The sequence below is a fragment of the Nycticebus coucang genome, chromosome X (assembly GCF_027406575.1).
Source record: "Nycticebus coucang isolate mNycCou1 chromosome X, mNycCou1.pri, whole genome shotgun sequence".
Classification (NCBI taxonomy): Eukaryota; Metazoa; Chordata; class Mammalia; order Primates; family Lorisidae; genus Nycticebus; species Nycticebus coucang.
This window is the reverse complement of record NC_069804.1, coordinates 22,884,824-23,029,002: the sequence shown is the minus strand read 5'-3', so window position 1 is coordinate 23,029,002 and position 144,179 is coordinate 22,884,824. Positions and strand designations below refer to the sequence as shown.

Below are 144,179 nucleotides of genomic sequence, written 5' to 3'. Positions count from 1 at the left end.
AACAAAAAACAACAACAAAAAAAAAATTTTTTTTTAAATGTTGTTGAAAAAAACTAGGGGTGGCGCCTGTGGCTCAGTGAGTAGGATGCTGGCCCCATATACCGAGGGTGGCAGGTTCAAACCCGGCCCCGGCCAAACTGCAACAAAAAAATAGCCAGGCGTTGTGGTGAGCACCTGTAGTCCCAGTTACTCGGGAGGCTGAGGCAAGGGACTCACTTAAGCCCAGGAGTTGGAGGTTGCTGAGAGCTCTGTGACACCAGAGCACTCTACAGAGGGCCATAAAGTGAGACTGTCTCTGCAAAAAACAAACCAACAAACAAAAAATGATAGAAGATATACATAAATGGAAAAACATCTGATATTCATGGATTGGAAGATTTAATGTTATTTAGATGGTAGAATTCCCCCCAAATTGATCTACAGATTAAATGTAATCCCAATAAAAATGCCTGATGCCATGAGGAAAAGACTCCCTATTTAACAAATGGTGCTGGGTGAACTGGCTGGCAACCTGCAGAAGATTGAAACTGGACCCACACCTTTCACCATGGAAAGAAGACTCTCCCTGGATAAAAGATTTAAACTTAAGACATGAAACTATAAAAATACTTGAAGAAAGTGCAGGGAAAACTCTTGAAGGAATCATCCTGGGTGAATATTTTATGAGGAGGACTCCCCAGGCAATTGAAGCAGTATCAAAAATACACTCCTGGGACCTGATCAAACTAAAAAGCTTCTGCACAGCCAAGAACATAGTGAGTAAAGCAAGCAGAGAGCCTTCAGAATGCGAGAAAATATTTGCAGGTTATACCTCCGATAAAGGTCTAATAACCAGAATCCACAGAGAACTCAAATGTATTAGCAAGAGAAGAACACGAGATCCCATCTCAGGGTGGGCAAGGGACTTGAAGAGAAACTTCTCTAAAGAAGACAGACGCACGATCTACAAACACATGAAAAAAAGCTCATCATCCTTAATCATCAGAGAAATGCAAATCAAAACTACTTTGAGATATCACCTAACCCCAGTAAGAGTAGCTCACATAACAAAATCCCAAAACCAGAGATGTTGGCGTGGATGTGGAGAAAAGGGCACACTTCTACACTGCTGGTGGGAATGCACACTAATACCTTCCTTCTGGAAGGATGTTTGGAGAATACTTAGAGACCTAAAAATAGACCTGCCATTTGATCCTATAATTCCTTTACTAGGTTTATACACAGAAGACCAAAAATCACAATATAACAAAGACATCTGTACCAGAATGTTTATTGCCGCCCAATTCATAATTGCTAAGTCATGGAAGAAGCCCAAGTGTCCATCGACCCATGAATGGACTAGCAAATTGTGGTACATGTATACCATGGAATATTATGCAGCCTTAAAGAAAGATGGAGACTTTACCTCTTTCATGTTTACATGGATGGGGTTGGAACATATTCTTCTTAGCAAAGTATCTCAGGAATGGAAGAAAAAATATCCAATGTACTCAGCCCTAGTATGAAGCTAAATTATAGCTTTCACATGAAGGCTATAACCCAACTATAGCACAAGACTATGAGGAAAGGGCCAAGGAAGGGGAAGGGAGGGGGGAGGTTAGGGTAGAGGGAGGGTAATGGGTGGGGCCACATTTACGGTGTATCTTAGAATGGGTACAAGTGAAATTTACTAAAGGCAGAATACAAATGTCTACATACAATAACTAAGAAAATGCCATGAAGCCTACGTTGAACAGTTTGATGAAAATATTTCAGATTGTATATGAAACCAGCACCCTGTACCCCTTGATTGCACTAATGTACACAGCTATTATTTAACAATAAAAAATAAATAAATAAGAAAAAGAAAAAAAGAAAAAAATGCCTGATGCCTTTTTCTTAGAAATTTAGTCTGACTCTAAAATTCATATGAAAATGCAGGAGACCCAGAAGAGCCAAAACAATCTTGAAAAACAAAAAGAACAAAGTTGAAGGATGTCTGCTTTCTGATTTCAAAACTTGCTACAAAGCCATAGTAATCAAGTCAGTGTGGTATTGGCATGGGGTACAAATTTGATTAATGTAACAGAATTGAGAGTCCAGAAATAAACTCTCACATTTATGACCATTAATTTTTTTTGCAGTTTTTTGGCCAGGGCTGGGTTTGAACCTACCACCTCCGGCATATGGGGCTGGCGTCCTACTCCTTTGAGCCGCAGGTGCCGCCCAAAAAATACGTTGGTTTTTTTTTTTGTTGTTTTGTTTTGTTTTGTTTTTTTTGGCAGGGGCTGGGCTTGAACCCACCACCTCCGGCACACAGGGCTGGCACCCTACTCCGTTGAGCCACAGGCACCACCCTATGACCATTAATTTTTGACAAGAGTATCAATACAGGGCGGCGCCTGTGGCTCAAGGAGTAGGGTGCCGGTCCCATATGCCGGAGGTGGCGGGTTCAAACCCAGCCCCGGCCAAAAAAAAAATCAGAAAAAAAAAAAAAAGAGTGTCAATACAATTCAATAGAAGGAAGAATAGTCTGAAAAAAAAAAAAAAGCTGGGCATCGTGGGTGGCACCTTTAGTCCCAGCTACAAGGGAGGCCTAGGCAAGAGGATCGCTTGAGCCCAAGAGTTTGAGATTGCTGTGAGCTATGACTACACAGCACTCTACTGAGGGTGATAAAGTGAGACTCTGTTTCAAAAATAATAATAATAATAAAAGTGATAATGTAAGTTACGCACAGTAAATTTTGTTCCTGAAGCAGCCACCTATGTGATTACGTATTAGAAAAAACATTCTGGATGTATTATACTTTCTGTCATAAGAAAAAATCAAATTTACCAAGTCTTACCTGGTACCCTGCTACATGCCAGGGTTGTGCTATACAAGGTTGGAAAAAAATCCTGACCTGCCAACCTGTTTAGGCCTCAGGTGGGGAGAAAAGCTATACCATGTGATCTATCAGAGCAGTGGTTCGCAACCTTCCTAATGCCTTGGCCCTTTAATACAGTTCCTGTGGGTCACGACCCACAGGTTGAGAACTACTGTTTAGAGTAATATGAGACAGTCTGTAAGTATAAATAGGGGCTAGAGTTCTGAGCAGGACTGATCCCTGTGGCCTTGGGTGGAGTCTTGAGCTGGGAGTTCAAGAATTCAATGACTGAAGAGAAGAGTAGGAATTCTCCGAAGTGGAAACATCACAACCCGCTCTGCTGTTATCTCAGTATTTGGTTCTGATTCCTGCAGGTCAAAACTCTCTCTCCCCTTAGTGCCCTGGCTGGGCCTAAGAATTAAATTGACATCAGATAGATGAACAGGAGAAAAGCGTACAGATTTAACATAGGTTTTATATAACATGGGAACCCTCATAAGGAAATGAAGACCCAAAGAAGCCACAAAACCTGTATGCTTTTGTATTTGGCTGAACAATAAAGGGCAATTGTGGAAAAGTAAATTATGCAGGGTGACTAAAGGGAATTAAGAATTAGTTTAACAAAATTTATTTGTACAAAATTATCTGGACTGTGACTCCCCGTTCAATAATGTTTGTTTTCTCCTGGTGCAGTCTGGGTATCTTTCCTATGTGAGTTTTTCTCTCATGTTTTCAGGAAGAAAAGGGGAGATTAGGATGCTCTTTTTCCATCTGTTTTTCAAGGGCCTTTAACTTGAAGTGATCCATATGTAGAAGTGGCGTGTTTGGGGGTAGGGTATTCTGCCACCCTTCAGCTGCCTTTTGCAGCTGGTGTACCCTCGGGGCAAGGAAGATGGCAGCCAACAGCCCCAGGCTATAGCCTCAAGTTTGTGAACTGTTGTGAAATAGTGGGAGCCCTAGGGCGGCACCTGTGGTTCAAAGGGGTAGGGCGCTGGTCCCATATGCCAGAGTTGGTGGGTTCAAACCCAGCCCCAGCCAAAAAAAAAGAAAAAAGAAATAGCGGGAGCCCTGAAATCTTGGATTGGCCTGGTTTACCCAGCTCTAAGCCAACCCCTGGGGCAGGGGCCTTGAACAGGAGCAGGGCGTCATGACTGCTCATCTTACCAGGATACCTTGCAGATGGTAGAGGAGTTCTGCAAATGAATGAAAGAAGGGAAATGGAGGAGTGGGTTGGACAAAGATTATAGCCACTATAGGCCATAGTATTTGTGATTCTGTTTATTTGCTTTCCAGACAGAAAACTAAAAATCTGTAATATTCCATTAAAAAACCCCAGAAACCAAACAACCCTGTATGTAGTTGCCCTGTAGTGTCTACAGGATGCGTTAAGGATATTGTCATATACCAAGCCCTGTATAAACACTTCCAAAAGTGTTCAGTATGTTGCTCGTCTCCCTTTCCTGGTGCTCAGCACATTTTCCCCAACAGTCTCTCAAATCTCCTTTTTTTTTTACTGCTCTCTTCCCTTGCCCTGCTTGAAAATCACATGACTTTATTAGAAAATGCTTTCTTTTTGTCTTCATATTCCTTATCCTTAGACTTTTCACTACTCTTTAAACTAAAAGTCTTGCTTTAGATTTCTTCTAAAATAAAACACCAATAATGAAAATCTTTCCTAAACTTCATCAGGATGTTATACTCAATGTAGACTGGGAAAATTGGGCCTGTTACCCCCAGAGCCATCCCCAACTTCACTCTAAGAGTACACGTGGGAGCATGGAGATTGTGATGATATGATTCTGTTTTAGAAAAAGAAAAAAGGTGTGCATGAATTCAACAGCATTAGCCACAACTTCAAAAAGAGGTCTTCCCTATAAATAGTCATATTAAAAGATAATTTTTTACAGTCAGGACAAATAATCTCTTTCAAACCTTTAAGTGATCCTGAAAACATATTTGATATACTCTTTCCCCAAATATATGTGTGTGTTTTATAGTCTTTGTTTATTTTCAGTACTCATGTAACAAAGGCAAAGGTTTGTCTGAGTTCTGAAGATACTATTTCCTTAACAGGAAATGAAACTGCCAACACTTCTCAAAGCAAAGTGACTAATTTGATGAAGAAATCACGCCGATTTACCAGAAGAAAACTGTGTTAATCGTAATCAACTGAACATTTGTGTGTAAGTATTTATAAAATTAAATTGCCATAAAAATTAAATTGCTTGAGAGATGAAGTTATGTAATGGTGTGATCCACAATTTAAAATGTATTTTTAGAATTTCTGGCTTACATGCTGATGAGAAAACATGCAAGTCACAGCCATTTGACATTTTAGGATAGAGCTGTTGGAGCTGGAAGTGGGAAAAAAAGTCACTGGAAAATTTTAAGGACAAAGTAACATCAGGCACCACATTTACTACTTTTTATTATTTGTGAATATGAATTTTTAGTGAGCTGAAAAAATTATTTACTATAATCTAATTAGAAAGTTGCATAGACTGGATGTGGTGGCTTATACCTCTAATCTGAGCGATTTGGGAGGCCAAGGCAGCAGGATTGCTTGAGCTCAGGAGTTGGACACCAGCCTGGGCAATATGGTCAGACCCTGTCTCTACAAAAAATTAGCCAGGCAGAGTGGCACGTACTTGTAATCTTAGCTTCTAGGGAGATTGAGGCAGGAAGATCACTTGAGCCCAGGAGTTCAAGGCTGCAGTGAGCTGTGATCATGTCACTGGCACTACAGCCTGGCTAACAGTGTCAAAGGTTTGGGAGCAGAGCTTGTTTTTTACATTGATTTATTTACTTATTTATTTTGAGACAGAGTCTCACTCTGTTGCCCTGGGTAGAGTACTGTGGCATCATAGCTCACAGCAACCTCAAACTCTTGGGTTTAAGTGATCCTCTTGCCTCAGTCTCCCAAGTACCTGGGACTACAGGTGCCTACCATAACAGCCGGCTCATTTTTCTATTTTTAGTAGAAATAGGATCTTGCTCTTGCTCAGGCTGGTCTCCTGAGCTCAAGCAATCCACCTGCTCCTCAGTCCCAGAGAGCCAGGATTATAGATGTGAGCCATCGTACCTGACCTTGTTTTGAATTTTAAATAACTACTTTCTTAGGCCAGGCACAGTGGCTCATGCCTGTAATCCTAACACTCTGGGAGGCCAAGGCAGGTGCATTGCCTGAGCTCACACATTTGAGACTCGCCTGAGCAAGAGCGAGACCTTGTCTATAAAAATACCTGGGCATTGTGGCGGGTGCCTGTAGTCCTAGCTACTTGGGAGGCTGAGGCAAGAGAATCACTTGAGCCCAAGTGTTGGAGGTTGCCGTGAGCTGTGATGCCACAGCACTCTACCCAGGGTGACACAGTGAGACTCTGTCTCAAACAAAACAAAACAAAACAAAACACTATTTTCTTTGCTGACTATTTGGTTTTTCTCACAGTCTTCCAAATTTTTAAATTAGAGCTTGTAGGGCGGTGCCTGTGGCTCAAAGGAGTAGGGCGCCGGCCCCATATGCTGGAGGTGGCAGGTTCAAACCTAGCCCCGGCCAAAAATTGCAAAAAAAAAAAAAAACTACAGCTTGTAATTCTCGCAATATATGCTTCATCACCTTCCTCACTTTACACACATGACTTTCTCTGCTAGAGAAACCAGAAAGCAAAATGCTAGAATTCTCAGTCTCCCTTAAAGCTAGGGGGTGCCATGTGACACATTTCAGCCAATGAAATGTAGCAGAAGGGCTTGGAAATGGCTTTCTTCAGAATTAAAAAAGAAGGCCAAGCTATAGGAGGAAAAGCTAAATTTTTTGTATTCTCTGTCTTCTTCCTTTCCCTGTGTGGAAAATGTGCACCTTGTAGCTGGGTGTCATGGTGGGGCCTGTGGTCCCAGCTACTCAGGAGGCTGAGTTAGGAGGATCACTTGAGGTTGCTGTGAGCTATGACACCACAGCACTCTTTTTTTTTGAGACAGAGTCTCACTTTGGTGCCCTCGGTAGAGTGCCATGGCATCACAGCTCACAGCAACCTCAAACTTTTGGGCTTAAGTGATTCTCTTGCCTCAGCCTCCCAAGTAGCTGGGACTACAGGCACACACCACAACACCCAGCTGTTTTTTGGTTATAATTGTCAATTGTTGTTTGACAGGCCCAGGCTGGATTCGAACCCACCAGCTCCAGTGTACGTGGCTGGCACCCCACCTACCCAGGGCAACAGAGTCAGGCTCTGTCTCAAAAAAAAAAAGAGGCAGAGCCTGTAACTCAGTGGGTAGGGCACCGGCCACATACACTGAGGCTGGCAGGTTTGAAACAGGCCTGGGCCAGCTAAAACAGCGGCAACTGCAACAACAACAAAAAAGCCGGGCGTTGCAGCAGGCGCCTGTGGTCCCAGCTATCTGGGAGGCTGAGGCAAGAGAATTGCTTAAGGCCAAGAGTTTGAGGTTGCTGTGAGCTGTGACGCCATGGCACTCTACCCAGGATGACAGCTTGAGACTCTGTCTCAAAAAAAAAAAAAGATAGAAAATGTACACCTGGCTGGAGGTGCAGGAGGAAGCTGAGAACTGAGGAAGAGTAGGAGTTAATTAGAGGAAGGGGAGCAGAGAGCTTCAAAGAAGAATGATGCTATGCCAAGAAATTATATTTAATAAAGAACTATTGAAGAGCTGGATGTCTGATGTGTCTGACATGTCTGTCTTTGAATCATGAAGAACCTGCTCAGTGGATGAGGCAGTTCTCTTGCTCCGGGGGCAGAATGAAGGCCACAATTGAGTGAATGGAGACTCAACTCCAAGCTAGCTGAAGGTTGTAAAAAATAGAGCTTTCAAACGAGGCTTTGAGCTACCAAGTAGGTAGTAATTTCCCTATCACTGAATGTGTTCAAGCAGATGCTGACTGACACCCACCCAGGAACAATAAAAAACAGAGTCCTGCATTAACGCAGTGAGTGTACTATTTCTCTTTCCTTCAAACATTTTTTGCTTACATATGCCCTAAAAATATCTTGAGCAACTGTGTACCCCCCCTCACATATTTTGTCTCTTTAAAATTTCATTTAGAAATTTTCCCTCAGCTGGGCATGGTGGCTCATGCCTGTAATCCTAGCACTCTGGGAGGCTGAGGTGGGTGGATTCCTTGAACTCAGGAGTTCGAGATCAGCCTGAGCAAGAGTGAGATCTGTCTCTAAAAAAAAAAAAAAAAAATAGCCAGGCATTGTGGCGGGCACCTGTAGTCCCAGCTACTCAGGAGGTAAGACAAGAGGATCACTTGAGCCCAAGACTTTGAGGTTGCTGTGAGCTATGATGCTACAGCACTCTGCCAAGGGCGACAGAGACTCTGTCTCAAAAAAAAAAAAAAAAAGGTTTAGGGCGGCGCCCGTGGCTCAGTGAGTAGGGCGCCAGCCCCATATGCCGAGGATGGCGGGTTCAAACCCGGCCAAACTGCAACAAAAAAATAGCCGGGCGTTGTGGCGGGCGCCTGTAGTCCCAGCTACTCGGGAGGCTGAGGCAAGAGAATCGCCTAAGCCCAGGAGTTGGAGGTTGCTGTGAGCCGTGTGATGCCACGGCACTCTACCGAGGGCAATAAAGTGAAACTCTGTCTCTACAAAAAAAAAAGAAAAAAAGGTTTCCTCACCTATTTCAAATCGATGTCTTATATTTGTAAAATCATAGGTTAGAAGGTTGCAAAGAATTTTATCTCTGGTATACTGTACATTATGCACATGCTTTAAATCTATTTGTGTGGCTTCAAGATCTCAGCATAGCTCATTTAGTGCATTCAGTTGATGGAAAGGGCTTACTGTATATAACCTACTGGCAAAGCCAGTGCTCACTATCAAAACAGTCAGCTAAATCAAACTCATTTTTTTTTTTTTTTTTTGTAGAGACAGTCTCACTTTATTGCCCTCGGTAGAGTGCTGTGGCATCACAGCTCACAGCAACCTCTGGCTCCTGGGCTTAGGCGATTCTCTTGCCTCAGCCTCCCCAGTAGCTGGGACCACAGGCGCCCACCACAACGCCCAGCTATTTTTTGGCCGGGGCCGGGTTTGAACCCACCACCCTCGGTATATGGGGTTGGCGCCCTACTCACTGAGCCACAGGCGCCGCCCAATCAAACTAACTTTTAAAGAATTATGCAAAATATTAGTCCTCTCCCTACTCATTGAACAGGGAGGGAACTAAACACCTCCAATAGATTGGACTCTTGCCTTTGTGGAGTTTGTGCTCTAGCAGGAGAGACAGATCTTAATCAAAGAATTTCGCAAATAACAGCAAGTCACACCCAGGAAAGATGCAGTGAAGGAGTGTGATTAGAAGGTATAAGAGGAGATGGAGGGTGGTCTGGGATGACTTCCCTGAGGAGGATGTGGGTTTAAAGCTGAGAGCTGGGGAAGAAATGTTAATTAGGCTTGGTGCCTGTAGCTCAGTGGCTAGGGCACCAGCCACGTACACCAGAGCTGGTGGGTTTGAATCCAGCCCGGGCCTGCCAAACAACAATGATAACTCCAACCAAAAAATAGCCGGGTGTTGTGGTGGGCGCCTATAGTCCCAGCTACTTGGGAGGAGGCAAGAGAATCGCTTAAGCCCAAGAATTTGAGGTTGCTGTGAGCTGTGACGCTACAGCACTCTACCCAGGGCGACAGCTTGAGACTCTGTCTCAAAACAAAACAAAAAGAGATGTTAACTAGGTGAAGGGGAATGGAAATACTCAAAGAAAACTGACTTTATTTTTCAATTTGAATAAATATGAAATATCTCACTTCTACTTCCAATGCTTAGATAAAGCAGTTTGTCAACTGGATGAAAAAGTTGCTAGTCCCTTCAGTTTTTTTTTTTATTTTTTACATCAAAGCTTTCTTTTTTCAGTCAGTGAGAAAGAAAATTGCCCCAAACATAGTCTGAGATAGAAGTCTTAATGTCTGATGTAATTTGCAGTTTCTTCTGGGAGGTAATCAGCCATCCTGATAAAAGCTTGAGTCATCTTTTACTGGAAAGTGATGGTTACCCCCCAGCTGACTGAATGCTGACACTCTGTAACCAGCAGTTCCTTTATTTTGTGCCTTCTATATCTCTACCAAAAAAAGAAATCTTTCAATTGGCTTACTCAGGAGTCTCTTTTTTTGTGTGTGGAATTTGAAACAAAACCCTGGTACATGTTCCTAAGCAATCTGAGAAGCTGGCTTAACTCTCAGGGGTCGCTTCCCTCAGGAGATGTACATTCCTGAAATTTTCTTTGGTTTGGTGCCCAGCGGGCTTATTTATTTATTATTATTATTTTTTATAGCCAAGGTCTCTCTCTGTCACCCAGGCTGAAATGCAGTGGCACCATAGCTCACTGCAGCCTCCAGCTGGGCCAAGTAGCTAGGACAATAGGTGCCTATACTGTGCTTGACTAATGTTTAAATTTTGGGGGGGAGGTGGGGGTCTTGCTATGTTGCTCAGGCTGCTCTTGAACTCTTGGCCTATAAGTGACCCTTCCACCTCTGCCTCCCAAGTCGCTGCAATTATAGGCATGAGCCACTGTGCCTGGCTGGTGTCCAGAGATTTTTATACATTGGAGTAGCACTTTCTGCTAAGATTCTGGGGACAGGGAGTAAGAGGTGCACCTTTCATCAAGTGGGATGAGGGCAATTATGAAAGGGGAGCTAGGGTAAGGGGAAGTATGACATCTTAACTTTAGGAACATTTTCAGGCAGATCATTTCCATAAAGAATATATGTGGGCCAGGCTCAGGGGCTCACACCTGTAATCCTAGCACTCTTGGGAGTCCAAGGCAGGTGGATTGCTTGAGCTCAGGAGTTAAAGACTAGCCTGAGAAAGAGCAAGACCCCATCTCTACTAAAGATAGAAAAAAAAATAGGTGGGCATTGAGGTGGGCCCCTCAAGTCTCAACTACTTGGGAGCCTGAGGTAAGAGGATCTCTAAAGCCCAAGAGTTTGAGGTAGCTGTGAGCTATGACACCACAACACTCTACTCAGGGTGACAGAGTGAGACTCAAAATAGAAAAAAAAAAGAGTATATGTGAAAGTTGAGGTTTAGAACCAAGTCCCTTAAAACTCAGTTCCCATGGAAAATTCTTGTCTAATTCAAGTGGCAAATGTTTACCAATTTGATGGCTCTAAACTAGATGACTCCTATATACTTGGGGCACAGGCCTATATAAATGACTGGAGAGTAATTTATCAGAGATCACATTAAGGGATTATTCTGAGGGCTATGGGATGGAGGCCCCTGGGGCAGCATCCTAGGTCTCTTTGACTTCCCCAAGTCCACTCGTCTCAGTAGCTCCTTTGAGGAAGAAAGAGTGATGCTTATCCAGTGGTTATTATTCCAGAAAGATCTAGTGGTACCCAATAAAAATATCTCTAGAAGTCAGGTCTTGATGAGTAGACTGGAAAGAAACAAGCTGTTCTAAATTTATCCCCTAGGGATTGGAGCATATGAAGTTTTAGAGTTTGTTTTGAAAAGCAAATCTCAAATAATTGTCATCTAAACCAAAAGTTTGTGTATATTTCATTAGAAGAAAGGCATATTCTTTGAAAGAATGTTTTTGTTTTTTATCACTTGCAAATGTAAACTTCATTTATTTATTTTTTGTTTCAGATTGATATGAGGGTACAAATGTTTAGGTTCAAATATCAACTTTAAATTCTCACTTCTTTTCTTGGTCCAAATGGTATTCTTTCCTACAAGTCATTACCAGGAAATATCTAGGTTTTACAAGGTACACTCTGCTTTTCCCCATTGAGTTGTAGTTAGAATAATAAACTTCATGAAATTCAAACCTAGGCCAATACACCCAGAAAAATACTAACATAATAACCTGGGTTGCAAAACTTGTTTAGCAAGTTTCAGCCGGAGGTTAATTAAAACCTGCTTGGAAACCTCTTAAAACACAGACTGGAAAGTAAGGCACACTCACCACCACCCCCACCACCTAAATTCTTCCCTCAAGAGCTTTCTCCTCATCACTTCTCTGGACTTCAGTGGGAACGTTTCCTGAGAATTCCATCTGGTCTGGCTGAGACCACATTGTCCCCCACAAACCTTTTCCACCCATCCCAGGGGCAAGAGGAGGAGTCAGAGGGCAGACAGACCCTCCTGTTGACAGGAAAGAAGCCATACTCTGTAAATAATTTAAAGAGGTTTATTGCAAGCCAAATTTGAGGAACATGAGCCGGAGGCACACCCAAGAAGCTTTGAGCCTGTGGACTCAAGATGGTGGGGTTACAGTTTGGTTTTATACATTTCAGGGAGACAGGGATTGCAGGTGAGGTCATAAAACAATACGTTGTAAACGTACATTGGTTTGGCCCAAAAAGGTGGGACATCTGGCAGTGGGAACTTACTGGTTATAGGTGAGTTTGAAGATTCCTTAGCTGACAATTGGCTGAGTTAGGGTCTGTCCGTGAGATCAGGAGTCAGTGAAAAGGAATGCCTAAGATAAAGGGTCTGTTAATCAGAGACAAAGTATCAGACAGACTCAAGGGATTTGTCATGTATACTGAGGACCTGCAGGTAAGTCTTCCATAGCCTTAGGCCTGTTAGTGAGTCACGGAGGACATCTCTAAGAAGGGGCGGGGGCATGATGAGACACATCTGACCTCATTTCTCATGGCTAGCAACTCAATTTTAAGGATCTTTTTGGCCAAGAGGAAGTCCAGTCAGTCAGTTTCTGAGGCGGGGAGCCTTAAGGCTTCATTTTAGTTCACACTCCTTAGAGGTCCCAACAACGCCGGACTGACATTCGGCTTCTTAAGTTGTCCCTTTGGCGGTGCTAGTAATGGGGCTCAGAGATTCTAAGAATTTCCCCCTGTGTTTCATGTTTTAAGTCTAAGCGTTTTAAGGGAACGGAAGAGTCAAGTGACATTATTCTGGGTAAAACAAGAGAGCACCGAGGTCAAAAGTAGAAGTGCTTGCTGCCTGCCGTTCAACTTGCCTGTAAGAGAATACTGAACATTCTCAAACCTTAGCTGCGTATTCCTTCAGAAGGTCCTCGGGTTACCGCTATTATTTCTTTTGTTCAGGCTTGTTCGGAAAGACTTGTCAGCTAATACCCCGTTGGAGGATAAGCATCTGTGAGAGGTGCAGGAAACAAGGCCGGGCATAATTATAACATAATGCTGTAACAACATTGCTCAAGACTGCCTCAGTACTATATGCCAGAGTACATAAAGACCGTCTCGCTGACAGGCATTTGGATGACGATTAGCGTTGAATCGCGTCTGGGAATCAGGCTTGAAGCCAGAAAAACTGGAAAATGATTTTTGCCTTTTAACTCCTTGGAAGCCCACGTAGAAAATTTAGGAGAGCAAATTTTTGTTTCTAGTAACAGAATGCACGTTTCAATTGAGGAAGAGAAAACGCAGCAGGATGGTTCCTGAACCATTTGCCTTACATCAAAACTGGTGTAGAGGCTAAGGAAAAATGTCTGTACCCTCTGAAGGTTCACCGAAAAATCAACTGACAGGCTTGGCGCCTGTAGCTCAAGCAGCTAAAGCGCCAGCTACATACACCGGAGCTGGTGGGTTCGAATCCAGCTCGGGCCTGCCAAACAACAATGACAACAACCAAAAACTAGCCAGGCATTGAGGCAGGTGCCTGTAGTTTCAGCTACTTGGGAGGCTGAGGCAAGAGAATTGCTTAAGCCCAGGAGTTGGAGTTTGCTGTGAGCTGTGACGCCACGGCACTCTACCGAGGGTGACAGCTTGAGGCTCTGTCTCAAAAAGAAAAGAAAAGAAAAATCAACTGACAAAAGGCAGATTAATAGGAGAAATAGTATGCACATGTATTAATGTGTAAAGGGGGGATCACAAAGTGATTACTCCATCTACCCAGTAGGGCACTGAAACTTATATACCATCGTGAGGTTACAGAAAGAATGGGTTATGGAGGTTAGGCGATGGTGGCTCATGCCTACAATGTCAGTACTTTGGGAGGCCAAAGCAGGAGGACTGCTTGAGCTCAAGAGTTCAAGACCAACCTGAGCAACTTAGGTAGACCTTGTTTCTACAAAAAATTAAAAAATCATTTGGGCATGGTGGTGCATGCCTATAGTCCCAGCTACTCAAGAGGCTGAGGTAGAAAAAAAAATAGAGGCTAAGTGGGAGGAGGAATTGAGTGAGATTACAGTGAGCTATGATCAGACAGCACTGCATTCCAGCCTGGGTGACAGAGGAGACCCTGTCACTAAAAACCAGCAATAACAACAACAAAACAGGTTTTAGGAGGAGAAGAGGAGGCCCAGCTAGCAAAGAGGGTCTTGTTATGCAGACAAAATCTCTCAGGTATCAGGTCTTAGAATAGATGGTGACTGTTTCTTTCAGAGCTTCAAAAATGTCAGAATCTCAGTTAGCCCTTCCTAGATTCGGACAAGGGAGAGTCTCAGAGAAAATTGGCTGCATCAGTGCAAATTTTCTTTTCTTTTTTTTTTTTTAGAGACAGAATCTCACTTTGACGCCTGTGGCAACATAGCTCATAGCAACCTCAAACTCTTGGGCTCAAGCGATCCTCTTGCCTCAGCCTCCCAAGTAGCTGGAACTACAGCTGCCTGCCACAACGCTCAGCTAGTTTTTCTATTTTTAGTAGAGATGGGGTCCTGCTCTTATTCAGGCTGGTCTTGAACTCCTGAGCTCAGGCAATCCACCTGCCTCAGTGTCCCAGAGTGTTAGGATTACAGGCCCGGATTTTCTTTATAGATGCAAATCTCTCCAACAAAAGACAGCTTTTCAGCTATTCTTATATGTCTAGCCTTTCTGAATTGCCATCTTGAAATATGTCAAAGAAGTATATTTTGGGGTGAAATATTTTGATTTCCTTCACTGGTCTTTTTGTGGAAAAGTCAAATCTTCTTTTTCTTTTCTTTTTTTTTGCAGTTTTTGGCTGGGGCTGGGTTTGAACTCACCACCTCTGGCATACGGGGCTGGCGCCCTACCCCTTTGAGCCACAGGCACCGCCTGAAAAGTCAAATTTTCCTGCAAAGCTGGCTGAGAAGTATTGAGGCAGGGAGCAGCTGATAGGAAGCCCACATTCTCCCTTGGTTTCTTTAAACAGAATCTAAGCACAGGCAAGAAGACCTTTTCCAGCTTTCAAAGAAACAGTCTCAGCCCTGAAGCACCACCAGTATTTAATAACTCTAGAGGTCAGAATGAATGGTTAAACTAGACATGAGTTGTGGTTTGTGAGGTGTATGTGGAACTAAGCTGCCCAGTTCAGATCCCAGCCTGACTGCCTTCTGATTGTATAATATAAAATAAATTGCTTCACTACCTACACCCTACCCTTCTCATATACACAAAGATGGCCTTGTTTTAAGAATTAAATTATAGGCCATACACAGTGGGCTCACACCTGTAATCCTAACACTCTGGGAGGCCGAGGCGGATGGATTACCTGAGTTCAGGAACTCGAGAGCAGCCTGAGCACGAGTGAAACCTTGTCTCTACTAAAAATAGAAAAACTAGCTGGGCGTAGTGGTGGGCACCTGTAGTCCCAGCTCCTCAGAAGGCTGAGGAAAGAGGTTGACGGCTCAAACCCAAGAGTTTGAGGTTACTGTGAACTATGATGCCAAGGTGCTCTACCCAGGGTGACAGAGACTCTGTCACAAAAAGAAAAAAAAAAGAATTAAATTACATGACCCATGCATAATACATGGCATGTGGAAAGTGCCCTATAATAGCTTTCTTTTCTTTTTCAATTAAATTGTGATTCTCAAGTGGGTACTGTGTGCCATGCATCAATCAGGGCCCTGAGGATGCAAAGTTTGTGTATGGGACATGGTCCCTGCCCCCAGGATGTTCACAGTCAAGGGAGGTAGATATTTTTGTTCACATTCTGTATTTTATTTTTATTTTTTTGAGACAGAGCCTCAAGCTGTCGCCCTGGGTAGAGTGCTATGGCATCACAGCTCAGAGCAACCTCCAACTCCTGGGCTCAAGTGATTCTCCTGCCTCCACCTCCCAAGTAGCTGGGACTACAGGCGCCCGCCACAACGCCCGGCTATTTTTTGGTTGCAGCCGTCGTTGTTTGGCGGGCCCAGGCCGGATTTGAACCCGCCAGCTCAGGTGTATGTGGCAGGCGCCTTAGCCGCTTGAGCCACAGGTGCCGAGCCTTTGTTCACATTCTTATGCCAAATGCACAAATAAATAAGTCTGAGGTCAAATGGTATATCTTAACTCCTTAGAGCATGTCAGGAGTGACTGTGGCAGAGAAAGCTTACATTTGTTGGAGGCACAAACCTGGTTGACAGCCAGACCTGCTCCCCCTGCAGTGAATCTAAGTAGCTCAACCTCTCTAAGTATCCATTTCTTCATCTATATCTTTTTTTTTTTTTTTTTGGAGACAGAGTTTCACATTGTTGCCCTTAGTAGAGTGCTCTGGTGTCATAGCTCACAACAACCTCACAATAGGGCTCAAGCGATTCTGTTGCCTCAGCCTTGGACTACAGGCACCCGCCACAACGCCTGGCTATTTTTAGAGACGGGGTCTCGCTCTTGCTCAGGCTGATTTCAAACCTTGAGCTCAAGCAATCCACCTTCCTCGGCCCCCTGGAGGGGTAGGATTACAGGTCTGAGCCACCTCACCCAGCCTTGAGTGTCCATTTTTTCCTCTTGAAAATGTGCCTGGGGGGTTGCCTGTGGCTCAAAGGGGTAGGGTACCGGCCCCATATGCCAGAGGTGGTGGGTTCAAACCCAGCCCTGGCCAAAGCATAAAAAAATAAAATAAAATAATAAAATAAAATAAAATAAAAAATTCCCTTAAAAATTAAAAGAAAAAGAAAAAAAAAAAAGAAAATGTGCCTGATTCAGTGGTGTGCTGAAGTTAGCTATTGTTAAATATTCAGGAATTTTGTAGGCCAGTTGTCGAAACCATTGGTATAGATAGCCTTGGTGGAAGTATGTGCACCATGGAAATCAGCAAATTCTACAAATCAAGTTTACCTCTACCCCCAGCTGGTTTACCAGCGTATCACTGGACTACCCTACAATATTGTTATGGGCATAAATGAAAGAAAATCATAGCATCTGGCACATAGTAGATGCTCAACACAGGGTAACTATAAAAATATCACGTAGAATATATTAATAATGCACCTCCTGTGTGTCCATATTCATGCTCTTATTAGTCCTCACAGCAGCTCTGAAATGGCCTTTTTTGTTGTCATTGCTCTGTTGTCCTGGGTAGAGTGCAGTGGCATCATCACAGCTCACTGAAACCTCAAATTCCTGAGCTCAAGAAGTGCTCCTGCTTCAGGATCCCAAGTAGCTGTGAGTACAGGTGCCACCACCACACCCAGCTAATTTTTTATTTTTGGTAGCGATTGAGTCCCACCTTTGCGCAGGCTGGGTCAAACTCCTGAGCTTAAGCAATACTCCCACCTTGGCCTCCCAGGGTGCTAGGATTATAAGAATGAGCTACCTTGCCTGGCCCAGAAGTAGCTTATTTTATTCTATAAATTAGGTTCTTTTTTTTTTTTTTTTTTTGTAGAGACAGAGTCTCTCACTTTGTCACCCTCAGTAGAGTGCCATGGCATCACACAGCTCACAGCAACCTCCAACTCCTGGGCTTAGGCGATTCTCTTGCTTCAGCCTCCTGAGTAGCTGGGACTTCAGGCGCCCGCCACAACGCCCTGCTATTTTTTTGTTGCAGTTTGGCCGGGGCTGGGTTTGAACCCGCCACCCTCGGTATATGGGGCCAGTGCCCTATCCACTGAGCCACAGGTACCAAATAATTAGGTTCACTTTTATTTTCATAAATGAAGAGCCAGGATCTATTCCAATTCAAGTATTCACCAGACCTACCAGCCTCTGGACTATGTCTCTTTGCAAACCAACATCCCTGTTTGTGGACTTAGTTTTTTTTTTTTTTGTTTTTTTCTCACTCTGTTGCCCCAGGCTAGAGTGTCTGTGGCTTCACAGCTCATAGCAACTTCAAACTCATGGGTTCAGGCTATTCTCCTGCCTTAGCCTCCCAAGCAGCTGGGATTGATTATAGACGCCCACCACAACGTCTTGGCCTATTTTTTTCTATTTTTAGTAGAGATGGGGGTGGTGCTTTTGCTCAGGTTGGTCTCAGAATCCTGACCTCAAGGGATCCACCTGTCTTGGCCTCCCAGAGTGTTAGGATTACAGGGCTTGAGCCACTGAGCCTGGCCTGATTTAGCTGTTTTGAAACCATTTTTTCTGTTATTGATTCACTGGATGAAAGAAAGTAATATAAATAACAAGGTGAAAGGAGAGAACGCTGGGCTGTAGCTGGTGGAACTCTCCCCAGGGAAGCGCTAAAGTGAATGCCACCACTCTCAGCTCCATTTAAAAGGATCTCCCTTCTGCGCCCATGTCATTATCAAAAGGGAGAGGTGTGGACACCACCTGCTCCTGATGAATGTTGTTTCCCCTAGGAACCTCTGGAGCTCAGAATTACCTAGCCATTGATGTCAGGTCTAGGGGAGGAAATGGACATGATGACTGGGACAACTTACAGAGGAAGAAGCTAACAAAGGCTTTTGAAGTCCTGTGCAAAGGACTTCGGAGCCAACTTGAAGAAGCTCTCACTGGACAATTTGGGAAATCTGAACTTCAGTAAGAAAAATAATGGCAATGAATTAAGACCCAGGAAATGCAAAAGTCCATGAGTTAATAACAATACTTGAAAAAAAGCCCATTTGGAAGATGCTGGGGAAACCACTCCATTTCATTGAAAATGGATAAGTAAAAGAGAAGAATTAAGCATTTATCGAGCCTTTTCTGGGTAAAGTATACCTCAGAGTAATAAAGTATAAGATGGGGGAATGTTCTCTCTCTCCTCTCTTTCTCTGTTTTTTTCTTTTTCAGAGATAGGATCTCCCTCTGTTACACTGTAGTGCAGTAGTATGATCAGAGCTCAGTATAACCTCCAGCTCCTGGGTTCAAGCCATCCTCCTGCATTAGCCTCCCGAGTACTAAGACTACAGGCGCCTAGCACCAAACCTAGGCTAATTTACTTTATTTGGAGATGGGGGCTCACTATGTTGCCTAGGCTTGTCTCAAAGTCCTGGGCTTAAGCAATCCTCCAGTTTTGGCCTCCCAAAATGCTAGGATTACAGGTGCAAACCACTGTGCCTGGCTAAGTTCTCTTTATAGAAGTATTCTAGCTCATAAATGAAGGAATGACAGAAATAGAATATCACCATTCTGCAACTCCTCATGAATCAACAAACCTAAGTATTGATATGAACAGCTACTAACATCACGGAGACAACCAGTCATTATTCACTTCTTTTCCTTTTTTTGAGAAAGAGTCTCACTCTGTTACCCTCTGTAGAGTGCTGTCTTGTCATAGCTCACAGCAACCTCAAACTCTTGGGCTCAAGAGATCCTCTTGCTTCAGCCTCCTGAGTAGGGGACTACTGACACCCACCACAATGCCTGGCTATTTTTAGAGACAGGGTCTCACTCTTGCTCAGGCTGATCTCAAAGTGATCTACCTGCGTTGGTTTCCCAGGTGGCTAGGATTACAGGTGTGAGTCACGGCACCTGGCCTCATTATTCACTTTTTGATGGCAAAAACATCACCTATGAATTAACTTGCCAAAAAAATCAAACCTGCCAGCTTGAGCAAGAGTGAAACCCCATCTCCACTAAAAATAGAAAAATTAGCTGAGTGTTGTGCATGCCTCTCAGCTACTTGGGAGGCTGAGGCAGGAGGATCAACTGTAGCCCAGGAGTTTAAGGTTCCTATGAGCTATGCTGACACCATGACACTATAGTCTGAGGGACAGAGTGAGACTATGTTTCAAAAACAAAAAAGAAGAAAAAAAAACTGAATCTGACCAAGTCACTCTGACACCTCAGCACTTTCTTTGTATCCCAAAATGGGCAGTATCAGATACTGGTTACAGCAAAGTTGAATAACAAAGACCCCTTTTAAAGGAAAAAGAATTCTCACAAGTCCCCAGTGTTGCTTGAAATGATTTTTATTACATTACTGTAAGCATACAACTAGATGCGAACATTTTGTGTTTACTGCTCCCGTACAACTGTAACCAGCATGCATTTACAAATCAAATGCAAACAAAATTACCAACGTAATAAAATTTAAATGACCAGCACTGATTTGATGTTGTGCTGAAATGAAGGTGCCGATTGTAAGGAACACGGTACTGACTGCGGTACTGACTGACTGTGTTTGATTTCAGCACTACATGGAGTAGGATAATACAATTCTCCATTTGTCTCTAAAACCCTCGAAAAGGTTTTGCTTTATGAAGTATGATGTGACTTCACTTGGCTGTGCTTGGCAAGAGCCAAGGTGAGCGGCATAAACACAAACCGAAATGGTCTCACGGCTGGTTTACCAGTGCATCACTGGACTACCCTACAATATTGTTATGGGCATAAATGAAAGAAGAAATCTGACATATTCAATTATAAGCTGCTTATCCAGATCAGGGTCTCCATCCTGGCTTCATTTTGGAGCGCTAAATTAGGAAACTCTCAGGGTAGAAATTAAATATATATATTTTTGAGACAGAGTCCCACTATGTCACCCTTGGTAGAGTGCTGTGGCATCACAGCTCACAGCAACCTCAAACTCTGGGGCTTACGCAGTTCTCTTGCTTCAGCTCCCCAGCTAGCTACAGGCACCCACCACAATGCCCTGCTATTTTTTTGTTGTATTTGTCCTTGTTGTTTAGCAGGCCTGGGCCAGGTTCGAACCCACCAGCCCCGGTGTATGTGGCCAGAGCCCTAACCACTGAGCTACTGGTGCCAAGCCAAAACTTGAATATTTTAAAAAAGCTTTCTAGGTAATAAAAAAGAAATTAAAAAAAAAGCTTTCTAGGTGATTCTACTATGCAGCCAGTACTGAGTACCACTGATTTTGGTGATCCAGAAAATGCTCATAGTGATTATTCCTTAGGATATAATCCAAAAGACCATATTCAGTCATCCTTACAGAGGCTATGAATTCCTCTGAGAAAATGGCAGGAACCCCCAGGGCTTTGAGAAATTGGTTTGGAGTTTGATTCCTAGGCCTCGTTGTATGGCCTTGGGCAACTTACTTTCTCTGAGGTTTAATTTCTCATTATAAAAATAAACTAATAATAGTACTTGCCTCAGAGGGTGGTCATGAGAATTAGATGAGATAATAATGTATACAAAGTGCTGAACTTAATGTCTGGTTCCTGGTGAGTACGTATAAATGTTAGTTCTTATCATCAGCTATTATGTTGATAACCATCTGGAAGCTACTCCAACAGTTACAGGACAGTTATGAGCCCAAGAAAGAATGTGCTGATGAGGAAATAGGGTGCTGAGAGAATATTATGAGGAAGGACATTTTGTGACCTTTGATATAGGGAACAACAAAGGCAGTGATGATGGGGCTGGGTTCAGGAAGGGTGTGGGGTGCCTGTCAGTCTGAGTTGTGGGTAACAGCTGACTGCCTTGAAGCCCAGATTGGAAGCACAAATAAAAGGGATGAGAATGAAGCATAAGGTTACCTGAGATAATGATCCACAGGATGAGATGTTGAAGAAGAAAGCAAAAATGGCAGACAAGCAAACAGAATTCTAGGAACAGACATGGCCACCTGCAGACTCCGAGAGGAAAGCCATGCCTATCAGGGAGGAAGTTACTTCACTTCTAGCAGAGATAGTGGCTGGTTTCCCAGGGAAGAGTCAGCTGGCCTCAGGGAGCAAGTGAGAAGTGTCATCTATTGTAGGCCCTCCTGGGTACCCAGGGGAAAAGAGCTTCACAGGAAAGGGTAGAGTGGGTCTAAGCCAGGGGTCCTCAAACTTTTTAAACAGGGGGCCTGTTCACTGTCCCTCAGACCGTTGGAGGGCCGGACTATAGTTAAAAAACAAACAAACAATGAACAAATTCCTATGCACACTGCACATATCTTATTTTAAAGTAAAAAATAAAAATGGGAACAAATACAATATTTAAAATGAAGAACAAGTAAAGTTAAATCAACAAACTTACCAGTATTTCAATGGGAACTATGGGCCTGCTTTTGGCTAATGAGATGGTCAATGTTCGGTTCCATATTTGTCACTGCTAGTTGTAACAAGTGATGCAAGTGTGCATCAGTTAGTCTAGATCTGGTTGGAGATTTCAGATGTTTCATTCTGGAAAAAGTCTGTTCACAGACATAAGTGCTACCAAAGATAGTTGCCATTTTGAGTGCATGGTTCCTGAGATTAGGATATGTCTCAGAGGGGAGAGATGCAAAAAAAGAAAAAAAAAAAGAAATTAGGAAGGCTGCTTGACTTGAATGCATCTTTCAGAGTCACAATTCTGCAGTTCAGCCAGTTCCATTTGGTAAATCGTATCCACATTTTCAATGTCAATAGAAAATGGGTTACGGAAAAGCTGTATATCCTGTTTATGGAGATGAAGCTCTTCAAATCTAAATTGGAACTCCTTTTGCAACTTTTCCAGTGAATCCACACATGTTTTATTTGGGAATGCAACCAGCTCCTTTTGCAACTTTTGCAGTGAATCCACACATGTTTTATTTGGGAATGCAACCAGTGGATTTTCTGCTAACAGATTTTGAGTTGTGGGGAGATGGCAGAAATTTTCCTCCTTCACTTGTTTGATGAGGAGGCCTAATTTTACTTCAAATGTTTTCACATGTGATTGCATATTACAGATGAGCTTCCCCTTTCCTTGAAGTTGCACATTGAAATTGTTGAGTAGCTCTGTTACATCTGTCAGAAAGGCAAGGTGCCATTTCCATTCTGCATCATTGAGCTCTGGTACTTGTTTTTTGAAAGCAGAAAAGCTGTAATCTGTGGAAGTAAGTCATAGAAATGTTTCAAATTCTTCTTTGACTCAGCCAATGGACTTCTGTGTGGTACAGAACATCTTCACAGGCAACATTTAGCTCAGACAGAAATTCCTGAAATTGTCTGTGGTTTAGTGTATTACCTCTAATGAAGTTAACACAAGATACCAGTTTTCATAACAGAGCCCCACTTCAGTGATTTACTACACAGCGCTTGTTGGTGGATGAGGCAGTGTATGGCTATTGGATGAGAATGGTTATGTTTGTCCATCTTTTGGTTAATGTGAGCAATTACTCCTTTCTTAGACCCCACCATGCTAGGAGCACCATCAGTTGTCACATTGGCTAGTTTTGCCCAGTCCAGCTCCAAACTATTCACAGTTTGGCAAACCTTTTCATAAATATCCTCTCCTGTAGTTGTTCCTTTGATGCTTTGCAGTGCAGCAAGCTCTTCTGTGACTTCAAAATAGTCCTTCGTACCACAAATAAAAATTAGAAATTGTGCAGAATCACGAACATCATTACTTTTGTCAAGTGCCAAGGAAAAATAGGAAAGGTTTTTTGCGGAGTTTTGCAAATGCTGATGGAAATTGTCTCCCATTTCTTCGATCCTTTGTGTAGTTGAGGGTCCTGAAAGGCTTGCTGTACTAAATAAATCAGCCTTCTCTGGACACATCTCTTTGGCAACAGAAAGAAGGCATTCTTTAACAAATTCTCCCTCCACGAATGATCTGCTAGTGCATGCTATTATCTTGGCAACTTGAAAACTTGCTCACAGTGGTGAAGTATTAAGCTGTTTCTGCTTCACAAAAGTATTTTGCTGAGTTGTCAATGTATATTTCAGTTTTAATATTTTATCTTTTCTCACTTCTCTGGCCAAACTATCATATTTATCTTTATGTTGAGTTTGATAATGTCGATGCAAATTGTATTCTTTGAACACAGATGCTATATTCTGGCATATCAAACACACAGCTCTTTCCTTGTACTGAATGAAAAAGTAATCATAAGTCCACTGTTTTTTGAATATCCTACACTCCAACTCAATTTTTCTCTTGATATCATTGTTTCCTAGGGATTCCAAATTGCTATTAGTAAAATACCAATATATATATATACAGTACTCCAAAAACAATATACCAGCAATAATTTTGCCCACACAGAGACATATAGACTGCACTGCCCATCAATGCAGTCTGCTCAGTGTCCATCAGTGCAGTCTGATCAGTGTCCATCAATGCAGCCTTGCCAGTCCACATTATTTCAGCCTTGCCAGTGCCCATATGGTGGAACTCCACTTTTACCTCAGGCTCACACTGGTGCAGTGTGGGAACAGGCACGATTACAGAGCTGGTTCCTCCACCACCTTTCCAGTTCACACTACCCTGTGTGAACCACACTGTGATCTGTGAACTCGCACAGGAATCTGATGGCATGGGTGAGAAGACCCATGTAATCAGATTCCACTGCAGGAAAAAAGAAGGCACGTATGCCTTTTTTCTTCTGAATCTAATGCGAGTTCAGCCATACAAGCATATGGCTGAACTCACACTGCTCAGAGATCGCAACAGTGTGAACCGGGGCTTACACAGCACACAACATACAACATCATACACAACTAAATAGCAATCAGAATATAAATGCACTTACTGGCAATTAAATTGGGTTTCCTATTCCTCTGCTGTCTGCAGAGCCGGATTAAGTTCCCATGGGGCCCTAGGCAGATTACTAGTTTGGGGCTCCCATGCAATAACACTGAACGCTGACCATTTGCATTAACACTGACCACTGACCATTTGCGATAACACTGACTGCTGACAATTTGCATTAATACTGGGTGCTAACAATTTGCATTAACACTGAGCACTTACAATTATCATAACCACTGAGCACTGACTATTTGCATTACCTCTGAGCTCTGACCATTTGCATTACCTCGGAGCACTGACAATTTGCATTAGCACTGAGCGCTGACTATTTGCGTTATCACTGTGATACAACCCCCCAGAAACTACCCCAACCAACTAACTTTTAAAAAAGGCTCTCCTAACTTCAAAAAAGGCTCTTCTAACTTCAAAAAAGGAGCCCGCTATCTGCAAAAAAGACCTCCTAACTGCAGGAAAAAAGGCCCCCCTTAACTGCAAAAAAAGGCCCTACTAACCGCAAAAAAAAAAAAAGACCTCCTAACTTCCAAAAATAAGAAAATAAATCCTAACTTGTTCTTACCTCGGTCCTTAGGCAGCAGCAGGCTCTGCACAGGCAACCTGGTGAGTCCTCTGATTACACCAGAGACTGAGATGAGGAGTCGAGAGACAGAGAGAAGGAGGGGTGGGGAGAGACAGAGAGAAGGAGCAGAGTCAGAGAGTAGGAGGGGAATTGGAGAGTGTGGGCACATTGCACACATGCTCACTGTGGTCTGGACAGTGGGTTGCTAAGCAGGACAGCAACAACACCCGGCGGGGAAAGACAGAGAGAAGGAACGGAGTCAGAGAGTTGACGCACATTCCACAAATGTGCACTGCGCCTGGGACAAGTTGGCTGCTAAGCAGGACAGGCAGCTGTGGCAAAAACACCCGGAGGGCCAGATAAATGTCCTCGGCGGGCCACATGTGGCCCACGGGCCATAGTTTGAGGACCCCTGGTCTAAGGCATTAATAAATGATTAGTTTTTTTCTGAATTGTTTCTTCTGCATCTCTATGAAAAAGACTCCACTTTCTTTCCCTAGAAAGACCATCTTGTGGAATCTAAGGAGTTGATGATATAGTACTCTGATTTGGACAGTGACAGACCATGGCTTTATTATCAACCCTGTAATCAGATAGATAGAAAGATGTCTTAAGCGTATGTATGGCTAAATCCAGATACTTCCAGTTTTAATAGTATCAAAAATTTTGATTTTATAAATCTTTTAGGGATATCATAAACTTTGCAAATGAGGTTTTTTTCTGTTTTTTTTTTTTTTGTTTGTATGTTTTTGAGACAGTGTCTCACTCTGTTGCCCTGGGCTTGAATGTTGTGGAGTCATCATAGCTCACAGTGATACAGGATTCCGCCACTCAGGGCTAGACAGGGAGCCTCCCACCCCCTTCTCCAGGCCCAGGTGAGCTCAGAGGTCAGACCCCCCCATTTCCAGGCACAAGCAGACTGTCTTTTCGGGATACACCCTCTGGGCTCTGATAAAATCATGAACAAAAGCAGCCTGTGATGGTTTCTTGGGGTGGTTCCACCTTGGGTAGGAGCACACACCTTAATCCTTTCTCAGGGACAAAGACTGTAAAGGACCTGATAACCTTGCCCTAGTGGAGGAGGAACTACATTAATTCATTTGTTAATGCACTCACTAACTTTGAACGCTTGTTTGGAGGTTCTAGCAGGGGAGCGCAGCTACTTGCATACCCTTGACTGAAGAATGGTCCTCCTCTATTGGGGAAGGTCGTCCTCTTCCACGGAGCGCGCAGCTTCGGGAGGGACGCATATGGAGTGGTGTGGAAGGAGATACCTGCCTAGCCAGCCACATCAGCTGAATCAACCCTGGTGATCAATGGGGTGACAGATATCGCAGCCAGATCGCCCTCACATCCCACTCACTAACTTTGAAGAGAAGTTTTTCCATCTACCAACTGCTGACCACGTGTAATCCTCTTAAAACCCCACGTGGAGTTTTTTTAAAAGAGTCCACGTGGAGACTCCAGAGAGAGCTCTTCAGTTCTTTCTCCTTCCAGAAGCTCTGGTGCTTTTTACTCCTTCTGTATTCCTTTCTAACTTCTAATAAAAGTCCTATCTTACCACTGATCTGTGGTCTGTGGGTTCATTCTTCGAATCCCTGAGACCAAGGACCTACTGAAGAGTGAAATTCCGGTATCAACAGCAATATCAAACTCTTGGGCTCAAGCAATCCTCATGCCTCAGCTTCCTGAGTACCTGGGACTATAGGTGCCGGCCATAATGCCTAGCTAATTTTTCTTTCTTTTTTTTAGAGACAGAGTCTCACTTTGTCATCCTCGATAGAGTGCTGTGGTGTCACAGCTCACAGAAACCTCCAGCTCTTGGGCTTAGGTTACTCACTTGCCTCAGCCTCCCAAGTAGCTGGGACTAGAGGCACCCGCTACAACACCCGGCTATTTTTTTGTTGCAGTTTGGCCGGGGCTGGGTTTGACCCTGCCACCCTTGGTATATGGGGCCGGCACCCTACTCACTGAGCCACAGGCACCACCCGAATTTTTCTGTTTTTAATAGGGACGGGGTCTCACTCTTGCTCAGGCTGGTTCAAACTCCAGAGCTCATAGCCGGGCGTTGTGGCGGGCGCCTGTAGTCCCAGCTACTCTGGAGGCTGAGGCAAGAGAATTGCCTAAGCCCAAGAGCTGGAGGTTGCTGTGAGCTGTGATGCTACAGCACTCTACTGAGGGTGACAAAGTGAGACTCTGTCTCTAAAAAAAAAACAGAAAAGAAAAAACAAACTCCAGAGCTCAAGCAATCCACCCATCTCAGCATCCTAGAGGCAAATGAGTTTTTTTATTTGCTAAGAGCCCTGTTTATTGTGCAAATGAGTTTTTTTTAAAGTAAACCCAAAAATATCCAGATGTAATAATTGGCAAGTCCTTAGGCTTGAAATCCTATCTCTCCCAAATGATTGTCCGATATGATATTTTAGTAAAATAATTATATATATAATTATATATATTATATATTATATATATATATTGCAGTTTTTGGCTGGGGCTGGGTTTGAACCCACCACCTCTGGCATATGGGGCCAGTGCCCTACTCCTTTGAACCACAGGCACCGCCCTGGCCTTTATGGTCTTTTAATAGAGATAGAGAGAGCATATAGAAAAAGAGATCGATGGAATAGAATTGAGAGTCCAGAAATAAACTCTTTTATGTATGGTCAGTATATTTTCTTTGAGCCACAGGCGCTGCCCCATGATATGTTTTATTACTTGCCTTGTGATTTTAAGCTTTACAGATTTGCTTTATAGTTCAGTTTTTAAAGATGTCTTTGTAATTGAGGTGAACATTCAGTGGGCTGACGCTGTGGTGTTTCAGTCTTAAATTTTACACTTAAGAGAATTCTCTAAAGTCCCTTTAGACTTTTTGGATACAAAAACTTCATACAAGCTTTCATCTAGACAACATGGCCTTTAAGGCTGAGTTCTAAAAAAGGAAGAGAAAACAAAGAATTATATTGTAACTTGCTTGGTTAATTTATTCGTATATTTAACCACAGTCAGCATGTAGTTGTTTTCCTCTAAGAGCCCAATTTCCAAAATATCTTATTTCTTTACAAGGCTCTTTGTGTTTAGTTACCCTTTTACTTTTGCCAGTTTCTCTCGCCATCCTAGCAGAACCCTGGTTGAGAATAGACTCTGCAAGCCTGTTTTCATGGCATGCTCTCTGAACCACCAATAAATCCCAAAGCCCTCCCACATTAAATACAATAGAGAGTAGAGTCACACTTTCATTTATGGCTGCCTTCCAATCTAGAAGCCATTAACAGACACTGATACAAAGGAATGTAGGGCAAAATCCCCTTCTACAGTATTTATTTCCTGGAGAACACAGAAGAGTTTTTCAGATTATTTGACATCTTTCTTTTCTTTCTTTGAGATAGAGTTGCCCTCGGTAGAGTACTGTGGCGTCACAGCTCACAGCAACCTCAAACTCCAGGGCTCAAGCAATTCTCTTGCCTCAGCTTGTGGAGTAGCTGGGACTACTGGTGCCTGCCACAACACCCAGCTATTTTTTCTTGCAGTCGTCATTATTTAGCTGGCCCGGGCTGGGTTTGAACCTGCCAGCCTCGGTGTATATGGCCAGCACTGTAGTAACCACTGTACTACGGGTGCCGAGCCAGATTATTTCTTTTGGGAAACATTAGTCCTGGACATTAGTCTCCCAGTGCTTCTTATCAACCACCATTTTCATTATTGTGGAAATTAGTGGGTTTAGGAATGTGGGTCAATGTAATGAGTTCATGTATCTAAGGGGACATTTCATTTTCAATCCTTGAGAAAGCATTTGTTTACTTCTCTGACAGTTTTAAGGGGCTCCCATGGTTTCTCTACTGTAAAAGATCAGTAGTACCATAAATTTACTCTCCAAGTGGGATGCTAATTTGCCTGATTTGTATTTTGTTTGCAAATTTCTGGCAAAAAGTCGATTTTTGCTCCTGCCTGATTAAAAGTGACTCACTTTACCTTCAAAAGGTAGGTATGGAATGTGGTTTTTGAGGACAAGATGTTTTTTAATGTTCATAACCCCCCCTCCTCATTTTCTTTGTGTTAACACTGGGCTTATTCATTGTGGGCCTGTTTCAAACCTGATTTCTCAGTTCTTGAAAATTCTTGTTAGATGAAATAGTATCATCAATGTAAAGTTATGTTTTACATGTTACTATGTATGAAACCCTGGAAGTCAACTAGCTACCTTCTAGATTTGATACTTGCACAGTACATGACCATAATTTTAAATTGGGTTAAAACCTTTTGTAGGCTTGGTGCCCATTGCTCAGTGGTTAGGGCACCAGCCACATACACTGAGGCAGGCTGGTTTTAACCCAGCTTGGGCCTCCTAAACAATGACAACTACAACAAAAAAAATAGCCCAGTGCTGTGGCAGGTGCCTATAGTCCCAGCTACTTGGGAGGCTGAGGCAAAGAGTTAGAGGTTGCTGTGATGCCAGAGCCCTTTACAGAGGGTGACATAATGAGACTGTTTAAAAAAAACAAAACAAGGGTGGCGCCTGTGGCTCAAGGAGTAAGGCGCCGGTCCCATAGGCTGGAGGTGGTGGGTTCAAACCCAGCCCTGGCCAAAAACCACACACAAAAAAAAACCAAACAAAACCAAAAAAAAACTTTTGTAGTTACCCAATGATGTTTGCTGGCCATTTTTTATTTTGTATTCAACAGCAAGCAAAATGTAAGAAATAAATTAGTAAAAATGCTTACCCCAATGAATTAAATCAAAGAGTAGTTTATTAAAAAAGAATCAAAACAGAAACTCTAAGTACCAGTGTGTACATTGTACACATTTAAATGACTCACAAGAATGAAGTTTTTTTCATACATTAAGATCACACCACCTGTTGTTTATCAAGATATTCAAGGAGAAACCTGACTCCAAACTGTAGATAAGATTGCCATTTTAAACAGATCAAATTTCAAACATGCAACAACGCCACTGGTAATAAAGCTTTGGAATGGGTGCTCATTCTATATTTCACTACAAACAGGATAGAAAACAAGGTTAAGTTGAGAAATTTATTCTAAAATAGAATGAAGGTTGTCATCATCTACACCACACTCCTCACTCCTCTGCTGCCATTTTTAACAAGTACTCCTTGTCAATCTTGAAGAGTCTCCATCCCTCTTCGCTGGACAGATCAGAAGCACCTCTTCTTTTGTAGAAGTTGATAGATGGTTCATTCCATTCTGCTACCAAGAAGTGCATGCTGCTGCAGCGACACTTCATCGCAACCTATTATAAGGGAGAGTAAAACACAAACTCAGTGACATTTCGCCCACCTTCCAAGACCCAATTTGGATTAAATCATTAAAATAATCCAGTAACTCTCACAAATTTGGAAACCAAAAACTAACACATACCTGGCTTAGATTCTTCAGAATTTCTGATCCTATGCCAAAGCCTAAAAGAAAGAGAAGTACAATTTTAAAAAGTCAGTGTAAGGACTTAAGACCTGATTTCTCTTCAGACCTTCCCCTCTGAATGCAACCATACCTCTATAATCACTCATCACGAAGAAGTCCTCAAGATACAACAACTTGCCAATCCATGGATCATAGGTAAAATAGTACATGGCAAAACCAACAATGCTGTGTCCTGTAAGAAGAGTATCATGAGATGTAAAGAAAAAATCCATAAAAGTTGCAGCTGCAGAATCAGAAGCCTATCATAAGTTTTAAAAAATATACATACATGTATTATAGAATTAAGTTGCCACTGAACTGGACTGTCTCCTGACTTTTACGTGAGTGCAGTCCAGGCCACTGTTGGAAGATCTCATCGTTCTCAGATTATGTATTTGCAAAAAGCACACATTAGAGTTAGCTGAAGTCAGGATAGAACTGTGGACTGGCCACTTTACAGTCAGCTGAGATCTCACACTCAGACACCAGGATGCTTTCATTACTTGCCAGAGCAAAACTGCTACGGTCTCAAACTAAACACACACATTATTCACATCCTATTGATACACTGGTATGTTGACTTGGGAATTAAGTCAAGTTCACACGGCAGTTCAGAATAGTAAATATGTGTAGTTTACAAAGTCTTGCTTCCTGAACATCAGAACATCAGGCCAAAAGTACAAGGTTTAATTTCAGAACTTGCCTTCCAATTTACACATTTTTAATTTGCTCTCCCCAGTTTTTAAGCTAGAAGCAGCAGCATTATCCAGAAACAGGTATGTAATACCCACACACCTCTAAAAAGTATCTCATCCCTATGTTTTCTGCTCATTTCTTCTAGCTTGGAGAATAGACATCCAAGAAAAACCACAAAGCACCCATCCAAACTACTTCCCCTTTTTGCTCTGTCTTCTGACCAGTCAACAGGGACCAGCAAAAAAAAAAAAAAAAAAAAAAAGAAAAAAGAAAATAAAAGCATCTGACACCCTCTTAATGGGTGTCTACAATTCCAAATGGAGGCAAAGGTTTCAAATTAAACTTTCTAGCCATTTTATTTTCCGTTGCAAACAGACAGGAAGCGAGTATAATGGAGTGTTCTGATCTACCGTGTTTTAAGTGTGTGATAATAGGACCTTACCTCATTTATCATGATCATCTACTTTATTGTGTAAAGGATCTTTTAGTTACCTCCCCGCCCATCCATGTACACGGAAGGGCCATGTACATGGCGAAGCTAGAGACTGTAACCTGAAGATTGGGACAAATTAAAGAAAAAAATGTGATTTAACACAATAACAAAAACGGTTACGTTAGGGTCAAACAAGAACCATTTTATGAAATCGAATTACAACAAATGACATTATACCTAACTTTCCAGGGTCTCCACAGCATTCTGATACTTACTTCAACAACTCTAACTTCCGTGTCTCCACAGCACTCTGATACTTAAATAGCTCTTTTAACCTGCCCTATTATTAAGTACAGCACATCTATTTTTTTCCTCAGTATTTTGAACACTTGCTGGCTATTATTTCTTTTTCTTTTTTTTTTTGAGACAGAGTCTCACTTTGTCACCCTTGGTAGAGTGCCGTAGTGTCATAGCTCACAGCAACCTCAAACTTTTGGGTTCAAGCGATTCTCTTGCCTCAGCCTCCAGAGTAGCTGGGACTATAGGCGCACGCCACAACGCCCAGCTATTTTTTGTTGCAATTCTCATTGCTGTTTCAGCTGGCCGGGACTGGGTTTGAACCTGCCACCCTTGGTATATGGGGCCGGCGCCCTACCCATGAGCCACAGGCGCCGCCCTGGCTAGTATTTCTGTCCACCTTCTCAGTAAGTAACTTCAGCCTGTGTAGTTAAGAGGTTCTACACAGCAGACACTACGTTTTACACAACACTGGGTCTCTCTGGCCTCTGGAAGGGGAAAAGGGTTACCTTCTGGAGTCCAGTGCTCTTTGGGCACTTCTGCAACCAGGCAGTGGTAGAAGGGGTGCTCTCCAAAACCATCTTCTAGCAGATCTGCAAGAAGGGGCAGACAGACAGCGTTGGCCTTGGTGAAAATGGCAGGCACTGACACTTGCCCCCCACCCTGCCACTGCTGCGTTACCTTTTTCAGTTAATATTACTTGTTCTTCCATGTATTCATATTTAGCCAGTTCCTGGGGGCGATGCACAGAAAAGAAAGAAAGGAGAAAACATCATGAGGCCCTAGCCGAGCCAGCTCAGAGGGTAGGAATGGGGCAGGCGGGGCGTGGCGGCACCAGAGTCCAGCCCAGCGCCAGCCCAGCCAGAGCTAGCCTTAGGGGAGGCGGATGGAAAAAGGGGAACCGGCTTTCAGACCAACTGAGACCCGAAGACACCGGAAACCGGGGAAACGGGGCCTTCCCCTCCTCCGCCCCCCGCCCCCCGGAGGAGCGCGGGCCTTTGGTTACCTTGATCAGCCGCAGTATGTCACTGCAGTCGGCGGCGGTGGCCGGGCGGATCACGAATTTAGCCATTTTCGTCTTTTGCTTTTCTTCCCTTTGCGGACCAGGCCTCTGTACTTGAACAGCAGGAGGAGCTGGTTCCTCATTCGTCTCCCGGGAGCGTCCTCTCCTCAGTCAGGCCGGCACCATGACCCGGTGAACCTCGGCAAGTGACGGAAAAGCTTCTGGAGCGGTAATTAAGAGCTGCGTACCAGAGCCCCGGCCGGGCCCGGCTTTTTAGCTCCAAGAAGCCCCGCCCCGGGTCGTGAGGTGGAGGCAGTGGGTCCAATGAGGCCGCGGCTCCGCGGCGAACCGCCCCTTTCTCCCAGCCGCGAGCTCTCTTCCGGGAGCTTCTGTGAATCTGAAGGGCGCGACCGGGGGCGACAAGGCGTGCAGTGGCGCTCTCTAGCGACGCCCTCTAGCGGCGACCCGTGGAGCCATCCCGGAAAGCGGATTCGCGAGCCCGTGTGTCCGTTGGTAACCTTCTCGAAAGGAAGAGGGGAATTCCCCTCTTCGGCCCCTGACCTTGCGGTTTTCTCCTTGGCCTATAAGGGAAGCAAACTCAGGGAGCCTGGTTTTAGGAGATGGGAGAAAGATTAGAGCAGTGGTTCTGAAAGTGTGGTCTGGGAGACCCTGCGAATGTCAAGATCATTTCAGAGCGTCTATTGCAAAACTAGCTTTTAACAGTAGAACGTCATTTGCCTTTTTCCGCTCTCACTGGAATTTTCCAGAGGCGACCTGGTGTGCGATGATGTCATTGCTCTGATGACAAAAGGCATGTGTGTTCGTACACTCTTATGTTTTCTAGGATTTCCCACGGTAAGCTATTTGGATTCCTCAGTAAATTTTTCCCATAGACATAATTTTTATTTATTTATTTATTTTTTACTGTTATTTGCATTTATTTTATGTTGCATCTATTCCCGTGCCATAAGTTTGTTTCTTCAGTTTCTTCTGGGATATCTTTTTCTTCTGTGCTACCTCTTCTTCTGATTTGGGAACAATCTGTTACTTTTCAGTAAGGATCATCTCAATGTGGCAGGGGGAGCTCACGTATGGGTTAATGCGACCATGAGCTCTGTAAGTTCTGCGACTCATCTTGGGTGCTTTGTTTACTTGGATATGCTCAATGACCAGAGAATCTACATCTAAACTCTTAAGTTCAGCATTACTCTCTGCATTTTTAAGCATATGCAGCAAAAATTCAGCCCTCTTTTTGGGCCACCAACCCTGTGTCCAGCCCCACTGTTTCGCCTGGGCACACCTACCAACTCCACCATAATAACGTGGGAATGGTACACATTGTTTCTTTAAGGTGACAGTCTTCAGATACTTGGTGGCTTTTCGTATATGCATACCCTTGATGGCCTGGGCAGTTTCATGTGTGTTCTTAAAGTGAACATGAAGATTTGAGCCTCTTGACTTGCATGACTTTGTGGAGTTTTCTGGGTCAAGTGAATAGCGAACCATTTTCACAGATCACCTCAGGCCGCCCATAGACATAATTTTTAGACAAAATGTTTTCTTTCTTATTTTTAAATATCCCTTACTTTTTTATCTATCCACCCCCCCTTTTTTTCCCTTCTTAAATCTCTCATCTTCCTCACAAAAGTGTTGCATTTGCCTGAGGTACATTCTTTATTACTTCCTTTAGTAAAGAGCTGCTTTTTGTCAAACTTTATCTGTTTTGCCGATCTAAATGTGTCTTTATCACAAAATTATTTTTTTAATCTTAAAATTCTTGAAGGACTTGTTTCAGTGCTTACAGATACTGAAGCGTGGAAACTTTCTTCTTTCAGCATATTAAGGTTATTTGAGTATTTCCTGGCTTTCATTGCTGTTGAAACTTGTTCTAATCCCTACTTGCTCCATCTGTGTTGCTTTATTTTTTTAATTTTTTTTTTTTTTTTTGCTCTGTGTTGCTTTTATTCCTTTTAGTTTTGGGGGAAATAATTATGAATTTACCAGATGTAGGATGATGTTATTACTCTGGTGACTAAAAGAACGTGTGTTTGTGTATTTTTTTTTTTTTTTTTGCTATGAGCCAGTCCTAAACCTAAATGTATTCATAATTCTATCTTTTTTTTTTTTTTTTTGAGACAGAGCCTCAAGCTGTCTCCCTGGGTAGAGACCTGTGCTGTCACAGCTCACAGCAACCTCAAACTCTTGGGCTTAAGCAATTCTTTTGCCTCAGCCTCCCAAGTAGCTGGGGCTACAGGTGCCTACCACAATGCCTGGCTACTTTTTTTTGTTGTTGTTGTTGCAGTTGTCATTGTTGTTGAGCTGGCCCGGGCTGGGTTTGAACCTGCCAGCCTGAGTGCATGTGGCCTGCGCCCTACCCACTGAGCTACGGGTGCTGCCACCGGCTATTTTTTTTTTTTTTTAACACATCAACCCCCCGTTCCTGTGGTTATTCATTTAGTCTCACTTTGTCACCCTCGGTAGAGTGCCATAGCTTCACAGCTCACAGCAACCTCCAGCTCTTGGCTTAGGCGATTCTCTTGCCTCAGCCTCCCGAGTAGCTGGGACTACAGGTGTACACCACAACGCTGGGCTATTTTTTGTTGGCAGTTTGGCTGGGTCGGGTTTGAACCTGCCACCCTTCATATATGGGGCCAGCAACCTACTCACTGAGCCACAGGAGCCGCCACTGGTTATTTTTTTTGTTGCCATTGTCATTGTTTAGCAGTCTCTGGGTCAGGTTCGAACCTGCTTGCCTTGGTGTATGTAGCCGCTGCCCTAACCACTGAGCAATGGGTGCCGAGCCTTTTTTTTTTTTTTTTTAGAATTTTTGAAGGAAAGCTCAATAATTTTTAAATGTCCTGAGACCAAAGTGGGAACAGTTGGATTATAGTTACTTCTGGATTATAAAGGGCTCTTTTCTTTCTCTCTCTCTCTCGTTCTCTTCTTTCTCTCTCTCTCTCTTTTCTTTTCTTCTTTTTTTTTTTTTGATACAGAGTCTCATTCTATCACCCTGGGTTGGGGTAGCTCATGGCAACCTCAAACTCGTGGGCTGAAGTGATCCTCCTACCTCAGCCTCCCAAGTAGCTGGGACAGCAGGTGGCTGCCACAATGCCTAACTAATTTTTCTATTTTTAGTAGAGATAGTAGTCTTGCTCTTGCTCAGGCTGGTCTTGAACTCTTGAGCTCAGGTGATCCAACTGCTTTGGCCTCTCAGTGCTAAGATTACAGGTGTGAGACACCTTGCCTGGCCTTGGCTTTTCTTTTACAACCTGTTTTCCCAGACAGACCTTCCTGAAGGCCCTGCTTCGACAGCCCTCTCTGGGTTCTGAGATGAGTTAGGAAGATTTTTCTCAGTGATAGAAAGCACAAAAAGGGGCTGCGAAGGGTTCTCAGTCTGTAGAACGAGAGGTTGAACTATCAGTAAATGACCACTCCTAACATTCAAGAAGTGATTCTCTGCCTCTGCTAGCAATATCCTGTATGTAGAAAAGAAAGAAGTACATTCTGTCACACCTCCCACCCTCTGGGGATGATTGTACACATAGTGAGTCAGTGTTTATGCTGTGAGTTTATGAAACTGAACCAGTCTTTCTCAAACAGCTTTAAAATTAGCGTTTAACTTACTGAGAAGTGTCTTTCCTGACAGCATTGACTAGAACTCGTTGATGACCAGAAGATCCTTTCTTCCTCTGCTTCTTTCTAAAATGTTAGAGGACTTAGGAGAGCTTGTTACACATTTACTGGTAACAGTAAATTAGATGTCCGTGACTAAGCACTTGTGACTAAGCACTAATGATAGCTGCCTACTTGAAGAAAAAAAACAAGGCCATATTCTGTTTGGGTTGCTTAGTCTTTTTTTAGAATAGTGATTGTTTTGTTAAAATGCATTATATCTTTTTCTATTTGTTTTTCCAGTGTAAGTTTCACGGTCTTATGCTTTGCTTTACACTTAGGGCAAGAAAAATCTATTCAGAAAAACACATTGCTAAAAAAAAGCCCTTTGTGTTCATGTGTGTGTAAAAGCCTAGAACTCTAAGAATTTGAATTTTTTTCTTCATGGCAATGAATCAAATTATGCTTTTCCATTGTTATGAACAGATACATACAAAGGATAGCCAATATTACCCGCTCCTGATACTGGAATTTGTGTTTAAAGCAGCATAAAAAGGGGATTAACTGCCTAACATTTGGAAAACTTTTATTTGGTTAATGGGTCAACAGATCAACAGGTATTTATTGAGTCTTGTTCTAAGGTACTTGGAGGTTATGAAGGATGAACAAGTTTTGAAACCAGCCCTTGGGGTTTACAGTTTAATTTTAGAGATGTGTATGTGTGGTTTATGATAACAGAATTTAATCTTTGTGAGAAGGAGAATCCCTGTAACCAAGTAGGCGGAAGAGAAATGGCCAAGGCACTGTCCTAGGTGTTTTGTCTTCATTGTCCCATTTGATCCTTACAACTATTTTTTCAGGTACCTAATGTTAGCCCCATTGAGAACCCTTGAGGCTCACAAGGGTTATAAAATTGTCAAAGCCAGGACAGGTACAGCAATGAATGTTTATGAGTTAAGACTGCTTTTATTAGCCCAAGAGCCATTGCTTTCCACCATGAACACTTTATTTCAAGGTTCTACAAAGGTCAAGGCCCAAAAGATTCTTTTTTTTGCCTGAGACAGTGTCTTACTACGTCACCCTCGGTAGAGTGCTGTCGTGTCACAGCTCACAGCAACCTGAAACTCTTGGGCTTAAGCGATTCTCTTGCCTCAGCCTCCCAAGTAGCTGGGACTACAGGCGCCTGCAACAATGCCCAGCTATTTTTTTTTTTTGGGGGGGGGTAGTTGTCATTGGTGTTTGGCAGGCCTGGGCTGGGTTCAAACCCGCCAGCTCCAGTGTACATGGCTGGTGCCCTAGCCGCTGAGCTACAGGCGCTGAGCCTTTTTTTTTTTTTTGAGACGAGGTCTTGTTCTGTTACCCAGGTTGGAGTGCAGTGGTGTCATCATAGCTTACTGCAACTTCAAACTCCTGGCCTCAAGAAATCCTTCTGGCTCAGCCTCTCAAGTAGTTTGAATTACAGGTGAATGCCACCATGCCCAGCTAACTTTTCTATTTTTTTGTAGAGCTGAGGTCTCACTCTTGGCTCTGGCTGGTCTTGAACAACCTGGCCTCAAATAATCCTCCCACCTGGGTCTCCCAAAATGCTAGGACTAAGGATTGAGCCACCTCACCCAGCCCAAAAGGTTCTTTCTGCTATGTCACTTGGACCATGCCATCAGAAGTAAGTTAACTGAAAACAAGTTGTCTTATACTATGTCTTTTGCATTAGTTATCTACTTCCACATAACAAATTACCATAAACTTAGTGCCTTAAGATAGCACACATTTGTTACTGCAGTTTCTGTGGGTCAGGAGTCCAGACATGGCTGCACTACAGCCTCTGCTCAAGGTGTCAGCCACACTGCATTCTCACATAAAGATCTGACCAGGGAACCAGTCTATTTCCAGTCTCATTCAAATTGTTAGTTTTGGTAGAATTCATTTCCATGGCTAAGGCCATTGGCTTCTTGTTGGCTGTCAGCTGGAGGTTGTCCTCGGCTCCTAGAGGTTGCCTGAAGTTTCTAGAGGCTGCCTACGGTTCCTTGCCAAGTGGGCTTCCGAATGTGGCCATTTACTTCATTAAGCCAGTAAGGAAAGTTTCTAGAATAGTCTGCTAGCAAGATAGAGTCTTTATTTATTTATTTTTTTGAGACAGAGCCTCAAGCTGTTGCCCTGGGTAGAGTGCTGTGGCATCACAGCTCACAGCAATCTCCAACTCCTGGGCTCAAGTCATTCTCCTGCCTCTGCCTCCCAAGTAGCTGGGAGTACAGGAGCCTGCCACAACGCCTGGCTATTTTTTGGATGCAGCCGTCATTGTTGTTTGGTGGGCCCAGGCTGGATTCGAACCCGCCAGCTCAGGTGTATGTGGCTGGCGTCTTAGCCACTTGAGCTACAGGCGCCGAGCGGAGTCTTTATTTTTTTATTGTGTCCAAAAAGACATACCATAAAATTTGTCATCTTAACCAGTTTCATTTTATCTATCTGTTTATTTATTCGAGACAGAATCTCACTCTCCTACCCTTAGTAGAGTGCTGTGGCATCATCATTGCTCCCAGTAACCTCAAACTCCTGGGCTCAAGCAATTTTCCTGCCTTAGTTTTTCACAAGTAGCTGGGACTACAGGTGCCCACCTCAATGCCTGAGGATTTTTTTTTTTTCTATTTTTAGTAGAGACGGGGTCTTGCTTTGCTCTTGCTCAGGGTGGTCGAAAACTCCTGAGCTCGAGTGATACTCCCACCTAGGCCTCCTAGAGTGCTGAGATTGTAGATGTGAGCCACCATGCCCGGCCTTATCCAGTTTTAAGTGTACAGTAGTGTTGACTAATATGCATATTGTTGTGTGACACATCTCCAGAACTTTTTCACTTGCAAAACTGAAACTTTGTACCCATTGAGCAATCACTTCCCATTTTCCCTTCTCTCTCAGCCCCTGGTAAACATATTCTACTTTCTGTTTCTATAAGCTTGAACTACTTTCCATAGTCCCTACAAGTGGAATCATGCAGAATTTGTCTTTTTTTGGTCATTGACTTATTTTACTTAGCATATTGTTCTCCAGGTTCATCATGTTGTAGCATAGGACAAGATTGATTTCCTTCTTGTTTTTATTGTTTCAGGTTAATTTATGGTACAAAGAATTAGGTTACAATGTTTGCATTTGTTAGATAAACTCCCTTTTATAATTGTATCCCACCCCCCAAGAGGTGTGCCATACACCCTAACATTGTGCCCATAAAGTGGGAGCACCCCCATCACCTCTCTCCCCTCCCTCATTCCTCCACTACCCACCTTGAATTGATTTGAGTTTTTCTAGTGTTTATTAGATCGTCTGCTGGCTTCATATTACAATCGAGTATATTGGATTCTTGTTTCTTCATTCTTGTGATACTTTGCTAAGAAGAATGTCTTCCAACTTCATCCAGGTTGATACAAGAGATGTAAAGTCTCCATTTTTTTAATGGTTGACTAGCATTCCGTGGTGTACATATAACACAGCTTGTTAATCCATTCCTGGGTTGGTGGGCATTTAGGTTGTTTCCACATTTTGGTAATTGTAAATTGAGCTGCGGTAAATAGTCTGGTGCAAATGTCCTTATGATAAAAGGATTTTTTTTCCTCCTGGGTAGATGTCTAGTAATGGGATTGCAGGATCAAATGGGAGGTCTAATTTGAGTTCTTTGAGGATTCTCCATACTTCCTTCGAAAAAGGTTGTATTAGTCTTCAGTCACACACCAACAGTGTAAAAGCATTCACTTTTCTTCACATCCATGCTAGCATCTGCAGCTTTGAGACTTCGTGATGTGGGCTATTCTCACTGGGTAAAGGTGGTATCTCAGGATGGTTTTGATTTGTATTTCTCTGATGATCAGGGACAATTAACATTTTTTTCAAATGTTTGTTAGCCATTCATCTGTCTTCCTCAGAAAAGGTTCTGTTCATATCTCTTGCCCAGTGATAGATGGGATTGTTTGTTCTTTTTTTTGGCCGGGGCTGGGTTTGAACCTGCCACCTCCAGCATATGGGGCTGGTGTCCTACTCCTTTGAGCCACAGGCGCCGCCCTGTTTGCTCTTTTTTTATTGATTAATTTGAGTTCTCTGTAGATTCTAGTTATCAACCCTTTGTCAGATTTATACCCTACAAATATCTTTTCCCATTCTGAAGGTTGTCTTTTTGCTTTACTTGCGTGTCCTTAGCTGTGCAGAAGCTTTCAGCTTAAGTCCCATTTATTCATTTTTTTAAACACATGGCGCCCCCTCACCACTCCTACAGTGCCTCGCCGCCCCCCATCACCAGGCGGGAGGGCACCTCCCAGCATGAGCTGGCACCGTAGAGGGCTCCAGCGGGCTCTGGAGAAACCCAGGGCGGTGGGGAGAGGAAGATCCGTCCCTCGGCTTCCAGGGGAGCTGGCATTTATTCATTTTTGTTGTAGTGATGGCTGCTGAAGTCTTTGTCATAAAATCTTTCCCAAGTCCAACATCATCAAGAGTTTTTCCCACACTTTCTTCTAAGATTTTTATCGTTTTGTTTCTTAGATTTAATATTTTTATCCATTTTGAGTCAATTTTTGTAAGTGGTGAACCGTGCGGGTCCAATTTCAGTCTTTTATGTGTGGTTATCCAGTTCTTCCAGCAAGCGGGATTCTTTACCCCAGTGTATGCTTTTGTTTGGTTTATCAAAGATAAAGAGACTTTATCTGTCTATAAGAGAGATAGTCTTTAGACTGTCTATAAGAGACTGATTTCATCTCTTGGGTTTTCTGTTTTGTTCCATATGTCTATGTTTCTGTTTTTGTGCCAATACCATGGTGTTTTGATTACTGTGGACTGATTTCCTTCTTTTTTAAAGATTGGTTTGTGTTTTGTGCCCCCTCACCCAGGTGCCAGGGCTAGAATGCCATAGTGCCATAATATCTCACAGCAATCTTAAACTTCCCAGCTCAAGCAAGTATGGAGTATATTCATACAATGGAATACTACACAAATTCAAATACTACACATATTAAGGTTGGCTCAGTGCCTGTGGCCCAAAGAGGTAAGGCTCCAGCCACATACATCTGAGCTGGTGGGTTCGAATCCAGCCTGGGTCCACCAAACAAAAATGACGGCTGCAACCAAAAAATAGCCGGGCACTGTGGCAGGCGCCTATAGTCCCAGCCACTTGGGAGGTGGAGGCAGGAGACTCGCTTGAGCCCAGGAGTTGGAGGTTGCTGTGAGTTGTAATGCTATGGCACTCTACCCAGGGTGACAGCTTGAGGCTCTGTCTTAAAAACAAAACAAAACAAAAAAAAACCCCAAAAAACTTAAGGTCAAGAAAGCTTCCTGCCCCAGGCTACGGAGTAGCTGAGACTACAGGTGCATGCTACTATGCCTGGCTATCTTCTTCTATTTTTTGTAGAGATGGGGTCTTTTTATGTTGCTGTTGAGTTGTCGGTTTCAAACTCCTGGCCTCAAAAGATCTTCCCACCTTGTTTCGGCCTCCTGGAGTGCTAGGATTATAGGCATGAGCCACCATCCCCCGACCTTAAGTTTTGAATATGTGTAGTATTCCATTGTGTGAATATACTACATGTTCCTTATCTATTCATTTGTTGATGGTCATTTAGGTTGTTTCCATCTCTTGTGTATGTGAATGCTGCTGCTATGAGCATGGGTGTGCAGATATCTTTGAGATCCTGTTTTCAATTTTTTTGGATATATACCCAGAAGTGGGATTTAAATCATACACTAGTTCAATTTTTTTTTTTTGAGACAGAGTCTCACTATGTCGCCCTCAGTAGAGTGCTGTGGCATCACAGCTTACAGCAATCTCAAGCTCTTGGGCTTAAGTGATTCTCTTGCCTCAGTCTCCCAAGTAGCTGGAACTACAGGCGCCCCCCACAATACCCAGCTATTTTTTGGTTGTAGTTGTCATTGTTGTTTGGCAGGCCTGGGCTAGATTCAAAGCTAGCTTCAGTTTATGTGGCTGGTGCCCTAGCTACTGAGCTATAGGCACCAAGCCTATGCTAGTTTAATTTTAATTTTATTTTTTGAGAAAGAGTCTCACTCTGTTGGCCTAGGCTGGGACTACAGGTACTCACCACAATGCTTGGCTAATTTTTCTATTTTTAGTAGAGACGGGGTTTTGTTCTTGCGCAGGCTGGTCTTGAACTCCTGAACTCAAGCCGTCCACCCATCTTAGTCTCCCAGAGTGCTAGTATTACAGGAGCACTCTGGGAGGCGAAGTGAGCCATCAATCCAACCCCCCCCCCCGCTTCAATTTTTAATTTTTTGAGGTAATCTCTATACTGTTTTCCACAGCAGCTACACTGTTTTAAATTCCCATCAGCAGTGTACAAAGGTTTCAATTTCTTTGCGTGTCATCAGCACTTGTTATTGTCTGTCTTTTTTCTTATAGTAGCCATCCTGATGGGTGTGAGGTAATATCTCATTGTGGTTTTAATTTGCATTTCTCTGATGATTAATGGTGTTGTGCATCTTTTTATATGCTTTTTGGCCATTTGCATGTTTTCTATGGAGAAATATTTGTTCAAGTCCTTCACCCAGTTTTAAATTGTGTTATTTGCTTTTTTGTTGTTGTTGAGTTGTAGGAATTCCTTATGTATTCTGGATATTGACTCCTTATCGGATAGATGGTGTATAATTTTTTTTTCCTGGTTTGTAGGTTGCCTTTTCACTCTGTTGTTTCTTTTGATACACAAATGTTTTTAAGTTTGATGTAGTCTATTTTTTGCTTTTGTTGCTTGCCAAGATAAAGTCTTATGTAATGCAACATAATTGTAGGAATAACATCCTATGATCTTTACTATTTAATGTTGGGTTAGAATCAAGTCACAGGTCCTGCCCACATTCAAGGGTAGGGTATCTACACAAAGGCATGAACGCCAGGGAACAGGATCATGGAGGCCACTATGGAGTCTGTCTGCTATGCATGCAAAGGGGAGGAAAAGCCTACTTTAAAAAGAATTTTAAAAAAAATTTATTTTTCCAGCATACCACCACACCCAGGTTTGTACTTCCTATTCAACATTTAACAAATATTTATTAAGGTCTGTTTCTTGCCAAGCATTGTATTATACTTGAGGAGTGCCAAAATAAATATGGGATAGTACCTGCTGTCTGGGGACTTACAGTTCAGTGTTATGAGCCCTTAAGTTTCTGGTTCTGGATGAAAGGGATCCAGCCTCCTGGACAGTTATAATAAGAACTGGAGGGCAGATACACAGTTTGTAAACCCTTCAATATGATCTGCCTGCTCCAGGCAGTGTTACCCTTCTCTGCCTATAACTCAGCTCAGGGATCAAGGCTCTAACTCCTCATAAATATTTAGGAGATCTGAAAACTGCAAACAACTATCCTTAGGCCTCCTCAAATATCAGCTTTCTGAATCTAGATATGGAGGTTACTCAATAAGAAGATGATAGAAAATAACTGTTTGTTCAAACACAAAGTTTAAGATACCCCCTCTTTTCCCTGTGGCCTCTGGGTACATGCAATAAATTGTAAAGTTCAGAGTCTAGCTTAGCAATCTTTGTAGTATTTGCAGACTAGCAATTAAATGTTACCCATGAATCCAGGAAAATGGAGGATGCTTCAAAGAAGGAGATGTGAGAGAGTGCACCACACCCAAGCAACCTCTGGTCTGAAGAACAAGGAACAGGGCAGCGCCTGAAGTAGGGCGCTTGCCCCATATACCAGAGGTGGCGGGTTCAAACCTGGCCCCAGCCAAAAACTGCAGAAAAAAAAAAAAAAAAGAAAGAAAGAACAAGGAACAGACCCATGTTCTGGTCCAGGTTTAAGTGAATGTTTGGCATAGTCTGCTGGTGACAATATAGGTTATTAACTGAGAACTCATTCCTAAGATGGAGAGTGTTGGGAACATGATGGGAGTAGAAGATTAAAAGTGGACCCAGCACTATAGGATTGACAGAAGGGTAATGCATTTTAAGGTCTCCTTACAAAATTAGTTGTAGGAGGTTGCTACAACAGAGGAAGAAGCAAGACATGCAGCTAGCACTTCCTAGTGCCTGCTATGCATGGTATGTCTTGCTTTACAAGTATGATTTCATTTAATCTTAGTTACCATGTATTGATACTTATTTTTTACATATATCTTACGTTCTCACCTAGATTCTATTAAATTAGAAAATATTTGTTGTTATACTTCAAAAATGACAAAAAAAAAAAAAAGAGCTTAACTGTAAATTGTCATCCTAGACCTTCAGGGAAAACTGGGAATAAAATCAGCCATTTAAATAAAGTTGGTCTGTATGAATATAATCTGGAAGCATAAGGGTTTTCTTTTCTTCAAAGCCCCCCAGCCTCAGGCCGGGCATGGTGGCTCATGCCTATAATCCTGGCACTTTGGGAGGCTGAGATGGGTGGATTGCTTGAGCTCAGGAGTTCAAGATGAGTCTGAGCAAACTCTAAAACTAGCCAGGTAATGGGCGGCACCTGTGGCTCAAAGGGGTAGGGGGCCGGCCCCATATGCCAGAGGTGGTGGGTTCAAACCCAGCCCTGGCCAAAAACTGCAAAAAAATAAAAATAAAATAAAATATAGTAATGATATTTTAAAACTAGCCGGGTATTGTGGTGGGCGCCTGTAGTTCCAGCTGCTCAGGAGGCTGAGATAAGAGAATCGCTTGAGCCCAGAAGTTTGAAGTTCCTGTGAGCTATGATGCCAAGGCACTCTATTCAGGGTGACAAAGTGATACTCTGTATAAAAAAAAAAGAAAAAAAGCCCTCCAGCCTCTAAAGTTGAGATTTCTGTCTTTACAGAAGCATAGAATGTCAGTGATTCGCTAGTCCAAACTTCTCATCTAATAGCTAAGAAAACTGAATCCCAGAGAGGGCAAAGTACTTATTTATGGTTCCACAGCTAGAAAATGGCAAATGGTTGACTAGAAACCTCATTGAAAAAATAAGAAAGGGAGTGGAAGAATCAGAGATACAATGGATATCTCCTGACCCTTTGAAGGAGTTTCACTTTGTCGCCTTCGGTAGAGTGCTATGGCATCATAGCTCACAGCAAACTGAAACTTCTGGGCTCAAGCGATCCTCTTGCCTCAGCCTCCTGAGTAGCTGGAATTATAGGCGCCTGCCACAACACCCAGCTATTTTTTAGAGACTAGGTCTCACTCTTGCTCAGGCTGATCTCCACCTCCTGAGCTCGAGGATCCTCCCACCTCGGCTTCCCAGAGTGCTAGGATTACAAATGTGAGCTACTGTGCCTGGCCCCTGTCAAGAGATCTTCCACACTACTGTGCATTTATGGCTGTCATAGATCTTCTGGCAAAAATGGCAAATATAAAAACAGATAATGTATTAAATATTATCCTAAGGCTGGAGTTCAGGCAAAAATCTGCGAACAATCAAAATATTTGTTCCGGCTCAGCGCCTGTGGCTCAAGTGGCTAAGGCGCCAGCCACATACACCTGAGCTGGCGGGTTTGAATCCAGCTTGGGCCCGCCAAACAACAATGATGGCTGCAACCAAAAAATAGCCAGGCGTTGTGGCGGGTGCCTGTAGTCCCAGCCACTTGGAAGGCAGAGGCAGGAGAATCGCTTGAGCCCAGGAGTTGGAGGTTGCTGTGAGCCGTGATGCCATAGCACTCTACCCAAGGTGACAGCTTGAGGCTCTGTCTCAAAAAAAAAAAAAAATATTTGTTCCACTTCTCAGAAATTAACTAGGGCCAGGTGTGGTGGCTCATGCCTGTAGTCCTAGTATTCTGGGAAGCTGAGATGGGCAGATTGCTTAAGCTCAGGAGTTCGAGATCAGCTTGAGCAAGAGTGAGACCCCGTCTCTACTAAAAATAGAAAAAATTTGCTGGTCATTGTGGCAGGCATCTGTAGTCACAGCTACTAGGGAAGCTGAGGCTAGAGGATTGCTGAAGCCCAAAAGTTTGAGGTTGCTGTGAGCTATGATGCCATGGTACTTTACCCCAGGGCGATAGATTGAGATTCTGTCTCAAAGAAAAAAAAAAAAAAAGAAATTAAGTTTCACTAGCATATGCCTTGTTCTAATTACAATAGGGAGTGCTCTTGATAGTGCCAGTCTTCTCAATGTCATCCTCTTCTTAAGCCTTTCTTTTCTGTCTTGCATCCCTGTTGCTCATTCCAAGACTGGGATTGATAGATGCGACTCTGTAATATGGGTCAGAAATGCCTATAACCTAAGACAAGTAAACAATCAGCTTGTTAGGAGATCCCTGCCACTCTAAGAGTCTACAGAAAGCTGCCCCTATCCAGACTCCTTCACAGAAGAGCAGTTCCAGAGATCATAGGACTTTCTGCTCATGGGCTATTTCTTTTGGAATATCTAGTTGGTGAATCAGGGGTCATCACAATACCGTCGTTCTTTCTGGGGTAAGAGCTGTCACAATACTTTGACAATGATCCACAGCTCTTCATCTATGTTTTTCCCATATAGACAGAATATAGCTCATTATCTGACAGGGAGTGTGGGTTTTCCTATCCAAGCAAATGACTTAGAGAATGTCAACATTTAGGCATGAGGTCAAAGGGTAGTTGGCTTAGTAATCGCCTTTTGGAAGGGAGAGCTAAGTGTACTTGTGCGGCAGAGAAAGCAGGGAATTTTGAGGCCAGGCAGACTTAGATGCAAATCTCAGTGCTGCCAGGTACCAGCTTGTGATTTTGGACAAGGTTTTTGAATCTTAGTATACTTAAATGTGTAAAATAGAGTTAATTATAGTAGTTTCCTCCTCTTAGTGTGGCAAATATTAAGTGATGTTTTAAAGTCCTTTGTAGACTGCTTAGAATATAATAGGAACCCTGTAAATGTTTGTTCCTTTCTGTAATATAAGGATTACAGCTATTTTCAGATTAAGAAGAATAACCATGAATGGCTCAATGAGGAGAGTATTTGTTCCTAGCCTTGTTTTATCTTGCCTTTACAAAGGACCATTCTCTTATTTACTGACCTTTGTCATGAAGCATTAACCTTTCTCATGAGTAATAAATGTGCAATGATTCTTGTTTGCCAACCAATGAGATCTTCCCTATAGTCATACAATTGGGAATCATCGCACAGTCTGGATAATCAGTATTATAATCCCTATTGCACTTTGCTTGCAGAATTTTATCTGCCTGGCCAGACATGTGAACAAGGTTCAATCCAGAACACATCACCTAGGGTGAATTATTTACATTACTGTCTCACTTTGGAAGTGAACCTTATTCATGACTGAGTTAACATTTAACTGTAAGCCACATACAGAGATTTTTTTTTTTTTTGAGGAGCAAGTTTAGGGAAAAGATGAAAGCAGGAAAAAATGTTGAAGAGACCATGATGCAGAACATGTTTTTTTTTTTTTTTTTTTAAACAGAGCCTCAAGCTGTCACCCTGGGTAGAGTGCTATGAAATCACAGCTCACAGCAACTTCCAACTCCTGGGCTTAAGCGATTCTCTTGCCTCAGCCTCCCAAGTGGCTGGGACTACAGGTGCCCACCACAACGCCTGGCTATTTTTTGGTTGTAGTTGTCATTGTTTGGCAGACCTGGGCTGGATTTGAACCCGCCAGCAATGTTGTATGTGGCTGGGCACCTTAGCCGCTTGAACTATAGGCACTGAGACATGCAGAACATATTCACACAACTTTTTCCACTTTTCCTTTTTACGGGTATTTTATAATTATAAAAAATGGGGTAAATTATGCAGTTTTAATGCTTAGAATCTGGATAGAATAGCACACAACAATTTTCCAAACTTTCCTTCAGTACCTAGTCTCCGAAGCCACTGTTTAAAAAAAAAAGCAGACTGGGCATGGTGGCTCACCCCTGTAATCCTAGTACCCTGGGAGATGGATTGCTTGAGCTCAGGAGTTTGAGTACAGCCTGAGCAAAAGTGAGACCCTGTCACTATTAAAAATAGAAAAACTAGGGCGGCGCCTGTGGCTCAGTCGGTAAGGCGCCAGCCCCATATACCGAGGGTTGCAGGTTTGAACCCAGTCTCGGCTGAACTGCAACAGGAAAATAGCCGGGCGTTGTGGCGGGCGCCTGTAGTCCCAGCTGCTCAGGAGGCTGAGGCAAGAGAATCGCCTAAGCCCAGGAGTTGGAGGTTGCTGTGAGCTGTGATGCCATGGCACTCTACCAAGGGCTATAAAGTGAGACTCTGTCTCTACAAAAAAAAAAAAAAATTAAATTAAATTAAAAAAAATAAAAATAGAAAAACTAGTTGGGTGCTGGGTCGAGTGCCTGTAGTCCCAGCTGCTCAGGAGACTGAGGCAAGGGGATCACCTGAGCCTAAGAACATGAGGTTGCTGTGAATTATGACACTATGGCACTCTAGCTCAGGACACAGAGGGAGGCTGTGTCTCAAATAAACAAGAACAGCCCCCCTCCAAACAAACAACCAACCAAACAAAAAAACAAAAAGCAGTTAAAGAGCTATGAATAGTGGCTAAATACTCTTTATTTACCTTCAGTAAGATATATCCTTGAAACACAATTTACAATTTTGTAATTCTCTTATTTTACTTTCAGAATGTTCCAAATTAATCAAAAACTATAAACCAGTATATCTAAGAATACCAAAGAACCCCAAGCAAAATAAATACAGAGAAAATCATACCAAGGCACTGTAGAATCAAATTTGTAAAAGCCAGTGAGAAAGAGAAAATCCTAAAGATGAGACCAATCATTGGTTTCTCATCAAAAACAATGTAAACCAGAGATAGCGGAGTGATATCTTTAATGCACTGAAGGAAAAACTGTCAGCTTGGAATTTTATATCCAGAGAAAATGTCTTTCAAAATGAAGGCAAAATAAAGAAAAATACAGAAAATAAAGAAATACAGAAATATATACAAAACACATACAAAATAAAGAAAATACAGAAAAGCCAAGGCCAAAAGAATTTATCACTAATAAACTTGTATTAGAAGAAATACCAAAGGAAGTTGTTCAGGCTGAAGGAAAATGATTCCAGATGGACACTTGAATTTAGATGCAAAAGATTGGAGAGCACCAGAAATGGTAACTATGTGGATAAGTAGAAAACATTTTTTGTTGTTTTTAATGTCTTTAAAGATATAATTAACTTTTCAGGGTGAAAATAATATCAATGTTTTATGGGCTTTGGAACATTCGTGGAAGTAAAATATATAACCTTTGGCCGGGTGTGGCGGCTCATGCTGTAATCCTAGCACTCTGGGAGGCTGAGGCGGGTGGATTGCTTGAGCTCAGGTATTCAGAACCAGCCTGAGCAAGAGCAAAACCCTGTTTCTTTTTTTTTAGAGACAAGAGTCTCACTTTGTCACCTTCGATAGAGTGCTGTGGCATCACAGCTCACGGCAACCTCCAGCTCTTGGGCTTAGGCGATTCTCTTGCCTCAGCCTCCCAAGTAGCTGGAATTACAGGTGCTCGTCACAACACCCAGCTATTTTTTTGTTGCAGTTTGTCCGGGGCCAGGTTTGAACCCGCCACCCTTGGTATATGGGGCCGGTGCCCTACTCACTGAGCCACAGGCACCGCCTGCAAAACCCTGTTTCCAATAAAAATAGAAAAACTGAGGCAAGAGGATGGCTTCATCCCAAGAGTTGGAGGTTGCTGTGGGATGTGACGCCACGGAACTCTACCCAGCGTGATAGCTTGAGACTCTGTTCCCACCACAAAATGTATGACTTCAGTAGCACAAGGAATAGGTGGAAATAGGATGGAAGTATACTGTTAGTCTTACATTATGTGAAATGCTGTAACTTTTAAAGGTGGATTATGGCCATGTGCGGTGGCTTATGCTTGTAATCCTAGCACTTTGGGAGGCTGAGGCAAGAGGATTGATTGAGCCCAGGCATTTGAGATCACTCTAGGTAATAGTGAGACCCCCCCCCCATATCTGCAAAAAGTAGAAAAAGAAAAAAAATTAACTAGGTATGGTGTCTCGCACCCGTAGTCCCAGGTACTTGGGAGGCTGAGACAGGAGGATCACTTGAGCCCAGGAGTTTGAAGTTGCAGTGAGCTATGATGATACCACTGTACTCAGCCCAGGCAACAGAGTGTGATCCTGTTTCAGAAAAAAAAGGTAGACTGTGATAAGTTAAATATGCATGTTGTAAAGCTTAGAGCAACCACTAACCCTCCTCCTAGAAGTATAGTTAATAAGTCAATAGAAGAGACAAAATGGAGTCCTAAAAAATAAACCAAGAGAAGACAGAAAAGGAAAAAAGGAACAAAATAGGTGAGACCAACAGAAGTCTAGGACTACTTTGTTATACATCTTATACCCATAAGGTAAGAAATCACCAAAGGAAAAACCTAAAACACCTTATAATTACCAGTTGAAATGAGATAAAGAATAAGTAAATACTATGATAATCAGACTCCCACAAATGGAATTCTGTTGCTTTTGTCGATGATAAAATCAGCTACTTCTCGTTCATTCAGCATTGAAATTGGTTTATCATGACAGAAGAGATGATTTTTGTTAACAAATGTACATTCTGGCACAAAGTCAAAAGATTTGAAAAGAGGTAATATGGGGCAAAGGAGGAGTGTTGGGAAAGGACCTAAAGTAGTGCTATAGGAGGGGAAGTTGCACGATTTGGGTAGTGGAACTGGAAATGAGTGAAATTAGGATATCTCTGAAACTTTACCAATTAATGCATCAAGTAGAAGAGACATTTAGAACGTATCCTAGGCCAGTGAATATTTGACTATACACTGACTGAATGTATGAACATTCCTAAAGAGAAAAGGTGTATCTTATAATCAACTTGATCATTGTGTAATTTAGGAATGCTTTTGACTACAGCTAATAGACTATTGTACTTATAATAGCTTAAGCCATAAAATCCTTTTTCCTTTTTTTTTTTTTTTTTTTGAGACAGAGTCTCACTATGTTGCCCTTGGTAGAGTGCTATGGCATCACAGCTAACAGCAACCTCAAACTCTTGGGCTTAAGTGATTCTCTTGCCTCAGCCTCCCAAGTAGCTGAGACCATAGGTGCCTGCCATAATGCCTGGGTATTTTTTGTTGTTGTTGCAGTTGTCGTTGTTTAGCAGGCCTAGGCAGCTTTGGTGTATAAGGCCGGCTCCCTAACCACTGAGCTATGGACGCCGAGCCACCCCCTTTTTTTGTACTCAGTCAGAAATCTGGAGGTATCCAGTTCAGAGCTTGTTCAGCAATTAACCATCAAGAACCTGTTTTTTTTTTGCAGTTTTTGGCCGGGGCTGGGTTTGAACCCTCAACCTCTGGCATATGGGGCCGGCATCCTACTCCTTTGAGCCACAGGCACCGCCCAAGAACCTGGGTTTTTTTTTTTTTTTTTTTGAGACAGAGCCTCAAGCTGTTACCCTGGGTAGAGTGCTGTGGCATCACAGCTCACAGCCACCTCCAACTCTTGGGCTCAAGCTATTCTCCTGCCTCGGTCTCCCAAGTAGCTGGGACCACAAGCGCCCAGCTATTTTTTGGTTGCATCCATCATTGTTGTTTGGCGGGCCAGGCTGGATTCAAACCCATCAGCTCAGGTGTATGTGGCTGGCGCCCTAGTCCCTTGAGCCACAGGCGCCACGCCAGAACCTGGGTTTTTTAAGCCCTTCAACTCTGCCAGTCATCCTCAGCTCATCTTGTGAACACAAGAGGACTGTGATAACTCTAAGCATTACGTCCTCACACTAGCATCTCCAAGGAAGGAACAATCAGGAGCTAAAATCTTTCTCCTAATAAGGTTCTTTTTCTTTTTTTAATCTGGTAAACAGTCTTTCCCAGAACACTCTGAACGTTTGTCTTTATGTCTCACTAGATAGTATAGGCAATATGGCTCTATATAACTGCAAGGGAGGTTGGGAAAATGAGTATCTGGCAAAAGTGAATGGAGATCCTATGTTTGATCAAGACTAATTGTGATTCTTTGAGGTTGGGTACATTGCTTCTTAAACAAAATTGGGTTTCTGTAGCAAGGAATTAGAAGGGAATGGGTGTAGGGCAGGCAACTAAAGGTGTCTGCTGGGTTCAGTCCTGGGTGCATAGAAAAAGTAGAATTGCAGAGGCCAAAATTGGCACTGCTCAGTCCGCAATTGTACTGGGGCAGGAATACCCTCATGGAAGAACTCCAGTAGTTGAATCTTGAAACATATGAATTGTGGAGGTGGATATATCTGTCTTTCTTTCTTCATTCATTTATTTAGCAGATTTTTATTGTATCAGGTATTATTACAATCTCTGGAATTTTAGCAGTAGAAAAATCAGACAAAATCTTCACTGTTACAGTGCTTAAGTTCTTTTGAATGTGTATTGACTGAATGTGACTGATTTCATGCTTATCAGTAAATCTTCTTAGTTATAGCAGTTGGGCTTCTCATGGTCCCCAAGCCACCTGCATTTCCTTATGAATTAAGAAATTGTTATTTTCATTTGATATATCAGTCTCTTGGCTGATGTGAGTCTGCTGGGGGAAACAGATTTACCTTTGGTGAAGTGACAAATCTGGTTTTTGACTTGTAGATCTGAGGGCCAGTACCTGAACCATAGGAAATTCAACAAAGCATTTTCAACCTTCTGAGCCTTCATGGAAGACAAAGAGCCACACAGTTTTCTCCAGTTAATACACCAGTAGTGCAGGTGAGCTTTCCTCCTATTTAGAATGTTTATACTTATTCATATATGGGAAAGGGATATAAGAAGGAAATATTAAACTACAAGCATTGGAAATCTATCCAAGAAATGAGTAGTGACCTTGAAACTCTGATTTGGCAATGCATTCTGAGCTAATTGGATTAAAAATCATTCCTCAGAGGATTCAAAGTTAAAAAAATTCCTGTTGATGGTCATTTAGATTGTTTTTATCATTTCAAATCATGTTGTTATGGACATTATTGTATATGTCCTTGTCTACAGGAGCAGGAATTTGTAGAGTATTTACATAGGATTGGAATGTCAAAAGGTATGTACGCGATCAACTTTGTGAAATAGTGCTAGCTTGCTTTCCAGAGTAATTATACTGTTTACAACCTATACTAGCAATGAATGAGAATTTTTGTTATTCTTTGTCATCACCAACAGTTGGTATTTTCAGAGTTTTTGGTTTTTGCTTCTCTGATGGGAATGAAATGGTATCTTATTATAGTTTCAATTTGATTAATGTACTGTTGATCTTTTTATATGTTTATTGACCATATATTTTTCTTCTGTGAAGTGCTGATTCATGACTTTTATACAGTTTTTATTGATTTATTTCTCTTTTTTCTTATTTCATTTGTAGCAGCCAGTCCTTTTATATAATTCAGTATTCAAATACCCCCCTTTTTGTTATTTTTGTTGCAGACATGTACTGAATCTGTGGCTGGGATGTTTTTCTTTGTCAGTAGTGTCTTTGGTCATATGGAAGCCTTTCAATTTAAAGTCATCAAATTTATTAATCCATTGTTAGCTAAGACTATGTTATTGGGGGTGGTGCTTGTAGCTCAGTTGGTAGGGCGCTGGCCACATACACCCAGGCTGGCGAGTTCGAACCCCAGCCAGGTCAGCTGAACAACAATGACAACTGCAACCAAAAAATAGCCAGGCGTTGTGGCAGGTGCCTGTAGTTCCAGCTACTTGGGAGGCTGAGGCAAGAGAATCGCTTGAGCCTTAGAGTTTGAGGTTGCTGTGATGCCATGGCACTCTACCCAGGGTGACATAGTGAGACTCTGTCTCAAAAAAAAAAAAGACTATGTTTTTGGGTATAAGCAAATTCAGAGTTTTTGTATTTTCATGGTGAATCTTTCCTTTTATCATGCTTGTGCCTTTTTTTTTTTTTTCTTGAGGCAGAGTCTTGTTCTGTCACCTCAGGCTAGAGTGCTATGGTGTCATAGCTCACAGCAATCTCACACTCTTGGGCTCAAGAGATCCTCTTGTCTCAGCCTCCCAAGTAGCTGGGACTATAAGCGCTCACCATGACGCCTGGCTAATTTTCTTATTTTTAGTAGAGATGGGGTCTCATTCTTATTCAGGTTGGTCTGAACTCCTGAGCTCAAGCAGTCCACCTGCCTCAGCTTCCCAGAGTGCTAGGCTTACAGGCATGAGCCACCATGTCCGGCCCATGCTTGTGCCTCTTTATACTAGCTTTTTATTTAAAGTCCATTTTATGAAATGAATGCAGCAAATATATTTTTGTCAATATTTTCCTGATATGCCTTTCCCCCTAATATTTACTTTCAGCCTTACTGTATCCTTATGTCAGTGTCATTCCAAGGGCAGGGCAGCAGGAATGGTCTACTCTAGTTGCAGACAATATAGGCTTTGTAGCCCCAACATCAGCTCACAGGCCTACCATTCTGATTTTAAACTTCATACCTGTTTCTGTCCTCTTCTCACCTATTGCTTCCATGGTGGACAGGACCAAGGGGTGGGTAAGGATGATACATATGTGAGGATCTAGCCAATAAATGAAATAGACCCAGATATGCCTGAAAGGACCCAAGGAAATAGGAGTAAGGAGTTTAGCATCTATTTTCACCAAAGTACAGTATAAAGAAGTGGAAATAGAGTTTCCTTATTTACTGACTTGAGATGTTAAAGAGTCCTAGGTTAATAAAATTAAAATGGAGACAGAGGGTTCGGAGCTGACAATTTTGAAGGGATTTTGTTTGCCATTAAGCTAGAACCATGTGTCATTCATTACATCATAATTTACCAAAGTAAAAATAAATATAGAATACATTTGTCCACATGGGGAAACAAACCAAAAAGGGAGAAATATTGGCTGAAGGCCTGGAAAATGCTGAATATGTACTTGAAAGGGGAACTTGAGGATTACAATTTGAGGCCCCATGATTGTTTATGTTTCTAGATGATTTCTAATTTCCCAGTTTGATTCCCTTGACTGCAGAATCCCCTGATTCTGGCAGTGAAGGGGTCATAAGTTTACTTACCTAGATCTATCCTTATCATCAGTCTTTTGGGTGCAGGACTGCGCCCTCTGGTGGAGAAGGGCAAGACTAACTCTATATCTGATAATAGCCACCGGAAATGTTTGCTAAGCCATCAATTGCTAGCCATTTTAACTTTTGGGAAAGTTGCTTAATTTCTCTAAATTATAATCTCCTTATTTACAAAATTATAATGATGGAAATACTAACCTTATGTGGATGTGAGGGTTAAATAAGATAATTGGTGAATTAGTGTTTAACATAATACTATCTCTACTATTATTCCCGCATTTATTCAACATATATTCTCAACAAAGGCACTGAGCTAAGTATTCAATACATGGTAGCAATCACTACTGTGATTTAGTTTGTTTTTGTCAATCCATATTATGTAATTACATTATATCAAAACCTGTGCATTGTATGTGAGCCACTACAGTAAATATGACAGAAGCTTCAAGACTCTGAATAAATATTTCTGGTTCCAGCAATAGGACCCTCTTCTCCTTTATGAGTTCTTTGGACATTTTCAATGAAATCTTCTTTTCAATGAAAGAAATCATTGTCATATGCCTTCCTGTAACACACCAGGTTCTGGCTGACTAAAAGATGGTTTTTGCTTCTCTGATGGAAATGAAATGGGGTTATATGGCAGGAGGTTATCAAATGTGAAAAGCCGTGGCCCCACATGCAGACCAGAGATAAGGTGTTCATGATGGGGGCTCTTTCTCTTTTCTTTTAATTATTTTCTTTCCCTTACCTTCCTTATCTCCCTCCCTCCCCCCATCCTTCCGGAAGACCCTAATGTACCAGTGGAAAAAGTTCTGCTGGGCCTCTTTGCCTTTTCCTTGCTGCAACAGTGGGGGTCTTTTGCTGTTTGTGGCAGACGTACCTTGCTCTATAAGCCTGTACCTTACTCTTACTCTGTAAACTTTTCTTTTTCTTAATAAACTTTGTTTCATGTTTGCCTTAAAAAAAGTTTGACTGAAGTAGCAGGGGAAGAATTCTGCTATAACAGGAGGAAAAAAATAGACACAAAGCAGCGCAGACCAAAATATCCATCCCAGATTTTCCACCAGACATCAGGAGAAAACTAGGGAATTTGTCTCTTCCTAGTGTGTAGGGAAAACCCAACTCTTTGGATTTCTTCCTATTCTTTTTTTTTTTTTTTGTAGAGACAGAGTCTCACTGTACCGCCCTCGGTAGAGTGCCATGATGTCACAGGACTCACAGCAACCTCCAGCTCTTGGGCTTCCGTGATTCTCCTGCCTCAGCCTCCCTAGCAGCTGGGACTACAGGTGCCCGCCACAACGCCCCACTATTTTTTTGTTGCAGTTCGGCCGGGGCCTGGTTTGAACCCGCCACTCTCGGTATATGGGGCCGGCGCCCTATTCACTGAGCCACAGGCACTGCCCAATTTCTTCCTATTCTTGGCTGTTAGCAGGGTGTCAGTCATCCAGTTCCTTCTGGTTTGAGACAGGTTAGGGAGTAGAAAAGCAATAAGATTCCTTAGGCTTCAGTCTTGAAAGTATTGACCAGAGGGAAGGAAAGAAAGTAGCTTTTATCATGGTTCTCCCTGATAAGACGTCTCCCAGAGACGATAAGCTAAAAAAAAAATCAGACCTGGCCAGGCATGGTGGCTCACACCTGTAATCCTAGCACTTTGGGAGACCCAGGTGTGAGGATTTCTTGAGGCCAGGAGTTTGAGACCAGCCTGAGCATCATAGTGAGACTCTGTTTCTAAAAAAAAAATTGAAAAATTAGTTAGGCCTGGTGAAGTGTGCCTGTAGTCCCAGCCATTCAGGAGGCTGAGGCAAGAGGATCATGTGAGCCCAGGAGTTGCAGTAAGCTATGATCACACCATTGCACTCTACCCTGGGCAACAAAGTGAAACCCTGTCTCAAAAAAAAAAAAAAATCGGACCTTTCCCAGTGCCAGCATTCATGTTATCTCATGCTACTAAATACCCTCTTCTGTTAACTAAGCTTTAGTGAGAGGCACCAGACCCCAGGAATAGGGACAGCAGAGTGGAAAAAATAACCTTTTATGGCAATAAGAAATAAAAGTTATTTTTTAGGCCCAGGTAGGTGGATTGCCTGAGGTCACAGGTTCGAGACCAGCCTGAGCCAGAACGAGACCTCATCTCTTAAAAAAAGTAGCCAGGTGTTGAGGCAGGCAATTGTAGTCCCAGCTACTCAGGAGGCTGAGGCAAGAGAATTGCTTAAGCCCAAGAGTTTGAGGTTGCTGTGAGCTGTGATACCACAGCACTGTACCTGGGGCAACATAGTGAGACTCTATCTCAAAAAAAAAATAGAAATTATTTTTGATTTAAGAACATCTTAAAGGGTTTAGATTAGTGCATGGATAATAGGTCGATGAATTAAATTCGGTATGCTGTGGAGTATAGCTTTTCAGGTTGACATTTGCCACACATTATGTTGTTCTTCTCTATAATAGTCTTTTTTCCCACTTCAATTGGATGGGCTGTGAATATGATCTGTAATGTGGATCCTTTTGCTTTTATGTTATGCTCTTAGGGAAGCTTCTTTAAATACAGCCCAGCTGGGATTTAAGGACTGGATGAGGACCAAATTAGCCTTTGAAGGTGGCAGCATTGCTTACTATTCCTTTCCCTCCATTATTAGCCTCTTTGAGGGTGGATTCCACCATCCATTCAATTAAATCTTATTTATTTATTTATTTATTTATTTATTGAGACAGAGTTTTACTTTATCGCCCTCGGTAGAATGCCGGGGCGTCACAGCTCACAGCAACCTCCAACTCCTGGGCTTAGGCGATTCTCTTGCCTCAGCCTCCCGAGTAGCTGGGACTACAGGCGCCCACCACAACGCCCGGCTATTTTTTGTTGCAGTTTGGCCCGGGCCGGGTTCCATTCCGCCACACTCAGTATATGGGGCTGGCGCCCTACTGACTGAGCCACAGGCGCCGCTCCCATTCAATTAAATCTTAAATAGATAGTGAGACTTAACTCTGTGTCCAGATCTGAAATTTAAAAGATGACTCTTTTCTTCCACAAACTTACAATATCATTAGAGTACCAAGATGAACACTTCAAATTATTAAATAATACAAGGCAAAAATATAATTAAATGATAAGTTGTCAGATACAGACTTTGTGAAATAGAAATTTAGAGAAAGTAAAAGTTTGTAATGATTACAAGAGTCAGGAAGTCCCCCCACTTTTTTTGAGACAGAGCCTTATTTTGTCACCCTTGCTGGAGTGCCATGGCGTCATAGCTCACAGCAACCTCAAACTCTTAGGCTCAAGCTATCCTGGTGCCTCAGCCTCCCGAGTACCTGGGACTACGGGCGCCTACCATGATGCCCAGCTAGTTTTTTAGAGATGGGGTCTGGCTCTTGCTCAGTCTGGTCTTGAACTCCTGAGCTCAAGCAATCCACCTGCCTCGGCCTCCCAGAGTGCTAGGATTACTGGGGTGAGGCACCATGCTGGGCCTGATAGGAAATCCTCTTAGAAGTAGGATGTCAGGCCCTGCAAATTCACAAAGGGAGGAAGGTGCTCAATGAAGGGACTACAGAATAACTAGACCAGAGGAAGAAACCAGAAAACTGAAGACCAAAGCCTCAGTTTTCCCATCTGTGAAATGACTCAGGAAGCCAGATATGAGCCCCTCTGTGAAAGGGACCGTTGTTTTCACTCTTGTGGCTCCAGCATGTGACAGAATTTCTCACAGAGAGTAGGCACTTGACATATGTGTTTTCAAAGATGGCACATAGAGAAGATGGCTTGCAGACTTTATCCAGGGTCAATGCTCATGTTAGTAAGCAGTGAGCCTCCCTCAGTGAGTTAGGGCTTAGTTCAGAACCATCCCTAGAGAGGCATGTTACTCCTTCCAGAGCGGGGAACTAAGTCCTCTGAGAATGAAGCAAAAAGGGATCTCTTGCTTCTAACTCACTTCCACTGAGGACATGTGCAGGTGTAATCCCACCAATCCCCCTCCCTCTCCCCACCTCCCCCATCCCTTTCTCCCTTCCCCCTATTCTTAGGTTGTAACTGGGTTATAGCTTTCATGTGAAAGCCATGAATTAGTTTCATAGTAGGGCTGAGTACATTGGATACTTTCTCTTTCATTCTTGGGATACTTTACTAAGAAGAATATGTTCCAGCTCCATCCATGTAAACATGAAAGAGGTAAAGTCTCCATCTTTCTTTAAGGCTGCATAATATTCCATGGTGTATATATACCACAGTTTATTGATCCATTCGTGGATCGATGGGCACTTGGGCTTTTTCCATGACTTAGTAATTATGAATAGGGCTGCAATAAACATTCTGGTACAAATATCTTTGTTGTGGCGTGATTTTTGGTTTTCTGGGTATATGCCTAGTAGAGGAATTATAGGATTGAATGGCAGATCTATTTTTAGATCTCTAAGTGTTCTCCATATCTCTTTCCAAAAGGAATGTATTAATTTGCATTCCCACCAGCAGTGTAGAAGTGTTCCCTTTTCTTCACATCCACGCCAACATCTCTGGTCTTGGGATTTTGTAATATAGGCTAGTCTCACTGGAGTTAGATGATATCTCAAAGTAGTTTAGATTTGCATTTCTTTGATGATTAAAGATGCTAAGCATTTTTTCATATGTTTGTAGGCCGTGCGCCTGTCTTCTTCAGAGAAGTTTCTCTTCAAATCTCTTGCCCAGCCTGTGATGGGATCCCTTGTTCTTTTCTTGCTTATACGTTTGAGTTCTCTGTGGATTCTGGTTATTAAACCTTTGTCAGAGACATAACCTGCAAATATCTTCTCCCATTCTGAGGGCTGTTTGCTTGCTTTACTTCCTGTGTTCTTGGCTGTGCAGAAGCTTTTTAGTTTGATCAGGTCCCAGTAGTGTATTTTTGAAGCTGCTTCAATTGCCCGGGGGGTCCTCCTCATAAAATACTCGCCCAGGCTGATTTCTTCAAGGGATTTACCTACACTCTCTTCTAGTATTTTTATAGTTTCATGTCTTAAGTTTAAATCTTTAATCCAGTGAGAGTCTATCTTAGTTAATGGTGAAAGGTGTGGGTCCAGTTTCAATCTTCTGCAGGTTGCCAGCCAGTTCACCCAGCACCATTTGTTAAATAGGGAATCTTTTCCCCACTGAATCTTTTTTTTTCTTCTTCTTTTTTTTTTTTTTTTTTTTCTTTTGGCCGGGGCTAGGTTTGAACCCGCCACCTCCGGCATATGGGACCGGCGCCCTACTCCTTGAGCCACAGGCGCCGCCCCCCACTGAATGTTTTTAATTGGCTTGTCAAAGATCAAATAACGGTGAGTAGCTGGATTCATCTCTTGGTTCTCTATTCTGTTCCAGACATCTACTTCTCTGTTTTTGTGCCATTACCATGCTGTTTTGATCACTATCGATTTATAGTACAGTCTCAAGTCTGGTAGCATGATTCCTCCTGCTTTGTTTTTATTTCTGAGTAATGTCTTGGCTATTTGAGGTTTTTTCTGATTCCATGTCAAACGAAGTATTGTTTTTTTAAGATCTTTAAAGTATGACAGTGGAGCTTTAATAGGGATTGCGTTAAAATTATATATTGCTTTGGGTAGTATGGACATTTTAATGATGTTGATTCTTCCCAGCCATGAGTCTGGTATGTTTTTCCATTTGTTAACATTTTCAGCTATTTCTTTTTTTAGAGTTTCATAGTTCTCTTTATAGAGATCTTTGACGTCCTTTGTTAGATAAACTCCCAAATATTTCATCTTCTTTGGCACTACTGTGAATGGGATAGAGTCCTTAACTGTTTTTTCAACTTGACTATTGTTGGTATATATAAAGGTTACCGATTGATGAATGTTGATTTTATAACCTAAGACGCTGCTGTATTCCTTGATCACTTCTAAGAGTTTTGTAGTAGAATCCCTAGTGTTTTCCAGATATACAATCATATCATCTGCGAAGAGCGAAAGTTTGATCTCTTCTGACCCTATATGGATACCCTTGATCGCCTTTTCTTCCCTAATTGCAGTGGCTAAAACTTCCATTACAATATTAAAGAGCAATGGAGACAATGGGCAGCCTTGTCTGGTTCCTGATCTGAGTGGAAATGATTCCAATTTAACTCCATTCAGTATGATATTGGCTGTGGGTTTGCTGTAGATAGCCTCTATCAGTTTAAGAAATGTCCCTTCTATACCAATTTTCTTAAGTGTTCTGATCATGAAGGGATGCTGGATATTATCAAAAGCTTTTTCTGCATCGATTGAGAGAATCATATAGTATTTGTTTTTTAATTTGTTTATGTGCTGAATTATACTTAGAGATTTATGGATATTGAACCAGTCTTGAGACCCTGGGATAAAACCGACTTGGTCATGATGTATAATTTGTTTGATGTGTTGCTGGATTCTGTTTGTTAGGATCTTGTTGAATATTTTTGCATCTATATTCATTAGTGAAATTGGTCTATAATTTTCTTCTCTTGTTGGGTCTTTTCCTGGTTTGCGGATCAGGGTGATGTTTGCTTCATAGAACGTGTTGGGTAGTCTTCCTTCTTTTTCTACATTTTGGAACAGGTTGAGTAATATAGGTACTAATTCCTCTTTAATGGTTTGGTAGAATTCTGACGTGAAACTATCTGGTCCCGGGCTTTTCTTTTTAGGAAGGTTTTGTATGGTTGATGCTATTTCCGAACTTGATATGGGCCTGTTCAACATTTCCACTCGATTCTGGCTAAGTCTTGGATGGTGATGTGCTTCTAAGTATTGGTCAATTTCCTTCAGATTTTCATATTTCTGAGAATAAAGTTTCTTATAATATTCATTAATGATTTTTTGAATTTCTGAGGAGTCTGTTGTTATTTCATCTTTGTCGTTTCTGATTGATGAGATTAGAGATTTTACTCTTTTTTTCCTGATTAGGTTGGTCAAAAGTTTATCTATTTTATTGACCTTTTCAAAAAACCAACTTTTTGATTTATTGATCTGTTGTATAATTCTTTTGCTTTCAATTTCGTTTAATTCTGCTCTAATTTTGGTTATTTCTTTTCTTCTACTGGGTTTGGGGTTGGAATGTTCTTCCTTTTCCAGTTGCTTGAGATGTCCCATTAAGTTGTTAACTTCCTCTCTTTCCGTTCTCTTGAGGAAGGCTTGCAGTGCTATAAATTTCCCTCTTAGGACTGCCTTTGCTGTATCCCAGAGGTTCTAATAATTCGTGTCTTCATTGTTGTTTTGTTCCAAAAATTTGGCAATTTTTTTGTTAATCTCATCTCTGACCCAGCTATCATTCAGCATAAGGTTATTTAACTTCCATGTTTTTGTATGAGTATGCAGATTCCTGTTGTTACTCAGGTCAACTTTTATTCCATGGTGGTCCGAGAAGATGCAAGGAATAATTTCTATTCCTTTAAGTTTATTGAGGTTAGATTTGTGACCTAAGATGCGATCGATTTTGGACTAAGTTCTGTGGGCTGATGAGAAGTATGTGTATTCAGTTTTGTTGGGATGAAATGTTCTGTAGATGTCTGCTAGATCCAAATGTTGGATGGTTAGGTTTAAATCTAAAATTTCTTTGCTCAGCTTCTTAATGGAGGATCAATCCAACACTGCCAAAGGAGTGTTGAAATCTCCAACTATTACAGAGCTGGAGGAAATCGAGTTGCTCATGTCTGTTAGAGTTTCTCTTATAAATTGGGGTGCATTCTGGTTGGGTGCATAGATATTAATAATTGAAATCTCATCATAGTGAGTATTACCCTTAACAAATATGAAGTGACCATTCTTATCCTTCCTTACTTTTGTTGGTTTAAAGCCTATTGTATCTGCAAATAAAATTGCAACACCTGCTTTTTTCTGATTACCATTTGCCTGAAATATGGATGACCATCCTTTCACCCTGAGTCTATATTTGTCTCTTAAGGTAAGATGTGACTCTTGTATGCAACAAATATCTGGCCTGAGTTTTTGTATCCAGTCAGCTAACCTATGCCTCTTTAGAGGACAGTTTAAGCCGTTCACATTAATGGAGAATATTGGTAAGTCAGGTAAGATTTTGGGTGTCGAGTTTTTCAAAAGTCTAGTGGACATTTTTAATCCTTTCGCCAGTGTGGAAGTTGGAGTTTGATCAAGAGTTTCTGAGTGAGTTTACTTTTGTGGTATAGGATTGGGTTGGTCATTATGGAGGATAGGTCTGAGAATATCCTGAAGAGCTGGTTTGGTTATGGCAAATTTCTTCAACATATGAATATCATTAAAGTATTAATTTCTCCGTCATAAATGAAACTCAGTTTATCTGGATACAGGATCCGGGGTTGAAAGTTATTTTGCTTTAGGAGATTAAAATTCGATGACCACCCTCTTCTGGCTTGAAAGTTTTCAGCAGACAGATCTGCAGTCATTCTAATATTCCTTTGTAGGTAATGGCTTTCTTTCATCTGGCTGCTTTGAGTATTTTCTCCTTCATGTTAACTTTAGTGAAGTTAATTATAGTATGCCTGGGGGATGTCTTTTGGGGTTGAGTCGTGCTGGGGTTCTGAAGCTGTCTGCTATCTGAATTTCAGAATTTCTAGGCATGTCTGGAAAATTCTCTTTTATAATTTCATGGAGAAGGGCCTCTGTGCCTAGCGAGGCCACTTCATCGGTTTCAGGGATTCCAACGAGTCGAATATTAGCCTTCTTCGAATTGTCCCAGAGCTCTCTGAGAGAATGATCCGTTTTTGCTCTCCATTTCTCTTCCTCTATGAGAGTTTGGGAGCGTTCTAAGGCTTTGTCTTCAATGTCAGAAATCCTTTCTTCTTCTTGCTCCACTCTGTTACTGAGGGATTCTACTGTATTTTTCAGATCTTTGAGGGCTTCAAATTCTTGCTTCAGTGTGACTAAGTCTTAGTGATTTTGTCTTTAAATTGGTTAAATTCTTGAGCCAACTTTTGAATTTCTCTTCGAATTCCTGATTCTGACTTTTGAATTGCTGCTCGAAGTTCTAATTCCAAATTTTTCTCCACTTTATTAATCTTGTTTGCAATCCAAATTCTGAATTCGATTTCTGACATCTCAGCCAGTTGTTTATGAATGGGATCTTCAATTACATCTGCCATATCTTTCCTTGGGGGGGTTGATCTATTCTGGTTATTCATGTTACCAGAGTTTTTCTGCTGATTCTGCCCCATGATTGTTTTACTCCCTTTGATTTTTTTCCTGGAGCTTTGTCGAGGGCCCATACAGTGCTCTGGCCTGAGAAACTCGGGCCCTGTTTGGTGTGGTGGGGCTAAGTGGTTCTGTCTTGTTTTCAGCTGGTTGATGTTTGACCCTAGTGGAACAGTTACTCTGGGTTCAAGTCTCAGTGGTGGAGAAATGCCAGCAATTAAGTCACCCTGCCCAGCACTGGCAACAGTTGGAAAAGGAAAATCAAACCTTCCTACAACCATACACCCAGGGCACCACCTGAATAGTCCTCAGGCGATTGGCTCAGTTCAAAAGGTCCAAATCAATTGTCTCAGTGAGCACCTGTCTCAGGTTGGAGAGTTTAAGAGGTCTCTGGGAACTGGATCACAGGGGTCTGGTGACTACTCTGATATGTCTTGCTCCAGTGCTGTGTGGAGTCAGGAGGAGCCAGCCAGCAAATAGATCAGTCTGGGAAGGTTGATGCCTCCTTCCCCACCTTGCACCTCTGTCACACCCAGTCACTGATAGCCCTGCAGTTGGCTGACCCAGTTGCCTGTAGTGAACAGGTACTCCAGGGGTTTGCACCTGCCTGAATCTGTGATTCAGGAGAATCACAGGAGATCTGCCAGGCCTCTGAGCTCTGCCTCTATCTAGCAGGAGGAGGTGAGGCCTGACAGCCTCAGGCGCTTGATGAAGGTTGGGGGGTGTTCACTCAGTTCCAGCCCCGCCCCTGATTGATGTTACTGACAGAACAGAACAGAGCAGAACAGAACAGTACAGAACAGAACAACTTTGGAGGATTTTGTCTGTTCCTGTTAAGTTCCCCTGCAGAAGAGAAGCTATTTTGAGTTTCAAAGCCCTGTCTTTGCTCCTGCAGTTTTGTATTCGGTTACCTGTCCGTTCTATCCTGCTGCCTTCCTTTGTCTATAGGCTGACGATCCCCTGAGGGCCATGTTGTCTTAGGCTCAGTAAACCGGTCCTCTGGGTCAGCCCTGCCCTGGGAATTTCCCAGGACTGTGAGTTGGTACCGCCTCAGGCAAATCCTTTACTCATGGGTGGTTGCTGGTCTCCTCTGGTTGTCCAGGGAGACAGTGGGCATGCTTCAGAATATCTGGGAGAAGACAGCTGCTGCTTTGAGCCTCAGGCAACTGTTGCTCTGGTGTGGTTCCCTCCTAGCCGACCATCCTCTCCTCACTCCTGCACCCCAGAGTCAGCACTGACCAGCTGCAGTCTAGGCACTGTCCACACCCCTCGAGAAATCACCCAAGAATCTGGACTCCTGGGGGACAGGCCTCCAGACCTCAGAGTGAAAGTGGAGGGGAGCGCTGGGAGCTCAGAGTTGCAGGCAGAGAATATACACAGTTCCACACAGTTTTATGCCTGGCCGCACTACTGCCAAAAGACGGCCACTGCTCCGTGCCCCAGGGAAGCGCTGCTCTGGTGTGGCTCCCCCTCCAGCCGACCGTCCTTTCCTCGCTCCCGTGCCCCAGAGTCAGTGCTGACCAGCCGCAGCCTAGGCACTGTCCACACCCCTCGAGAAACCACCCAAAAGTCTGAACTCCTGGGGGACAGGCCTCTAGACCTCAGAGTGAGAGTGGAGGGGAGTGCTGGGAGCTCAGAGCCGCAGGTAGAGAATATATACAGTTTCAAACAGTTTTATGCCTGGCTGTGTTGCTGCCAAAACACGGTTGCTGCTCCATGCCTCAGGGAAGTGCTACTCTGGTATGGCTCCCCCTCAGCCGACCATCCTCTCCTCGCTCCCTTGCCCTGGAGTCAGCACTGACTAGCTGCAGCTCCACACCCCTCGAGAAATCACCCAAGAATCCAAACTCCTGGGGGACAGGCCTCTAGACCCCAGAGTGAGAGTGGAGGGGAGTGCTGGCAGCTCAGAGCTACAGGTAGGGAATATATACAGTTTTATACAGTTTTATGCCTGGCAGGAGACCGCCATGGCACCCTAGTAGGGGAGGTAGGTCCAGTTTTTAGAGGGTCTCTCCCATGGAATGTAGTGGGAGGACCTTTGAACTCTGCCTGTTTGTTTGTGGGGCACTTTGAGCCGTTCTCATGGGGGAGGAGACTCCCATCTGCTTGGTGATGGATTTTGTACCTTTTGTTTGTATCCTTGTGGTTGCAGCTCACCTCAGCGGGGTTGATGTGCATTCTTCAACCTTCTCTCTTGGTGCAGCTCAAATCCACCAAGTTACTTGCTAAATTTTTGTCCTTTAACTCTCCTTCTGGATGGGAGCCTCTGTGGAAAGCTGGCTTCAGTCAGCCATCTTGTCTCCTCCCCCAGCATTTCTGCTTTATGGGGCAGGTTTGCTGAATCTGTTCTTATAAAGTCCTTGCCAATTCCAAAATTCTATACTTTCTTTCTGGAGAGGCTACAAGGAAACATTCAACTCTTACTACATTACCATAAGCATCTCAGGTCAATTCCACAAAAATTAGCACTCAGAGTCAGAGGGGAAACCAATATGGAACTTTTTTTTTTGAGACACAGTTTCAAGCTGTTGCCCTGAGTAGAGTGCCATGGTGTCACAGCTCCCAGCGACTTCAAACTCTTGGGCTTAAGCAATTCTCTTGCCTCAGCCTCCCAGTAGCTGGGACTATAGGTGCCTGCCACAACGCTCGGCTATTTTTTAGTTGCAGTTGTCTTGTTGTTTAGCAGGCCTGGGCCGGGTTCAAACCTGCCACCCTTGGTGTATGTGGCCAGCGCCCTGCCAACTGAACTATGCATGCTGCCCAATATGGAACTTTTTGATCTGTCTACCCCAAATCACAAACACAACTTGCTTAACTGATTTATGTAAAAAGTTTGATTCCCTTTTCTCTCTCCTTATACTGTATCTTACTTTTCTAAAAGATTACAGCTTGATCTACAAATTAGAAAATATGTCCTATTTTCTCAGAGCTCCAGGGACTCACACCAGTGGTACTTTCAGGTTTGTCAGATACCATGTGTTTAAGCCATGCAAATTGCTGTTTTGTGCCCTCAGCCTTTGAGAGATGGTGTGGGGGGCTGAAAAATGTCTTGGCTGGGTTTTTGAAGCCTTGGATTCTAGTTCTAGCTCTGCCACTATAGCCTCAGGGAAATCTTTTAAATCCAATAAGTTACATTTTCTTTATAAAAAAAAAAATTACATATGGGCTTGGCGTCTGTGGCTCAAGCAGCTAAGGCGCCAGCCACATACACCTGAACTGGTGGGTTCAAATCCAGCCTGGGACCTCTAAATAACAATGATGGCTGCAACCAAAAAAAGAGCCAGGTGATGTGTCGGGTGTCTATGGTCCCACCTACTTGGGAGGTGGAGGCAGGAGAATTGCTTGAGCCCAGGAGTTGGAGGTTACTGTGAGTTGTGATGCCACGGCACTCTACCCAGGGCAACAGCTTGAGGCTCTGTCTCAAAAAAAAAAAAAATTACATACGAGAAGAAGGAAAAATAGGATAGTTTTCCAGATCTCTTACAGCTCTGAAATTTAATATTTGTGTCATTGCTGAGCTGAGTCAAGAGGGGCCATTTCTTGTCTTGATCCCACTTTTCTTCCTACCTCCACCTCCAAATGATGATAGACAGTGTGGGGTGGATAATCATGTAATCCTGCATGAAATCTCAGCAGACAACATTTAAATGATTTTGATGATAGAGTCCTGAGTCATTAGGCAAAGCTGTTTATGGAGCAATATTTCTTTTAGGGTTGTTTATTTAGTAGATGTTTATATTAATTCCTCACTTTCTGTCCTTTTTCTGAACTGGAAGTCTGCAAGTTGACCTGGAGATTGTTCCCCAAGCATGGGGCTTCTGTGTATCTGGTAGTGCACTTATTAATGTTGTGTTTATAGTTAGACTTTAGGGACACTCAGAAGTCCAGGGACTTGTACCAGTGGTACTTTCAGGTTTGCCAGATAGACAAGAATCTGATCACAGGAATGACATCTATCATATTCACAGGTCCCACTCACACTGGAGAAAGGGGATACAAATTCAGGACATGCATACTAGGGAGCAGGAATCATGGGGACTGTCTTAGGGTTCCAACTACCAAAAACACTGAATCAGAGACCTCTAAATGGTACTGTGCCTCCAATAGGAAGTGTGGAGTGCGGATTGTGAGGTGGCAAGACCCCCATAGCCTGGGAGGTACGTTCAAGGAATGACCCCCAAATTGCTTCTCCTCCCTTCCTAAAACAATAGTTTTTTTCTCCTTGCACCCTCTACCAGAAGTCACGTAGCTTCTGTATATCTTTTGCCTAAAAGCACATAGCCTTCTCTCCCTAAAGTTAATCTTTACCCCATGTACTGTTATTTCCCCTAAACCTTGTAAAATGAAAATATTCCCACTCGCTTTCCCTGCTGATTTGCCACATCATTAATATAGCAACCTAGTTTAGGTACTATATAAATAAAGCTGTTCACACGGTTTGGTGCCAGCTGTAGTCATCAGCTGTGCCAGACCTCCCGGCCCCATCACTGTTATCTCTTGTGTGATCTTTGTCTCTTATGTGTCTTATTTTCTCATTCCCCACCATTCCCACTCTGGTTTGTTTATTCTTCACTCTGGCTCAAGAAAAGGAAGAATAGATGAGTCTGGGAACCAAGAATTTGAAACAAGAATGGCTCCATTTACCATCTTTTCCAGTGACTTGCTGAGGGATTTTGTGTTTCCTGGATCTGTAACTCTGGGCTCTGCAGAGTTCGAGGCTTTCTTCTGCAAAGGGTCGCATCCTTGCCAGTGGATACAGCAAGGGTTCCACTGCACTATAAGTGTGGCTGTGGTGTGGGCTTTGGACTTCTTGTGGCCAAGGAGTCACCATCTTGGCAAGGGATAGTTGCCGTCAGTCAGTAGGAGGAGGTGAGGGCGCTGTTACACAACACGGAAGAGAGGAATGTGTGTAGAACTTGGGTGGTCAATCCAGGTGGGCACTTCTTCATATTTCCTTGTCTATTTGGAGGCCTCCAAGCCATTGCAGTGCAAGGGGTGACCTGTGGCAGCCATGGAGGCATCCCAGTCCAATCCTTTTGTCAGAGAATCTGCCAGAAGGGTGGAGTTAGCTGATAGCCTTTAGGATCTGCTTCACCTCACAAGGTTTCCCAGACAGCCCCTAAGCAAAGATGGAGCACAGCAGTTGCACAAGGACTTGCCATTTCTGGCCTGGCCAGGGTTCTTCTGCAGGGCGGTCTTCGCCCCAGAGTTCCCTGTTTGGTAGGTCTAGGCTTTTTCAGAGCTGCACCACAGTCTGAGGCTCTCTCCTGACCACTCTCTGATCTCAGGTTTCATTCAGTCCTAAATGCTTTCCCTGACTACTTCTGTTCCCTCTCCCTTTTATGTTTCATAGGTATGGCCCCCAATAAACCTCTTGTACTTTTGACTCTTTTCCTGGAGAAACTAGACTGACATATCAGCCTTAAAATTCAGGAGTAAGCAGGAAAAATTGGGTGGTGGGAAAAATCTGATCAGAATCTTGGCAGAAAACACAGTTTCTTCCAGATGGTTTAAGTGAGGAGACTTTAAAAATAGAACTACTTGGAGAGGTATGGCCAGGGTTAAAGGAGTAAACAAGGGACAATGAGGCACCCAGAGACTTCAACAGCAGGAAGCCATTACCACTCCTGTGGCTGAAGGGGCAAGTGGGAGAAATTCTGGAAATAATATCAGAGTGTCAAGGGAGCTAGGTCATGGAGGGGGGACCAACTGCAGCAATGGAGATTGAGAAGGCTACTAACTTTATTTTGAATTTGTTTGTGTGTGTAGTAATGTTTATGTATATTTTTTAGTGTGTGGGTTGGTAGAATAATGGATCCTCAAAGATGTTCCCATCCTAATCCCAGAACTTGTCAACATTTTAGGTTACATGGCAAAGGGAAGATGGATTAAAGTTGCTAATCAGACGACCTTAAACTAGGGAGATTATCCTGGATTTTCCTGGTGGGCCCAGTGTTATCACAAGGGTTCTTAAAAGTGGGAGAGAGTGGGTGGTACTTGTGGCTCAGTGGGTAGGGCGCTGGCCCCAGCCAAACTGCAACAAAAAAATAGCTGGGCGTTGTGGTGGGTGCCTGTAGTCCCAGCTATTTGGGAGGCTGAGGCAAGAGAATTGTCTAAGTCCAAGAGCTGGAGGTTGCTGTGAGCTGTGACACCATCACACTCTATCGAGGGTGACAAAGTGAGACTCTGTCTCTAAAAAAAAAAGTGGAAGAGAGAAGTCAAAGAGTCAGAAGAAGATGCAAGCAGAGTAATTGTTACTGGCTAGAAAGGAGCTCCGAGCCAAGGGTGCAGGTGCCTTTAGAACCTGGAAAAAGTGAGGAAATGGATTGTCTCCTACAGCCTCCCAGAAGGAACACAGCTCTACCAGTGATAAGCCAGTAAGGTCTTGGTCAGATTTCTGATCTACAGAAGGTAATAAATTTGTGTTGTTTGAAACCACTACATTTGTGGTAATTGTTACAATAGTAATAAAAAACTGATACGGTGGGTGAGAAAAACATTGTTCAAATTACATTGTGCAGGAGTTGCCCACTCTTGCTGTATCAGGAATAGTTTACATATTCCTCTATTAGTTACTGCCATTAACTAATTAAATTAAATAAAATCTATATTAAATTATATAGATTTTTTCCTATTTTCTTCCCTCTCATATGCTGTATGCTTCTCCTGGTCTAGGACTGTGTCTTATTCATCCCTGTATTCTTCCTGGTCTCTCAAATGTCATTGAATCTCTGTGTGCTTATATGTGTGAAAGCAGAGGTACGGAGCATGTAGTAAGCAGATACGATTGTGTTGGCATCAGCATCGGGGAGGAGAAGCCCACAAACTGGTGGGGACTGCATCTGATTGATGTTAGTTCTCCATGGTGTGAGCTGGCTGGATAAGGAGTGCAGAGAATCTGCAGGTCAGCTCAGGGCATGAAGAGTCAGCGTCACAAAACCTTGGTCTTCATGGGACTTTTGGTCCAGGAATGATTCAAGAGAATTCAAAGTCTTTCAGATATGCCCCATCAGCAGTGAACCCCTCACTAATTCCGTCCTGTCCACATCAACAGTGAACCCCCTGGCTCGGCACCTGTAGCTCAGTGGCTATGGTGCCAGCCACATAAACTGGAGCTGGTGGATTCAAACCTGGCCCGGGCCTGCTAAACAACAATGATAACTACAACCCCCAAAAAGCTGGGTGTTGTGGCGGGCACCTGTAGTCCCAGCTACTTGGGAGGCTGAGACAAGAGAATAGCTTAAGCCCAAGAGTTTGAGGTTGCTGTGAGCTGTGACAACACGGCACTCTACCCAGGGCGTCATAGTGAAACTCTGTCTCAAAAAAAAAAACAAAAAAAACACCCAAAAAACCCAGTGAACCCCTCTCTAATTCCCTCCCATCTACTTCCTCACCTGCCATTCTGAGTATTTCTCAACTATTTTATGTTATGTTATTAATTTTATTATTTATTTATTTATTTATTAATTTGAGACAGAGCTTCACCTTGTCACCCTGAGTAGAGTGCCGTGGTGTCACAGCTTCTGGCAACCTCAAACTCTTGGGCTTAAGCGATTCTCTTGCCTCGGCCTCCCAAGTAGCTGGGACTAGAGGCGCCCACCACAATAACGACTATTTTTTTTTTTTTTGCAGTTGTCAACGTTGTTTAGAAGGCCTGGATTGTTTTCGAACCCACCAGCCTTGATGTATGTGGCTGACGCTGAAACCACTGTGCTATGGGCGCCGAGCCTTATTTTATTTTATTAATTTTATTTTACATTATTTTATGACAGAGTCTTACTTTGTCACCCTTGGTAGAGTACTGCACCATCATAGCTCACAGCAATCTCAAACTCTTGGGCTCAAGGGTTCCTCTTGCCTCAGCTTCCCAAGTAGCTGGGTCTATAGGTACCCGCCACAATGCCCAGCTATTTTTAGAGACAGGATCTCACTCTTGCTCAGGCTGGTCTCAAACTCCTGAGCTCAGGCAATCCACCTGCCTTATCCTCCCAGAGTACTGGGATTATAGGCAAGCCACCACACCCAGCCTTTTTTCTCAACCCTTTAGTCTCAGAATGGAACCCACAGATTTCTGTAGAAATGGAGTAGCTCCATCCACTAAAGTATTCAATTTGGACTTCTCATGAACAACATGTTTCTCTAGTTTCCCAACACTAGACCTCATTTGTTCTTTAATAATAAACCCAAACTCTGGCAGGCTGGGCCAGACATTTATTGACATTTATTCTAGTATATTAGTGCAAAATGCTCTCAGCAGATATCTCTATTTCTTTTCTTTTCTTTCTTTCGTCTTTTTTTTTTTTTTCTTGAGACAGAGCCTCATTGTCACCTGGTCTAGAGTGCATCATAGCTCACAGCAACCTCAAACTCCTGGGCTCAAGCCATCCTTCTGAGTCAGCCTCCTGAGTAGCTGGGACTACAGGTTGGCATCACCATGCCTGACTTCTTTTTCTTTTTTTTTTTTTTCTGTAGAGATGGGGTCTCGCTCTTTCTCAGGCTGGTCTCAAACTCCTGGGCTCAAGTGATCCTCTCCTTGGTCCCCCAAAGTGCTAGGATTACAGGTATGAGCCACCATGCCTGGCCTATACCTCTATTTCTGTCACCATCTCTATCTCTAATCTATATTTTCAAGGAAGTTTTACAAGAAGTGCCAGGAACAGGGTGAGGAAAATAGGAATTGAGTAACTCCACCAGCCCCGGTATATGTGGCTGGCACCCTAACCACTGAGCTATGGGCACCGAGCCGCCTATCCTGGTTTTTGCTACAGATGGAGCAGGTGGGTATAATCTAAGCACTTTCATGTAACAGCCCACTAGTCTTTGTTGTTTTTTTCTTTCTTTTTTTGCGATTTTTGGCCGAGGCTGGGTTTGAACCTGCCACCTCTGGCATATGGGGCCAGCGCCCCACTCCTTTGAGCCACATGCACCGCCCCTGTGGTTTTTTCTTGAATGTTTAGGTGGAAAATACTTTTCGATTGTTTCCTCCTCCCCCTCCCAATTTTACTCTGGATCTTTTTTGTATAATCTCTATAATCTGGGAAATAAGCAATTTTTTTTTTTTTTTTGAGATAGAGCCTCAAGCTGTAGCCCTGGGTAGAGTGCTGTGGCATCACAGCTCACAGCAACCTCCAACTCCTGGGCTCAAGCGATTCTCCTGCCTCCGCCTCCCAAGTAGCTGGGATCACAGGCACCCCCCCACAATGCCCAGCCATTTTTTGGTTGCAGCCGTCATTGTTATTTGGTGGGCCTGGGCTGGATTCAAGCCTGTCAGCTCAGGTGTATGTGGCTGGCACCTTAGCCCCTTGAGCCACAGGCACCGAGACATAAGCTATTTTTTTTTTTAAGACAGAGACTCACTCTGTTGTCCCATCTAGAGTACAGTGCATCATCATAGCTCACTGCAACCTCAAATACCTGGGCACAAGCGATCCTCCTGTATCAGCCTCCTGAGTTGCTGGAACTATAGGCACGTGCCATGCCCAGCTAATTTTTTGTTTTTGGTAGAAATGGGGGGTCTTGCTCTTGCTCAGGCTGGTCTCCAACTCCTGATCTCAGCAGTCCTCTTGCCTTGGCCTCCTAGAGTGCCAGGATTACAGGCATGAGCCACCATGCCTGGCCTGAAATAAGCTAATTTTTTTTTTTTTTTTTAAGAGACAGAGTCTCACTGTACCGCCCTTGGTAGAGTGCCGTGGCGTCACACGGCTCACAGCAACCTCTAACTCTTGGGCTTACGCGATTCTCTTGCCTCAGCCTCCCGAGTAGCTGGGACTACAGGCGCCCGCCACAACGCCCGGCTATTTTTTTTGTTGTTGTTGTTGCAGTTTGGCCGGGGCCGGGTTTGAACCCGCCACCCTCGGCATATGGGGCCGGTGCCCTACTCACTGAGCCACAGGCGCCGCCCAATAAGCTAATTTTTTAAAAGTGGTTTTTCCATTTTAATGAAATCATTGCTTGAATTAGTTTATTTGAAAGTTGCTGACAGTTTCCCAAGAACATTTTCTACCTAAGTCAGATATTCAGAAGTATTATATATAGTTCAGCAGCCCAACAAAAGATGGTTATTAGATCTTTTTCACTTATAATACTACATTGAACTGACAACGTATTATTAGGTTTCTTATTTGATTTTATTGCTCTGTTTATAATAATGACATTGATAATATCTTATGTATCTGTCAACATGATTAGGAGCCTTTTATTTTAATCACACATTTCATACCATCTTTGTTACCCTGAGACCATATCAAAATAGAACTAATGGTACATAACAAGAAACAAAAAGGTGGGGGTGGAGAATTTCTTACTCAAGGACAGTGATTCACACCACTATCCAATTGCTGCACACTTCCTGATCTGATTTTGTGACCACTTTGCCTGCCATCCCTGCTATTCAAAATGGGATATAGAAAATGTACAGTGATTTGAAATATAATGAATGAAGGCAATGCATGGCCTTCCAACAAAAAATATTTGAAGACTGAAAAAAAAGTGATATAGAATATATACTTGACAACACCACCACTACACACATAGAAACCAGGGTTGCTAAGTTGTTTTAAGAATTTTCTGTATGCTGCCAATTGAGATAATTGGAGACACATGGATGAATGCTGTGCTGGCTAGGTCTAGCAGGGGTTTTCTGAGGTTAGAACTAAAGCTAAGTGATGAGATAATTTTTCCATCTTTGAATAACATCTTTAGTGGACCTCTATGGGTTTGATTGCTTGGTACTCCTTTTCTAAGGAAGTGATCTTCATCTGTGTGCTTTCTTGTGGAAACAGCCATGGTAGTAAATTGTGACCTAGCAACTGACCATGGGTCTGGGTGAGAGGGTTCCTGGTAAGTCAAGTGGACCAATTGTATGCCCTGGCCTTGCTGCCACAGTTGACTGTCCAGAAATGTGTACCTGACCTCAATTGAGCCAATGAATCTCTTCTCAGGACTTTTTGTACTTGGGACATAGAAATTTGGGCCAGTCTCTTATGTGTGACTGTGGTTGTAAGATGTAAAGTTTAGGAGCTTCTTTTGCAATGTAGAGAATACCATTACACAGAGAGAAAAAAAAGAATGAAACCAGTGTGCAAAGGAAAGCAAAGATAAACAATGGAGAGAAGGCATCTTCATGGCATTGAGTTCCTGGTTCCAGCTGTTCCAGCTGAAATCAATGCTGTTTATATGTATTGAGAATGTATCTGGCTTTATTTTGGAAACTGATGGAAGGTTACTTGATTGCACAAAATTTGTAAACTGTCCTACTTGTTATACCATATATGCAACCCAAAGAGTTGTCTTGAACTTAATTTTTCTGAGTCTCATATTGCTTCAACCAAAAGTTCAAGTAAAAATGAACAAAAATGGCTGGGTGTGGTGGCCTGTAATCCTAGCATTCTGGGAGGCCAAGGCAGGTGGATTGCTTGAGCTCAGGAGTTTGAGACCAGCCTGAGCAAGAGTGAGACCTGGTCTCTACTAAAAACAGAAAACTAGCCAGGCATTGTGACAGGCACATGTAGTCCCAGCTACTCAGGAGGCTGAGGCAAGAGAATCACTTGAGCCCAAGAGTTTGAGGTTGTTGTGAGCAATGATGCCACAGCACTCTATCCAGGGCAACAGAGTGAGACTCTGTCTCAAAAAAAAAAAAAAAAAAAGAAATGAGCAAAAATAATATAATTCAATACAATATTTATTGCACTGTGTGTTGGGTGTGGTAGAGTATAAATATGTATGGCTGACACAACACAACAAAACAGGCACTAAAAAGGTACAGAGAATATGAACAAAAATGAAGGAGAGATCCCTGCAGGCTAAAAAAGGAGTCTTTTGGGTGTGAGACTGCTAAAAACAGGGACAATTAGGTAAAATAGAAAACCATTTATAACTTGTTAAGTGACTAAAAACAGAAAGATAGCTTAATGCAATTGACAAATTTTACTAAGTATGTGTTATTTCAACGAAACGTGATGTGGTCCTTGCTTCCTAGGAAATTACCATTTTTAGAGGCAAAGCAAGACTTGCATGTATTCTCAAAATACCCCTCTCATTACCTTGTTTTATTTCCTCTTTAGACTACTTTACCATGTTTGAAATTGTTATTTGCTAACCTGTTTGACGATTTGTTTTCCTTTCCTGTAAGTTAAGCCCCCTAAAGGGGCTTTTTTTTTTTTTGCATCCCCAGCGTCTATAACAGTGCCTGTTCAATGCACTGTTGAATAAATAACGCAAACAGTTCAATAAGAGTAGGTTGAATGAAACTGAGAATCAGGTTGTGGGTTGAAATCTTAAGGCTCTTTGGCCTTGACTTTGTCTAGGTCAGCCAACATGTCAAACACTAGGGGGCAGGCCGGGATTAGAAGAGGAACAATTTTTTTCTGTTAAGTCACTAGTTCTCAAGTTTTGGTTACCTTTATTTTTTATTTTATCTTTTTCTGGATTGAAAGACACCTTTTATTCTCTTTCCCATATTTTCTTATTCTTTTTTATTTTTTTTGAGGCACAGTCTCACTTTGTCATCCTTGGTAGAGTACCGTGGGGTCGTCATAGCTCACAGCAACCTCCAACTCTTGGCTCAAGTGATTCTCTTGCCTCAGCCTCCCAAGTAGCTGGGACTACAGGCGTCCGCCACAACGCCCCGCTATCCTTAGAGACGGGGTGGTGGTGGTGTCTCGCTCTTGCTCAGGCTGGTCTTGAACCCCTGAGCTCAGTTGATCCACCCGCCTCGGCCTCCCTTACAGGCGTGAGCCACCGCTTCTGGCCCCCATATTTTCTTTTTAAATGTATTTTTTATTTCAAAATATTAGGGGGTACAAATGTTCTTGTTACATGGATGAATTGTATTATGCTGAAGTCAGAGCTTTTAGCGTGGCCTTCCCCTGAATAGTGTACATTGTACCCAATAGGTAAATTTATATCCCGGGACACTTTTAGGCCTTTAGAAGCCGGGGCCGCACACATGACTAATCCCTAAACATCTGTATTTTGGAAAGCTGCCTAGGAGATTCCTTGAAGGCAAGGGCAAGAACCACAGACTGGGAGCCGAGGCACAGAGGTGAAGGATAGCAACGGAGGCAAGTTCCACTGGGCAGAGCCGCGCCTTTTCTTCGCGTCACCGCCCTGGCGGTGCTGCGTGGTTCATTTACTCAACCGGGAATAGGCTAATCCTCCCTTTAACTACACGCCCCGCAGAGTTGATTGCGTGGGAAGCTCCGCAGAGGTGGACTTCTGCTTCCCTTGGATTAACAGACAGGGCCGCGGCCCCGCCCCAGAACAGCGCGACCCCGCCCCGGGCAGCGCGGCCCCGCCCCTGGACAGCGTGGCCCGGCCCCGAATGGTGAGGGCTCGCTCCAGGGCTTCTTCGCCGTCACGGTGCTGTTGTGGGGAGTGACGGTTGGTCTGGTTCTCGCTCCAGCACCTTCCTTTCCCTCTGCAGACCGCCTTGCGGGCCCGGTTTTCCACCCGCGTGCGCGGCAGCCTAGAGCGATGAGGCGGGCAGCACTGCGGTAGGTAGCCCGGGGTGGAGGAGTCTGGCAGGGCGCTGGTGGGGTGCGTCCGTGCCCGCCGTCTGACTTCCCGCGGGCCGCTGCGGAAGAAGCAGGCCGGGGCAGGCGGAACTAATGCTCCAGCATTTGGGCGCTGGTCGGCTGTGACCCCGCCCGGACACAGGCCACTAGGCCTGGGCTGGAAGAATCTCCTCACTTTAGCGACTTCTGGCATAGAGTTCAATATATTTAGAAGCAAAGCAGTGCTTTAAGGGAGGAAGTTGGGTGTTGGCTGAAATTCCTTTCTCTTTGCTCATTAGCGGTGTGGTTCATAACATTTTGGGGGTGGCTTTTTGTCAGAAAGCTAGTATGGTATTTGTAGTTCTATGTTACCTCCAGCCCTTTGTCCCCCTTCGGAAAACATTTTTTTGGAGGTTAATTGTTTGACCCACTTGACTCTGACTTAAGAGTATTGTAACATTGGCAGAGATTGCAGGGTACCTTTTGGCTCTTAGGGTGTTAAGACTGTGTGACTGAGGCCCTGGTGCGAAAAGGGCGGGAGTGCATTGGTTAGGCCACTTGAGCGGAATGCTTTTCTGTAAATGTAATCTTCCCAGCTGTCAAAATTAAGGCCTGAGAACCTTAGAGTCTGAGGTGTGTCTGGCTGTCCCCAACCCCTTTCACCCGAGCACACTGGACTTTACAAGTTTTCTGCCTGGCTGGGTCCAAGGGTACTCACATCTAGTTCTGACTGACAGTGATAGTGTCAATTCTCTTGGAGGTCCTGGATCTCTCTCACTGCTCCTGGGGACCTTGCTTTTAGTTGAAGGAGTTCTGCCTCTTTGGTTTATAGCACTTAAAAAAACTTTGCTATCGTATTTGAAGACAGATTGTAAATCGTTTCAAGAAGGGCTGGAGTCAACTTTAGTTAGCATTGGACATGATGTGAAAGGCCTTCTACAGGCTGGGCATGGTGGCTCACACCTGTAATCCTAGCACTCTGAGAGGCCAAGGTGGGTGGATTGCTCGAGCTTAGAAGTTCAAGACCCAGTCTTGACTAAAAATAGAAAAACTGGCCCGGCAGGCATGGTTCTCAAGTAGCTTGTAGTCTCAGCCACTTGAGAACCTAAGGCAAGAGGATCACTTGAGCCCAGAAGTTTGAGGTTGCTGTGAGCTACAATGACCCTAGGGCACTCTACCCAGGGCAATAGAATGAGACCATCTCAAAAACAAAACAAAAAACAAACAAAAACCCAGTAAGAAAGGCCTATAAAGCTCTACAGTCTTGTGCCTGTGCCATCTCCCATAACCCTACTTTCCTTTCTTGTGAGTCCTGTTGAGCCTTAAGCAAGTAGGTACTCTGTTAGTGTCTAGTGAGAGAAAGAGTTCATAAATGAATACACACAGATGATTAGGTTCTTTGGTGGGTAACTATTATAGCTTCTTTTTTTCAGACTCACAAGAATCACCTGACTTTGTTTAATCTCAAAAGTGAGGTATTTTCTCAGAGTGGAGGGCCTATGGGTGGCATTGCCTGTTAACTGCACTGAAAATTCTTCCTTGCCACCCACTCAAAGCTTGGGACCCAGGACGCCAAAACATTTCTTTTTGAGACAGAGCCTCAAGCTGTCGCCCTGGGTAGAGTGCCATGGCATCACAGCTCACAGCAACTGCCAACTCCTGGTCTCAAGTGATTCTCCTGCCTCAGCCTCCCAAGTAGCTGGGACTACAGGTGCCTGCCACAATGCCTGGCTGTTTTTTTGGTTGTAGCCGTCATTGTTGTTTGGCAGGCCCAGGCTGGATTTGAGCTCACCAGCTCCGTGTATGTGGCTGGCGCCTTAGCCGCTTGAGCCACAGGTGCCGAGCCGCCAAAACATTTCTATTCACACTTGCAGGTGATTTCTTTTTTTTTTTTTTATTAAATCATAACTGTATACATTGATATGATCATGGGGTATCATACACTCGCTTCATAAACCATTTGACACATTTTTATCACAGTGGTTAACATAGCCTTTCCGGTGTTATCTCAGTTACTGTGCCAAAACATTTACATTCTACCTTTACCAAGTTTCGCAAATACCCCTGTTAATATGCACCACAGGTGTGATCCCACCGATCCCCCTCCCTCTACCCACCCCCTCCCTTTCCCACTTCCCCCTATTGTTAAGTTGTAGCTGAGTTATAGCTTTCATGTGAGAGTCCCAAATTAGTTTCATAATAGGGCTGTGTACATTGGGTACTTTTTCTTCCATTCTTGAGATACTTTACTAAGAAGAATATGTTCCAGCTCCATCCATGTAAACATGAAAGAGGTAAAGTCTCCATCTTTCTTTAAGGCTGCATAGTATTCCATGGTATACATATACCACAATTTATTAATCCATTCGTGGATCGATGGGCACTTGGGCTTTTTCCATGACTTAGCTATTATGAATTGGGCTGCAATAAACATTCTGGTACAAATATCTTTGCTATGTTGTGATTTTTGGTCTTCTGGGTATACGCCCAGCAGAGGAATTACAGGATTGAATGGCAGATCTATTTTTAGATCTCTGAGTGTTCTCCATATATCTTTCCAAAAGGAATGTATTAATTTGCATTCCCACCAGCAGTGCAGAAGTGTTCCCTTTTCTCCGCATCCACGCCAACATCTCTGGTCTTGAGATTTTGTGATATAGGCTAGTCTCATTGGAGTTAGATGATATCTCAAAGTAGTTTTGATTTGCATTTCTCTGATGATTAAAGATGATGAGCATTTTTTGATATGTCTGAAGGCCGTGCGCCTGTCTTCTTCAGAGAAGTTTCTCTTCAAATCCCTTGCCCAGCCTGCGATGGGATCCCTTGTTTTTTTCTTGCTGATGTGTTTGAGTTCTCTGTGGATTCTGGTTATTAAACCTTTGTAAGAGATATACCCTGCAAATATCTTCTCCCATTCTGAGGGCTGTCTGCTTGCTCTGCTTACTGTGTTCTTAGCTGTGCAGAAGCTTTTTAGTTTGATCAAGTCCCAGTAGTGTATTTTTGAAGCTGCTTCAATTGCCCTGGGGGGTTCTCCTCATGAAATACTCACCCAGACCAATTTCTTCAAGGGTTTTCCCTGCATTCTCCTCTAGTATTTTTATAGTTTCTTGTCTTAAGTTTAAATCTTTAATCCAATGAGAGTCTATCTTTGTTAATGGTGAAAGGTGTGGGTCCAATTTCAGTCTTCTGCAGGTTGCCAGCCAGTTCAGCCAGCACCATTTGTTAAATAGGGAATCTTTTCCCCACTGAAAGTTTTTAATTGGCTTGTCAAAAATCAAATAGCGGTAAGTAGCTGGATTCATCTCTTGGTTCTCTATTCTGTTCCAGATATCTACTTCTCTGTTTTTGTGCCAATACCATGCTGTTTTGATCACTATCGATTTGTAGTAAAGTCTGAGGTCTGGTAGTGTGATTCTTCCTATTTTGTTTTTATTTCTGAGTAATGTCTTGGCTATTCGAGGTTTTTTCTGATTCCATATAAAACGAAGTAATGTTTTTTCAAGATCTTTAAAATATGACAGTGGAGCTTTAATAGGGAGTGCGTTGAAGTTATATATTGCTTTGGGTAGTATGGACATTTTGATAATGTTGATTCTTCCCAGCCATGAGCATGGTATGTTTTTCCATTTGTTAACATTTTCAGCTATTTCTTTTCTTAGAGTTTCATAGTTCTCTTTATAGAGATCTTTCACGTCTTTTGTTAGGTAAATTCCCAAATATTTCATCTTCTTTGGCACTACTGTGAATGGGATAGAGTCCTTAACTGCTTTTTCAATTTGACTGTTGTTGGTGTATATAAAGGCTACCGATTTATGAATGTTGATTTTGTAACCTGAGACGCTGCTGTATTCCTTGATCACTTCTAGGAGTTTTGTAGTAGAGTCCCTAGTGTTTTCCAGATACACAATCATATCATCTGCGAAGAGCGAAAGTTTGATCTCTTCTGACCTTATATGGATACCCTTGATCGCCTTTTCTTCCCTAATTGCAGTGGCTAAAACTTCCATTACAATGTTGAAAAGCAATGGAGACAATGGGCAGCCTTGTCTGGTTCCTGATCTGAGTGGAAATGATTCCAATTTAACTCCATTCAATATGATATTGGCTGTGGGTTTGCTGTAGATAGCCTCTATCAGTTTAAGAAAAGTCCCTTCTAGACCAATTTTCTTAAGTGTTCTGATCATGAAGGGATGCTGGATATTATCAAAAGCTTTTTCTGCATCAATTGAGAGAATCATATGGTCTTTGTTTTTTAATTTGTTTATGTGCTGAATTACATTTATAGATTTACGTATATTGAACCAGCCTTGAGACCCTGGGATAAAACCAACTTGGTCATGATGTATAATTTGTTTGATGTGTTGCTGGATTCTGTTTGTTAGGATCTTGTTGAATATTTTTGCATCTATATTCATTAGTGATATGGGTCTATAATTTTCTTGTTGGGTCTTTTCCTGGTTTGGGGATCAGGGTGATGTTTGCTTCATAGAACGTGTTGGGTAGTCTTCCTTCTTTTTCTACCTTTTGGAACAGGTTGAGTAATATAGGTACTAATTCCTCTTTAAAGGTTTGGTAGAATTCTGACGTGAAACCATCTGGTCCCGGGCTTTTCTTTTTAGGGAGGTTTTGTATAGTTGATGCTATTTCTGAACTTGATATGGGTCTGTTCAACATTTCTACTTGATTCTGGTTAAGTCTTGGAAGGTGGCATGCTTCCAAGTATCGGTCTATTTCCTTCAGATTTTCATATTTCTGAGAATAAAGTTTCTTGTAATATTCATTAAGGATTTTTTGGATTTCTGATGAGTCTGTGGTTATTTCGTCTTTGTTGTTTCTGATTGATGATATTAGAGATTTTACTCTTTTTTTCCTGATTAGGTTGGCCAGAGGTTTATCTATTTTATTGACCTTTTCAAAAAACCAGCTTTTTGATTTATTGATCTGTTGTATTATTCTTTTGTTTTCAATTTCATTTAATTCTGCTCTAATTTTGGTTATTTCTTTTCTTCTACTGGGTTTGGGGTTGGAATGTTCTTCCTTTTCCAGTTGCGTGAGATGTCCCATTAAGTTGTTAACTTCCTCTCTTCCCGTTCTCTTGAGGAAGGCTTGCAGTGCTATACATTTCCCTCTTAGAACTGCCTTTGCAGTGTCCCAGAGGTTCTGATAGTTTGTGTCTTCATTGTCGTTTTGTTCCAAAAAATTGGCAATTTCTTTCTTAATCTCATCTCTGACCCAGCTATCATTCAGCATAAGGTTATTTAACTTCCATGTTTTTGTATGGGTATGCAGATTCCTGTTGTTACTCAATTCAAGTTTTATTCCATGATGGTCCGAGAAGATGCATGGAATAATTTCTATTCCTTTCTTGCAGGTGACTTCTTTGACTCCCTATGCAAGCCATGGGGAAATTTGGCTCCTTGATCTTTTTTCATTGAAAAGGTTCAATCATGACATCTTGGGACCTCAGTGTCTCAAAGGCCTCTGGACGGTTTCTTCTGAAGGTGTAACAGCTTTGCTGTATAACTCCTGAGGGTTTATCAGGGGTTAACCAGTAATCTTGGGGTACTGAAGTGTTGGATATTGGCTAAACCAGTCTCCCACCTCCTCCACCTCAGTGCTGCATATATATAAGGGAGGTGTTCTGAGATTGTGAAAAAAGCAACTGGTTCATGCACGTGTTGAAGGGGTGATCAGGGGAACTGGTTTCTGTCTAGATTCTGCCAATGTGTCAGTTGACTGGCACTGGGGAAGAGTATCTGGGTCTCAGTTTCTCTGGGAGGTTGGTTTGAATTAGAATTTTTAAAAATCTTTTAAGTTTTTTTCAAATTAATATAAAGGCACATATGATACATTATTTGCATTTGTAAGGTAGAGTCTGAGTTGACACTCAGCCAGGAAGTGTGCCGTATACCCCTACGTTGCACCCATTGGGTGGGAGCTTATCAAACCACCTCCCCTCTTCTTGAATTTAATTATGTTATTCTCTTATGTGGGCCTGTAGTTGTCCATCTACTAATATTCAAATTAGTGATGGATGCTTACTTTTCAATTCTCAAGATACTTTTCTAAGGAGAATGTTCTTTAACTACATCCAGGTAAATACAAAAGATGTAATGTCTCCATCTTTTTATGGTTGAATGGTAGTCCATGGTATACATATACATTTATCCCATCATGGGTTAATGGGCACTTGGGTTGTTTTCATATTTTTGTGATCGTGAATTGAACTGCTATAAACATTTGAGTGCAAATGTCTTTATGTTAAAATGGTTTTTTTTCTTCTGGGTAGATACTTAGTAATGGATTTGCAGTATCAAATGAAAGTTCTATTTTTAGCTTTTTGCGAAGTCTCTATACTTCTTTCCAAAAATACTTGACTGTATTAGTTTGCAGTCCCACCAACAGTGTGTAAATGTTCCCTTCTCTCTATACCCGAGCCAGCATTTGTAGGTTTGGGACTTTGTGCTTTGTGATGTGGGCTTTTCTCAGTTGTTAGGTGGTATCTCAAGGTGTTTTTTTTTTTTTTTTTTTTTTGAGACAGAGTCTCATTTGTCCTACGTAGAGTGCTGTGGCATCACAGCTCACAGCAACCTTAAACTCTTGGGCTCAAGTGATTCTCTTGTCTCAGCCTTGTGAGTAGCTGTGACTATAGGCACCTGCCACAATGCCTGGCTATATTTATTTATTTATTTGTTTTTGAGACAGAGTCTCAAGCTGTTGCCCTGGGTAGAGTGCTGTGGCATCACAGCTCACAGCAACCTCCAACTCCTGGCCTCAAGTGATTCTCTTGCCTCAGCCTCTCAAGTAGCTGGGACTACAGGCACCCGCCACAACGCCTGGCTATTTTTTGGTTGTAGTTGTCATTGTTGTTTGGCAGGCCCAGCTGGATTCGAAGCCTCCAGCTCAGGTGTATGTGGCTGGTGCCTTAGCCGCTTGAGCTACAGGCGCCTGGTCTGCCCAGCTATTTTTAGAGAGGGGGTCTTGCTCTTGTTCAGGCTGGTCTCAAATCTGTGAGTTCAGGCAGTTCACGCGCCTTGGCTTCCCAGAGTGCTAGGATTATAGGTGTGTGTCAGTACGCCTGGCCAACAAGGTGGTTTTGATTTTCATTTCTCTGATGATTAGGGAGATGAGCATTTTTTTCATGTATGTTTTGGCCATTTGTCTGCCTTCTTGGGAGAAGGATCTGCTCATGTCTGTTGTCCTGATTAATGAGGTTGTTTGCTCTTTTCTTGTTGATTTGCTTGAGTTCTTTGTAGATTCTGGTTATTAGCCCTTTGTCAGATTCATAGCATGCAAATATCTTCTCCTTGAATTGGGATTTTTAAATATAGGGGTTCATAGAGGTATCAAAAGAGAGTGGTTTGTGAACCTCCTGAATTAGTATATACCATTTGTGTGTGAGCAAAGATACTTTGCCATCCCCACCCTGTGGGTCCACAGTTTTCATCAGATTATCAGTTGATAAGATAGCAAATTGTGGTGAAACGTTACCAATATGCTATTGGTATAAGCAACAATTTTTTTTTTTGAGACAGAGTCTCACTACCTCTACCCTCGTTAGAGTGCTGTGGCATCACAGCTCACAGCAACCTCAAACTCTTGGGCTTAAGCGATTCTCTTGCCTCAGCCTCCCAAGTAGCTGGCACTACAGGTGCCCGCCACAACGCTTGGCTATTTTTTAGTTGCAGTTGTCTTGTTGTTTAGCAGGCCCGGGCCAGGCTCAAACCCGCCGCCTTTGTTGTATGTGGCCAGTGACCTACTCACTGAGCTACGGCGCCAAGCCAACAATTTTTAAAAAGGTGTTCAAATTATGCTTTTTTAATGTCACAGGGATATATAGTAATATCCAATTTTATTAAGGCAGCATGCAAAAAAAAAAAAAACCAACAGGGCTCTAGGACTACAGTTTTCCAAATAAATCCCAAATGTTTCACTATAGTCATCAACTACTTTCTTTTTTTTTTTTTTTTTTGTAGTAATTTTTTCTTTCTTTTTTTTTTTTTTGGCCAGGGCCAGGTTTCAACCCGCCACCTCTGATATATGGGGCTGGCGTCCTACTCCTTGAGCCATAGGCGCTGCCCAGTACTTTTTTCTTTTTTGACACAGAGTCTCACTGTGTTGTCCTTGGTAGAGTGCCATGGTGTCACAGCTTACAGCAACTTCATACTCTTAACGATTAACCTCAAACACTTTGCGGTTCTCTTGCCTCAGCCTCCCAAGTAGCTGGGACTATAGGAGCCCACCACAACACCCCGTCTATTTTTAGAGATGGGGTTTCCCTCTTGCTTAGGCTGGTCTCAAACCTGTGAGCTCAGGGTAGTCCACTTGCCTAGGCCTTCCAGAGTGCTAGGATTACAGGCATGAGCCACTGCACCCAGCCCTGTTTTGTAGTAATTTTCTCTTCAACTTTATAACAGGCGAATCTTAAAAATTCACAAAAGATCTCTAATTTTGTTCTATAAGGACTTTTTATGATAAAAAACCATTTATTCATATACTTTAACTGACTGAATTATGTGGTATATAAAAATCTCATTAGCATTGTTTTTTTGTTAATATTTGTTAAATCATAACGACCCTATTTCCCCGAAAATAAGACATCCTCCAAAAATAAGACCTACTTACAGGAAAGATAAGATGCCCCCTGAAAATAAGATCTAGTGCATCTTTGGGAGCACACCTTAAAATAAGACACTGTCTTATTTTTGAGGAAACAGGGTATATGCATTTGTGAGATACAATGTGATGATCTGATATACATTGTGGAATGCTTAAATCAAACTGATTAACCCATAATCATCATCTCACTTATTTTTTTGTGGTAAGACATTTATTTTATTTACTTATTTATTTATTTATTTATCGTTTTGAGACAGAGTCTCACTGTGTTGCCCTTGGTAGAGTGCTGTGGCGTTACAGCTCACAGCAACCTCAAACTCTTAGGTTTCAGCAATTCTCTTGTCTCAGCCTCCCAAGTCACAGCTCACAGCAACCTCAAACTCTTGGGCTTCAGCAATTCTCTTGCTTCAGCCTCCCAAGTAGCTGGGACTACAGGCGCCCACCACAATGCCCAGCTATTTTTTCTTTTGCAGTTGTCATTGTTGTTTAGCTGGCCTGGGCCAGGTTAGAACCCACTAGCCTCGGTGAATGTGGCTGGTGCTGTAACCATTATGCTACGGGCGCTAAGCCTGTGGTAAGACATTTATAATATATCTTAGTTGTTTTGAAAGGTACCTTTGCATTGTGCACATTAGGTGAGACCCCACCAAATACCCTCCCTCCACTTTCCCTCCCTCCTCCCCTTCCTTCTCCTTCTTCTGTCTTCCTTTCTGGACTATATTTGTGTTTTATCATTGGTATGAATGTGTAAGTGATTATATATTGGTTTCATAATAGTATTGAGTATACTGGATACTTTCTTTTCCATTCTTGACATACTTTACTAAGAAGAATGTGTTCCAGCTCCATCCAGGTAAACATAAAAGAGGTAACCATCTTTTTATGGCTGCATAGTATTCCATGGTATGCATATACCACAATTTGTTAATCCATTCATGGATTGACAGGCATTTGGGCTATTTCTATGACTTGGCAATTGTGAATTGGGTGTATTTGAGTCCCTGGTGCAAATGTCTTTGTTGTAAAATGATTTTTTTTTTTTGAGACAGAGCCTCAAGCTGTTGCCCTGGATAGAGTGCTGTGGCATCACAGCTCACAGCAATCTCCAACTCCTGGGCTTAAGCTTAAGCGAAACAATTCTCTTGCCTCAGCCTCCCTCAGCCTTCCAAGTAGCTGGGACTACAGGCACCCGCCACAACACCCGGCTATTTTTTGGTTGTAGTTGTCATTGTTGTTTGGCAGGCCTGGGCTGGATTTGAACCTGCCAGCTCTGGTGTATGTGGCTGGCATCTTAGTTGCTTGAGCTATAGGCGCCGAGCCGTAAAATGATTTTTGTTTAGGCTCAGCACCTGTAGCACAGTGGTTACTGCGCCATCCACATATACCAAGGCTGGTGGGTTCGAACCCAGCCCGGGCCAGCTAAACAACGATGACAACTGCAACAAAAGATAGCTGGGTGTTGTGATGTAGTCCCAGCTACTTGGGAGGCTGAGGCAAGAGAATCACTTAAGTCCAAGAGCTTGAGCTGTGACGCCACAGTACTCTACCAATGGTGACCTAGTGAGACTCTGTCTCAAAAATAAAAAATGACTTTTGTTCATCTGGGTAGTTATCTAGTAATGGAATTGCAGGATCTAAAGGTAGGTCAACTTTTATTTCCTTGAAAATTCTCTATACTTCTTTCCAAAAAGGCCATATTAGTTTGCAGTCCATCAGCAGGGTAGAAGTGTTCACTTCTCTCCACATCCATGCTAACATCTGCAGTTTTGGGATTTTGTGATGTGGGCTAATCTTACTGGAGTGAGGTAATATCTAAAAGTGGTTTCGATTTGCATTTCTCTGATGACTAAAGATGATGAGCATTTTTTCATGTGTTTGTTGCCCATCTGCCTGTCATCTTCAGAGAAGTTTCTGTTCAAGTCTCTTGCCCACAAAGAAATGGGGTTGTTTGTGTTTTTCTTACTAATTTGAGTTCTCTGTAGATACTAGTTATCAGACCTTTGTTGGAACCATAACATGCAAAAATCTTCTCCCATTGTTTGGTGCCTGTGGCTTAAGCGGCTAAGGCGCCAACCACATACACCTGAACTGGCTGGTTTGAATCCAGCCTGGGCCCACCAAACGTCAATGACGACTGCAACCAAAAAATAGCCAGGTGTTGTGATGGGTGCCTGTAGTCCCAGCTACTTGGGAGGCTGAGGCAGGAGAATCGTTTGAGCCCAGGAGTTGGAGGTTGCTGTGAGCTGTGATGCTATGGCACTGTACCCAGGGTGACAGCTTGAGGCTCTGTCTCAAAAAAAATAAATCTTCTCCCATTTTGAAGGCTGTCTGTTTGCTTTACCTGCAGTGCCCTTAGCTGTGCAGAAGCTTTTTAGCTTGATCAGATCCCAGTAATATATTTTTGATGTTCTCCTCAGAAAATATTTTCCCAGGTCAGTATATTCACACGTTTTCCCTACACTCTGTTCTAGTATTTTTTTAGTTTCATGTCTTAACTTTAAATCTTTTATCCATTGAGAATCAATTTTTGTTAGTGGTGAAAGGTGTGGGTCCAGTTTCAGTCTTCTACAGGTCGCTAGCCAGTTCTCCCAGCACCATTTGTTAAATAGGGAATCTTTTTCCCAATATATGTTTTTCTTAGGCTGATCAAAGATCAAATGATCCGATGTGGCTGGGTTCATCTCTAGATTCTCTATTCTGTTCCATTATCTACATCTCCATTTTTGTGCCAGTACCATGCTATTTTGATCACTATAGATTTGAAGTATAACCTGAAGTCTGGTAACGTGATGCCTCCTGCTTTTTTTTATTTCTAAGTCATGTATTGGCTATTTGAGTTTTTTTCTGATTCGATATAAAGCAAAGTACTGTTTTTTCAAGTTCTTTAAAGCAGCGGTTCTCAACCTGTGGGTTGTCACCCACAGGTTAAAGGGCTGTGGCATTAGGAAGGTTGAAAACCAGTGCTTTAAATAAAGTATGACATTGGTGCTTTGATAGGGATTGCATTAAATCTATATATTGCTTTGTGTTGTATGGACATTTTAACAATGTTGATTCTTCCCAGCCATGAGCATGGTATGTTTTCCCATTTGTTAACATCTTCAGCTATTTCTTTTCTCAGGGTTTCATAATTCTCATTATAGGGATCTTTCATGTCCTTTGTTAGATAAATTTCCAGGTATTTCATCTTCTTTGGCACTATAAAAGGAATAGAGTCCTTGACTATATTTTTGGCTTGACTCTTGGTAAATATAAAAGCTACTGATGGGCGGCGCCTGTGGCTCAGTGAGTAGGGCGCCGGTCCCATATGCTGAGGGTGGCGGGTTCAAACCCAGCCCCGGCCAAACTGCAATAAAAAAATAGCCAGGTGTTGTGGCGGGCACCTGTAGTCCCAGCTGCTGGGGAGGCTGAGGCAAGAGAATAGCGTAAGCCCAAGAGTAGAGGTTGCTGTGAGCCATGTGACGCCACGGCACTCTACCCGAGGGCGGTACAGTGAGACTCTGTCTCTACAAAAAAAAAAAAAAAGCTACTGATTTCTTATTGATTTTTGTATCCTGAGGCACTGCTGTATTCCTTGATCACTTCTAAGAGCTTTGTAGTTGAGTCCCTGGGGTTTTCCAGGTATAAGATCATGTCATCTGTGAAGAGTGAGAGTTTGACCTCTTCTGACCCCATTTGAATACCCTTTTTCCCCTTCTCTTGCCTGATTGCGATGGCTTGGACTTCCCTTACCATGTTGAATAGCAGTGGTAACAATGGTCATCCTTGTCTAGTTCCAGATCTGAGTGGAAATGTTTTCAATTTTACTCCATTCAATATGATATTGGCTGTGAGTTTGCTATAGATGATCTCTATCAGTTTAAGAAATGTCCCATCTGGTCAGCACCTGTAGCTCAGTGGGTAAGGTGTCAGCCACCTACACCGAGGCTGGCATGTTCGAACCCAGCCTGGGCCAACTAAAATCAGCAATGACAACTGCAACAAAAAACATAGCTGGGCATTGTGGTGGGTGCCTGTAGTCCCAGCTACTTGGGAGGCTGAGGCAAGAGGATTGCTTAAGCCCAAGAGTTTGAGATTGCTGTGAGCTGTGATGTCATAGCACTCTATCAACGGCAACATAGTGAGACTCTGTCATAAAAAAAAGAAAAAGAAATGTCCCATCTAAACCTATTTTCTTAAGTGTTCTAATCATGAAAGGATGCTGGATATTATCAAAAGCTTTTTCTGCATCAATTTTTTATTTTTGAGACAGAGTCTCACTTTGTCACCCTCAGAGGAGTTCCATGGCGTCACAGCTCACAGCAATCTCAAACTCTTGGTCTTAAGTGATCCTTTTGCCTCAGCCTCCCAAGTAGCTGGGACTACAGGTGCCTGCCACAATGCCTGGCTATTTTTTTTTTTTTTGTTGTTGTTGCAGTTGTTGTTGTTTAGCTGGCCCAGGCCGGGTTTGAACCCGCTGGCCTCGGTGTATGTGGCCAACGCCGTAACCACTGTGCTATGGGCGCTGAGCCTATTACCTCTATTTATAGTCAAGAAAACTGAGGCTCAGTGAGATTAGGTAACTTACCCATGGTCGCTCAGTTAACAAGCTGCATGGTTAAAGCTCTTAACCTCAGTGCTATACTGGCTCTCACACAGGCAGGATGGGATGGTTTTCATTACTCTTCAGAAAATGCTATTATACTTCTTAGGGCAACAAAAAAGAAATTCCCGAGTATATCAGGTTGGACAATTAAGTTTTTTGAACTCATTCTAGAAAAAGTGCTACATACCTCATTGCTGGATATCACTACTGTCACCTTCAAAGTACTTCCCTTGGAAAGCTATGCACTGACGTCAGCATTCTAGTCCACCCTTCGAAGCATTTTTGGAACTCTTTTTCTGGAATGGCCATCAGGGCTATCATAACAAGGTTGGACAATTAAGTTTGGGAACTCATCCTAGAAAAAGTGCTTCATACATCATTGCTGAGTATCACTAAAGTCACCTTCAAAGTGCTCCCTTTGGAAAGCTATGCACTGATGCCAGTGCCTAGTCTACCCTTCAAAGCATTTTTTCTAGGATGAGTTCATGAACTTTATTGTTAGATCTTATAGGACAACAGCTGTGATGGCCATTCCAGAAAAAGAGTTCCAACATTGAAGGGTGGACTAGGCACTGGCGTCGTGGATAGCTTCCCAAGGGGAGTGCTTCAAAAGTGACCGTAGTGATACTCAGCAATGAGTTATGTAGTACTTTTTCTTAGGATGAGTTTGTGAACTTAGTTGTCCAACCCCCTATGTGTGGTCACTCAAATATGTGAGATAAATTATGTATCTTTCGTTGGTTTGTGGTGAGTATTCAAAGTGTTTAGCCATTCACAATCAGATCCCATTTCTTATACTGGATAGATTTAATGCATCTGTTAAAATTGCTAATTAATGTATTGAGGGCATGATTTTTTTTTTTGCTCTTTTAGTTAATGGTAGCAATGGAAAGGATTGTTTTTTTGTCCAGTATGTTCTTTTTTTATTTGCAGTTTTGGCTGGGGCTGGGCTTGAACCCACCATCCCTGGTATATGGGGCCAGTGCCCTACTCCTTGAGCCATAGGCACCACCTATCCAGAATGTTCTTTAAAACTTGATATGTTCATTTGCAGAATGCTAATTTCTGAGATGGCAGAATGAAGGAATACATATTCTGTTTCTTTCAGTAAGGGATTTGAACCTACAAAAATACATAAAATCAAATAGTGAAAAAAAATGGAAGATTCAAATCATGTTCTGAGAAAATGCAAATTGGATAGTCAAGAGCAAGAAGACTGAAATACTAACCTATGTATAAAAGTACAGAAATGGAAAATATATTGTGAGAAAATAAAGCCAAAATAAATGATCGAGGCCATGATTGAAGAATAAACACAGATCCCAAACCCTGAACCCTCTAGCAAGCTTTTTGGTCTTAGTGGACCAGCAAGAATTATATTGCAGCCCACTTAATGACTGGATGACTAAAGTGTTAAATTAGCCAGCAAGAATGTGCTCATATTTATGTATTCTTTGCTATTAGATTAGGTAACTTGGCAAAAGGAGAAGGATTTGTTTTAGCTACACACAAATGTCAAAACTACATATAGATTTTATAAAATATTTATACTGAGAGACTTTCTCTGGATGCTGTCATTAGAGGAGAAATCCATAGGAGCTTGGACTTTACAGAAAACTAATAAGATACTTTTTTTTGGTTCATTTACTAGTTAGGATTTGGTTAGAATTTACTGGTAACGAGCTAGAATGAGTGATAGTATCTGGGGTTCTTGACCTATTCGATGCTTTTCCTTCTTCAACCATGCGCTCAGGTATTAGCTTGTTAATATTGTATGTGTGTTACCCCTAACACGATGTTGTGTGGTTAGGAGTCAGCACTTAGTGAACCAAAATCAACTTATTTTGGGACAATAGATTAGGCATATTTGGGTAAATAGCTTTTATTTTATTCCTTTGGGGATCTGGAAAATTTTTGTGCAAGTCCAATAAATAACTTTCTTTGAGTCTGGAAAGGGCTAATTCAGTGTTCAAAGAGGATTTGGGTTAATCTTATTTATTGAGGAACTATTATGTGATAATAAAGAACAAAATAAATGTTCATAGTTAATTTGCTCACTTGTTTACCAGATAGATTCTGGGCTTCTGAAGCTAATTAAATAGAGCTAGAATAAATCCATTAAACCTGGTTGATATCTTTTATTTATTTTGTAGATAATTATGTAATTGGTTTCTGCTCTCAAGAAATATTTATTCTAGAGAGATAATTTATGGAGTGGCCTCATATGTAAATATAAATATACTTGTGAAACAGTTATAGAGACGCCTACAAAGCAATATATACTGAGGGTGTGGTATGGCCAAACACTCTGGGAGGGAGCGTAGGTCTTTGGGGTTGCCATGGATGAAGCCATGGAACCTACTCTGAATGTGTTTTATCTTTTTTTGTTTTATAAAAAAATCTCAGAATATTATGGGGGTACAAACATTTTGGTTACATAAATTGCTTTCGTACAGTTTGAATCAAAGTTATGGTGACTAGTCTTTTAAGTGAGGTATCACAAGTACGTTTTATCTTGTTTATAGGGTTTGTACCTTGAGCAAGGGGCTGCTTGCTCCTGGCAGACGACTGAATCAAGGATGCCAGGACTCCAGGAAACAGGGAACCTTCCACATTCGTGAAGGCAAGCATGGTGTTTACCTTTTGTTCCTGTGTGGTAAAAAACCCCGTTTTACTTTTATTTTATTTATTTATTTATTTTTAATAACAAATTTGATAAGACTTTATTTATTTTCAAGTTTTTGGAAACCCTGTTTTACTTTTATTTGGGAGGTATATAGAACAATAGTTCAGGCGAAATGAGGCAAATTAAAGAGATATTTAAAAAAATAAAGATCTTTCATAAACATCTCATTTATAAAATGACCAGGATAGCTAGCTGTATAATAGCTTTGGGTAGCAATCATATTCAGATTTTGAATGATTGTTTTTAGGAGCTTTAGGGACTAATTTCTTTTAGTTTTTTTTGAGGGACCCTGCTAATACATACTTAAAGTTAATTTCAGTTACTAATGTGATATGCAAAGTATGGATTGTCTTTTATCAATTTAGGAGTATTCTTTATAATTAAAACTGTAATTTCTTTTAATGGTCCAAATACACATGTGTGCAATATATGTAAATAAAATTTAAAATTCTACTTTCCTTCTTGGCCCTCAGCACCTGCCTCTCTCCTTACACTGACTAAACTGGTAATAATCATTTTATGTCAGTGAACATCAGTAGTCTATGTACTGTTAGGGGTACTTTTTGTTCATTCTTTTATTCAAGGAACCTTAGGAGTTAAAAATCAGAAACACCATTAAATTGCTAATTTTTTTGTATTTTTCTATGATTTAATTGTAATTAGAGCATATACCAAATTTGTGGTATATACATAATTGATAGAAAAATCAACTTTTTTTTAAGTACCTGTTAATATATTTGGTTTTGATCAGTTAGTTATTGAAAGACCAAGGATGGCTATAGTTAATTTCCCATAACTGGAATATGTACTAGAAAAAAATGTGAGTTCAACACATTATTTGAAATACTGTAGGTTTATTTTTTAGTTTTGAATTACTGTTGATTCTCTAATTGATTTTCCCTTTATTCATATAGCACATCCACCTATACATGTGAATCATGGTGTGTGGTAATTAGTGTTATCAGCTTTTCTTTTAAGTGCTTAACTTTTGTTAACACTAACTTTCTGTTGCATTTTTGGGCAGTAGGCATTAACTAAAATTAAATTGCTTTCTTTGCCTTACCTTGATTTAAGTCTTTGCTTTGCTTCATTTTTCTGGCTCAGACTTTTATAACAGTTAGAGTAGAAATATATAAGAAGTCGATTATAATGAGACTCAGATTTGTATATTAGGATTTGCTTTTATTTTATTTATTTATTTTGAGACAGAATCTCATTTTGTTGCCCTCGTAGAGTGCCATGGGGTCACAGCTCACAGCAATTTCCAACTCGGGCTTAAGCGATTCTCTTGCCTCAGCCTCCCAAGTAGCTGGGACTACAGGTGCCCACCACATGCCTGGCTATTTTTTTTTTTTTTTTGTAGTTGTCATTGTTGTGTAGCAGGTCCAAGCTGGGTTCGAATCTGCTAGCCCTGGTGTATGTGGCCGGTGTCCTATCCACTGGGCAAGCAGCGCTGAGCCTGGATGTTAATATTTGGTCCCTAAATTAAGTAATTTTTTTTTTTTTGAGACAGAGTCTCATAGCAACCTCAAACTCCTGGGCTTAAGCAATTCTCTTGCCTCAGCCTCTCAGTAGCTAGGACTACAGGCGCCCACCACAACAGCTGGCTATTTTTTTGTTGCATTTGGCCCCGGCTGGGTTGAAACCCACCAGCCTTGGTGTATGTGGCTGGTGCCATAACCACTGTGCTATGGGCACCGAACCTGAATTAAGTAATTTGATCTAATTCTGCCTATAAGGAGATAGGTGGGGAATCTGTTTATAATATGTTCATCATAAAGGGACTAGTCTGCTGACATTCATCCAATCCCACTGGATGTATAATTTAAGCTATCCTTTTTTGTTTATATAAACTGTAGTGATTTGCACAGGTATTCTTTTCTGCACTAAGGAGACAAAACAATTGTTTCAGATTTTTAGGGAGTAGAGTCCTGATCCTTTCTCTGAGGGGTTTGTTGTGGCATTAAATGAAAATTCATGGATCTTTAAATCTTTTGAGTGCATGAATTGCTTTTCATAGTTCTTGAGCTCATTGCCATGATTCTCATACATTTCTCTTATTTCTTCATTTCATGGAGTGACCTCTTTATTTTTATTTCAGTTCGAGATAAATTGCGGGAGATAGTAGGAGCATCTACAAACTGGAGGTATATACACTTTTGTGTTCATTCTTTCATCCCTGAGGTATTATGCTAGGCTGTATTTATGCTCAGTTGTTAATCCCATTGTAGGGATGGTGAACTTTGTGTTTGAGAAAGGTTGAAAAGTTTTGTTACTAGAGGAAAAGATCAGTGTTTCGACATATTCATCAGTTGATGAATTATCAAGAAATAATGTGATTTACACATATTTTTCATTTTTCAAAGTGCATTCAGGTATATGATCTCACAGATTCTTATAACAAAACTTGTGATGTGCTTATGGCATATGTTCCCGTTCCTTTTTTACACACGATGAAACTGAAACTCAGAAATAAAGTGTAAGAGTTTGGGACTTGAACCCAAGTCTCTGGTTTTTATGTTTCATGCAGTTTGACTCCTTTATTGCTTCTTTGTCAGTTAAAAAATCAGCCAGGTCTCCTATAATATGTTTTGCTTTCTCTCAGTATTTTCCTGTTGTAAAATAGGATCATACCTTTCTTGGTGCACAGAATTGTGAGGCTAAAATGAGATAAAAATAAAAAGTATGAGTGATCACTAGACATACAATAATCTATTCTTGTTATTGAAATTATCTAATGATTTATTTTTAAAATATATGAAAAATTTCGGTTTACTAAAAAGAAGAATGAATACCTATGTATCCACCACCTGGACTCAATACTTATTAACATTTTGCCACATTTGCCTATATATATATGCTGAGCCTTTTTTCTAAGTAAATTATAGACATAATGACACTTCAGCATTTCTTTCTTTTTTTTTCTGGAAATCCCCTTATCTCCTAAGAGCATGCATTTCTTTCTTTCTTTTTTTTGGGGGGAAGATACTTTTTTTTATTATTAAATCATAGCTGTGTACATTAATGCAATTATTAGGTACAACGTGCTGGTTTTATATACAATTTGAAATACTTTTATCAAACTGGTTAACATAGCCTTCATTGCATTTTCTTAGTTACTGTGTTAAGATATTTATATTCTACCCTTAGTAGATTTAACATGTACCCTTGTAAAATGTAGCATAGGTGTGGTCCCACAAATTACCCTCCCTCCACCCATCCTACCTCCTCCCTTCCCCTCCCTTTCCTCTTTCCCCTTCATCTTGGGCTAGAGTATGGTTATAGCTTTTACCTCCAGGTTTTCTTTTATCTGTCAAACACTAAATTACTCCGATTAGTTAAACATATGATATATATATATATATATATTTATTGTTAAATCATAGCTGTGTACATTAGTGCAATCAAGGGGTACAATATGCTGGTTTCATATACAATCTGAAATATTCTCATCAAATTGTTCAGCGTAGCCTTCATGGCATTTTCTTAGTTATTGTATGTAGACATTTGTATTCTGCCTTTAGTAAGTTTTGCCTATACCCATTCTAAGATGCACCCCACCCATCTCTCCCTCCACCCTAACCTCCCCCCTCCCTTCCCCTTCCTTGGCCCTTTCCTCATAGTCTTCTGCTATAGTTGGGTTATAGCCTTCATGTAAAAGCTATAATTTAGCTTCATAGTAGGGCCGAGTACATTGTATACTTTTTCTTCCATTCTTGAGATACTTTGCTAAGAAGAATATGTTCCAGCTCCATCCATGTAAACATGAAAGAGGTAAAGTCTCCATCTTTTTTAAGGCTGCATAATATTCCATGATGTACATATAACATGATTTATTAATCCGTTTGTGGGTCAATGGGCACTTGGGCTTCTTTTTTTTTTTTTCTTTACTGAGACAGAGCATCAAGCTGTCATACTGGGTAGAATGCTGTGGCATCACAGCTCACAGCAACGTCCAACTCCTGGGCTTAAGCAATTCGCCTGCCTCAGCCTCCCAAGTAGCTGGGACCACAGGCACCTGCCACAACACCCAGCCATTTTTTGTTTGTTGTCATTGCTGTTTGGCAGGCCCGGGCTGGATTTGAACCCACCAGAATCTGATGTATGTGGCCAGCGCTCCAGCCACTTGAGCTACAGGAGCTGAGCCAGGCACTTGGGCTTCTTCCATGACTTAGCAATTACAAATTGGGCTGCAATAAACATTCTGGTGCAAATATCTTTTTTATAAAGTGATTTTTGGTCCTCTGGATTTATACCTAACAGAGGAATTGAAAGATCGAATGGCAGGATTATTTTTAGATTCCTAAGTGATCTCCAAACGTCTTTCCAAAAGGAATATATTAGTTTGCATTCCCACCAGCAGTGCAAAGGTGTTCCCTTTTCTCCACATCCACCCCACCATCTATGGTTTCGGGATTTTGTGATGTGGGCTAATCTTACTGGAGTTAAATGATATCTCAAAGTAGTTTTGATTTGCATTTCTCTGATGACTAAGGATGATGAGCATTTTTTCATGTGTCTGGAGGCCGTGTGCCTGTCTTCTTCAGAGAAGTTTCTCTTCAAGTCCCTTGCCCACACTGAGATGGGATCACTTGTTCTTTCCTTGCTAATATGTTTGAGTTCTCTGTGGATTCTGGTTATTAAACCTTTGTCAGAGACCTAACCTGCAAATATCTTCTCCCATTCTGAGGGCTGTTTGCTTGCTTTACTTACTGTGTTCTTGGCTGTGCAGAGCTTTTTAATGTTATCAGATCCCAGTAATGTATTTTTGGTGTTGCTTCAGTTGCCCAGGGGGTTCCTCCTCATAAAATGTTCTCCAAGGCCGATTTCTTCAAGTGTTTTCCCTGCACTTTCTTCTAGTATTTTTATAGTTTCATGTCTTAAGTTTAAATCTTTAATCCAGTGAGAGTCTATCTTAGTTAATGGTGAAAGGTGTGGGTCTACTTTCAGTCTTATATAGGTCGCCAGCCAGTTCACCCAGCCCTATTTGTTAAATAGGGAGTCTTTTCCCAACTGAATGCTTTCAATTGGCTTATCAGAGATCAAATGACCTTAAGTGGCTGGATTCATCTCTTGGTTCTCTATTCTGTTCCATACATATACCTCTCTGTTTTTGTGCCAGTACCATGCTGTTTTGATCACTATCGATTTATAGTATAATCTGAGGTCTGGTAGTGTGATTCCTCCTGCTTTGTTTTTATTTCTGAGTAATGTCTTGGCTATTCGAGGTTTTTTCTGATTCCATATAGAATGAAGTATTATTTTTTTGAGGTATTTAAAGTATGACAGTGGTGCTTTAATAGGGATTGCATTAAAATTGTATATTTCTTTGGGTAGTATGGACATTTTAACAATGTTGATTCTTCCCAGCCACAAGCCTGGTATGTTTTCCATTTGTTAACATCTTCAGCTATTTCTTTTCTTAAAGTTTCATAGTTCTCTTTATAGAGCTCTTTCATGTCCTTTGTTAGGTAAACTCCCAGATATTTCATCTTCTTTGGCACTACTGTAAAGGGAATAGAGTCTTCAACTGTTTTTTCAGCTTGACTATTGTTGTTATATATAAAGGCAACAGATTTGTGAATATTGATTTTGTATCCTGAAACGTTGCTGTATTCCTTGATCACTTCTAAGAGTTTTGTAGTTGAATCCCTGTGGTTTTCCAGATATACAGTCATATCATCTGTGAAGAGTGAAAGTTTGATCTCCTCTGACCCTATATGGATATCCTTGATCAACTTTTCTTGCCTGATTGCAATGGCTAAGACTTCCATTACAATGTTAAGAAGCAGTGGAGACAATGGGCAACTTTGCCTGGTTCTTGATCTGCGTGGAAATGATTTCAATTTAACTCCATTTGATACAATATTCGCTCTGGGTTTGCTGTAGATGACCTCTATCATTTTAAGAAATGTCCTTTCTATACCAATTTTCTTAAGTGTTCTTATCATCAGAGGATGCTGGATATTATCAAAAGCTTTTTCTGCATCAAATGAGAGAATCATATGGTCTTTGTTTTTTAGTTTGTTTATGTGATGAATCATATTTATAGATTTATGTGTATCAAACCAGCCTTGAGACCCTGGGATAAAACCAACTTGGTCATGGTTTATAATTTGTTTGATGTGTTACTGGATTCTGTTTGCTAGTATCTTATTGAATATTTTTGCATCAATATTCATTAGAGATATTGGTCTATAATATTCTTTTCTTGTTGGGTCTTTTCCTGGTTTAGGGATCAAGGTGATGTTTGCTTCATAGAATGTGTTGGGTGGTATGCCTTCTTTTTCTATGTTTTAGAAATGGGTAAGTGATACAGGTACTGGTTTCTCTTTAAAGGTTAGGTAGAATTCTGATGTGAAGCCATCTTGTCCCAGAGTTTTCTTTTTGGGGATATTTTGGATAGTTGATGATATTTCAGAGCTTGATTTAGGTCTGTTCATTATTTCCACTTCATTCTGGCTAAGTCTCGGAAGGTGGTGTGCTTCCAAGTATTGTTCTATTTCCTTCAGATTTTCATATTTCTGAGAAAAGAGTTTCTTGTAATATTCATTAAGGACTTTTTTCTTTCTTTTTTTGTTCTTAGCAACAGAGTCTCACTTTGTTGCCCTCGGTAGAGTGCTATGACGTCACAGCTCACAGCAACCTCCAGCTCTTGGGCTTAGGCAATTCTCTTCCCTCAGCCTCCCAAGTAGCTGGGACTACAGGTGCCCACCACAATGCCTGGCTATTTTTTTGTTGCAGTTTGGCTGGGTTTGAACCTGCCACCCTTGGTATATGTGGCCGGCACCCTAATCACTGAGCCACAGGCACCGCCCCATTAAGGATTTTTTGAATTTCTGAGGAATCTGTTGTTATTTCATCTTTGTCATTTCTGATTGATGAAATTAGAGATTTTACTCTTTTATTCCTGGTTAAGTTAGCCAAAGGTTTATCTATTTTATTGACCTTTTCAAAAAACCAACTTTTTAATTTATTGATCTGTTGTATAATCCTTTTGTTTTCAATTTCATTTAATTCTGCTCTAATTTTGCTTATTTCTTTTCTTCTGTTGGTTTTGGGATTGAAATGTTCTTCCTTTTCCAGTTGCTTGAGATGTCCCATTAAATTGTTAACTTCCTCTCTTTCCGTTCTCTTGAGGAAGGCTTGCAGTGCTATAAATTTCCCTCTTAGGACTGCCTTTGCAGTATTCCAGAGGTTCTGATAATTCGTGTCTTCATTATCGTTTTGTTCCAAAAATTTGGTAATTTCCTTCTTAATCTCATCTATGACCCAGCTATCATTCAGCATAAGGTTATTTAGTTTACATGTTTTTGTATGAGTATATAGATTCATGTTATTGGTGAGTTCAAGTTTTATTCCATGATGGTCTGAGAATTTTGGAGAATGTTCCATGGACTGATGAGAAGAATGTGTATTCAGTTTTGTTAGGATGGAATGTTCTGTAGATGTCTGTTAAATCCAATTGTTGAATGGTTAAGTTTAAGTCTAAAATTTCTTTGCTTAGTTTCTTATTGGAGGATCTATCCAACACTGCCAAAGGGGTGTTAATGTCTCTGACTATCATGGTGCCAGAGGAAATCAAGTTGCTCATGTCTGTTAGAGTGTCTCTTATAAATTGAGGTGCATTCTGTTTGGGTGCATAAATGTTAATAATTGAAATCTCATCATGTTGAGTGATACCCTTAACAAATATAAGGAGTGACAATCCTTATATTTCCTTACTTTTGTTTGTTTAAAGCCTATTGTATCTGCGTATAAAATTGCAACACCTGCTTTTTTTCTGATTGCCATTTGCCTGAATTTTAGATGACTATCCCTTCACCCTGAGTCTATATTTATCTTTTATGGTAAGATGAGATTCTTGTATGCAGTAGATATCTGGCCTGTGTTTTTGTATCCAGTCAGCCAACCTGTACCTCTTTAGAGGACAATTTAAGCCATTCACATTAATTGAGAATATTGATAAGCCTGGTATTATTTTGGGTCTCAAGTTTTTCGAAAGTCCAGTGGACATTTTTTATCCTTTTGCCACTATAGAAATTGGAGTTTGATCAAAAGTTTCTGAGTTAGTTTACTTTGGTGGTAGAGGATTGTGCTGGGCATTATGGAGGATAGGTCTGAGAATATCCAGAGAGCTGGTTTAGTTATGACAAATTTCTTCAACATGCGAATGTCATTAAAGTATTTAATTCCTCCATCATAAATGAAACTTATTTTAGCTGGATACCGGATCCTGGGCTGAGAATTATTTTGTTTTAGTAGATTTAAGGGCTATGTCCACCCTCTGCTAACTTGAAAATTTTCAGCAGAGAGATCTGCAGTCATTCTAATATTCTTCCCCTTGTAGTTTATGGTTTTCTTACATATGGCTGCTTGTAGAATTTTCTCCTTCATATTAACTTTGGCAAAGTTAATTATAATGTGTTTGGGAGATGCTTTATTTGGGTTGAGTCATGCTGGGGTTCTGAAGCTGTCTGCTATCCTATTTCAGAATCTCTTGCCATGTTTGGGAAGTTCTCCATGATTATCTCTTGGAGTAGAGCATTTGGGCCTTTCGAGGCAACCTCATTGCCTTCAGGAATTCCTATAAGGCGAATATTAGTTTTCTTTGAATTGTCCCAGAGCTCTCTGAGATAATGATCCATTTTTGCTCTCCACTTCTCTTCCTCTTTGAGCTTTTGGGAGTGTTCAAAAGCTTTGTCTTCAATGTCAGAAATCCTTTCTTCTGCCTGTTCCCTTCTGTTACTGAGGGATTATACTGTATTTCCCAGATCTTTCAGGGCTGAAATTTCTTGCATCAATGTGCCAAAATCTTTGGTAATTTTGTCTTTGTCATTGAATTCTTGAGACAACTTTTGAAATGCTCCTTGAATTTCTAATTCCAACTTTACCTCCTTTCTGTTAATCTTATTTGCAATCCAAATTCGGAATTTGATTTCTGACATCTCAGCCATTTCTTTATGAATGGGATCTTCTTGTGTGTCTGCCTTGTCGTTCCTGGGGGAGTTGATCTACTCTGATTATTTGTGTTGCCAGAGTTTTTCTTCTGATTCTGCCCCATGATTATTTTTTACCATTTGCCTAGATGAGCAGATAAGGTGAAATTGGATTGGGGGCTCCTGGAGTAGTGATTAACCAGCCCTTTTCCCAAGAACTTGGACTGGTGACTGCAGGTTTTCCCCTACAGCTTTGGAAAGGACCTGTACGTTACTACCGCCTGAAACACTGTGGACCTGCTTGGTGTGGTGGGGCTAAGTGGTTCTGTCTTGTTTTCAGTTGATCTCTGTCCAATCCTAGTGAATCAGTACCTCTGGGTTGAAGTCTCAGCTGTGGAGAAATACAAGCAAACAAGACACCCCGCCCCCCCATGGGAAACAACTGGAAAAGGAAAATCAAACCTTCCCACAACAACACATCCAGGGTACCACCTTGGATGGTCCTCAGGTGACTGGCCCAGGTCAAGAGTTCCAAATCACTTGTCCCAGTTAGCACCCAGTCTGAAGTGGGAGAGTTCAAAAGCTCTCCAGTATCTAGATAGCAGGGGTCTTCTGGCAGCTTGAGTATGACTCGCTCTGGTGCTCCGTGGAGTCAGAAGGGCCCACCCAGTGAATGAACTAGTCTGGGAAGGTTGATGTCTCCTTCCCCACCTGGCACCTCTGTCACGCACAGTCACTGATAACCCTGCAGGGCTGTGACCCGGTTCTCTCCAGTGAGCAGATGCGCCAGGGATTTTTGCCTGCCTGAATCGCTGGAAGATCTATGTCTCCTTGGCCAGGCCACCACACTCTTCCACCAGCCAGCAGGGGGAGCTGAAGCCTGTCTACCTTGGGTGCTTAGTGGAGGCTAGGGAGTTTCACTCAGTTCCAGCCCCACCCACGATTGATGTTGCTGCCCCTTAGATTCTTGCAGAATTTGCGTTTCTGTCCTGGCTATATTTCCCTGCGATCCAGGCACTGTTCTGTTTGAGTTCACAGAAACTGCGACTTAGCCCTGCCCTGTGCTGCTGCCGCTGTGCCAGTTCTCATGGAGCTGGCGTATCTGTCTCTGCTGCACACTGTGTTGGGGTGGGCATGGTTAGAGCTCACAAATGGCTCTCAGTTATTGCCCTTCCCTGGGGGCCGGTTGCATCTTGGGCTCACAAAAGCAGCAATTCTGACTCCGCCCCGCTCTGGGAGTATTCTGCCTCTGTTTTTATGAGGATTCTATCACGTCCCTGCTGCGCCCCACCCTGGCCCCCCCTTTGCTCATGGGGCCTGTGTTTCTGTCCCAGATCTGTTCCACCTGAGGCCACCACCAGAGCAGAGGCCCGGCTCCCTCTGCTTGCTAAGAGAGGTGGGAAGTGTTTCTCTAAAACATCACCAGGGGTGTGAGCCCTATTATTCCTGCTGTTGCCACTGCTGTGCTGCACCACAGGGCACTGTCTCTCCCTATCCTGTATGGCTCCCTTGCTCCATAGTCCCTGCTTTATACCTTTGCCGTTGATTCAGCACAGACTTGTAATAGCCTGTGCCCTGTCCATACCTCTCGAGAATATGCCCAAGAATCTTGATTCCATGGGGGACAGGCTTCCAGACCATGGGGTGAGAGTGGAGAGGAGTTTTTGGAGTTCAGAATTGCAGGTAGAGCATATGTTCAGTTTTATGCGTGGCGGGAAAGTGCCATGGCACACTAGTGGGTCCTCTCTGGAGAAGGAGTTCCAGTTTTTAGAGGGTCTCTCCTGTGGGATAAAATAGGAGGAAATCTGAATTCTGCTCGCTTGTTTGTAGAAAGCATACTGCAAGTCGTTCTCATGGGGGAGGGGACTCCCATCTGCTTGGTGATGGGTTTTATACCTATTGTTTGTTTCCTTGGGGTCACAGCTTGCCTCAGCAGGGGTGATGTGTATTCTTCAGTCTTCTTTCTTGGCTCAGCTCCAAACCATCAGCTTACTTGCTAAACTTCTATCCTTTAACTCTCCTTCTGGATGGGAGTGTCTGTGTAAAGCTGGCTCCAATCGGCCATTTTGTCTCCTTCTCCTCAGAGCATGCGTTTCTAATAAATAAATGCATTTTTTCCCCTCAGGCTACAGTTATATGGTATCAGCCTGGCTTGCAGCAATCTTAGATTCTCAGTTCAAGTGATTCTTCTGCCTCAGCTTCTCAAGTAGCTGGGGCTACAGACGTTTACTGGCTAATTTTTCTATTTTTAGTAGAGATAGAGTTTTACTTGCTCAGGCTGATCTTGAACTCCTGAGCTCAAATGATCCTCCCCACTCAGCATTCCAGAATGCTAGTATTATAGGTATGATCCACCACACTTGGCCCAGTATATTTTTTTATAAAACAAATTCAGCCTTTGTGTATCTCCAACAAATAAGACATCCTCTTACATAGCAAAACCAGCAGCAATATATTACTCACCCATATTCATATTCCCTCAACTGTTTCCAAAATGTTTATATAGTTTTAAAAATATCAAGATCCAATAAAGGATTGCATATTGCATCTGCTGCTTATTATCCTTTTTTTTCTTTTTGAGACAGAGCCTCAAGCTGTCGCCCTGGGTAGAGTGCCATGGCATCACAGCTCACAGCAACCTCCAACTCCTGGCTTAAGTGATTCTCTTGCCTCAGCCTCCCAAGTAGCTGGGACTACAGGCATCCACCATAATGCCTGGCTATATTTTGGTTGTAGTTGTCATTGTTGTTTGGTAGGCCTGGGCTGGATTTGAACCCGCCAGCTCTGGTGTATGTAGCTAGCGCCTTAGCCGCTTGAGCTACAGGTGCCGGGCCAGCTGCTTATTATTCTTTAGTATCCCCTGATCAAGAATAATTGACAGTTATCCTTCCCCCCATGAAATTGACTTTAAAGAGACTAACCCTTGACAATGTTCCACATCCTGGATTTATCTGGTACCATTTAACTGGTTCCTCTATCTCGTAAGTTTTTGTAGAGTAAACATTTGACATTAATACTTCATAAATTAAGCTTAGAAAGATGTCTTAGTTGATGTTATTGTCAACATTTTAGTTCCCTATTCCTTTGTCTCTTATCCTTTCTACCTCTCTCTTCTTTTTCTTTCCTTTTTGTTTCCTTTTCATGTTTTCTTCCTCTTTACCTTTTATTCTGCCTTCCATATGTCCTTTGGATATAGTCCTTTTCTTTCTCTATCTCTTTTTCCTGAAATTGAAGGCAGAGAGAGACAGAGCTGGGGCACAGAGAATCAGAGAACTGTCAGGTGAGAAATGGAAATATGGTGTACAGTGGTCATGCCATTCTTTAGCCCATATATATATTTTTATGTTCATCTCTGTGGATTTTAAATTTGATTTCAAGTAATCTATTTGAGTAAACTTTTTGATGAAGGTGAATATATGCTTCATTTGGGTATATCATTTTAAGCATAAGAAATGTTACCAGAAATGTTCAATTTCACCAGGTGGTGGGTAGAAAGTGAGGCAAGAAATAAAAGGTGAAGTAGGTCCAGAATTTTTCTTTTCTCCTTTGATGGTGTCTGACTGGCCTATGTGTCACTGGAATTGTGGTATAACACAGTTCTTGCTTTAGGAATCTTGTATCCTGTCTTTTCAGAGACCATGTGAAAACAATGGAGGAAAGAAAATTACTTCACGGTTTTTTGGCTGAGTCACAGAAAGGACTGCCATCCAGGACAATGAAGGACAGTTACATCGAAGTCCTCTTGCCTTTGGGCAGTGAGCCTGAATTACGAGAGAAGTATTTGACTGTTCAAAACACTGTAAGGTAACACAGTGCTATTTTTATTTATTTATTTGTTCTTATTTTCTTTCCTTTTTAATAAAAGCTTTAAGATATAATTTATACACTGTACAATTAAAGTGTATAGTGTCATGGCTTTTAGTATATTCTGAGAGTTATGCAACCATCACCACAGTCAATTTTAGAACATTTTTTATCACCTTGAAGCTCGTTATTTATTTTTGAGTGGAGATCATGATATTCATGTAATTCACAAAGTTTGCTTTATTTCACAGGTTTGGCAGGATTCTTGAGGATCTTGACAGCTTAGGAGGTACTTGTATTCTTTCTCATGGATACAGTTATATATTGAATTTTATGACCAGAAAGGGTTTTTTTTCTTTGACCTGCACAGATGAGGGTATTCTAAAAGCGCAGTAAAAGAAGGGTGTCTGCCACTTCTGAATTGTCATGATTTTTTCCTATAAATGTAATTTCCTATTTAATGGAGTTACAATCTGAATAATACTACTTTTTTTTTTTCCCCTTTTTTTGAGACAGAGTCTCACTTTGTCGCCTTGGGATTGAGTGCCATGGCTTCATCAAAGCTTATAGCAACCTCAAACCCTTGGGCTAAAGCAATCCTCATGCCTCAGCTTCCCAAGTAGCTGGGACTACACGCACCCACCACAACACCCAGCTAATTTTTCTATTTTAGTGGAAACAGGGTCTCACTCTTGCTTGGGCTGGTCTCAAGGTCCTGAGCTCAAGTAATGCCCTACCTCGGCCTCCCAGATTGCTAGGATTACAGGCTTGAGCCATTGTGCCTGGCCATAATCCCTCTTTCTAATAACTTTTTTTTTAAAACTTTAAAACACAGAAAGTCAAATTTAATAGAAAACTGATAATGTAAAAAGTAACAAAATGGAAATAAGCTAAAACACAACTTTTGAAAATCATAGTATTTATATAACAAGATATTGACTTAAAATGTATGTGTAAGTTGCCTTCTCATTTCTGGCTTGAGTCACTAAACAACTACTCTAAGTAAGAATCGACATCTTTCAAAAATTATTCTTCATCATTAAGATATTCCAAGATAATAGTTCCACCATTATATAAGGGACAATCCTCCTTAGCAATCCAGGTTTCCAAAGTTTGATCCAAGGGTAAGGCTTCTCCTGAAGTATTGTGACATAACCTCAATTTCTTAGCTGTTCGTTTGTTGTCATTTTTAAGATTGGCGAGAGAGGCTGCAGAGTCTATGTCCCTCCCTGCTCCATTGGTGGCAAAAGAACATTGCTTTGCTCTTCTCTTTGCTGCCCTTAGGCAAGAAAATCTGAAAATAAATTCTTTCTGTCTGAGGCAATGACTTATCCCCATCAGCATGCATCTTTAATTTCATCAATGCAACCTTTGCCGCTGTTTGACTGTTTTTGGCACCTTTCCCTCGTTCACTTGTTGTCTCTCCTGTCTTTAACAAGTTTCTGAGTGGTGGCCATATGAGGCTTTGGGATTTCCCATTTTTCATACTCATGATCAGACTGATGACGGTGTCTTAGGCAAAAGTTTTTCTTACAATAAGGACATAGAACTGCCACAAGTTCTTTTTCAGCACAATCCTTGAATGAGCATGGGTAAGATTTATGATTATCTGTCTTCAGTCTTTCATTGATTATAGTCACCTCAGGACAACCATGAGACTCCTTGCTTCTGTGTTCAAGGCAAAATATTCCTGAACAACCATCACAAATAAATGGAAGAAAATCTCGCTGCCAACAGTGCTCCACCTGGCAGTGCTGGCCAATGTCCAACTCCGCCATGTCTCTGGCACCTCCTTAATAACTTTTTAAAAAGAGTCTTAAGCCTATAGAAAAGTTACAAATGCATTATAAAGAATTGTTCTTCCCTGAATCATGTGTGATTAAGTTGCTGACATTATGCTGTATCACCCCTAAATATTTTAACATATTTCCTACAAACAAGGATATTCTCCTACATAACCACAATGCAACCATCAAAATCAGGAATTGACAAATATATTGCCTAATCCTTAAGCCCAGTTCATCTTTTGCCAATGATCCTTTATAACAGACAGATCTAGTTCTGAATCACATATTGCATTTAGTTCTTATGTCAAGTATAGTTCCTCAGTCTTTTCTTAGCCTTCATGACCTTGACACTTTAGAAGTTTCCAGGGCGGTTCTTTCATAGATTGTCCCTCAATTTGGGTTTTTCTGATTATTCCTCATTAGTACATATTAGCTTCAGGATATTCATCTTTGGCAGGAATGTCACAGAAGGGCTGTTCTTTTTCTTTCTCTCTCTCTCTTTCTCTCTCCTTTTTTATTAAACTATAGCTGTGTACATTAATGCAATCAGAGGGCTGTTCTTATCCTATCAAGTGGTAAATGATTTTGATTTGTTACACTACTGTTGATAGACATTTTGATTACTTGATGAAGGTGATGTCTGCCATTCTTCGTCACCATAAAGTTACTTTTTTCCCCTTTGTAATTAATTATGTATCTTGTAGGAGGCCAGGCATGGTGGCTCATGCCTATAATCCCAGCACTTTGGGAGGCCAAGGTGGGAGGATTACTTGAGCGTGAGAGTTCGAGACCAACCTAGGCAACATGGTGAGACCTCATCTGAACAAAAAATTTTAAAAATTAGCTCAGTGTGGTGGTGTGCTCCTGTAGTCCCAGCTATCAAGAGACTGAGGCAGGAGGATTGTGCGAGCCCAGGAGTTTGAGGTTACAGTGAGGTAACAGACCAAGACCTTGTGGTAAAAAAAAAAAAAAAGAGGGGCGGCGCCTGTGGCTCAGTGAGTAGGGCGCCGGCCCCATATACCGAGGGTGGTGGGTTCAAACCCGGCCCCGGCCAAACTGCAACCAAAAACATAGCTGGGCGTTGTGGCGGGCGCCTGTAGTCCCAGCTACTTGGGAGGGTGAGGCAAGAGAATCGCTTAAGCCCAGGAGTTGGAGGTTGCTGTGAGCTGTGTGATGCCACGGCACTCTACCGAGGGCCATAAAGTGAGACTCTGTCTCTACAAAAAAAAAAAAAAAGAGAGAGAGAAGAAAAGAAAGTACTTCGAAGTACCATTGGGGAAATACTTTGAGACCTTGTAAATATCCCATTCTTTATAAGACTTTCACTTTATTATTTTAAAATTAATATGGACTCAGTGATGCTTATTCTGTTGAATGGGTTATAATATGTTGCTATTATCTGTTTTTCTAAAAAATAATTATATTGCTAATCTCTGTATCATCCAATTTTAATATATATGCTGCTGAACTGAGCACTACTATCTGTTTTGAGGCTGAGATCATCCTGGGACTATCCCACTACCTTCAGACTAACTTCTGTGTTTTTTTGAAGTGTCTCCACTATTCTTTGAGCATTTCCTCACTTTCTGGCACAATAAGATATTCCTGGCTCATCTTGTACATTCCCTGCCTCAGTCCTAGAATCAGCCGAATCTCTTAAGGGGTCCTGGTTTGTTGTAATGGAGAAATATATTTAGAAACCAAGATCTGTGTGTTGGGAGTGGTTGTTGTTCCTGGGTATTACTGCTCACAGGCCCTCTCAGTGCATGAGCTAGGAAATCTATATGCATATAAATACATCTGTTTTTTTTCTGAATCCATGCATATATGAAAACCATGGGTTCACATTGGTAGCCCCACTTACAGTTCAATAAGACAGGGTTCATTCTTATTTCCTCCCTTTCCATATTTGCAATTACATTCTCCAGCTGGTTCCATTATCTTTAATAGAGTTATTTGTTGGATTAGTTCCTCTGTATGTAGTAACAAGTTTCCTGTGGCTGCTACTCCTAACCCCTTATAAATTCTCCCCTCACCTCACTTGGGCTCTGGTACCTCCACTGGGTGCACCTCTGCTGGGGCATACTCCTCGTTGTGCTCAGGCTGTGATGCACTAGGCCATTACTCACCCCCCATGCATGGATGTCCTCCTTACTCTACTTTGGCTCCAACACGCTAGTCCAGGCCATTCTGCCATGCAGATGCTCTCTTCACCCTGCTTGAGCTGCAACACTCTACTGTGGCTACCTTGCCTACTCTTATCTGATGACTTTTGGACTGAACTGTTGAGAAAGGGTCTGAAGAAAGACTCTGATAACTTTTTTTTGGGTACGGGATCTCTTTTGCCTGGGCTAGAGTGAGAGTGCAGTGGCACCGTCATAGTTCACTGCAGCCTCAAATTCCTGGGTTCAGGTGATCCTTTTGCCTCAGCTTTCTGCTTAACTGGGACTATAGGCACATGCCACCATACCCGACTAATTTTTCTTTCTTTCTTTTGTAGAGACGGAGGTCTTGCTGGATTGTTGAGGCTGGTCTCAAATTCTTGGCCTCAAGCAATCCTTGAGCAGTTGTGCCAGCAATTGTGTTGGCCTTCTAAAGTTTTAGGATTATGGGTGTGAGCCACTGCACCCAGCCTAATAATTTTTAAAATACAGACATAAGTCCTTTGTTAAGTTTATACCTAGTAACTTTTTTCCTTTTCCTTTTTTTTTTTTTTGAGACAGAGCCTCAAGCTGTCGCCCTTGGTAGAGTGCTGTGGCGTCAACAGCTCACACAACCTCCAACTCCTAGGCTTAGGCAATTCTCTTGCCTCAGCCTCCCAAGTAGCTGGGACTACAAGCGCCCACCACAATGCCCAGCTATTTTTTGTTTGTACTTGTCATTGTTTGGCATGCCCGGGCTGGATTCAAACCTGCTAGCTCTGGTGTATGTGGCTGGCACTTTAGCCACTTGACCTACAGGCACTAAAACCCCCCTGCCCCCCTTTTTTTTGAGACGGAGTCTCACTATATCACCCTTGGTAGAGTGCTGTGGCGTCACAGCTCACAGCAACCTCAAACTCTTGGGCTTAAGCAGTAGCAATTCTCTTGCCTCATCCTCCCAACTAGCTGGGACTACAGGTGCCCGCCACAGTACCTGGCTATTTTTTTTGTTTTGTTGTCATTGTTGTTAAGCAGGCCCAGGCCGGGTTTGAACCCACCAGCCCCTGACTGTTTAAAGATCATATACAGATGTTTATAATTATGTATTTGACTTTGGTTTACTTAGAAATCCATATATATATATATATATATATATATATATATATACAAACTCCCTGCCACTTCCCTCTTTTGTTCCTCATTACCTCCTGTTGCTGGCCAGTTCCTTTTACCTGCTCATTTGATTCTGTTCCATTTGTTTCTTCAGGGAACTGAGTTAGCACTTATGCTTTTTCCTCATATCCTAAACCTTTTCTCACCCTCACTTTTCCCTCAAGTTAGAAACATATTCAAGGTTCTTCCATCTTAAAATGAAAAACAGGTAAAATCTTCTAAACATTGTTATCGTTATTAAATTTTAAGTCTTTTTAATTTCGTGAAGGCAAACAAAATGGAAACCCAATTAACATGTGTATATGTAAAAATAAAAATAAAAATTTTAAAAAATCTTCTTTTTTTGTGATAGTCTCAAAATTCTTTCTCCTTTATTTTATAGCTAATGTTCAGACTCTTATAAGTATTCTTAGGATAAGATTGTGAGTGGACTATTAGGGGTTGAGTCTTCAAAACAAGATAAGACTTCTTATGGATTTTAGGGAGAGAATTGTAAATGTTGAGAAATAATTTTGCTTTCCTTTATTAATAATGGTTATTTTCTCTTTTCCTACAGTTCTTATTTGTTACATGCACACCAAAATTCATTCAGTTGAGATGTCTCCTTTATCAATAGTTACAGCCCTGGTGGACAAGATTGGTAAGTGTTAACATTTTTTATGCCTACTTGGAATTCTTAGTCATGACAAGATATTATTGAGATTATAGGAAATACTCTCCTTTTATGGGGAGCTTTATGATATATAGGTATATGAAAATGTCTAGAGTGCTATGTATCACGATATTTATTTTTTATTTTTATTTTTTTTAGAGACAGAGTCTCACTTTATTGCCCTTGATAAGGTGTCACAGCTCATAGCAACCTCCAACTCCCGGGCTTAGGCGATTCTCTTGCCTCAGCCTCCCGAGTAGTTGGGATTACAGGCATCAACCACAACGCCCAGCTATTTTCTTGTTGCAGTTTGGCCCGGGCTGGGTTTGAACCCACCACCCTCGGTATATGGGGCCGGCGTCCTACCAGCTGAGCCACAGGCGCCACCCCTACCACGATATTTATTATGATTAGGAAGAAGGTTTTTGCATGATTCCAGTTTTATTTTTTATATTCTTTGCATTGTCTATATTTTTCAAAAATATGTATAGATTTCTTTTGCATGTCAAAAAGTTATTTTAGTTTTGAAGAAATATATGTAGTAGAATTTTCCATAATTTCAAATGAAATTGTCCATTTACAGTACAGAAAATTTGAGGTATGATTTGGACCCTGATTAATTTTCTGTTTTGCAGATTTGTGTAAGAAAAGCTTAAGTCCAGAACAGGACATTAAGTTCAGTGGCCACGTTAGCTGGGTTGGGAAGACTTCCATGGAGGTGAAGATGCGAATGTTCCAGGTATATAGGTGCTTAAAGACTGTCCACTGTTCAAATGTAACCAACTAGTCTCAGTGCAGGAAAAGGTTATTTACCTGTTTATCCATGGGGAGGTATATTGTTCACTGCTTCTAGAAAAATAATTGAGACCTATGTCACACAGATGGTGGGTTGTTAATATCTTCCTCCTGAACAAAGACTGACACATTATTTGGTGTTAACATTTCATATTATTATTTTCTAATCACATACAGCTCCATGTTAAGGAGCTTATTTCTAGTTTTGCACAGGAGAACTTCACAAAAGTCTGAGTTATGGGAGGCATGAATGGGATTGATCACTGTTAGTTTGCTTAAGGCTGTGGTACAATTGGCCCCCTGTATATATGGGTTCTGCATCTGCAGATTCAACCAACAATGGATTGAAAATATTTGGGAAAAAGCCAATAAAAATAACAATGTAACAATAAAAAATACAAATAAAAACAATATAGTATAACAATTATTTACGGCACTTAGATTGCAGTAGGTATTTTGAGTATAGTAAAACGTCCATAGCTGACCACTTCCCTATATTGACCACCTCCTCAAGTTGCCTAATTTTCAGAGACTGAACATGTACCACATGTATGTGTCAGTACAGTAGGCCTAGTTCCTTATGTTGACCACCTTGGTATGTTGACTAGTTTGTTACAGTTCCTTGGGTGGTCAACTTACAGAGGTTCTACTGTAATCTATAGAAGATTTTAAAGCAGCAGTTCTCAACCTGTGGGTTGCGACCCCTTTGTAACAATGAAAATACATCGCGGCATTAGGAAGGTTGAGAACCACTGATTTAAAGTATACAGTAGGGTGTATAGATGATGGGGAAATAACTATGCATTTTAAATAAAGGGCTTGAGCATCTGTGGATTTTGGTATTTGTGTGAAGTCTTGGAACCAATCACCCATGAATACTAAGGGGACAATGTACCACAAAGTACCACAAATTGATGGCTTAAAAACAGCAGAAATTTATTATCTCACAGTTTGGAGACTAGAAGGTGCATGAGCAGAGCCATGCTCCCTGTGAAAGCTGTAAGAGGAACCCCTCCTTGCTTCTTCCTTAATTCTAGTGGTTTGCCTGCAATCCTTGGTGCTCCTTACGTGGCAGCCAGAGCACTTCATTCAGTCTCTGCCTCTGTTATTACATGGTGTTCTCTCACGTGTCTCTGTCTCTGTTTTTCTTCTTTTCTCATTAGGATACTAATCATATTGGATTAAGGGCCCACCCTATTTCAGTATGACCTCATCTTAACTAATTATGTCTGCAATGACCCTATTCCCAAATAAAGTCATATTCACAGGTATGGGGGTTAGGATTGTCACGTATCTTTTTGCAGGACGCAAATTCAACGCTTAACTGTGATTTGGACTGTTGCAGCAGTGAGGAACAGCCTTTCTAATAAGCAAAACTCAGACTACTATTAAAAATGGAGAAATTTGACAAGAAAAAGTATTTCAAAGAGGATAACAGCAGAGAATCAAATAGTTCAGAGTATGGCTGTGATTCCATTGTGGAAAAGTTACTTAACCCTTTGATTGTGGAGCACTCAGAAATGAAACATGCCAACAGGTAGTGTTCGCAGCAGACGAACACCTTTGAATACCTATATTTTGTAGTCAAAAGGTCAAGAATAATTTAATTATGGCAGGGTATTCAGTAGATGTTATTCAGATGCATTTTTTTCTGTTATGGAATTATGAAGCATTTCACTTTTTGGTTAAAGAAATTTCATACTTTCAGAAAAAGTCTGAAGCTGGCTCTGTAGAAATTAAATTATTTGTCAAAATGGGTATTTTTTTATTCAATACTGTATTTAAGCAATGGAATCCTTCAACTCTCATATTGATGTAACTGACAGTAATACATTTTTTTTTAAAACAAAACAGTTGCTGGGATGCTGATCTGATTTGTCCACAGTCTTTTTTAAAAATATGCTTGGTTGGGCGGCGCCTGTGGCTCAAGGAGTAGGGCGCCGGTCCCATATGCCGGAGGTGGTGGGTTCAAACCCAGCCCCGGCCAAAAAAAAAAAAAAAAATATGCTTGGTTAATTTCTAGCCTATGTGGTGCCATATGCAGCAGATTCCTGGCATAGAACCTTCTTTCTAGAGAATCTTGAACAAATAGATTAAAAAAAGACATACAGGAATTGCTGAAAGAGAGAGCCAGTAAAAATTGATGTTAGACAAGTAGACACTTTTGTTTTAAATTTGCATTTCTCACTGGTCTTTTGACTAATAATTCAAGACTTGAGTGATCCTTTCTGTCCCTGACAGATGATACAGGGTGCGATAAGAGCCCTGCCCCTGGTTTGGGTAGATTCTAATCCCAGCTCTACTGCTTGGTAAGCCGTGTGACTACTTACCTTTTCTGAGCCTCTTGTTTTCTCAAGTATAATATGAAAATAGTGACGGTTTTATGTTATCTGGTTGTGATAAGGAGAAATGAGAAAAAAAAAGCCTACTCATATGAGGAACCTGGTATAGTGCCTCTCACATAGTAACCACTGTTGCCAATAATATTAATTTATTAGTATTACTGAGGTGGTTACAAATCTTTATTCTAGGCTTGACCTTCACACCCACCTTTCTGAATGTTCATTGTATTTCTCCACCTAGATGTGCTGCTGCTATTTCAAGTTCAAGTATGTTCCAAGCTGAATGTATCAGATCCTGATCCTTCTCCAGTCTCCCCTTTGCCAGCCTCCTGATTCCTTTCAGCTTCAAACCTTTGGGACAGCTTTAATTTTTCCCTTTCCTATGTAGCCTTTTGCCAAGTCTTGCAAATTTATCACACACATCTACTTATTAGAATCCTTTCATTCCCATCCCCTTGGCCCTGTGTTTTATTCAAGTCCTTGCTGCCTCTTGAGTGCCTTAACTGTCTTTTAATTAATCTGCCTTCCTCTCATCTACCTCTCTCTGTTGATTTTACATTTTTTTTTTTTAGAGACAGAGTCTCACTTTGTCACCCTCAGTAGAGTGCTGTGACGTCACAGCTCACAGCAACCTCCAACTCCTGGGCTTAGGTGATTCTCTTGCCTCAGCCTCCCGAGTAGCTGGGACTACAGGCACCTGTCACAACGCCCGGCTATTTTTTGTTGCAGTTTGGCCTGGACCAGGTTCGAACCCGCCACCCTTGGTATATGGGGCCAGCGCCCTACCCACTGAGCCACAGATGCCACCCAATTTTACATATTTTTAGCAGATAAATTTCCCAACACTGATCTTGGAAAATGGTCATTTGTTATCTGTGTATTAAAGTCTAAACTGCTTTGACTAATTTTAGTGTCCAAAGTGCTCCATAAACTAGCTCCAACCTGCCTTTCCAACCATATTCCCTTTGACTTACCATTTCCATACCTTATTAGAGCTCACAGCTAGACACTGAGCATCCTAAGAATAGGGAATTTTTTTTTTTTTTTGAGGCAGAGTCTCAAACTGTTGCCCTAGGTAGAGTGCTGTGGTGTCACAGCTCACAGCAACCTCCAGCTCTTGGGCTTAAGCGATTCTCTTGCCTCAGCCTCCCAAAAAGCTGGGACGACAGGTGCCCACCGCAATGCCTGGCTGTTTTTCTGTCGTAGTTGTCATTATTGCTTTAGTTGGCCCAGGCCAGATTTGAACTTGCTAGCCTTGGTGTATGTGGCTGGTGCCCTACCTACTGAGCTATGGGAGCCACCAGAATAGGGAATTGTTTTTTTGTTTTTTTTTGTAGAGACAGAGTCTCACTTTATGGCCCTCGGTAGAGTGCCGTGGTCTCACACAGCTCACAGCAACCTCCAACTCCTGGGCTTAAGCGATTCTCTTGCCTCAGCCTCCCAAGTAGCTGGGACTACAGGCGCCCGCCACAACGCTCGGCTATTTTTTGGTTGCAGTTTGGCCGGGGCCGGGTTTGAACCCGCCACCCTCGGTATATGGGGCCAGCGCCCCACCGACTGAGCCACAGGCGCCGCCCGGGAATTGTTTTTTTTTGTAGAGATAGTCTCACTTTATCACCCTCTGTAGAGTGCCGTGGCATCACACAGTTCACAGCAACCTACAACTCCTGGGCCTAGGCGATTCTCTTACCTCAGCCTCCTGAGTAGCTGGGACTACAGGCGCCTGCCACAACGCCCGGCCATTTTTTTGTTGCAGTTTGGCGGGGGCTGGGTTTGAACCTGCCACTCACTGAGCCACAGGTACCGCCCCAGAATAGGGAATTTTTTTTTTTTTTTTTTTGGCCAGGGCTGGGTTTGAACCCACCACCTCCGGCATATGGGACCGGCGCCCTACTCCTTGAGCCACAGGCGCCGCCCAGAATAGGGAATTTTTTATCCTGGCTTTCCCGGTGCTAGTAAGTATTTATTATAATAAGGTAATTTAAATAAAATTTGAGTAATGAAAGTATAAAATCTGAAATGCTCCAAAATCTGAGACTTTTTTTTTTTTTTTGTCAAGACAAGAGTTCTACCCTATGCCCCTGAGCAGAGTGCAATGGCATCATAGCTCACTGCAACCTCAGACTGGGGCTGTGGGCATCCTGCTGCCTCAGCCTCTGAAGTCGCTGTCATTACAGGTGCTCCCCGTGGTACCCAGCTGGGTTTTTCAATTTTTTTCTTGAGTCAGTGTCTCACTCTCGCTCAGATAAACCTTGAATTCCTGAGCTCAAGCAATCCTCCCACCTCAGCCACCCACGGTGCTGGTATTACAGGCATGAGCTTGGCAAATCTAAGACTTTTTGAGCACTGACTTGAAGCTCAAGAGGAAATGCTCATTGGAATATTTTGGATTTGGGGTTTTCAGTTTTAGGATGCTCAACTGGTAAAGATTTTTTTTTTTTTTTTGCAGTTTTTTGACCAGGGCTGGGTTTGAACCCGCCACCTCCGGCATATGGGGCTGGCACCCTACTCCTTTGAGCCACAGGCGCCACCCTCAACTGGTAAAGATTTAACAGAAATATTCCCAAATCCAAAAAAATCTGAAATCTGAAAATGCTTCTGGTCACAAGCATTGTGGAGAGGGGATACTCAACCTGTAGTGGAGTGAATATCCTTGCTTTATGCTTCCTTTGCCTGAAATTCCTTGGGCTCTGGCTTCGCGTATTTCCTTTCCTTCCCCTGTGCTTCAGGGTTAATTCCTGCCTGACCACTTCCCTGATCTTTCCAGCTTATAGCACCTGTTCCTTCCCCAGGACTCCTTCCTTGGTACTGTGTCGCTTACCCTCTCTCCTGGTACCTAGTACTCTTTGTCCTCCAGAGCTTTATATGAACACATCTTTTTTCTTCCACTAGACTGTGTGCTCCTTAACAACAGGACCTGAATTTAAATCACCTAGCCTACTTCCTGACATCCATTCATTTAACATTCATGTAGCAGTTATATTTATTGAGCACCTATTCTGTGCTAGGCCTATGGTAGTGAGCAAAACTAAGTTCCATTCTCTTGGAGTTTGCATTCTAGTAGTGCTCAAGAATTACCTGTCTCATCATTTCATTGGTAAACATTGATCTGGTATCTGCTATCTGCCAGTCTTCATGGTAAGTTCTGGGATACAAATGTAAAGAAAATGGTCTTTGTCTTTTGGGAGCTCATGGTACAGCAGAGAGACAGCCACATAAATAAATGATTATGACATAGCATTTTATTATATGGTATTTCTCAACACAGATACTATTGATATTTTATGTGGGAAAATTCTTTGGCGGGCCTGTTCCCTGCATAGTGTGGTTCCACCCCCCCCAACTGTGCCTCAAGTCATGTGACAAACAAAACCAACCCTATACTTTTCCACATACTTCCTACAGGAGTGGTATTTATCTCTCTTATTAATACATTGAGAACCACTGTAAAGGGAGGATTTTGTTTCCATTAAGGTAGCTGAATGAAGGAGGGAATGATGAACTTGGCCTGGGAAATAGGGATCGGTCAGGGGAGGGGAGGAGACTCTTAAAAGAGTAAGGCTTCTGGGGGCAGTGCCTGTGGCTCAAGGAGTAGGGCACCGACCCCATATACCATAGGTGGTGGGTTCGAACCCGGCCCCGAAAAACTGCAAAACCAAGCAAAACAAGAAAGAGTAAGGCTGCTGAGGAGGGCATCATGCCAAGGCACTGATGAGAGGTGACCAACAGCCTGCTACATCCCAGGCTGTTAGCTGTGGCTAGAGAAAAAGGTGCAGGTATGAGGGCAGTATTTGCTGGACAACTGGAGAGAAATCCTGGTCTCTGTCATGGAGGGATTTATACACCATGTAACAGAAAGAAAGGCAGAACTAGTGAACAGTTTGAATAGGTGAGTGGCATGAGATTGATGAGACTGTCTCCACAGTTGAGAGGGAAGGCAGTAAGGGCTGAACAGGTGGTGATCAGGCTTGTATCATCTGTTGAGGAGGGAACTGAATATACCCTCAGGCTGTAAATACTTCTGTCACTACTTTATGATACTACTCTCCTGGAAATATAAACTTCTAGGGGAGAAAGAAATACCTTAAAAGTTCAGATACCTGTGCATGGTAAATACAGGTTGAATGTCTCTTATCCAAAATGCTTGGGATGGGAAATATTTCTGATTTCGGAATACTTGCATCATATTTACTAATTCAGCATTCTTTTTTTTTTTTTTTAAGAGACAGAGTCTTTATCGCCCTCGGTAGAGTGCTGTGGTGTCACAGCTCACAGCAACCTCCAACTCCTGGGCTTAGGTGATTCTCTTGCCTCAGCCTCCCAAGTAGCTGTGACTATAGGCACCTGCCAGAATGCATGGCTGTTTTTTTGTTGCAGTTTGGCTGGGGCTGGGTTCAAACCCACTACCCTCAGTATATGGGGCCGGTGCCCTACCCAGTGAGCCACAGGAGCCACCCTGATTCAGCATTCTTAATCCAAAAATTTTTGAATATCAGGGCAATAAAAAATTTCAGATTTTGAAAAAATAAAAAGCAAACAAAAGAAATTTTTGATTTTGGAGTATTTCAGATTTTTGGATTAGAGATATTCAACCTATGTTTAACTTAATCCATGGAATCATTTCTGATTTTATTCCTTCCTGAGAGTATCTGTGTTCAGCTAAGGAGGCATAAACATGTGCTGGTAATGTTGGCACGTTACATTTCCCTGAAAATACTAGTGTCTGTGAGCACAGCAGGTGATCCATTTCGGTAGGCATGCCACTGGGAGGACCAGCTGGCCCTGAAGGAAGCCTGGGTTTTGTAGGATATGGGCAAGTTAAATGCTGATGATGCCCTTTGTGACCCTAGCCTGTCCCAGCATATCTTGCACAGTGCAGTGTTTGGATTTTGAGGTGTTTTACTCCTTGGCTAGACCACAGGCTCCTTGCTCATCCTGCCATTCCCAGAACCTAGTGCTGTGCCTGGCTCAGGGTAGGCCCTCGGCAGATGTTGGTTAATGAGAGCACTTCTCCCCTTTTTCCAATTTCGGGCTTTTTCAAAGCATGCATGCTGCTTGTTCGAATTGCAGTAGGTCTTTCCAGTGAATGAATGCATTTCTCATATCTGGCTTTTTCTTTTCTTGTTCTTTAGTTGCATGATGATGAATTTTGTCCTGTTTTGGATGCAACGTTTGTAATGGTGGCTCGTGATTCTGAAAATAAAGGGTAATTGCTGTTTTTTGTAATTCTTTATTTTGAAGAATTTCAAAGGTACGTAATGCTGGAGAGATTTTAATGTCTATGTACTTGTCACCTGGACTTAACATTGTTTTTTTTTTTTTTTAGTTTGCAAGTTATTTTATTTTTATTATTATTAAATCATAGCTGTGTATATTAATGTGATCATGGGGCACCATACACTGGTTTTATAGACCGTTTGACACATTTTCATCACACTGGTTAACATAGCCTTCCTGGCATTTTCTTAGTTATTGTGTTAAGACATTTATATTCTACATTTACTAAGTTTCACATGTACCCTTGTAAGATGCACCGTAGGTGTATTATTTTAAAAGACCTCATATGGCACTAAAATGCATCTAGAGAAAGTATGATAAATTGCACATGGAAAACAAATTATATCATAGTTCTTGGCATTTTTATTAGCTTAAAAATGATTTTAGCATTGACATTTTGCACAGTGTAATGAAACACAAATTATAATTAGAGGAAAAAATCTCAGTGCTCATTCTCAAATTCATCTTTTGCAATTCTTGTTTTTCTGACAACCATTCAGGCTCTGGAGATGAGGGACAATCAACCATTCCCAGCCTTGAACTTGCCCATCAGTCTCTAAGATTTCAGCTTCTGGACTTAACATTTTTAATTGTAATAACATTTTTGCCATTTTTTTGTTTCATCTGTTTTTTTACTTTAATGAAAATTTATAATATCTTGGCTCGGCACCCGTAACACAGTGGTTACAGCACCGGCCACATACACTGAGGCTGGCAAGTTCAAACTTGCCTGGGCCAGCTAAAACAACAATAACAACTGCAACAACAACAACAAAAATAGCCGGGCATTGTGGTGGGCGCCTGTAGTCCCAGCTACTCAGGAGGCTGAGGCAAGAGAATCGCTTAAGCCCAAGAGTTGGAGGTTGCTGTGAGCTGTGACTCCATGGCACTCTACCGAAGGTGACAGCTTGAGACTCTGTCTCAAAAAAAAAAAAAGAAAATTTATAATATCTTAAAGTAAATCCCATACATAATGACATTTTATGCTTAAATACTTTAACGTAGGCATCTTTTTAAAAATGAAGAAATTCTTCTTAAATAACTACATTACCATAATTATACCTAAAAAATAAATCCTTAACATATTCTAATGTTCAATTCATGTCTGATTTTCCCCAAATATATTTTGAATGATTTGTTTAAATCAGGATCCAAATAAGGTACACATTGGCCAGGTGCAGTGGCCCAGGCCTATAGTGCTGACACTTTGGGAGGCTGAGGCAGGAGGATTGCTTGAGGCCAGGAATTCAAGACCAACCTGAGCAACATTGTGAGACTCTGCCTCTACAAAAAATTAAAAAATTAGCTGTGTATGGTGGCAGGTACCTGTAGCCCCAGCAACTCAGGAGGCTGAGTTGGGAAGATTGCTTGAGCCCAGGAGTTTGAGGTTGCTGTGAGTTATGAGGACACTACTGCACTCCATCTCTGGCAACAGAGCAAGACCCCGTTTTAAAAACAAACACCTAACCAGGGTGGGTGCAGTGGCTTATGCCTGTAATCCTAGCATTCTAGGAGGCCAAGGTTGATACCTGCTCTCAGGAGTTTGAGATGAGCCTGAGCAAGAGTGAGATCCTGTCTCTAAAACTAGCCAGGTATTGTGGAGGGTGCCTGTAGTCCCAGCTACTTGGGAGGCTGAGGCAAGAGGATTGCTTGAGCCCAGGATTTGAGGTTTCTGTGAGCTGTGACTCCACAGCACTCTACCAAGGGTGACAAAGTGAGACTCTGTCTCAAAAAACAAACAAACAACCCCCCCCAACAAAACCAAAAACCTAACCAAGCAAATAAACCAAAATGCCCCAAATAAGAGCCACATATTACATTTGATTTTTATGTCTCTTGAGATTTATTTTTTGCTAACAGTTTTATTGAGATATAATTCATATACAATAAAATTCACCCAATGAAGTGTACAGTATAATGACTTTTAATATATTCACAGAGTTATGCAGTCTCTTACATCTATTTTTTTGTTTTTTTTTTGAGACAGCATCTTACTCAGTCACCCCGGGTAGAGTGCTATGGTGTCATAGCTCACAGCAACCTCAAACTCTTGGACTGAAGCAATTCTCTTGCCTCAGCCTCCTGAATAGCTGGGACTACAGGCTCCTGCTACTATACCCACCTAGTTTTTCTATTTTTAGTAGAGATTGGGTCTCACTCTTGTACAGGCTGGTCTCAAACTCCTGAGCTCAGGTAATCCATCTGCCTCGGCCTCTCAGAGTACTAGGATTATAGGTGTGAGCTACCATGTCTGGCCTATTTACATGTTTTCAGAATAACTAGCTACCAATGACATGGTTTTCCCACTTTTTTTTGCTTTTTGGAAAGTTTATTATTGTGAATCGATGATTGATTTTAATGTATTTCATGTTCATATCTGAGTCATGGCACCAAGAATGTATATATTACATGTATTTCAGTAAATTACAGTCATTGTTCTTCCTGATGCTCAAGGTATGTCATCTTTAGTTGGTGGGGACAACTCTAAGCTGGCTCCTATGGCATTTCCACCCATCTCTATTAGTCTTTGATACTTTCTCTCTCTCTGGTGCAGCATGATGTAACTTGGGCTTATCTTATACATTTCCTACCCTGGGCTTGGAATCTGCCATTTCTCCAAGGAGTCTTGTAGTTCCTTTCCCTGGGAACTGATATTTAGACACCAAAATCTGGGCATTGGAATGGTGCATTGTTATAAGTTTGTTATTGGTTCCAGGCTTTTTCAGTGGACAGAGCTAGGATGTATGTTAAAAAAAAAGAAAAAGACCCATGAGTTTATATCAGGCGTCCTCAAACTGCAGCCTGTGGGCCACATGAAGCGGTGTGAATTGTATTTGTTCCTGTTTTGTTTTTTACTTCAAAATAAGGTATGTGCATAGTTTGTTCATAGTTTTTTTTTTTTTTTTTTAACTATAGTCCGGCCCTCCAACGGTCTGAGGGACAGTGAATTGGCCCCCTTTTTAAAAAGTTTGAGGATGCCTGGTTTGTATGGTCATTTATATGGTCATCCAAGACAGATTTAACCATACAGACTTTAACTTATTTGACTTTATTCTTTTTATGTTAAATTGAATTATTGGTCTCGGCGCCTGTAGCTCAAGTGGCTAAGGTGCCATCCATATACACCAGAGCTGATGGGTTTGAATCCAGCAAACAACAATGACAACTACAACCAAAAAATAGCCAGGCATTGTGGCGGGCACCTGTAGTCCCAGCTACTCGGGAGGCTGAGGCTAGAGAATTGTTTAAGCCTAGGAGTTGGAGGTTGCTGTGAGCTGTGATGCCCCGACACTCTACCCAGGGCGACAGCTTAAGACTCCGTCTAAAAAAAAATTGAATTCTTGGTTCCTAACAACAGTTACACCCAAGGCATCTAAACTGAAAGTATCTCATTATAGGGGCAGGGCCGGAGGGAATGTTACCAGCTTGATCTTTGTATGAGATGGAGTTTAGCAGCCTATGGGAAATCTCGTTTGAGGAAATTTGACTTAGTAGTCTATAAATATACACATTCGCTGTCTTTTAAGACATTAACATTTCTTTTTGAGACAGAATCTTGTTCTGTTGCCCTGAGTAGGGTTCCTTGGCATCATAGCTCATAGTAACCTCAAACTCTTGGGCTCAAGTGATCCTCTTGCCTCAGCCTCCCGAGTAGCTGGGACTACAGGTACCCACCACAATGCCTGGCTACTTTTTCTATTTTTAGTAGAGATGGGGTCTGACTCTTGCTCAGGGTGGTCTTGAACTTCTGAGCGTAAAGGATCCTCCCACCTCAGCTGCCCAGAGTGCTAGGATTATAGGCGTGAGTCACTGCACGTGGCCTAAGACATTAACATTTTTGAAGAGTCCAAGGAAATTGTCTTGTAGAATGTTCTGCAACCTGAATTTGACTGTTTTCTCATGGTTAGAACATGTGGCAGGTTAAACATGTGGCAAGCGGCAGTACCCTCTTTATAATGTGAACTTTGTGAGGTAAGTCTGTAATCAGAAGACTCGAATTGTTCCTGTGTTCATGTGGAAGGCAGGCAGTAAGCGCTACCCAAAATGAACAGCAGAATACTTTAAAACTAGCAGGTAATTGTTCATCTTCAAGTTTTTTAGATAATGGCACATCTTAACTTAAACTGTATTCTTTTCTTTTCTTCTCTTCTCTTTAGGCCGGCATTTGTAAATCCACTCATCCCTGAAAGCCCAGAGGAAGAAGAGCTCTTTAGACAAGGAGAATGTACATTGATTTGTTTATAATAATAAGAGAAAATTGAAAAGCACATTAATTATGCTGTACAGTAGATTATTTAAGATCATATATGGACTCTGCATACCAATTAATGTCCTAGTCATGCCAAGATTTTATTGAAATTAAAAATGTTTTGTCCTTTGGAGAACAGACAGTATTTATTAAGTGAAGTAATTTGATCAGACAGTATTTATTGATCAGACAGTATTTATTAAGTGAAGTAATTTGTTTTCTCAGTTTTAATGAAATGGGAAATGAATCTTAATGGGGTAACTGCCATTCAGGATTGTAGATCAGGATGATAGTAAGTGGTGTCTCACTGAGTTGATAGAATTTTCATCTGAAAGGCCTATTGTAGCCTTCTCTTGGATATTTATAAAATTTTTGGTGGGATTTGAAATCTTGAAATAATACCTGTGTAGGATCCAAGGGACCCCAGGTCAGGGTCCCACCTGTGTATAATGTGATTTCCTAATCATTGCTCCTTGTTCTCCCATGTTCCAGTGAACAAGGGGAGAAGAATTGCCCTCAGTTCCACATCATTACTGAAAATGGCTCCCAGCGCTGAGGAGAGGACCACTATACATGAGATGTTTCTTAGCACGTTGGATCCAAAGTAAGTTAGGATGGTGAGATTCCAAGTTGGGAAAGCATTTAGGCCTTGGCCTTCTGCAGAGCCACAGCTGCTTGCATGTTTTGGATGTTATTTGCAAATGTTTTTACTTTTCACAGTGAAACGATGGCATTAACAGGGTTTAATAAATCTCCATTTGTACAGGACTATAAGTTTTCAGAGTCGAATTTTGCCCCCTAATGCAGTGTGGATGGAGAATTCAAAACTGAAGAGCTTGGAAATTTGCCACCCTCAGGTATTATAATTTAGTGAGAAATTTTCTGAATAGGATAGTGTGCATTCATAATATTTGTCCAAGATTTGACATACCCTTGAAATGACCTTTGTTACAGAACATTGCTAATTCCTTTGTTCCGTATATGAGAGTGGCCATGTTTGTATTGATTAATGATTTATTTTATATCCTGTAGGAGCGGAACATTTTCAATCGGATCTTTGGTGGTTTCCTTATGAGGAAAGCATATGAACTTGCTTGGGCTACTGCGTGTAGCTTCGGGTGAGTTCGATTTAAGGCATTTTTAACTTTTGAGAAGCAGTTTATACCATACTACTCCACTGAAATGAAACATTTTGGGTCGGTCTGTATGTGTTTGGGAATATGTTATTTTTCACTGTATACCACATTGATACTAGCTGGGTTTGGTCTTCATTTTAGAAGTCTGATGCTTTTTGTAAGTTAGCATGTTAAAGAACTACTGAGAAAATACAATGGTAGTGTGTAGGGAAATATATATACTGGTTTTTGTTCTGTTCGGATCATAGTGGCGTCTCTTACCATTGCTTACTGATATAATCATTTCCCCCTTCTCAGAGTTTATTTTTGTTCATTTTAATTTTGCTTCAGCTGGTCATTAGGGAAAAAATTTAGATCATCTAAATTTTGAAATTTTCCCTGGTAGTGGTTCGCGACCATTTGTGGTGGCAGTGGATGACATCATGTTCCAGAAACCTGTTGAAATTGGCTCATTGCTCTTTCTTTCTTCACAGGTAGGTGTGTGGTGAAAGATTAAATCTAATTTTGTTGCCATTTTGACTTCAAAGAGAAGTTTCTGTATCTTAAAGACACTGTTTCTTTTATGACTGCCTTTTCCCCCTAATGTAGTCTACAATTGACTAACTATAGTGTCTATAATCTATTAGGTTTGCTTTACTCAGAACAATTACATTCAAGTCAGAGTACACAGTGAGGTGGCCTCTCTTCAGAAAAAAGAGCATACAACCACCAATGTCTTTCATTTCACGTTCATGTCGGAAAAAGAAGTGCCCTTGATTTTCCCCAGAACATATGGAGGTGAGCCGTGATTATTGCTTGTCCCTAATAAAGGGAAGAACTTTATTTATTTGAGACAGAGTCTCACTATGTCACCCTCGGTATAGTGCCGTGGTTTCACAGCTCACAGCAACCTCAAACTCTCCGGCTTAAGTGATTCTCTTGCCTCAGCCTCCCAAGTAGCTGGGACTACAGGCACTCACCACAACGCCTAGCTATTTTTTGGTTGTAGTTGTCATTGTTGTTTGGTTACAATGTCGGGCTATTTTCTTGTTGCAGTGTCATTGTTGTTCAGCTGGCCCAGGCCAGGCTCGAACCTGCCAGCCTTGGTGTACATGGCTGGTGCCGTAACCACTGTACTACAGGTGGTGAGCCGAGGGGGGAAAAACTTTTGAAGAAAAATTTCCCCTTTTAAATTGTTGTGGGAGGGCGGTGCCTGTGGTTCAGTGGGTAGGGCTCTGGCCCCATATTCCGAGGGTGGCAAGTTCATACCTGGCCCCAGCCAATCTGTAACAACAACCAAAAAAATATCCTGGAGTTGTGGCGGGTGCCTGTAGTCCCAGCTATTCGGGAGGCTGAGGCAAGAGAATTGCCTAAGCCCAGGAGTTGGAGGTTGCTATGAGCGGTGACTCCAGGGCACTCTACCGAGGGTGATAAAGTGAGATTATGTTTATAAAATAAAGTTAAATAAAATAAAATAAATTGTTGTGGGAAGTACCCTGATGCCTGTCAGCACAAGAGCATGTCTTTAGGAGATTTTGCTTTTGAGATTCTGCAGCCTTGAAGGCCAAAGATACCCTGTGGCTGTCAGGTGGCAGTTGCTGCCCTACCCACTTGGCATCATCTACAGGGCTGGTGTCAGCTGCAAACAGCCACTGGTAGCCAAAAACTGGTCCAGCCAAAGGAAAGGGACAAGAGTCATAGTCTATTCCCTTGGGAATATTGCACAACCCTGGCCCAATAGTGCCCCTCATTCTGTCCCAGTGTTCCTATTTAGTCCTGTGTTTATGTCATGATTCTCTAAGGTGCTGCAAGTTTTCTCCAGGGTTATCTTTCTTGTGTTTCAGAGTCCATGTTGTACTTAGATGGACAGCGGCATTTCAACTCCATGAGTATACCAGTGACTTTGAGAAAGGACTACCTTGTGGAGCCCTAGGAAAACCTCACGTGTTGAAAACCAGCCTTTCACCTGCATTGACACAGTCTCTGATAACAGCCTTGATTTTAGTGTTGCTTTCCATCCTCTATCGAGAAGGAGAATGTTTTCAGCATTTAGGGTGATCAGAAAAGCATAATAACATAGTGGCTGGATGGGGCTGAGGGGAGAAAGAATTATTAAACCACAAATACTTTCAAAATAGTTTTCATTGTAAACCTAACTTGTTGCATCATATCTGCTAAAGGAATTAGGGCAGAATGCCTTTTTACACAGTTGGACATATTCTTTTCTTACTATCAGTATACAAGGCATTACATATTCTGCCAAGGCATTTGCGTGACATCCCTAACTTATATAAAATCCCATCAACCCCACATGATTTCTTTGTATTTTGCTTCTGAAAGGCGTCTTGTAGCTTTCTCTTGGATATTTATAAAATTTTTGGTGGGATTTGCTTCCCTGTATTTCCCAGCTTTTGTTATTAGCAGAGGGCAGATGAAAAGTTGGGGTTGAAGGGATTCAATAAAAGATAACAGCAGCTGTGAAGATTTGTTGGAAGGTTTAGATCCAAAATCATATTCTGAGAGTGTTCAGAGATGATCTGGATGAGGAAATAGGACCATTTTGTTATTCTTTCATTCACCAGACAACTATTCAGTGCACTGTGCATGGGGCTGGGCAGGATACATCTGATTAAAAACAAGAACAATAGTAAAAATAGCTTCTTATGCTTATGGACCCCTGCCATGTGCTAGATAGGCACTGTCCTAAGCACTTGGCATTTATTAGCCCACTTATTTCTTCCGATCAATACTATGAGGCAGGTTCTATAACATCCCCTACGTGTTAGGCCACTCAGGAAACAAGCATAGAGAAGTTAAGTAACTTGTTGAAGGTTAAAACAGCTAAGAAGTGGTGGTGCTGGGATTCAGAACCAGGCAGTGTGGGTCCAGGGTATTCCTGGCCAGTACAGTGTACTGCTTTCAAGAAATATCACAAGGGAGCTCACACCCACAATCATGTTGTCCCCTAGGAAGCCAAAGGAAGGCATTCTCATTAATCTGCAGCCAAGACAGTTTCTTCTTTGATGGAAAGAGGACTTGATCAAATTCACAAGAGACAAAAAAGAGGCTACACAGAAGAAAAAAGTAATCTCTGAAAAAGGTGCTCCCAAGAAGGAAGCAATTCTCTTTAGAGTGTGAGTTGTAGAAGAGTGGTCACAAAACTGGCTCTGCCTCAGAATTAGCTGGAAAGCTTTTTTTTTTTTTGTAGAGACAGAGTCTCACTTTATAGCCCTCAGTAGAGTGCCGTGGCCTCACACAGCTCACAGCAACCTGCAACTCCTGGGCTTAAGCGATTCTCTTGCCTCAGCCTCCCAAGTAGCTGGGACTACGGGCGCCCGCCACAATGCCTGGCTATTTTTTGGTTGCAGTTTGGCCGGGGCCGGGTTTGAACCCATCACCCTCGGTATATGGGGCCGGCGCCTTACTGACTGAGCCACAGGCGCTGCCCTCTTTTTTTTTTTTTTTTAAAGTTTATGTAGTGTTTATTGAAATTACAGTTAATAAGTACCAGTGGCATAAATCGTCATGGGAACAAACACAACCATGTCTTGGTTGTGTTTAACTCATGGAGTCAAGAAGTGCTGTAACATGGGTGGTACCTATGGCTCAATGAGTAGGCCACCGGCCCCATATACCAAGGGTGGTGGGTTCAAACCCAGCCCTGGCCAAACTACAACAAAAAAATAGCTGGGCATTGTGGTGGGCGCCTGTAGTCTCAGCTTCTCGGGAGGCTGAGGCAAGAGAATTGCTTAAGCCCAGGAGCTGGAGGTTGCTGTGAGCTGTGACGCCATAGCAATCTACGGAGGGTGACAAAGTGAGACTCTGTCTCTAAAAAAAAAAAAAAAGTGTGCAACTTGTCTCTCAGTGCTCTCCTACCATCCTGAGATTTGCCTGGCCCTTTAATACAGCATTCAGCATGTCTGCCTATGACATGGTGGGGACAGGGAAGGCTAGGTGGCCCTGGGAAGGGCTGGGCCCTGGCGAGTTTTACGAATGTGTTAAGTGGAGTTCAGTTAAGAAACCTACTGCATACTGTTGTATAGATTACACATTATATATTTAACCATTTATTGCTGTTTATCATTGGTTTCTTTAGAAACTGGTGTGCTTTGCACTATTGCACATGTCCATGTGATGCTGTAGATATATTTTCCTGTGATAATCCAAGTATTCTGTCTACATATTTCCTAGAATTTTTTCTGTTATTATAAACAATGTTGCAGTGAATGTTCTAAATACTTAAAACATTTACCCCCGAAATTATTTCCTTTAGAAAACAGAGAAGTGAGCAATCCATATGTTGAAGGCTGTATGAATATGAATATGTATTTCACGTAACCTTTCGGAACAGTTGCACGTTTACTTGCTCATTAGCAATTTCCCTGAACTTTGCTAAATTTTACCTTTTCTTTTAAAAACATCTTTGCCATTTTGATGGGTAAAAAATGACATTCATTCATTGCCTTTCTTTGAATTCTACTGCAGTTGAACTTAAATGGCTTATTATCTTTTTAGTTGAATTGTTCAAGTAACTTTAGATATTAGAATCTTAACCCAAAATCTGTTATCATCTACCAGTACAGGTATTTATAAGAACTTTTTGTTTTTAATATAGGTCTTTAAGAAGATGAGATGAAGCAAACTAAAGGATGTCCAGTACGTTCTGGATTATTAGCATTCTGTCCCTAAGAACTGATTCTCCCTAAGGAGAATTTTTAATCAGTACTAGTACTGCTAAAGTGTCTAGTGGCGGGTTCAAACCCGGCCCCGCCCAAAAAAACTGCAAAAAAAAAAAAATAAAGTGTCTAGCATGGATTTTCCTCATGTGAATTGGATGTTGTTTTGTATTGAATTGTCTGTGCTGAGATCCCAATTTTACTTCAGGTTTTTATTACCAAGTTCTTAGTTTTTGCTTTGATATTTTTTCAATGTGTGGTCTTTGAGGATGGCCAAAGACCAATTGATGAAGACCAATGTCTTTATGATTGGTTTCTTTAGGAGAGTTTACTTCACTCTAGTGTGCTTTGCACTATTGGGCATGTCCATGTGATGCTGTAGATATATTTCCTGTGATAATCCAGGTATTCTGTCTACATATTCCCTTTGGTATCTGTATTCTGTCAGTTACAGTCTGCTTTCTTGTACTTTTTTGAATAGAGCCAGGAGCTTGATTCCTGAAGAACTGAAATTTTCACCCCACTCCCCTGGGATTTCAACATATTTTTTTCTTTTTGATGAGTTTGTGAAGTTTATTTTTCTATTTTTTTTTTTTTGAGACTGAATTTTACTTTGTTGCCCTTGGTAGAGTGCCATGGTGTCATAGGCTTCAATTTTTTTTTTTTTTTTTTTTTAGTGGAGCTGGGGTCTTGCGCTTGCTGAGGCTGGTCTGAAACTCGTGAGCTCAGGCAATCCACCCTCCTCAGCCTCCCAGAATGCTAGGATTACAGGCATGGGCCACTGTGCCTGGCAAGTTTATCTTTCTAAAGCTATTCTGTGGGGCTGGGCTCACCTGGGAGGTTGTTCTGCTCCATGTGGCATTGTGTGGGTCACTCAGTCAGCTGTGTTTATCTGGGAGCTCAGCTGGGACTGGGACATCTGGTGCTGTGGCTGGTATGGGGATTATCAGGCAGACTCATTGGATTTCTTAAATGGTGGCTGAGGGGGTCTAAGAGCAGCCAGACAGATTGTCAGGTCTTAACCACACCATTCTCATCCTTTTTCTTTCTTTTTTTTTTTTTTAGCAGTTTTTGTCCAGGGCGAGGTTTGAACCCACCACCTCCGATATATGGGGCCAGTGCCCTATTCCTTTGAGCCACAGGCACTACCCTTTTTATTTTTGAGACAGAATCTCACTTTGTCGCCCTTGGTAGAGTACCATGGTGTCACAGCTCACAGCAACCTCAAACTCTTGGTCTTAAGAGATTCTCTTGCCTCAGCTTCCCAAGTAGCTGGGACTACAGGTGCTCGCCACGCCTGGCTATTTTTTTTAGAGATGGGGTCTTGCTCTTGCTCAGGCTGGTCTTGAATCCCTGAGCTCAGGGAATCCACCTGCCTTAGCCTCCCAAGTGCTGGGATTACAGGTGTAAGCCACCATGCCTGGCCACCATTCTCATTCTTAAAATCCATTTTCATGGAGGGATTAATGGTGTCATTGAAGTTGATAAGGATAATCACTGGGAAAGGCAGTTAGATGCCTTTATTTATTATTTTTTTTTTATTAAATCATAGCTGTGTACATTAATGTGATCATGGGGCATCACACACTAGTTTCATAGACTGTTTGACACATTTTCATCACTCTGGTTAACATAGCCTACCTGGCATTTTCTTAGTTATTGTGCTAAGACATTTACATTCCACATTTACTAAGTTTCACATATACCCTTGTAAGATGCACCGCAGGTGTAATCCAGATGCCTTTAGATGACTGAGAGGTCACTGGTAAGAAGCAATTTCAAAAAAGTCACATAGCCTGAGCAATAGCAAGATCCTTTCTGTACAAAAAATAAAAAAGTTAGCTGCCCGTAGTGGCACATGCCTGTAGTCCCAGCTACCCAGGAGGCTGAGGCAGAAGGATCACTTGAACCTAGATGTTGGAGGCTGCAATGAGCTGTGATGACACCATTGTACTCTAGCCTGGGCCACAGAGTGAGACCCTGTCTCAAAAAAAAAAAAAAATAAAAAGTGATGGCGTCTTGGGCTAGAGAGCAAGGGGCTGAATCATTTCAAGCATTTATGTGTCATTCTCAGGTGAATTCCTGACTGGTGATATTGAGATGTTCTTTCATAAAAGTTTTATTGACAAGAAACATTGGGAAATAGTACATGGCATAACCCTCTGTGGGTATTTTACAATGCATATTAGCTTACCAAGACTGACTTCACTTTATTTATTTATTTATTTCATTTCATTTTACTTTATTTTATTTGTAGAGACAGAGTCTCACTTTATCGCCCTCAGTAGAGTGCCGTGGTGTCACACAGCTCACAGCAATCTCCAACTCCTGGGCTTAGGCGATTCTCTTGCCTCAGCCTCACCAGTAGCTGGGACCACAGGTGCCGGCCATAACGCCTAGCTATTTTTTTTTTGTTGCAGTTTGGCTGGGACCAGGTTTGAACCTGCCACCCTCGGTATGTGGGGCCAACGCCCTACCCACTGAGCCATAGGCGCCACCCCTGCTTCACTTTTAAAAATAAGCTTTGTGAAACATGTTTGGCCAGGGACCTATTTTTTTTAATATCTATACATATGAACAAATTGAACACACTAGGAACTTTTATAAAGCTGGATCAAACTCTGTATTTCATAACATGAAAAGGGAGACTAGTATATTGTCTAAGGAGTGAGTCATTATGCTCTCTTTTGCTTTGAAGAATCTAATAGTGTTATGTTTCTTAAAAACAAATTTAAGATGATATTTTGGATCTGACTTTTCCAGCTTTTAAGGGTTAGCTGTCTTGCTTTTAAATAGGAGTATAATTGCTTGCTGTCATTGCTGATATTTTACAGAATGTGAACTTGTAACAATACATTTAACTTCATTAAAAATTTCTGAATCATTATTTAGCATTGTGACCCTCTACAGATGAGAAGAGGGAGGCGAAAGGAATCCCTACATCAGGAGGATGGTAAAGATTATGTTTACTTTCATTTTGATATAGAGAATATAAGTTTCTATTACTGATTTCTGTTTCTGAGCAAGAGCTTCAAGCTAAAATTCAACAGTGCATCATGCTTTAGCATGAAAACATTTGGAAGGAATTAGGGGTTCTTTATTTGCTTATAGAACCTCATGGCAACTTGTATATTAGTGAAGTGTGGCACAAACTTGGCAAAAAATCAGTTACAAGATAGAGGGTAAGCATTTTAAAATATGGCTAATGGCTCGGTGCCTGTAGCTCAGTGGCTTGGGCACCAGCCACATACACCAGAGCTGGAGGGTTCTAATCCAGCCTGGGCCAGCCAAACAATGACAACTACAACAAAAAAAGTAGCTGGGCGTTGTGGCGGGAGCCTGTAGTTCCAGCTACTTGGGAGGCTGAGGCAAGAGAATAGCTTAAGCCCAAAGTTTGAGGTTGCTGTGAGCTGTGACGGCATAGCACTCTACCCAGGAGGACATAGTGAGACTCTGCCTCAACAACAACAACAACAACAACAACAACATATGGCTAACACATTGTTTCTTACTATGTGTCAGGCACCGTGCTAATTATATTAAAATATATACTCTCAGCTCGGTGCCCCTAGTTCAGTGGTTAGGGTGCTGGCCACATACACCGGGGTTGATGGGTTTGAACCCGGCCCAGGCCAGCTAAACAACAACAAAAATAGCCAGGCGTTGTGGCGGGTGCCTATCGTCCCAGCTACTTGGGAGGCTGAGGCAAGAGAATCACTTAAGCCCAAGAGTTTGAGGTTGCTGTGAGCTGTGACACCACTGCACTCTACTGAGGGCAACATAGACTCTGTCTCAAAAAAAAAAATCTCTATCTGTATCTCTATCTATATATATTCTCATTTAATCCTTACAGTAACTCTTAGAGATCAATGCCATTAATACTCACATTTTGCACATGAGGAAACTGAGGCTTAGAGAGGGGAAGGACCTTCCCAAAGCCCACCCTGTAACTACGTAAGTGGGAGAAACCCAGACTAGGTCTAAAGTTTTGGTCCTTTGCCACATTTCTTACGTATTTTCTCAGCTGTTATACTAAAGGTTTAACTAATGCTATATGTATATAGACACGCGTATATATAGAGATAGAGCGAGAGCGTGTGTGTGTGTATGTATATATATAGTATTGTTGAATATATATATGAGGTTGGACAATTAAGTTTATGAACTCATCCTAGACATCTTATTGCTGAATATCACTATGGTCAAAGGTGGACAAAGGGAGTACTTTGAAGGTGATTATTCAGAATACAGTTGAATTTCAACAGAGAGAAATGGCTGAAATATTTTTGGCATTTGTTTTAATTTCCTCTTAGAATAAGTCTTTTGCTACAGGTATGATTGATTTTCTAAATTGACTTATGAATGTTTCCTTTCCCTTCTCTTAGCAACAAATAATGAATTCACTATTTACTGTTACAAAATGGGTAACAGACAAGAGGAATTAAAAGTAGGGATTTGGCAAGTTCAAAACAGATTTAAGGGGTCCTTGGATAATCACATCACTTCTACATATAAGTGTTGTGTCATAAAATTATTTTGATCTAAGGGGATCAATCTGAGGTGGATTTGGGAGTCCTTTGGTCCAGCACATGGGTTTCAGGGCAGGCAGAGTGATGTGCGAGAAGCAATGTTGGCCTGAATATCTATACCTGTGAGGTCTTGCGTAGTCCTGAAACTAGCTAGTTCTGGGAATTGGGTGAAGAATTAATCTCTTCATGTCTTGTTTCCTCCCCATAAAAGGAGGGGCACATTTCTCACCCCAGAGTCTTCTGATTTAGGCCTATATTCAGTTATTTAGGTAGTGCAATATTTTTATGACTATGTTTGTGATTGCGTTATATGTAATCTTAAAAATCAAATCCCTCTTGGGCGGCGCCCGTGGCTCAGTGAGTAGGGCGCCGGCCCCATATGCCGAGGGTGGCGGGTTCAAACCCAGCCCCGGCCAAACTGCAACAAAAAAATAGCTGGGTGTTGTGGCGGGCACCTGTAGTCCCAGCTGCTTGGGAGGCTGAGGCAAGAGAATCGCGTAAGCCCAAGAGTTAGAGGTTGCTGTAAGCCGTGTGACGCCACAGCACTCTACCCGAGGGCGGTACAGTGAGACTGTCTCTACAAAAAAAAAAAATCAAATCCCTCTTAAGATGTGTATGCTAGGCTTGATGCCCATAGCTCAGTGGTTCGGGTGCTAGCCAGATGCACCAGGGCTGGTGGGTTCAAACCTGGCCAGGGCCTGCTAAAACAACAACAACAATAACAACAACAAAAAAATAGCTGGGCATTGTGGCGGGTGCCTGTAGTCCCAGCTGCTTGGGAGGCTGAGGCAAGAGAAGCGCTTCAGCTCCAGTGTTTGAGGTTGCTATGAGCTGTGAGCCATGGCACTCTACTGAGGGCAACATAGTGAGACTCTGTCTCAAAAAAAAAAATGTGTATGTTAAATAACTGGAGCTTTAGAATACAATAGGCCCTTCTGAAAACTACCTAATAATAAATCAAAGGCCTAGAAGAATTAATACCCCACAGAGAAAGCATTATAGTAATTAAAGAAGGTAGACATATTTTTGGTTTTGTGTTACAGAAATTGTACCCCTTTAATAGATGGAATGGTATGGCTAAAATAAATGAACAAAACCATAATGACAGTAAAGTGAAAATTATACATGACAAGGCATTGTTGTATCCTGATTTTATAAGTTTAATATATATTTATAAAATTATGTATAGAATTATATTTTTTAAACTACAGATTTGAAATTAATGGGTCATAAAATTTAATGGGTTGTGAACATTACAAAAAACCAGACTGTATCATGTGTAGTAATGGTAAGTGTGTGACACGTAAATGTGTGTACTAGATCACAGTGTAAAATGTACTTCTAATTGCATCCTGGTCAAAAAGTTTGAACTTCTGGCATGGATGGAAGGCGTACACTCAGTACAATTAAGATACTTCTTGAGTTGTACTTAGTTTTGAATTGTTCTGAATTTTCAATGTTTTCTTTATAAATTAGATTTTTAAAAAATGTTTGAGAGTTAGTGTTCAGCCTAAAAGGGGGCCTCAGGAGTCATTAGATTTAAGTGCTGAATGCAATCTCATGGCCTTTGGGTTACATTGGCAAGTAACTGATAAACTTGGGTTACATTGGCAAGTCATTAGATTTAATGTGCTAAATGCAATCTCATGGCCTTTGGGTTACAGTGCAGTGTACTTTAAGAAAATTGACAAACCTGTTTTTTTTTTTTTATTAAGTCATATACACATAGATCATAAATACATTTATGCATATGTGGGGTACAATATGTTGATTTTTTAATACAATTTGGAGTGCTTACATCAAACTAATTAGTATAGCTTTTGCCTCATTTACTTGATTATTGTGTTAAGGCATTTATGTTCTATACTTGATAGATTTGACTTGTACCCTTGCAATATGCTCCATAGGTGTGGTCCCACCATTTACCCTCCCTCTATCAAACCTCTCCCCTCCCCTCCCTTCCCCCAGCATTTCTCTCAAACCTGGTTTTTGATGTCCTGACTGAACTGTACAGATGGCCAGAGCTTGAAGTTAACAAAATCAAGACTATCAATTCTCAACTTGTGTCTAGTTTTGGCCACACATTACACCCCCAACTAGCCAGTCAACTGTAAAGTATGTGCCATTTCTGTTTATTATTTATTTATTTATTTTATTAAATCTTTTGCACAAATAGTCAGTGCTTTGACTTGTTGAGGTTGGGTCACAAGTATTTTTTCTGTAACGACTACTTGCAGGTGATGTGGACTTCATGTAGAAATAGGAAATTGGTGTATACCTCCTCTTCCCTGTGAAACCTTCCATCATCTCTGTCTTTCCTTGCAGTTGTTTGTTGCTGCCTTGGAGCCTCTCCATGTGTTGGCTTTTTAGCATTTACTCCACTGGATTGCTATACTGCAATTCCTCTTTTTGAACATGCTAAACCCATTTCAGAGACTGGGGGCTTACTGGGGGCTTTTTTTTTCTTTTGAGACAGAGTCTTGCTTTGTTGCCCTCTGTAGACTGCCTTGGCATAAGAGCTCATGGCAACGTCAAACTCTTGGGCTCAAGCAATTCTCTTGCCTCAGCCTCCTGAGTAGCTGGGACTCCAGGCTCCTGCCATAACACCTGGCTATTTTTAGAGATGGGATCTTGCTCATGCTCAGGCTGGTCTTGAATCCGTGAGCCAAGGCAATCCACCTGCCTTGGCTTCCCAGAGTGCTAGGATTACAGGCCTGAGCCACTGTGCCTGGCGAGACTGGGGGCTTCTTGAGGGAAGGGATTACATATCTTTTTGTCCCTATTGCCTAGCAAAAAATCTTGCATATGCTTAGGTAATACATTTTTTTTATTGTTGGGGATTCATTGAGGGTACAAGATACCAGGTTATACTGATTGCATTTGTTAGGTAAAGTCCCTCTTACAATCGTGTCTTGTCCCCAAGAGGTGTGTCACACACTGAGACCGCACCCCCTCCTTCCTTCCCTCTCTCTGCTCTTCCTTTCCCCCACCCCCTCCCTCCTTCTCTCTCTTTCTTCTCTCCCCTTCCCTCACCCCCCACCATGTACTAGGTCATTAATTGTCTTCATATCAAAATTGCATACATAGGATTCATGCTTCTCCATTCTTTTTTAATGGCTGAATAGTATTCCATGGTATACATATACCACAGCTTGTTAATCCATTCCTGGGTTGGTGGGCATTTAGGCTGTTTCCACATTTTGGCGATTGTAAATTGAGCTGCAATAAACAGTCTAGTACAAGTGTCCTTATGATAAAAGGATTTTTTTCTTTCTGGGTAGATGCCCAGTAATGGGATTGCAAGATCAAGTGGGAGGTCTAGCTTGAGTGCTTTGAGGGTTCTCCATACTTGCTTCCAAAAAGGTTGTACTAGTTTGCAGTTCCACCAGCAGTATAAAAGTGTTCCCTTCTCTCCACATCCACGCCAGCATCTGCAGTTTTGAGATTTTGTGATGTGGGCCATTCTCACTGGGGTTAGAAGGTATCTCAGGGTGGTTTTGATTTGAATTTCTCAAATAATTAGGGACACTGAGCATGTTTTCATGTTTGCTAGCCATTTGTCTGTCTTCTTTAGAGAAGGTTCTATTCATGTCTCTTGCCCATTGATATATGGGATTGTTGGCTTTTTTCATGTGGATTAATTTGAGTTCTCTATATATCAGTTATCAGGCTTTGTCTGATTCAAAATATGTAAATATCCTTCCCCATTGTGTAGGTTGTCTATTTGCTTTGGTTGTTGTCTCCTTAGCTGTACAGAAGCTTTTCAGTTTAATTAAGTCCCATTTCTTTATTAGGTAATACATTTTGTATGAACAAATGAATGATTTAGGTAAATTTGGGTGTTTGGGATTTTAAATTTGTTAATTTAAAAAATTATAAGCTTACAGCCAGGTGCCGTGGCTCAAGCCTGTAATCCTAGCACTCTGGAGGCCGAGATGGGGAGATTGCCTGAGCTCATGAGTTGGAGACAAGTGTGAGCAAGAACGAGACCCTATCTCTACTAGAAAAACTGAGGCAAGATGATCACTTGAGCCCAAGAGCTTGAGGTTGCTATGAGCTATGACACTATAGCATCCTACCCAATGTGCCAGAGTGAGACTCTGTTGCCAAAAAAAAAAAAAAAAACAATGATAAGCTTAAGTCTCAGGAATGTGCTTCTTTTAAAATACATTTTAAGCATTTTACACGAATGTACATTATTATGTCAAAATTACATGTTGTATTAGCAATGGGATTGATAGAAGTTACTGTCTAAAACTAAATATATAATAACTATGATAAACATTTTCTTTCCTTTTTAAAAGCTAGGTAAAGGGCGGCGCCTGTGGCTCAAAGGAGTAGGGCGCTGGCCCCATATGCTGGAGTGGTGGGTTCAAACCCAGCCCCGGCCAAAAACAAAACAAAACAAACAAAAAAAGCTAGGTAAAAAATGTAATGGGTATAGAAGTCCCTCTGTGTAGATATGTGTGATATAATATATATATTGGTTTTCATCCCTGGTTCCTGGCTCATAACTCCCATAGCCCTTGTTATTTCACAAGTGATTAGAAAAGTAAGCGTACTTTTTGTTACAATATTAGTATTTGTCCTTGGTTTCTGAAGCAGTGGTAAAGGTGAAAGACAGTCTTGGATTAATGTTTTAGTCTTCAGAAGCAGCCTCAGAAAGCAGATGCTCCCTCTCTAACCTTCTACCTTACTTTCACCTGGTCCTTTTTTTCCTACAAGGCAGCCCATAGAAACTAAAAACACTAATCTTCCCCCACTTTTCTGTTTTGTAACTGGCCTTAAAGAAATTCTCTGCTTTGCTTTGTCTGATTATAGGTCCTAAGACCCCAATTTCAGAAGGGGTCCTCATACCCAGGAGGAAGGAATGTGGAACAGAGGCCAAGTAGAAGCAATAGACAGGTCTTGTTGGGTTTTTCTGCTCAGTCTATTAGTATCCAATCTTACCTTTTTGGTTCAATCACATTTCTACATGGTTTTCCATGCTTCAGTCAAGCCTGTCTAATGTAGTCTCCTTAAAAGGCCCAAGAGAACTGGGTTTGGAGAGTTCCTGAACCCATGGAGGCTGGTAGGAAGATAAGTAAAAACTTATCCACAAGCCAGGAGGAGTGTGGTGTGCCTCAACTCCATGGGAACCAAAGCTCCTGTGCTCAGGACCCTTCCAGACCTCACCCTATTTATCTCTTCATTTGGCTATTTGTTTGTTTTAAAATATCTTTTACTATAAACTGGTATAAACATTTTCCCCTGAGATTAGTGAGCCACTCTAGTAAATTAGTCAAGCCTAAAGAGGGGGGTTGTGGGAACCTCAACTTGAGGCTAATCAGTTTGGAAGTTCTGGGGGTCCAGACTTGTGACTGAAGTGGGGGTGGTTTTGTGAGACTGAGCCCCCAACCTGTGGGATCTGATGCTATCTCCAGGGAGATAGATTTCAATTCCAGCATGAAATTGGGTCAGAAGATGCCCAGTTGGTGTCTACTGCTAGATAGATTGCTTGGTTGTTGGTAGGGAAATACCCCACATGTTCGGTCAGAGAAGTCTTCTGTGTTGATTGTTGTGGTATGTGAGAAAAGAGGAAAAACATTTTGTTTTACAACCCATATATGTATGAAAATATATGGACACACAAGTACATACATTGTATTTGTATATATATTTTATGTATAGATACTTGTATATATGTAAAATATATACAATGCATATATATATAACATATATAAATATGTGTATATGTATCCCCCCACCCCCAACACTTAGCCCTTTATGGAGCAATTTACCTGAAACATGAGGATTGTCTTATTCAGCTATGTATGTTTCTATTTTTCATATTATAGGGCTAGATACTTCCTAGACAGCCCTCAAATTTTATATATTAATAACCTTGTATTCAAAGGTATTTCAAAGACGTAATGTCACAAGATTCATAGGTAACAAAAAATACAAAGATGTATTCCATGTATGAGATGAAGGGGGATAGGATACAAAAATATAATTAAAAAAGTGTCAGGCTTGGCACCCGTAGCTTAGTGGCTAGGGCTCCAGCCACATACACCAGGGCTGGTGGGTTTGAATCCAGCTGGGGCCTGCCAAACAATAATGACAACTACAACCAAAAAATAGCCGGGTGTTGTGGTGGGCACCTGTAGTCCCAGTTACAGGCTGAGGCAAGAGAATCGCTTAAGCCCAAGAGTTTGAGATTGCTGTTAGCTATGACACCATGGCACTCTACCCAGGGCGACAAAGTAAGACTCTGTCTCAAAAAAACAAAACAAAACATAGTGGTTAATGTGTTTGAGAACAAAATATACAATCTGTCTCTTGACATATGAGAAGTTGAGGATGTAGGGTTGTACCCTTGGATAGTGAACAGATGATAGGGGTGTAGGCAGTAATACCTTGTGTGAGATTCTGGGGACATATAAATCCCTCAAAGCAGTCTACCATGACCACTGGAAAGGCTTACTTGGGAAATATTCAACAGAAGACCAGGAATTGTAAGAAGCAAGGAATTATAGATGCACTAGAAAGACATTGCCTGATGTGTTTTATTTTTATTTTTAAAATTTATTTATTATTAAATCATAGCTATGTACATTAATGCAATCATGGGGCACCATACACTGGTTTTATATACCATTTGACATATTTCATCACACTGGTTAACATAGCCTTTCTGGCATTTTCTTAGTTATTGTGTTAAGACATTTATATTCTATATTTAGTAAGTTTCACATGTACCCTTGTAAGATACACCGTAGGTGTGGTCCCACCAATTACCCTCCCTCTGCCCATCTTCCCCCCTCCCTTTCCCCATATTCTTAGATTATAATTGGGTTATAGCTTTCATATGAAAGCTATAAATTAGTTTCATAGTAGGGCTGAGTACATTGGATACTTTTTCTTCCATACTTTACTCCATCCATGTAAACATTAAAGAGGTGAAGTCTCCATCTTTCTTTAAGGCTGCATAATATTCCATGGTGTACATATACCACAACTTATTAATCCATTTGTGGATCGAAGGGCACTTGGGCTTCTTCCATGACTTAGCAATTATGAACCTGATGTGTTTCATAGAAACTTCAGATCACCTCTTGACCTATTATTTTAGATGAGCTCCCACTGTCATGGTATGGTTTTGACCTACTGCACAGGCAGCTACTCAGTGATACTGGTCACCTCCTTTCCTTAATCTATTGGCCCTGGGGCAGGGTTTTCCAACCTTGTCACAATTGACATCTTGGGCCAGATACTTCTTATGGGACCGTCCTATGCATTGTAGGGTGTTTAATAGTATCTCTGGCATCTACCTACTAGATGCCAGTAGCATTTTCACATCTTTGACAGTAAAAAACATCTCCAAATGTTGCCATGTCCCTTGGGGCAAAATCCTCCCTGCTCAGTTGAGAAACCCTGCTATTATGGTAGGTCAGCATGTTTTGGGAATGAGCGTCCAGTAGCTGCATCCTGGTCAGCCCAGGGCCTGCCCTCTCCAGTAGGGCAGGGGACTATTCTTTTTGAATACTTTTCCCAGTCTTCTGTAAATGGCTACAGATGATCTTTAGGATGTAATTTTGGACTTAATGGACTTTCAGAAGTCAGCTCTTTGAAAGTTCATACAAGGCACTGAGAACAAGACGCTTTCAGTGCTATTTTCTTCAAAGGCCATTTATATATCACCCACTTAATATGAAGAGTGGTGAGCTACGGTGTATTTTCACTTTCTTAAGTACCAAGAAATGACTACATAATCAGTACCTGCTTCAGTAATCAAATACTAAACTTTTTTTTTTTTTAGAGAGAGCCTCAAGCTGTTGCCCTGGGTAGAGTGCTGTGGCATCACAGCTCACAGCAGCCTCCAACTCCTGGGCTTAAGCGATTCTCTTGCCTCAGCCTCCCAAGTAGCTGGGACTACAGGCATCTGCCACATCCAGCTATTTTTTGGTTGTAGTTGTCATTGTTGTTTGGCAGGCCCGGGCTGGATTCGAATCCTCCAGCTCCGGTGTACGTGGCTGGTACCTTAGCTGCTTGAGCTACAGGTGCTGAGCCACTAAACTTCTTGAGGGCAGAAATTTATCATTATTTGGTCACTGATGTAAACCAAAGAAAGGAACTATTAATGAAGAAGACATAGGCTTAGTCCAGAGTAAAAAGTATGTACTTTTCAGATTGGAAATCTGCTTATAAGATTCCAATTATATTGGACATACTGAAAAGATCATCACAAATCTGTTTGAACAGCAAAGTATTAGTCTTCAACTTTACTTATGGGTTGGTTTCTAAATTTTGACTTAAGTTAGCATTTAGAACATACTTTGCCACAGAAAAATGTTAGAAGTGGCAGCTAGGTCCCCATGTTCATCTATAAATGTCAGTCACTAATCATTTGTCATTTGTGACAGAACTCTTAGGCCCTCATCATTTCTATGGTGGTCTTACCTGGAGAGAGGGGCTTCATGTGAGTACTGAGAGGTGATTAGCACGGAAGAGAAGATGAGGTAAATAATCCTGGTCCCTTAACCTAGTCCCTTAAATACATGGCATATCGATAATTACAATAAATTGCTATATTGGGGTAGCAAATGGGGTGATGAAGTAGCACTGGAGTTCAGTTTTATATATGGTCATTTGTTAAGAGTTAGCTATATATAATATTTAGGGATTCAATTTTTGTTACACTAAATATAAACATAAAACTTGTTACTCATAAAATGTGGTACACATCGAAAATGTAAATTTAGAGAAGAGGGGATCAAAGGGCTTTGTATTATTACAGAGCAGTGAGTTATGGGGTCAGCTATCCCTATCAGATACTGTAGAAGGTAACTGTGCTCACAACCTGTTGTTTACTGCTATTTTCAAAGGTACAGAGAGGTTAGCCATAGTGGAGTGTTATGAAATCAGAAAGTAGAACCGGCCTGTCTGGGTACAAAGCCTGATTTTTGCCTTTGCTAGCTAGCTAGCTGTGTGACTTCGGGTAAGCAATTCATGTGAGCTTCAGTTTCTCATCTGTAAAAATAAAGAACTCAGAGTTGATATGAGGATTACATCAAATAATGCACCTAACTTGC

General features: G+C 41.8%; 2 protein-coding genes, 1 long non-coding RNA gene and 1 pseudogene across 10 annotated transcripts; 1 reads left to right on the top strand and 3 right to left on the bottom strand.

Annotated features, from left to right (window-relative positions):
- Positions 1-29,563: 29,563 nt before the first annotated feature.
- On the bottom strand, positions 29,564-32,818 carry SAT1 (spermidine/spermine N1-acetyltransferase 1). Its single transcript, XM_053581157.1, has 6 exons — positions 32,686-32,818; positions 32,361-32,412; positions 32,189-32,272; positions 30,345-30,446; positions 30,212-30,252; positions 29,564-30,083 (listed from the first exon to the last, which is right to left on the bottom strand). Exons 1-6 carry the CDS (start codon positions 32,749-32,751, stop codon positions 29,913-29,915), a joined length of 516 nt encoding a protein of 171 aa, XP_053437132.1. The 5' UTR covers positions 32,752-32,818; the 3' UTR covers positions 29,564-29,912.
- On the bottom strand, positions 32,736-32,825 carry LOC128578503 (uncharacterized). Its single transcript, XR_008377726.1, has one exon. It is a non-coding gene; the product is annotated as an uncharacterized LOC128578503 (long non-coding RNA).
- A 219-nt stretch (positions 32,826-33,044) lies between these two features.
- On the top strand, positions 33,045-128,056 carry ACOT9 (acyl-CoA thioesterase 9). 8 transcript variants are annotated; one of them, XM_053581153.1, is made up of 17 exons: positions 33,045-33,183; positions 52,731-52,847; positions 53,124-53,169; positions 93,466-93,563; positions 95,728-95,773; positions 106,199-106,369; positions 106,621-106,658; positions 112,027-112,110; positions 112,758-112,861; positions 120,392-120,465; positions 124,694-124,761; positions 125,278-125,389; positions 125,552-125,642; positions 125,818-125,903; positions 126,307-126,394; positions 126,548-126,698; positions 127,745-128,056. In XM_053581153.1, exons 6-17 carry the CDS (start codon positions 106,215-106,217, stop codon positions 127,831-127,833), a joined length of 1,140 nt encoding a protein of 379 aa, XP_053437128.1. In that variant the 5' UTR covers positions 33,045-33,183; positions 52,731-52,847; positions 53,124-53,169; positions 93,466-93,563; positions 95,728-95,773; positions 106,199-106,214; the 3' UTR covers positions 127,834-128,056. The 8 variants fall into 8 exon arrangements, with proteins under 8 accessions (XP_053437128.1, XP_053437130.1, XP_053437129.1 ...); XM_053581152.1 differs by lacking the exon at positions 33,045-33,183 and adding an exon at positions 33,229-33,537; XM_053581155.1 differs by lacking the exon at positions 53,124-53,169.
- On the bottom strand, positions 106,863-108,617 carry LOC128578501 (AN1-type zinc finger protein 1-like; annotated as a pseudogene).
- Positions 128,057-144,179: the final 16,123 nt, after the last annotated feature.

Excerpts from the sequence above, each read along its gene's own strand:
- ACOT9 (XM_053581148.1), top strand. The coding sequence starts at position 77,717 with ATGAGGCGGGCAGCACTGCG. Across the intron at positions 106,370-106,620 it reads ACTGTTCAAAACACTGTAAG|GTTTGGCAGGATTCTTGAGG; the intron begins GTAACACAGTGC and ends TTTATTTCACAG. Across the intron at positions 112,862-120,391 it reads TGAAGATGCGAATGTTCCAG|TTGCATGATGATGAATTTTG; the intron begins GTATATAGGTGC and ends CTTGTTCTTTAG.
- SAT1 (XM_053581157.1), bottom strand. The coding sequence starts at position 32,751 with ATGGCTAAATTCGTGATCCGCCCGGCCACCGCCGCCGACTGCAGTGAC. Across the intron at positions 30,253-30,344 it reads CGTGATGAGTGATTATAGAG|GCTTTGGCATAGGATCAGAA; the intron begins GTATGGTTGCAT and ends TCTTTCTTTTAG. Across the intron at positions 30,084-30,211 it reads TTCTGAAGAATCTAAGCCAG|GTTGCGATGAAGTGTCGCTG; the intron begins GTATGTGTTAGT and ends CCCTTATAATAG.